General features: G+C 36.5%; 1 long non-coding RNA gene across 1 annotated transcript; it reads right to left on the reverse strand.

The window, feature by feature from the left end:
• Window positions 1-8,139: 8,139 nt before the first annotated feature.
• Window positions 8,140-102,240, reverse strand: LOC137752167 (uncharacterized). The gene is made up of 5 exons (XR_011071068.1): window positions 102,116-102,240; window positions 83,265-83,362; window positions 16,809-16,845; window positions 10,789-10,864; window positions 8,140-8,512 (listed from the first exon to the last, which is right to left on the reverse strand). It is a non-coding gene; the product is annotated as an uncharacterized lncRNA (long non-coding RNA).
• Window positions 102,241-144,179: the final 41,939 nt, after the last annotated feature.

The raw sequence follows: 144,179 nt of genomic DNA on the forward strand, positions 1-144,179 counted from the left end.
CTACCTATTTTACATTTGGTAATGTATATACGTCCATGCCACTCTCTCACTTCGTACCAGCTTACGCTTCCCCCTCGGCCTGGCCTCAGGTCCATTCTCTAGTAGGTCTGCGTCTTTATTCCTGTTCTGTCCCTAGGTTCATCAGAACCATTTTGTTTTTTTAGAATCCATATATATGTGTTAGCATACAGTATTTGTTTTTCTCTTTCTGACTTACTTCACTCTGTATGTCAGACTCTAGGTCCATCCACCTCACTACAAATGACTCAATTTTGTTTCTTTTTATGGCTGAGTAATATTCCACTGTATTTATGTGCCACATCTTCTTTATCCATTCATCTGTCGATGGACATTTAGGTTGCTTCCATGTCTTGGCTATTATAAATAGTGCTGCAATGAATGTTGTGGTACATAACTCTTTTTGAATTATGGCTTTCTCAGGGTATATACCCAGTAGTGGGATTGCTGGGTCATATGGTAGTTCTATTTTTAGTTTTTTAAGGAACCTCCATACTGTTCTCCATAGTGACTGTATCAATTTACATTCCCACCAACAGTGCAAGAGGTTTCCCTTTTCTCCACACCCTCTCCAGCATTTATTGTTTGTAGATATTTTGATGATGGCCATTCTGACTGGTGTGAGGTGATACCTCATTGTAGTTTTGTTTTGCATTTCTCTAATGATTAGTGATGTTGAGCATCCTTTCATGTGTTTGTTGGCAATCTGTATATCTTCTTTGGAGAAATGTCTATTTAGGTCTTCTGCCCATTTTTTGATTGGGTTTTTTTTTTTTTGATATTGAGCTGCATGAGCTGCTTGTAAATTTTGGAGATTAATCCTTTGTCAGTTGCTTCATTTGCAAATATTTTCTCCCATTCTGAGGGTAGTCTTTTCATCTTGTTTATGGCTTCCTTTGTTGTGCAAAAGCTTTTAAGTTTCATTAGGTCCCATTTGTTTATTTTTGTTTTTATTTCCATTTCTCTAAGAGGTGGGTCAAAACAGATCTTGCTGTAATTTATGTCATAGAGTGTTCTGCCTATGTTTTCCTCTAAGAGTTTGATGGTGTCTGGCCTTACATTTAGGTCTTTAATCCATTTTGAGTTTATTTTTGTGTATGGTGTTAGGGAGTGTTCTAATTTCATTCTTTTACATGTAGCTGTCCAGTTTTCCCAGCACCACTTATTGAAGAGGCTGTCTTTTCGCCATTGTATATTTCTGCCTCCTTTATAAGGTGACCATATGTGCATGGGTCTATCTCTGAGCTTTCTATCCTGTTCCATTGATCTATATTTTTGTTTTTGTGCCAGTACCATACTGTCTTCATTACTGTAGATTTGTAGTATAGTCTGAAGTCAGGGAGCCTGATTCCTCCAGCTCCATTTTTTTTCTCAGGATTGCTTTGTTTATCCAGGGTCTTTTGTGTTTCCATGCAAATTGTGAAATTTTTTTGTTCTAGTTGTGTGAAAAATGCCACTGGTATTTTGAGAGGGATTGCAGTGAATCTGTAGATTGCTTTGGGTAGTAGAGTCATTTTCACAATGCTGATTCTTCTAATCCAAGAACATGGCATATCTCTCCATCTGTTTGTATCATCTTTAATTTCTTTCATCAGTGTCTTATAGTTTCTGCATACAGGTCTTTTGTCTCCTTAGGTAGGTTTATTCCTAGGTATTTTATTCTTTTTGTTGCAGTGGTAAATGGGAGTGTTTCCTTAATTTCTCCTTCAGATTTTTCATCATTAGTGTATAGAAATACAAGAGATTTCTGTGCATTAATTTTGTAGCCTGCTACTTTACCAAATTCATTGATTAGCTCTAGTAGTTTTCTGGTAGCATCTTTAGGATTCTCTATGTATCATATCATGTCATCTGCAAACAGTGACAGTTTTACTTCTTCTTTTCTGATTTGTATTCCTTTTATTTCTTTTTCTTCTCTGACTGCTGTGGCTAAAACATCCAAAACTATGTTGAATAATAGTGGTGAGACTGGGCAACCTTGTCTTGTTCCTGATCTTAGTGGAAATGGTTTCAGTTTTTCACAATTGAGAACGATGTTAGCTCTGGGTTTGTCATATACGGCCTCTATTATGTTGAGGTAAGTTCCCTCTATGCCTACTTTCTGGAGGGTTTTTATCATAAATGGGTGTTGAATTTTATTGAAAGCTTTTTCTACATCTATTGAGATGATCATATGGATTTTATCCTTCAGTTTGTTAATATGGTGTATCACATAGATTGATTTGCATATATTGAAGAATCCTTGCATTTCTGGGATAAACCCAACTTGATCATGGTGTATGATCCTTTTAATGTGCTGCTGGATTCTGTTTGCTAGTATTTTATTGAGGATTTTCACATCTATGTTCATCAGTGATATTGGCCAGCAGTTTTCTTTTTTTGTGACATCTTTGCCTGGTTTTGGTATCAGGGTGATGGTGGCCTCGTAGAATGAGTTTGGGAGTGTTCCTCCTCTGCTATATTTGGAAGAGTTTTGGAAGGATAGGTGTTAGCTCTTCTCTAAATGTTTCATAGAATTTGCCTGTGAAGCCATCTTGTCCTGGGCTTTTGCTTGTTGGAAGATTATAAATCACAGTTTCAATTTCAGTGCTTGTGGTGGGTCTGTTTATATTTTCTATTTCTTCCTGGTTCAGTCTTGGAAGGTTGTGCTTTTCTAAGAATTTGTCCATTTTTGCAGTTTGTCCATTTTATTGGCCTATAGTTGCTTGTAGTAGTCTCTCATGATCCTTTGTATTTCTGCAGTGTCAGTTGTTACGTCTCCTTTTTCATTCCTAATTCTGTTGATTTGAGTCTTCCTTTTTTTCTTGATGAGTCTGGCTAATGGTTTATCAATATTGTTTATCTTCTCAAAGAAACAGCTTTTAGTTTTATTGATCTTTACTATTGTTTTCTTCATTTTTTTTTCATTTATTTCTGATCTGATCTTTATGAGTTCTTCTGCTAAATTTGGGGGTTTTTTGTTCTTCTTTCTCTAATTGCTTTAGGTGTAAGATTAGATATGAGATTTTTCTTGTTTCTTGAGGTAGGATTGTATTGCTATAAATTTCCCTCTTAGAACTGCTTTTGCTGCATCCTATAGGTTTTGGGTTGTCGTGTTTTCATTGTCATTTGTTTCTAGGTATTTTTTGATTTCCTCTTTGATTTCTTCATTGATCTCTTGGTTATTTAGTAGCGTATTGTTTAGCCTCCGTGTGTTTGTATTTTTTACAGTTTTTTTTTTCCTGTAATTGATATCTAGTCTCATAGCGTTGTGGTTGGAAAAGATACTTGATACGATTTCAATTTTCTTAAATTTACCAAAGCTTGATTTGTGACCCAAGATATGATCTATCCTGGAGAATGTTCCATGAGCACTTGAGAAGAAAGTGTATCTGTTGTTTTTGGATGGAATGTCCTATAAATATCAATTAAGTCCATTGTGTTTAATGTGTCATTTAAAGCTTGTGTTTACTTATTTATTTCATTTTGGTCGATCTGTCCATTGGTGAAAGTGGGGTGTTAAAGTCCCCTACTATTATCGTGTTACTGTCGATTTCGCCTTTTATGGCTGTTAGCATTTGCCTTATGTATTGAGGTTCTCCTATGTTGGGTGCATAAATATTTATAATTGTTATATCTTCCTCTTGGACTGATACCTTGATCATTATGTAGTGTCCTTCTTTGTCTCTTGTAATAGTCTTTATTTTAAAGTCTATCTTGTCTGATATGAGAATTGCTACTCCAGCTTTCTTTTGATTTCCATTTGCATGGAATATCTTTTTCCATCCCCTCACTTTCAGTCTGTATGTGTCTCTACGTCTGAAGTGGGTCTCTTGTAGACAGCATATATATGGTCTTGTTTTTGTATCCATTCAGCCAGTCTGTGTCTTTTGATTGGAGCATTTAATCCAGTTACATTTAAGGTAGTCATTGATATGTATATTTCTGTGACCATTTTCTTAATTGTTTTGGGTTTGTTATTGTAGGTCTTTTCCTTCTCTTGTGTTTCCTGCCTAGAGAAGTTCCTTTAGCATTTGTTGTAAAGCTGGTTTGGTGGTGCTGAATTCTCTTAGCTCTTGCTTGTCTGTAAAGGTTTTAATTTTTCTGTCGAATCTGAATGAGATCCTTGCTGGGTAGAGTTATCTTGGTTGTAGGTTTTTCCCTTTCATCACTTGAAATATGTCCTGCCACTCTCTTCTGGCTTGCAGAGTTTCTGCTGAAAGATCAGCTGCTAACCTTATGGGGAGTCCCTTGTATGTTATTTGTTGCTTTTCCCTTGCTGCTTTTACTAATTTTTCTCTATATTTAATTTTTGATAGTTTGATTAATATGTGTCTTGACCTGTTTCTCCTTGGATTTATCCTGTATGGGACTCACTGCCTTTCCTGGACTTGATTGACTATTTCCTTTCCCATATTAGGGAAGTTTTCAACTATAATCTCTTCAAATATTTTCTTAGTCCCTTTCTTTTTCTCTTCTTCTTCTGGGACACCTATAATTCAAATGTTGGTGCATTTAATGTTGTCCCAGAGGTCTCTGAGACTGTCCTCAGTTCTTTGCATTCTTTTATCTTTATTCGGCTCTGCGGTAGTTATTTCCACTGTTTTATCTTCCAGGTCACTTATCCGTTCTTCTGCGTCAGTTATTCTGCTGTTGATTCCTTCTAGAGAATTTTTAATTTCATTTATTGTGTTGTTCTCCATTGTTTGTTTGCTCTTTAGTTTTTCTAGGTCCTTGTTAAACGTTTCTTGTATTTTCTCCGTTCTATTTCCAAGATTTTGCAAGATTTTGCATCTTTACTATCATTACTCTGAATTCTTTTTCAGGTAGACTGCCTATTTCCTCTTCATTTGTTTGGTCTGGTGGGTTTTTACCTTGCTCCTTTTCTGCTACATATTTCTCTGTCTTCTCATTTTGCTTAACTTACTGTGTTTGGGGTCTGCTTTTCACTGGCTGCAAGTTCGTAGTTCCTGTTGTTTTTGGTGTCTGCCCCCAATGGATAAGGTTGGTTCAGTGGGTTTGTAGGCTCCCTGGTGGGGGGGACTGGTGCCTGTGTTCTGGTGAATGAGGCTGGATCTTGTCTTTCTGATGGGCAGGACCATGTCTTGTGGTGTGTTTTGGTGTGTCTGTGAACTTAGTATGATTTTAGGCAGCCTCTCTGCTAATGGGTGGCGTTCCTGTCTTGCTAGTTGTTTGGCATGGGGTGTCTATCACTGGAGCATGCTGGTCATTGAGTGGAGCTGGGTCTTAGCATTGAGATGGAGATCTCTGGGAGAGCTCTTGCTGATTGATATTATGTGAGGCCAGGAGGCCTCTGGTGGTCCAATGTCCTGAACTCGGCTCTCCCACTTCAGAGGCTCAGGCCTGACACCTGGTCAGAGCACGAAGACCCTGTCAGCCACACGGCTCTGTTTTGAAGAGCTAGACGTTCAGGGGCTTAATTCATTGGCACTGATACGTATGCACTGATTTGGGCACAATTCGTCTTCCCTGTCTAACTCCACAGAGTTCCCTTCAGACTCTCCTCATGTGCACCAGAGCAAATGCTTTACTCTGAGACATCAGAACAAATCAGCGGATGTTGGTGAGTTTGCTGCCTCCAAACTCTGGAACTCCACACTCCAGAGGCCCTCCTTTGAACTTGCTGCCTCTCCCCTTCCGAGCAGGTCCTAATGTTTTAGGAATAATCCTTTGAAGAGCTAATTTACTGGGATACTAGCCTCAGGGCAGCCAGGCCAGGGCTCTCAAACTTGTCCGCTGTCTCTCCCTTCACCCTGTGTTTTCTACACCCCAGGCCTCTAATCACAGCAGCAAATACTCTAGACAAACCCCACTTTTGCCATCTGGATTGTTATTATTAAGAAGATGTTCAGTAGAAGACATATTTAGGCTTAGATATTTTGCTAAATAATTTATATAAAAATGTATAAAGTATCTACAAATAGAGCAAGGAGTGATATTCTTTTTCCATGAAAACAAGTTATATACAATTTATAACATTCTGTATCACTGCATTTTTAAAGATATTTTCATAATAGTCTGATTTCTGAAAAAGTTATATAAAAGTCTAAAAAGCTTTAAGGTATTTACTTTAAAAAAGAACGAGTTATTAACACTCCTTGATTTTACTCTACAAATAATGTGCTTATTTTTCCACATTTCCTATTATTTTAATGGTTTAAAAGTAAACATTACACTGTTTGGTATATTTCCTCTTTTCTGCAACTTGTATTTAATTTCAATTACTTTCATATAAATACTTCTAGTTCTTTGAAAGACTAGCTAAGTTAAACTAACATTTATACCACTTTAAAAACTTATTCATCACTATAATATTGTGTGATATTATATTACAAAGTCCTTAGAAACTTAAATTTCCCATCCATTACAGATTCAAGTTTTGCTTAAATAAGGCTACAGACTCACTAAAATAAAGAAATTGAAAACATATTCCATTAGGAACCAATTTTACCCTCAATTGTGTTACCCAAACCCAAATGACTTTTCAGAGCCTCCTACAGAAAGTATATGCCTCCTTGCCACAGTGGTATTGGGTTTGATTTATTCAAAGTGTCCCATCATTTATTCATTGATCATTTTTTCATTAATTGAAAGTATTGACTTTATATTATAGTCTTCCACTAAACTATTTAATAAATTAATAATTACTAAATAATTAATAATTTAATATTTGTTGGGAAAATAAGTGAATGAATGAATCATATACAAAATTCTGACGTACGCTTATGTTTGCAACTGATCTTTTTAGTCTCGTCTATGATTCACTAGCTATGTACTAAATACTTATTTTGACATAAATCCAAAAAAAAGATAAATAAATCTTTCTGTTTTCAGAGAGGTTATAATTTAGTTGCTCATTACAATTAATACTCCAAGGAAACGTTACAAATTTATATATATTGCTGAGTTTAATCCATGGCAATTTATTGATGAATAAATAAACAAATAACCAATATAGCTACTGCCTTGTTGGGAATAGGTGTTTGCCTTCTTGGAAAACCTGTACACACTTTGGATACTTTATCATTGGCTGGGTTTAAAGTAAAATAATGATCCTCCTTTGAATGTACTATAACAACACAAATGCCAAGAAAAAGACATAGACAGCCGGAGGTGAGAGTATGAAGATGCAATGTGCTTCTTCACTAAAGAACAAAGTGCAGGGTCAAGTAAGTACTGATCTTCTCAGAATGGAATCCTTACCAGGCATCCAACTAAAGTCTGGACAGAAGTTAGAGAGGAAATCAATATTTCACCACTATTTTTAGAGTGTAAAATTATAGGACACAGAAGGCTCTGACAGAGAGCAAGTGAATGGTGCACAGTGTGTGTGTCTGAAATGTCTAAAAATACTCCACTTGACAAAGCAGTAGAAGAGGTTATTCAGAGTACCCAGCTTTGATAACTGTTTTTAACTTGTCTTTCCTCAGATTTGAACACAGAGACAAAATGTTATGTCCTGTGTGGACACTAGCTACTGAAAATTATGGGCTTGCCTGGCTCCATTTTTTTAAAAATAATTTTTAATTACCTGTAATGTCTGTTACCTGTAAACTAATTAGAAAAATGCAAACTGGTTCAAAGAAAAAGTTGTCCATTATTCAAATAACCAGAAATAATCACAGGTAGTATAATGGGTACATTGATTCATTCAAGTGTGTCACTTCACAAAACATACTAAGAGTCTCAACTCACTTTACTTATTTCATAAACGGAATTTCACACTGTGATTTTAATGGCATTATAATATTTTAATACATGGGGGTGCTGTAACTTATTTCAATAATTCCCAACAATTCCGTGGGATATTGAGAAGATATCCAGTGTGGTGCTTTTATAAGCCACGCTGTGATGAATGTCCTTGTGGTAACTTTTTAAAGTTTATTGTATTATATTCTTAAGTTCTAATCAAGATGAAATGCTGGGAGTGAAAGTCCTGATATCTAAGGTCAAATTATCATCAGAGAAGTTTGTCTGTATCTCTGGAGATAGATTATGTCTTGTTCCCACATATTTGCTCCCGTTCTCAGCATGTGGGTTATACCCTCTCACACCTAATGCTGTATAATTTTCAGGGCCTCCTGCAGAATGTATATGCATCCCTGCCTCCTTGGCATTGAGATTGGTTTATCCACTGTGCATTGTATATATGTTTAATTTTCTATATATTATGATGTTTTGACATCTTAAAAAACCTTTCTGGCTGGGAAAAGACTGCCCCTCCTGGGGCTAGCTAATTTTTTTTTGGAGGTGGGGGAGGCTTAAACAATAAACATTGCTCTGGGAAAATTTATTCTGAAATACCGCCCTCTCTACATTGGTGTATATCAGGCAGGATATGTTAGGGCATGCTAATGATTCCAAAATCTGGGCACCTCATAATAAGTATGTATGTATGTATTTAATCTCACACTGCATGTCCTGTACATGTTGTCCAGAGGTTTTGCTCCATGTCTTCTCTCTCTGGAATCCAGGCTGATGGAGTAACCATTGTCTGAGAAAAAGGAGAAGGAAAGAGATAAAGGATAAATCACACAGTGGCTCTTACATATTTCACCCAGAAAAAGCACATTATCTCCACTAGCATTTCATGGACCAAAAACAATGCATGTGACCACAACTAACCCTAAGGGGAAATGAAGTACAATCCTGTAAGGGACTGGAAGAAATATCTTAAATATTTGTGGAACAATTCTAATGAGCACCACTTGTGACATCACCTGAATATTAGACTTCCTAGTCAGGGGCTAGATGGAGAATGCAGGGATCCTGGTATAGAAAGAGTAATAAAATGCGTGAGAGAAAAGGGAAGAAAGATTCTTAGGAACCTGTAACCACTTAGTCCTCTGTGCCAGCACCTCACCTCTAGCTTAACCACAATTCCCATGAGTGATTTCTAGAAACGCTCTCAGGACTTATGTGTACTAATTTGTTAGGTTTTGTTTGTTTGTTTTTGTTAAGCTTGTTAGACCCACAGTTTTTCTTCCTTTCAGTTTCTGAGGAGAAAAAAATCCTTGCATGCAAAACTCTACCTATAAGCAAGAAAGTTTTATTCACTGTCTTGAAAAAGCTAGTTCCTAAGTAAAATTTGTTTTCTTTACTAGGTCAGCTAAAGGTTTAAGACATAGTAGTATCAATGTATTATTATCTTGGCAGCCTGTAAGCATGGTGAGAGTGAAGTAATTGGCCAGCCATAAATTGGGGATAGAACTATTATTTAATTTCTTCCCACGAACAAAGGATCTTACAATTTCAAATATAAAACTTGAAAATGAGTCCTACTCTCTTTCTCTTTTAACACAATACACAGTAAACTAATGAAAAAGAAAGTCTTTCATCTTGAAAAGATAATCACTTAAGAAATGAAAATGTCATAAGAAAAGAAAATGAAGATTCTAACCTAAATTCCAATAAATGTCTTCTCTGGTTGATTCAGTGTCATTCACTAAATAATGTGAGTATATCAGAGTCATCACAATTGCCAGGAGTCTGCAATCATCCTTGCCTTGTGTCATAGGATGAAAATGAAAGAACTTAGAAATATGTATTATGTACAAGACTGTAGGCACTACTTCAGAGTCTGACCTCAATAAACGTTACAAGAATATATATGATTAAGATAGTTAAAATGTGTACTTTTCTAAAATAATACATATACTTAACACATAGCCAACAAATATAAAAAGGCACAATAAATAATTTCAAGTACAGTGGATAATTTGGTGGGAAACAATGAATAGTAGTTTCTTCTATCTGGCAAATATTTGATCCTATTGCATTTGAGGAAATAGAAACATCCCCAAATCCTACCTGTAGTCTTCTCCATGAATTGTAATATATTTCTTAACTACCATGAGACACATGGCTACTCAGAAAGTACCTTAGTTCTGTAAGTAAAGGCCTACTTGATTAGTTTTACGCTGGCATTTCCCCACCTCCTATAGAGATAAGCATTGTGCTTTGTAGGTCTCATGCCTGATCTCCACAATTCTGAGCAATCAACTGATACCCCAGGAAAATTCGGTTCTATACTTTGCTTCAAGGAGGCAGTGCTCTTGTATGGAGGCGTAGAAAACAGTAGTTTTTTGTTTTGTGATTCAAGAGTCCACCTGATGTAAAAGCCCACCTGAAATGGGCTTGCTATGAGTTATTGCATGATAAAGCAAATTACACTGTAACAATGTGTTTAGAGTTTATATCTCTGAAAGCCAGGGGAAAGGTAACCACTGCCCAGCAAACACGGAAGCCCACAAGGCTAAGGGAATGGGTAGGTCCATATCTCAAGTCACAATTGTTCTGGGTTGTGAGAAAGGTTGTTAAGAAAAGCTTGCTGTCATCATTTCTCTACTTGATGTCTTACAACTAGATATTTATCCTACATACTAAATTGATTGAAAATATGATCACTTTCTTGCATAATTATGGATATTACGTAGGGATTGGCTCCATGTGACCTGGAAATTTCCAGCAGCCCCACTTTTTGTGCCTAAAATACCAAATAAAATCCACAGACCTGTATGTGTTTTTTTCCTCAGCTTAGTGAGAGCCAATTTTCCTTGAAATAACTTGTGAAATGATAGTCTAGGAACAAAGAGGAAATGATAACAGGGGAAGATGTACAACAAATTGCCACTCCCTTCCTAGTACCCAACTGCTATGCTCACAGAGGTTAGCAAGCTACTACAAAGAAAGGAAAACTGTGACATAGGCAAGTATAGTCCCTTCCTTTCTCTAAAGAGAAAAATGACAGTCTCGTTGACCTTGGCTCACCTGTTAGCACATCTCAGACTTACATCAGCGTACCAAATGTGCAAAGATCCAGAAGTTACACTAGTTCTCTGTTTCTCTGAATAGGAAAAAAAAAAAAAAACCACACAGGTTTTAGAAGATGCAAGCAGGAGAGCAGGAAACAATGTGCTATGTCTATTACTCCCCAAAGGCCTGAATCTGTCTCAGAAATAAAGCTGCTGAGGTTGAGAGTTCTGTCCCTTCATTTTTAAAAGATAGATATAAAGGAGTTTTTTTTCACTCTTATCCTTTTATCTTTAGCATCATAGTCCAAACTGGGACTTGATTTTTGACCCATAGCAAGTTAGGGACCTCTTTTCTTGTTAGTCCATCTCATTGCCACATTAATGTTCTTCATATTCATAAAAGGAAATGAGTAAAAGTAACTTTCTTGTCTGTTAGAAATGAGTCATGACCTTATACACTGAAGTATGAAATATACAAAGTAGATTGCACTATGGTAGTGATTTGGCAGAATTGACTTTGTTATTCTTCTTTTCCTGCATAAGTGACCATAAAGAGCTTTTCTGCAATAGTGACTCTTTCTCATAAATCTTAGATCTGGGAGGTGTTCTACAATGTTTTTAAATGAACTCATAGATGTGTATGACAGTCATATCCCAACATGATATTTCCACAGAAGTATATTTCAGACAATGTTATGATTTGAAGACAATAAGACGATATTAGTCACAGTTCAGGGAACCCTTAATGGATATTGAGGAAAGATGTCGTGAACATATTGAATTTTCCTCAGAAGATGCAATTTGTAGTAATTCTTTGAAAAGCTTTAATGATTAAAACGCTATGTGTCAGAGGCTGCTGATTAGAAAATGGTTTCCTCTTCTTCCTGAGCCTACATTCTTTAGGCACTCATTGAAATTAGATATGGCCTTGTGACTGACCTCTATTCAGTAGGATGTGAGCGGAAGTGGAGTGTGCCACCTCCCAAACTGCGCATCGAAGCAGCATGTGTGCAGCGCTCCATACTGTCTCTCCATTTATTGCTCCTGAGAAGAGCAGACTCTCAAGACAGAAGGAACTGAGACATGGAGGAACGACATGGATGGAATCACAATTTAAGATTTCATGTGAGCAATAAGTAAACTTCTCTTGTTTGGGAATAATAAAAAAGACCTATAGAATATTATGTTTAGTGAAATAAGTCAGATGGGGAAAGACAAATACTGTATGATATCACTTACATGTGGAATCTGAAAAATAACACAAACAAACGTATATAGCAAAACGGAAACAGATTCACAGATATAGAAAACAGACTGGTGTTTGGAAGAGGGGAGAGGGAATGGGGGGCAAGTTAGGGGTACGGGATTACGAGATACAAACCACTATATATAAAATAGGTAAGCAACAAGGATATATTGTACAGCGCAGGGAATTACGTATATTACATTTAATAGAGTATAATCTGTAAAAATACTAGATCACTATGCCGTATACCTGAAACTAATATAATATTGTAAATCAACTATACTTCAATTAAAAATAAATAAATAATTAAATTTAAAAAGAAGCTTCAGATCTGATATGATGGACTAAGCTTCTACCAGAACATCCTTCCCATAGATAAAAAACTATAAACTTCTGACAAAATGCAACAAACCGCTGTCTAAAGACCCTGGAGAGTGAACAAAACAGGCAAATTCTGGAAGGGAGTCAAAAACTGAATTAGCAAACAACATGAGACAACATGCTCTAACTTGACACTGTATTATAGCTGATGCTGTTCATGGTAGCTAAAATTCTCATAGAAAATCTCCATCTTTCTAGCCTGAAAATAACAGATTACAGAATTCTGGAAAGTGAGAGGGGAGTCTTGGAAGAAAGGGAGACTGAGATGGGGAGCTACAAATTCTGTGTAAATGTCTGTGGCTGACCCTTGAATTATGCACGCACACGGCAGATTCAAAACAGTCCAGGTAAGAATAAAATAACTAACTGAGCTGAGAACTGAACTACAACCCAAGAGATTGCTTTTGTCTATGAAGTTAATTGTCTGCTAAACAAGAAATTAACACTCTTTGGAAGACTAACAGAATCCAGAGCCTCCAAAACATAACATTCATGATGTTCAGGGTACAATCTAAACTTCTTCAGCATAGAAAAGAGAGAAGAAAATGTGACCCACCTAGAGAGGAAAGATCAATGGAAGAACAGCAAGATTATGTTAAAAATAATAATGAATGTAAAACAGTTAGGTTAATGCCATCTACTAACCTCAGTAATTAATATTAGCTTAATGAATACCCATTATACCTATTCATAGAGACTAAAAATTTCTTTGTAGACAGACAAATGAGATGGATTCATCAAAAAGATTTCTTATAAACTAAGCTCAAAAATTAGAAACAAAGAAAGCAATCAACAAAATGAAAAGGCAACCTTTGGATTAGGAGAAAATATTTGCAAACCATATATCTGATAAGGGATTCATTTCCAAAATATATAAGGAACTCCTACAATTCAATAGTTAAAAAATTAATTAATCATATCACAAAATGGGCAAAGGACTTGAATACAGTCTCTTAAAAGAAGACATACAAATGACTAACAGGTAAATGAAAAGATGCTCAACATCACTAATCAGCAGGAAAATGCAAATCAGTGAGATCACCTCACTCCTATTAGAATGGCTATCGTCAATAATACAAGAGCTAACAAGTGTTGGCTAAATGTGCAGAAAAAGGAACTTTTGTGCACTATTGATGGGAATGTTAGTGCAGCCATCATGGAAAACAGTATGAAGTGCCCTCAAAAGGCTAAAAAGAGAACTACCATATGATACAGCAATCTCATTCCTGGGTATACATCCAAAAGAATTGAAATTAGGATCTCATAGAGATATCTACAATCCCTTGTTCATTGCAGCATTATTCACAATAGCAAAGATATGGGAACAACCCAAATGTCCATTGACACATGAATGGATAAAGGAAATGTGGTATATACATATAATGGAATATTATTCAGCCTTAAAAAAAGAAAATCCTACCATCTGTGACAACATGAATGGACCTGGAAGACATTACGCTAAGTAAAATAAATCTATCACAGAAGGATAAAAACTACATGATTCTACTTATATGAGGTATATAAATAGTCCAATTCGTAGAAACCGAGAATATAATGGTGGTTGCCAGGAGGTAGAGGGTGAGGGAAATAGCGAATTGTCTTAGAAAACTCTTGTACTAAGCTCAAAAAATGACAAAAGCTCACTTCTAACATGCCTGAAACAAATAAATAAAGAAGACCAAAAATGAGACTGACAATATAATTTTTTATGCAAGAAGAAATGGATTATATCATATTAAAACTATCATTTGTTGAAGGTCTAATATATTCCAATCACTGTTAAGTGGTTTGGGCAGGCAATAGAATATTATAACTTAAAAAAATTCAGTCCGTGAATGTGTCTATAAGATTTACTAATTTTATCACTATCTCATATGTATAATAGCATGAAAAAAACACAATGTCTTTTAGGGTTCAATGGAGGAAAATAGAAATTCCTCTAAGTATTTACATACTGAAAGAGATTGATTATGAGGAATTTGATGCTTACAAACTTATTAGAAGTGTTAGATGAACAAAATTCATAGGGTTGCTGTTAGATTTCAACTCATGCCACTGCAGTTGTGAAAGATTATAAAACTGCTGCTGTTACCCAGAGGTGAGAAAGCCTCCTGACATAACTGCCAACTTCCCAACTGCCCACAGCCCTAAATCTTGGAACCAGGTAGTGCAACACTGAGTTCAGCTACTGTCAAATTTTTCTGTGGAAGTCTACATATCAGCTATCACCACTGAAGGAAGAAAAACCACTCCTGCCTCCCTTCACCTTTCCAGTCTTGCATAGGTAAATCTCAACGGCCAAACCTAAACCATACCCAAGACCTGGCAGCAAGAGAGTCAAGAGTCTGGGGAATATAGTTTCAAGACTTCTAGCCCCCGTAAAAAAGATGAAAATGCAGAGTGATTGAGAAAGGATTGAGAATTCAGTCCACAGACAAAACCTAGCACTAAAACTAATTCACAGGACTACTGTAAACACAAAATGGGATGGAACATATGACAAGGCCGTCAAAAATACTAGCTCTCTTTCCCTTCTCATAACTACAAATATCTGGGTTCCCAGATGAATCTTACAGTCTAGCCTTAAAGTCTGGTTTTATCTACAGAATTCATGGGACGATGTTCCTATCTAATAGGAGAAAAAGTTCTTGTGAGGAACCTGGAAGGAGGACCAAGTTCTTCTGAAAAACCTGGAAGGTGAGGAAGGAATAAGACTATATGAACTTTATCCCCCAGACAGGTAGTAGATTTGATTCACTGGGCTAAGAACTGAAATGAAAAGGACAGTTTTGGGAAATGGGCAACATTCAAGGAGCAAGTACTTGGCAAAGCTTTGGGATCTTTGGACAACTTTATTCTCATTGTTTGGGGAAAGAGTTATTTTCTGTATTGCTACTGAGATTGACCCTAACACAATAAAAATAAAGGAATGTACAGCATTTGGCCACTCAAAGGTTCTACATCTTGGGTACTATCAGGAGGCAGGGAACCTGGAGCCTCATGGAACATCCTTGTAAAAAGCAGAGCCACTGCAAGATGCTTTGTAGCAAAAGCACTGCAAGATGAGGCAGGAAATATCAACAAGTTATTTGACATGATAGAGGAACATAAGGTGCTGGTCATGGGTACATGAAAACCCCCAGAGACATTCATAAGGAAATTTTAGGGGAGGAGAGCAGCCAAGACCCTACTTTTGTTCAGATGGCAGGTAATGAGACAGCAATATAAAGACATTCGTTGTAACATGATTATTCTCCATGAGTCATATAAACTCAAGATCTTTGGAGATCTGGACTACACCTCAATTTCTGTCTTTGCTCTTACCTGATATTGAGCACATATCCTTCTGTACACATTTGGGACCAAGTTCTTGTGGTATGACCTAGAGTTACAGCATTAAACCTTTCTTAAACTCTTGCTGGAGAATTAGACAAATTTCTTTAGCTTCTGAGGAGAAAACACCCTTTCCCAGTGAGCTTAGGAAGAAAGCCCAAAAGAAGGTGCAGTAAAATAATAATTTCTATTTAAATATGAGAAAGAAGAAATAGACATAACGTTCTGGAGGGGAGGCAAAGGTTACGACCACTAATAAGCAGTATTTCCTCTGTGTCCCCTATTCTTCTGGAAGGGCTTTGTTGTTCTGATTTAAAGTCAAGCCAATAGTTTCCTTTGCCATGGCATTTAGTGTGAGTAGTAATTCTCCGATTCAGTTTTACTGTCTTTGAGGTAGTTACTCTTATAATCCGCATTTTACAAGTGAGGAAATGGTCTCAGAAAGGTTAAGTAGCTTGTCCAAGTACTCTATGCATGTTACAAATTACATTCTTCCCAAGAGCACTGAACTGAATATATAAGCTCTTCTGACTCCTAAATTATAGGAAAATGTACTTAATATCAGATATGATTCTTTTCTAGAAAATTTATCTAGGTATTAAATGCAGAGGATTTTAATCTGCATTGCTTTATTATTACCATTATAATTATTATTAGATAATAATCGTAATCTATCAAGTTGATATATGTAGAAGGTGAAATTACTTCATAACTCTAATCCTGAAGCAAAAACCATTCAACAAATTGATATATATCCTTCTGGGTAAATGTACATGTTTTAATTTACAAATACTACGTCTATATAGCTCTGCCATTTCCCCCCTTAACCAACCTCCTTATGAGTTGAATTGTTTCTAGTTTTTTGCTCTTTCAAATGATGCTGCAATTGATTTTGAAATTTCCTCTAAGGAATCAATTTATCTATGAAGTACTTACTGCATCTTCAATTACTGTGTATTCATAAAAGGGCATATCTCTTCCCTAAACTCCAGGAATAAGAGTAAAATATTGGTTATTTAGTAACCAGGAGTTTTCCTGCAAATAACCAATAGGTAGACCCACAAATTACTACTTACCTTAATGACTGAAATAAGGCAAAAATCCCTGGATGACCTACAGAAAAAGGAAAAATTGGAGAGTGAAAGTACTGAAAAAAGCACTTGTGTGATTGATTTCTGTGTCTCTAATGGATCAAAATCCTTTAATTAAATTTGTTATAAATGGATTTAAATTATTGTTTCTACTGAAATTCAACTTCTCTAGTTATATGAATAATTTTATAAAGGTTCCAATGATGCAGAAACATCATGGTCAGTTCCCCCCTATCTGGCAATTAAGTTTAACAGTTTCCTAGAATTAAATTCTTATAACAATTGCAGAGGTAGAAGAAAAGATGAGATCCAGTAAAACAGATCTACTAGGTGAAAGCATTTTCTAGAATAGACTAATAATAATAAAATAATATTATATATTCCCAAAGAGTTTTTCTATATCAATTTTTCTATCACACCTAACAGATTATAAAAGTTTCTGTCTTCTTTGGGAGAATCACTTTCAGGGTCTATGTATACCTACAAGATATACAAGTCTCAAAAACCATATGACCAAAGGCACACTGGAGCTAATCTAACTACTCTGTGAATTGTCAAAGTAAGAGGATCAGATATGAAAGAGAGAATACAAGGACAAGTAAATGCATAGTTGGATGAATAAATGAGATAAATGGATAGCTAGATAGATATTTTACATTGAATGTTTATATATTCTGTGCAATATAATAAGGGCTTTACATAAATTATCCTTCTTAACCTTTATAAGAATCCTAAGAATTAGGCATCTTGATTGAGATGTGGAAGTTGAGGCTTAAAGCTGAATTGCCCATGATCTTGCTCTTAAGAAAAGTCACTCCCAGTATTCAACCTTGAAATGTGAAAACACAGACACTCACTCATTCATTCAATATAGTTGGGTGACTATGGCATGCCAGCTCCATTCTAGGCATCACAGATCAAGCAGGGAACAAAACAGACCGATTCTCTGCTCTCATACCATTCATATTCTACTCAGGAGAAGAGACAGAAGTGTATGTGTGTAATGTATCAGGAGCTAATAAACAGGATGAAAAAAGTAAAACCAAGGTGAGGGAAGAGATCATGAAGGCAGGGAGTCTAAGATAATTTTTGATAGGAATGGGAAACATTTGAGCAGAGGCTGGAATGAAGTGCAGCACTGCCATCCATCAGGCAGGTGGGTGTTTGCTGGATGTGTGAAGAAAACTGCAAGGAGATCAGTTCTGACTAAAGAGGAGGGAGCTGGGGTGTTACTGGAGCAGGGGTGTTAGGAGGGGAAGCAGAGAAGTTATCAGGGAAAGAGCACACAGCCCTTCATCTGGCGTTTTATTCTACGTGACACGGAAGCCATTGGAGAACTCTTCCAAAAGAGGTGGCAGGGTCTTCTCCAGGGTTGTAGGGTAACTGACAGCCGTGGGAAGAACTGACCATAGGGAGGCAAAGAAGAAGAAACCAGTAGGAGGGTGATTCTCAACCCTATCAAGCCCAGTGCATTTTTTAACATAAAAAATATTAATAGTGCCCTCTTTACAATTCTAAATAAATCTAACCTACCAATACAACAGATTACCAAAAGAAATCAACACTTAGAATAATACAGAATTTCAAAAGCCCTATTTTTAATACCAAACATCAATAAATGAAAAATAATTTATTTTAAAAATTATGTATTTCAATGTGTCTTTTCCTGCAAGAAGACACTAGAAAACAGCGACTAAGGATCAGATTTTGACACCCATTTGTATGCCTGCTGTAAATGTGAAAGCTAAAAGAGCTGACCAGTGTTTTATACGGGCAACTCAAAGACCAAGAACAGCACAGCCAATGACGATGTCATTTTCTGAGATGATGAAAAAATCCTAATAGTTTTAAACAACACTAAATATAACATTCCTTCAATTTACATAACAGGCACATTCCTGGAAAATTCCTATACATTAAAACAAAAACAAAAACCCACTTTGTATTTATAAATAAAATGGAATTAGATTCTAGGCTCAGGAATGACCATGAATGCGAGACATTTAAAAGGAAAGCGGGATGGAGGATAATTCATTTTTTCTGGAGGACTGTTCTGTGTGTTGAAGGGCATCTAGCATCACTGGCCCCTGCCCATTAAAGGCCTAATGTCTTCTTCAACCCCTCTGACTAAGGAACATGGCTCTACATGTTTTGAAAATGCTTCAAAATATTTTGATAGTACTCACATTGGGAATCACTGACTCTGGAGACTAAAGCAAAAGGCAGGTGAAAAAAGACAGTGCAAGTGGTTAAAAGTAGCAGATTCAGGATGTGAAGTTAGACATTACAGGATTTTCCAATGATTTGGATGTGGGGTGTGAGGGAAACAGAGGAGTCGAGGATGATTCCAGGTATCCCAGCTTGAGAAACTTGGAGAATGCAGTTGCCACATCCAGAGACAAAAGCTGTCAATCGCTATGATTACATCATCTTTTCACGTGTGATCACTATGAGACTACTGGGAAGGCCTCTTGTGACCAAAATACTTCTTCACCAATACTTAGTGACTGGAAATATAGGGGCCTTGTTAATTATGACAAACGGCTTCTAAAACTAGAGTAAATTAGATTAAAAATTTCCACAATAACATTCCTGTAATATGCATATTTTAATGGGAATGCATATTTTAATGGGAAAGAGTTTAAAGGGCTGGATGTGTACTTCCAAAGGAAAACCAACCAGTCTGGTTAAGGTGTGCATGAGGACTACGAATAGAAACTGAAAGTGGGGCTGAAATTGTGCAAAGGAATGTAGAAAGGAGACGTGGCTGGAGGGTGATGACAAATTTTGTTGGCTTCATTGTTTTGCCTAAGACTGACCATAGTCAATAATGGCCATAGTCATGGCCATCTGCCATATGACAGCCAAGTTTCACTGAGCACCAACCCATCTCCAATGCAAGAAAAATAACTAGGTTGACTTCAAATCAAGAAAAACAAGGAAACATCTCTCAGTTTCCCCCATGAGCCTGAGAACAGACAGGACTACCATCCACCTCATAAGGGCAGCAGGATATAGTCACAGGCTGCTGAAAATCATGACATATTTGCCCATGAATCCACAGTTAGGTATCTTTCCCCTTTAGATCAAAGGAGTTTACTAAATTATTTCCTTGACCTGCCCACCTTCCCTGACCAAACTACTAACATACCAAAGGAAAGAAGATAAGCCCAGGAAAGTCTTTCTGGGTCATTATCATACCCCATCCCCCAAAGTCATATCTCTCAATGTAAGTTTGAATAAGAGAGAAGAACAGAAGTCAGTGTTTTAATTTCAATATGTTATCTCAGTCCTTCCACATACAGAGTACTCTCCAATAATCCATGGTATTATTTCTCAGAACACTTGAAAACAAAATCTGCTTTCCTTTCATTTTCACTGGGTCAGTGTGATTTACACAACAATATTGGTTGCAAAAAGGGGAATGGTTGGTGAGACAACCCTGGGCTTGAATCAGCTAAAATGAAAAACAGAAAAAAATGTATGATGTTACCCTCTATCACACACGGAAACTGTGTGATTTTGCAAGGGTCTACATCCTGCACTACCGTTTGACAAGCTTGATGTTGAACTGCATTAAATATTAATTTGTATAATGCAGTAGTCATATAAACTCGGCTTAAAACACAGCAGGGGAAATTGCAATTTCTTACCGTTAAGACTGTTGTTAACAGTCTTCTGTTACCTCACGCTGTCATCCTACTTAGCAGATTGATGTTTATTTTCCCAGCACACATTGACTGTCATCAATAGCATTACTAACTTGTCTCCTGTTATGTTGCCCTCAGAAGTAGTAAATCTTGCCAACCAAGAAAGGGTCTTTAGATTCAAGAGATACTCGTAATCTCCTGACATGAATTTAATCAAAATTCAGAAATGACATGTGAACGCCTGTTTCTGGCAAACGGTTTATGTTAAACCTCAGCACAGCTTTGGTCTTGATCTATAACTCATTTTATGATGTAGGTCCTGGGATAACTTAACTTCAAATGTTATTTTCCTTTGTTTTCACATGTGCAGTCTGTACCAATGAATGTGTCAGCTCTCTCCTAAGTCTCACTAAAGAAGGGTATTTGCCAACGAGGCCCATTCACCCTTTCCCTGAGTCATTCCCGGTTTACTCTTTAATCTTCTTGTTCTTGTCATAAGTCGTGAAACTATTAGTTTGATTCCATTTTTCCAGAACACCCACAACATCGTTCTATAAAAACTACAGCCATTGCAAACATATTATTTAAAGGCAATTTCTTTCCTCCTTTTTTGTTTTGTTCCACTCCTGTCTCCTTTTTTCTTGGCGCTCAATATATATGCACATCCATACAGATACCTCTCACTACACACCCTCTCCAGAGACTTGCCTCAGGCACGCTTCCGTGAAAGCTCATCTGTAGACCTTCAACTGAAGAATAGAAAGAAAATGTCACCCAGAAGGAGATGGTTACAAAGTTGACAGGACATCGTGTGCTGTCCTATTTCTCCACCTTCTCCCATATATCTGCCCTGGCCAAATGTAGCCTTTTTTGATCTTCACTTCTATTTTAGAAGTAATCTCAAAGTCTGAGGCTCAGTTCTAACTCAGACTTAAGCAAAGAGGAAGAACAGAGAACAAGTAGAGAATTCCAGAAATTTTTTCAGAGAAAAGAGGTTACCTGACGTCCTTGTTTAAAACCATATTCATTTTGCATAGATAGGAAAGGAGAGGAGCAGGAAGGGAATTCTGGAATTAAGGATATTGAAAATGTGTAATGAGTGAGAAACTCCTCATGAATCGCCTAATTCCACCTGGATTTAGAAGGATCAGAGGTATGCTCTCTCTTTTTGGCAAAGTTAAACCTTAAAGTTACCAGATAACTATAATAACTCCTACTTTCAATTTCCCTAGAGGAAAAAATATCTGCTTTATTCCACCTGTCATTCACATTCTCACCTAGAGTTTTGCACTGATTAAAGATAACATATTTTGCTTACTCTTCCCATTTCTGCAAATGCCTGACTGTCCCACAGAAATATTATATGATGCTGAGCAATGGGTCTGAGCCACTGTGCACTCCTGAGCAAGAGACACTCTAAAGACTGAAGGTTGAGGTAGCGCCTCCTTTCTAAAAGCTCCCTGGAGATGTTGACAGTCATTTATATCTTCTGTTGAAAATTACTAATACAAATGTTTTTGTGTTGTACAGATTCAAAAATTTAAAATTAGATTAATTATTTCTGCGTTTCTTGCCATTTTATTGCACTCTTTTTATAGTAACAAAATTCCCCAAACACTAAGACTCTTATTTATTTGAAATAATTTGCTATCATTATTCCCTCAAAAAAAAAATTGCCTATTTTGATGTCATCTCAAACAAATTCCTCCCAGATGTAAAACTGGAGTTAGAAATTCAAAAGCCACATTGGAAGTTTTAATCATCTTAACCGAGGAATCTAGAGTTGACTGGTAAATCTTCCCATGATAGCCTGTGACATATACTAATCACAGGCCACTGGCTCAGTGGACATTCGATAAATAACAATTGATGAAGTCGAAAATGTGTTGCTCTAAGTTGACTCTCTAGCTTTAAATAATCACTTTCAAAACTGCACCTTAAAAATGTCATGAGCATAAAGAATATTTATGAGTGACGGGTCTTTTCATCCCTTCCAAACAAGTGATTTAGTTCCAGCAGACAACTGTGGGTCTCTGTATCTGGGTTTTCATTTTCAAAGTCCAATATAAGAATAAGAAAATGCCTTATATATGCATTACTACTGTCAATCAGAAGATTGAGTTAAAATTTAAATAATAAAAATAATTACACCTATATTGGAAAAGACTAAAAGAAAATAAATCAAGAAACGTGAGCTGGCGAAATAATTTAAGTAAAGGAATAAAGTTAGAAATACTGATATTACAGACATAGACAAATGGAAAATGCTTTGTGAGAGTGGCAACAAAGGAGTGGAAAGTCATAGCATATTCACACTGGTATCTGAATTAAGGACTGCAACTCATAAATATTAATCGGAAAAGGAAGTTTGGGTTACAGTACAGGAAAAATTACCTAATTTTAGCCTTAATAAAACAATTTTATTTTTTAATTATAAAATTAAGTTATGAAATCTTCTTATTAAAAATACCTTAAGGATACATTTAAGAATGATTACAATAGTTCAGCCAGTTTGCTATAAATATAAGCAGAGCCTCCGACTTCAAAATCTGAATTTCTAGACCTTCTCCTGCTCTGGAACTGCTTGTCAGCTGGCCTTCTTTAAAATCAAGTAAGGCCTCCATTTCTTTATTCTACTAGCAAATTAGTATATATTTTTAACATCAAAATAAGATTTAGAAATAGATTTTTCCCTGAAATCGCTGAGAATGTTAATAAATGATTAGATGTGTTATGTGTCTATTCCACAACTCACTTCTACGATTATCACAATGATTGCATTAGAAAATAACCAGCCTAGTATTACATAAGAGGAGAAAAGGAAATAAATATTAAATGCCTACTGATCAACAGTAAAATCTTTTAGTTTCTCTTCTACTTCACAGTGATTTCTAAATTAAATGGTATCCTTGATGATCTCTGATGTTCTAGATGATGATACATTTTTAGACTAATAGAGTTTTTCTCTTCCTATGAAATTCAACATCTAGATTATGTCAGTTATTCCCTTTTTGGCATGCCAATATGGACTGTGGAAGAAACTGTTTCCTCCACATTGACACTGACTGTACAAAACAGGTAATGGTCTCTACTTCAGGTATAAGAAAGAAGTACATATACGGAACATCTAACAGAGCAGTAGCAACAATGCTTATGTCAAAAGATTTAAGCACCTGGAGATTCAGTATCCAAACATTATTCAGAAGAGACTGAAAATGTGTATGAAAATGAAAGAGGTACTATTTAGGAAAAATTGAAATCATTAGGAAATAAACCTATAGCAATCAACAGCACAGAAAATGGAAGGAGTGCATGGAAACTCATTTGAAAACTGCAACTTCTGTTAGCTGGGCAACAACATTCCCTTAGGTTAGGAAATAGATTATTAACAAAAATCCAAAGCAGAACCCTAAAAAAAAATCCCATGATTAGTTTTGTCTTTTGGGTTCAAGATACCAATTTTAAAAACTGTTCTAATAATTTAAACAATTTCTGTGTTGTATCGGAAGATTTTTAATAACATAGTGTTATTATTATGAGATCTTATTATGGTGCTAACAATATTTCTTTTGAAAACAAAAGATTATCTAATTAAATGTCTTTCTAGGAAACTGCTTTCTGAAACCTCAGAAAATTTTTATATTGATAAATCACATACTGTGTTCCATATTAAGGCATTCTACTACACACACACACACACACACACACACACACACACATCACAGAAAACAGGGCTTCTACCACGTTATTTGTGCTTTACAATGTCCCTTCCCTGTTCCTCCAATGCCATGCTCTTATTTGTTAACTGTGCAAATAACTGAAATACCCTTTTCCCCACTCCTTGTCCACTTGGTAAAGTCACAGGCATCCTTCAAAATTCAGCTGAAGTGATTCTTTGTCTATGAAGCAAAACCTAAACATTTTACAACAACAGGCAGGATCGTGGACACCCCAATCCCCCTTCCTTGGTTTCCAGTACTCCTGTGACGTTTCCTGTAGGGTACTGAAATGTGTCATTGGAGAAGGCATGTAGAGAAAAGGGCAAAGATGGTTATCAGTTAGAATTCCAGATGTATGGCTTATGAATTATTAGCAGTGTAACTTTAATCAAAATATTTAATCTTCAGAGCTTCAGTTTCTTCCTCTTAAAGTGGAGCCTACCTTACAGGTTACACTAATGGTTAAGTGAGTTCATACATATAAAACCCATCACACAGCATCTGTCCTGAGTAAACAAGGAAGAACAGTTATCATGACAATGATGAGGATGAAGATGAGGATGCTGACATACCCTCACTAGACTGTGGGGTCTCTGAATCTTTGACGATTTGAGGTAAACATAGGGATCTTACTATCTCCAGAGCCTAGGAACTACTACACTACGGATTATCAACAAATCTTTGTTAAATTTTAAAACTATAAGTAGCTGCGCAGGATATGATGTGTAGCAAATATGAAAAAAAGTATAAGAGGACAAATAATTAAATACTACATATGGAAAGTAAACTTGATTTGACCTAGTGGTCGATAGGTAACCACTGACATATTTCAAACATGGAAATGACATGATAAGTATTACCATTTTAGAAATATAGGCAGCAGGCTGAAAAACAGATTGAACATATTTTTATTCTATGTATATAAATGGAAATATATATTAGTTTCAGCCATGAGTTCTCATGTCTGTTACTGTAGACTATAGAAAAATTATGAAATTTTAATTATTATTTTAAAGGACATTTTGTTTGTATTCTTCTATTTCTTAACTACTGTTATATCTAGGATTTGCATCTTTTTACCTTTTATATTTTAAATCTCTGCCATATGTATATTTTTGTGAAGGTAAAAGATGAGGGAAATGTATGTGAGGTTGAAAGTCCACTAAAATGCTTGTAACCAAATGTTAAAAGCTAAGTAATTTTTTTTTAAAAAGCTGAGTAATTATAGAAAAATAATATAGAATTATAATAATTTTTTAGTTGCTCTTCACAGGGGAAGAAAACGTGACAAGACTAGAAAGGTCCCTTGGTAGATTAGTAGGGCATTAAACAATTCATTCACTTTTCTGCATTAGAAGATAAGAGTTATTAACTTTCATGCTTTTTGATGCTTTTAATACTCTGTAGAACTATCCTTGAGCCTCAGAGGCTATTTACCTTTTTTCACAATGTACACATGTGTCAATCTTTAAAGACTCAGAAAATCTGAACAACAAATCCTCTAAAGCAAACGACATAGTATTAAGTGTATCAGTTTGCTAACATGTATTTAATCTTTCTTATTACCATTATTTCTGCAATAAAAGCAAAATGTCAACTGTGAGTTGGGCTTTAAGTAATCTTTAAAAATAGAAAAGCTAGTCATTCTTATAGAAAAATACCATTTTTATTAAAATATTAAGCATGAAATGTTTGATTGCAATCCACTGAGGTTGAATGATATCACTTTATCTAACAATATTTCAATTAAACATGAAATCAAATAAAATTTATCTTATAAGCAAGTCTTTTGTTGATGTACATTTTAATGATTCTCAATTATATAGCTTTCTTTGAAAAATAAGTGGTTAAAAAGCAATCTTGAGAAAGAAAAACGGAGCTGGAGGTATCAGGCTCCTGACTTTAGACTATACTACAAAGCTACAGTAATCAAGACAGTATGGTGCTGGCACAAAAACAGAAATATAGATCAATGGAACAGGATAGAAAGCCCAGAGATAAACCCATGCACATATGGTCACCTTATCTTTGATGAAGGAGGCAAGAATATACAGTGGAGAAAAGACAGCCTCTTCAATAAGTGGTACTGGGAAAACTGGACAGCTACATGTAAAAGAATGAAATTAGAACACTCCCTAACACCACACACAAAAATAAACTCAAAATGGATTAAAGACCTAAATGTAAGGCCAGACGCCATCAAACTCTTACAGGAAAACATAGGCAGAACACTCTATGACATAAAGCACAGCAAGATCCTTTTTGACCCACCTCCTAGAGAAATGGAAGTAAAAACAAAAATAAACAAATGGGACCTGATGAAACTTAAAAGCTTTTGCACAGCAAAGGAACCCATAAACAAGACGAAAAGACAACCCTCAGAATGGGAGAAAGTATTTGCAAATGAAGCAACTGACAAAGGATTAATCTCCAAAACATACAAGCAACTCATGCAGCTCAATACCTAGAAAACAAACAACCCAATCCAAAAATGGGCAGAAAACCTACATAGACATTTCTCCAAAGAAGACATACAGATTAAGAATGCTCAACATCATTCATCATTAGAGAAATGCAAATCAGAACTACAATGAGATATCATCTCACACCAGTCAGAGTGGCCATCATCAAAAAATCTACAAACAATAAATGCTGGAGAGGGTGTGGAGAAAAGGGAACCCTCTTGCACTGTTGGTGGGAATGTAAATTGATACAGCCACTATGGAGAACAGTATGGAGGTTCCTTAAAAAACTAAAAATAGAACTACCATACGACCCAGCAATCCCACTACTGGGTATATACCCTGAGAAAACAATAATTCAAAAAGAGTCATGTACCAAAATGTTCATTGCAGCTCTATTTTCAATAGCCAGGACAAGGAAGCAACCTAAGTGTCCATCCACAGATGAATGGATAAAGAAGATGTGCCACATATATACAATGGAATATTACTCAGCCATAAAAAGGAATGAACCTGAGTTATTTGTAGTGAGGTGGATGGACCTAGAGACTGTCATACAGAGTGAAGTAAGTAAGTCAGAAAAAGAAAAACAAATACCGTATGCTAACACATATATGTGGAATCTGAAAAAAAAAAACAAAAAAGAAAGAAAATGGTCAGAAGAACCTAGGGGCAAGATGGGAATAAAGATGCAGACCTACTAGAGAATGGACTTGAGGATACGAGGAGGGGGAAGGGTAAGCTGGGACAAAGTGAGAGAGTGGCATGGACATATATACACTACCAAACGTAAAATAGATAGCTAGTGGGAAGCAGCCGCATAGCACAGGGAGATCAGGTCAGTGCTTTGTGACCACCTAGAGGGGTGGGATAGGGAGGGTGGGAGGGAGATGCAAGAAGGAAGAGATATGGGGACATATGAATATGTATAACTGATTCACTTTGTTATAAAGCAGAAACTGACACACCATTGTAAAGCAATTATACTCTAATAAAGATGTTAAAAAAAAACAGGTGGTTAAGATCAAGAAAATGTGTCCTTACATAGCTATAATGTGACCATAATAATAAAGTAATAATTTTATTATAGTTTCTTAGGAGATACGAGGTGGCTCCACCAAGAATGTAGAAATCAAAGAAATAGATTACTCTCTAGGAGTCAATGAAAAGAGGAAGATGGATCAAGTGTGCAGGACTAGAATCCTACATATTTAACTATATAAACATTGTGTCAATTAGGAGTACTTGTTAACCATAGGACCAGAAGGAAATAGTCAACAAGGCAAATGTGGTGAATGCCCATGTCACCACTGTATAGGAGAAGGAAGCTTGAAGTGGCCTAGAACCACAAATAGAGATAAATGTAGGTGGTTATGGCCAATGGATTTTAAATATTCTGATCCCCAAAATAAAAAATATAATAAAAATTGATAACTTTTGCTCTTCAAAAGTTAATGTTTAAAAAAATGAGAAGACAAGTCATAGACTGGGAGGAAATACGTGCAAAATATATATGTAACAAAGGTTGTCATCAAGAATATATGAAGAATACCTATAGCTCAATAATAAGATAATCCAATTTAGAAAAGGTCAAATAGACATTTCACCAAAGAAGATATATAAATGAAAATATGCACATGAAAAGAAGTTTAACATCGTTAGAAATTAGGAAAATGCAAAATAAAAATACAAAGAGATACCACTACATACCCACTAGAATGGATAAAATCAAAAAGACTGACAATACACATTGTGGGCAAAGATGTGGAAAAAGTGTAACCCTCATGTATTGCTGAGGAGAACGTGAAATAGTAAAACCTCTTTGATAAACAGTCTAGCAGCCTCTTAAATATTAAACATACACTTACCATATGGCCTACAAGAAATGAAAATAAGTGTTTGCACAAAGACATACATGAAGGTTTACAGCATCTTTATTCATAGCCAAAAACTAGAAGCAACAAAAGTAGATAAGCAACTACTCAATAGAAAAATATATAATAGTCATCCATATATTGGAATAGTACTCAGAGATATAAAGGAAAATACTCCTGATGTATGCAACAGTATAAATGAATCACAAAGGTATTATATGCTAAATTAAAAACATTAGACACACACACAAAAACTGATTTGACTTATAAGAAATTTCTAGAAAATGTAAAAACGGAAACATAGAGCAAATCAGAAGTTATTAGGGACGAGGGATGGAAGTGAGGATGGGCAAATTGGCAGGAAGAAGCTTTTTAGGGATGATGAAAATGTTCTAAAATTAGATTCTAGTGATGGTTGCACGACTGTAAAAATTCAGTAAAACTCATCAAAATGTACATTTAAAATGGGGGAACTCGGAAGCTATAAATTAAACCATGAGACACCACTGAATTAGTTGAGATAATGTATGCTAAAAAATTAATTAATCCTAAATTTAAAACAAGGAAGTTAAATAAATTCTGGTGATACCTGGAAGGAACTTTTAGATGATATGGCAAAGATTTAACAGCAACAGTCACCTAAAGGAAATATATGTTAAGAATCACCTGTTACAGCTCTGAATCATGTTTCTAACCATGGTGTCAATCACAGCTTAAAATATATAAATCAGAGTCCAATTTAACCCAAAGGGGCTGACATCTGCCATGATAAGTCATGATAATTCATAGTAAAATGATTTAGACAGGAAAGTACATTGCCACCTCCCAATACATATTATCTAGCAGTGAGAATTTGAACTAATTGGGAATTGATATATCCATTTCTCAAACTGATCTACACTCTCACAGGATTCTACTACTTCACAAAACTATCTACACCACTTATAGGAATCCAGGAACGTGTAAACCACTTTGCTGGGAGACAGTTCTCCAGAGGTCTCTCAGGTTTTTCTTGCAGGAAGGCACTGCTGTCCTTTGGTTACAGATTATCTTCTCAAGTACGTTTGGATCGTGAATAGCCTTAGAAGATGAAGATAGTGTCTTTTTGGAGCAAAAGCTGGGTTTGTTTACTGCCCATAAGAAAGATTAAAGATCCAGGCTCAGGGCTCTCTCTTGTAACACAACCTGCTAGGTGTGCAGATAATATCTGTGCCTCTTTGTGTCACCAGGTGGGATCAGGGACTTGGAGAACTGGAGTAAATGCTGATACTATGTCTACTCCTTTGTCTCTGTCACAGGAGTCTTGTGGCTTCTGCCAGCATCCATGAAACTGTAGTGGGTCAGCTTATTAGCTTGCAAGTAAGGTACAGTCTCAGGACTCCTCAGAGTTCTTAACAAAGTCCACTTTAAACCTTCCTTTTTTGTTTGTCAACCCTATTCCAGAGCAGAAAAGGCTAAACTTATTTTGTAGATAGTTAAAACTGTACAATACTATATAATTCAACCATTTGAAAAAAACAGGACCTAGTAAATTTGTACTCAATAACTTTTACTTGCTTTACTATTTTGGTATTATTTCCTAAAATAAAAGTTCGGCATGGAAAATATCAGTGAATTAAAAAAAAACTAGACAATTAATATAAAACATTAAAGATAAAAATAGACGAAAAAATCAGTGAGATTGTGTATTTACTCCAAATTTTTCAATCTTTTTACACTACTAGATCAATTTCTTAATTGCATAATTTGAAAATCAAATGCATACATTTTTCTAAAACTTCAGAATACACACTCCAGCCTAAAATCTAAGAAAAAAGCTAATGTTCATTAAACTAATATTCGTCATAATGGTACAAATTTAAAGATATGCCAACAAGGAATGTTCGAAATAATGTAACAAAATTACCACAATTTATCTTTTGCCAATTTAAATAAATATTTTGATAAGCTAAAAGTCTTTAGGGGTAAGTCTTACGAAAAGGAGTCAATGCAGGTACAGGCTACTCATTTGAAGACTGCTGGTTCAGGGACTTTACTGTGACACGTACTTAGTAAAGCAGTCATTATTAAATCCGGTTTCTGGGTTAAATCAATAGTCACTGATAAAATGCCTTCAAAAGAACATGTATCATTTTGTGCAATTTTGCTACTTGCAATAATGTAACATTGTCCTTAACCTTTTTGGAGGAAAAACTAAGTACATTATTGTCCCCATAATGACAGGAATGGCAATCATTAAACTGTATTTCTGAGAGACCAAATCTATTTTTTTCTACTGACAGCTCAATATCAACACAATTACTTTGCTTTGGAGAAAATAAAAGTTGACTTCGCAATGTCAAAGCCTGGAAATAATTAATCTCTAAAGGCAAGGGCTCTTTCCTTCAAGACTTAATTTCAAAACTAGTTTGGAGCATTTTAAAGAATCCTCTAACGCATTACACACACACACACACACACACACACACACACACACACACACACACACACACACACACAGAAAGGATCTCATTTATAGATACAGATTTACTAGTTAAACATACTAATAATCAAAGACATAAATGATATGGACAAACACAGCTGAAAGGCATTAAGCTTCATATTAACAACTATATGTGTAACCAATACCTTTTTTAAGCTTTTTAATAAACACATAGGTGCTATAGGATGAAACAAAAGAGTAAAGACAAATCTGAAATTCTTAATCATAGTAGTTTAAAATTTTGTATGTTGTTTTGTACTGGAAACTTTTCTGGTAACAGAAAACATATCCAAAGAAATTTAAAATTAGTCAATACATCACTCCTTTTATGTGTAAATATATAAATATGTGTGTACGCATATACATAATTGTGAGGTTTAATATATAAAATCATTTGGGGAAGGGAGACTTAGAAAAATATTACCCTGAGTTTTATCACAAGAAGTTCAAGACAAATTATGTTAAAGACCCGCACTTAATGTTAATCCTTTCCTTTCCATGTTATTTTTGACACTGAGCATTCGTGACCTAAATGCACAGGCCCTTGATCTGATTCCTTTGTAGTTTAGGAATCTTACTGCATTTTTTCTTTATCCCATTTGCTCAAATTTATTTGTAAACAAAATGCAGCTGAATTCAATACAGAGCTGATGTGAAAGCAACTGACAAACCAACTAGGAAAAGCAAAGTTTTCCTCAGTCTCAAAGTAATAAGTTTGATAATTAGCTACAAGAATTATTCAAGAATTAGAATTTTCTGTCTTCAACTAAGAGCTTTCCAATCAGTCCTAGCTAGGAGAGAAGGAGCTAACATATACATTAAATATAAGCACGACGTTATTTTTAAGAAGGCGATATGGTGGAAAAGTTACAATTTGGTATGAGGCTTTGATGTCAAAAAAAACAGAAGTGAATCTGAGCTTTGGCACTTATTATCTATGTGAGCTGGAAGTTACTTAATTTCTCTGAGTTTCGGGGGAAAAAGGAAACTATTTAGAATCAAAACTGCCTCTTGGCCCTTCTGTCATTAGGAAGTTGTCAGGCTAAGAGTAGGAGGCAACATTCATATTAAAGGGAAAATAAAATTTTAAACGGCTCCATTCAACCTACCTGTGGCTAAGAGGGAACGGGATAAGAAAAGACTAACCTTCTCAAAATCTTGGCCAGTTTTCTAATGTGCCTGGGTGACTCCAAGTGTAGATGACTGTGTCTTTGACAAGAACATAAATACATTTGGGGATATGCAGGTGTTAGTCCAGAGTCTAGTTAGAGGAAGTAAGTTAGATTGTTCTGGCTGATAATATCAGGATATTTAATTTCATAAGAAAGCCCCAATGGTGGGTACCCAAAAGAGAGAGAAGCATGAGGTGTGAAGTGAGTTAAGGGATGAGGCAGCAGTTTTTTGAAGAGTTTGGAGCCTACAAATTAAGATGTCCTGTAAGAAATTTGGGATAGTGAAAAGCCATTTAGAAATAGTGCTGTCTAATATTCAATTTTAAGTTGATGTCCTAAGTTTTCTGCAATATAAACCTCCAAAATGGAGATAGATCCATTCTGTAAAAGTACCCTGTGGATACCTGCTGGCTGATCTTCTCATGCTCCATCCGCCCACTTCCGATTTCAAGCACGTCTGTGGAGAACATTTCTGAGCGAGCCTAGACATACACAGATCGCTGCCGCCTGCATGCTTGTGCCCCCTTCTTGGGGCATCCTGCCCCAGAGCCTTCTCACATGCCACAGGAGCTATTCATCCAAATACAGCCCAGCCCAGGAGGTAGGTAAGTATGCATGACCATGTCAACCTTCAGCCACAGGGGGCAGGAGATGGCAAATAACTGCTCAGCCCCTGCCCATGGAGGGAGGCATCCCGCATGGTTCTCGGGGGGCTCCTGTGGGATGGAGCCCTCACAACAGCAACACCAGTGGCACACCTCACGCAGCTTTTCCTCCATCCCTGCCTTACACCTCCCCCGGCTTCCCTCGCTCTGGCTGCCCGGGAACATCTTCCCAATAGACTCCCAAGGCTTTACCCATCCATGACTCTACTTTCAATAGACTCCAGACCTAGATGCTTTGTGGAAACTGTTTTAGTGGACAAACAGAGGGAAAGAGGCTGAGTTCCCTACCTGAGCCAGTGCAGAGCTGAGAGGGCCAGCAGGCTGGGGGAGAGAGAAGACCAGGGAGTAACAAGGATTCTAAGCAGGGGTCTTGAGGGGCCCTGACATTTCTGTGGGAAGGGTGACAAGAGGATTGAGTTGATCTTATTTATATCTCAAATGACAGGGCAACCTTAACTAACTTCTAGTTACAGAGTAGGCTCATGATAAGTAGAAGAAAATGAATTTAATAAAGCTGATGGTAAGAATTTTGCATTCTGAACCAGTTTATTGCTGTCAAGATCTTCAGTTTCAGATTCTGCTGATCTGTTATCAGGTCTAACTTTTAGTGAGATATTCCTCAATTAGCAGGTGGCACATTTTGAATCTCAGGGCCATTCTATGAGTTGGGGACAATCTATCTTTCAAAACTTATTATTTCCTGAAACTCCCATTCATGTATAATATTTGAGCCAAATTATTACCTATGTACACCTTACATCTTGACATTCCCTATACTTGGAATATTCTTTATTATCATCTGCTTTTTTTCCCCCTAAACCTAGCCATCTTTCCAGGCCTGCCTGAAATAGTATGTCATCCATAAAAACTTCCCAAACCATACCAGAATGTATGACTGTGTTTCATGGTAGTCACCTGCCTCTTGGTATTTATATTTTTTGCTTTCTCCCATTCTCACAGGACAACATTTAAGTTCCATTCACCTTTTACTTACATATATGGGATCCCTGCATAGAGCTGCAGTTTAGATTTGATCAGCTTCTTCGTCTTCATTAATATGCTGGGTAAGTTTTTACTACAGAGGATGTTGCTACCAGCCTTTCTTATTGGCTTCCAAATTTCCATGTGTCCCATTCCATAGTCCACCATTTCACACGTCCTATTCTGAAGCCTCATTCTGACCCTTGTTCCTTAAATAAATACCTACCTGTCACAACATTTTGCTTTCACTCGGATTCTCTTATCTCCTCTAACTCACAGGGTAAACATACAAACCGGTTTGCCTAGAACATCTCCAGTTTAAGCCTGTCATACAAGTGTAATTGTAGCATCCCTTTTTACTCCCAAACGTTTCCAGGTTTTGGAGGATAAATTATATAGTCACCTTATTTTATGCAGCTTTTGTGCTTTGTTGCTTTTCCTTCTTTTCTGTGCTTCACCTATTCCCACACTGCATTGCACGTTATACGTCCACTGTTGCAGAATATACAGTATTTTTAAAGTGAGGGAAATTGTCATGTAAAATGATGTAACATGATCAGTTTGCTCCGGGTATATGGAAGACTTTCCTGTGACCAACATTATAAACGTCTGAGGACTATTAAGTCTGAAAAGCAGACACAAACCAGAATGGGTGGGAAGAGAGACTGCGTTTGGCATAGCTTCAAGAACATCATTTCAGGAAGAAAAATCCAATTCAGTTTTCAGAATGACTGGTTAACCAATCCATGACACGTCTACGTAATCAATATCTACTGCCACTTACCTTGGCAGCATTCCTGGAGAGATCATTTTCCAAAATTGTCCTCTTCTCAGCCACTTTCCATTGTGTTTTATGTAAATTATTTTGGCTTGTCTACTGTATCCCATTTTTTTTTTGCCTCTATTACAATAAAGAACTTAACCCATGTATTGCATTAAGTATGAAAGAATAGATACTTTCCAACCCCTGTATGCAGTTTATTTCTTTGAGTATTCAGTTTTAAAATTCTTTTCAAAGTTATAAAAGACAGCTCAAAATATTTTCCCATTTTCAGAGTTCTTGTAGATAATCCTAACCCAACACTAACACCAAGCATTTCTATCTCTGTTATCTATCCCACTTTTACAAATTGCCACGCAAGGTTCTGCCCTACCACAGCAGGAGCAGCTTTTGACCTTTCCCTTGAAGGAATTAGTGTTTTTCTGGTCAGCACAACCTTTGTCAGCAGACATAGTCGTTGGTTAAGGAACTCTTGGTATTCTCCCTGATAAGTACCCTCTGTCAAAGGATAAGCATCCTTAATTTGTGCCTACTAAAGAGAAATGGATAAGCAACAAGGATTTACTGTATAGCACAGGGAACTCTGCTCAATATTCTGTAACAACCTAATTGGGAAAAGAAATTGAAAAAGAATAGATGCATGTATATGTGTAACTGAATCACTTTGTTACACACCTGAAACTAACACAACATTGTTAATCAGCTATGCTCCAATATAAAATAAAAATTAAAACATAAATAAAGAGAAATGGATCAGGAACTGCTTTACTTCCCCACTTAAATACCCCTCAAAACCCTCAGCAGCTTCCCATTGCACTGAGAACAAACCTAGAACTCTGGCCAAGTCAGCGCATGGTCTGGCTGCCCCTCTCCCCACCGAGCCCCATCTCAGCCACTCTCTCCTGCGTTGGCCGCCATGTTCCAGCCACACTGCCCTCCTTTCTTTGGTTGAAAGAGCACACCAATCCCTTTCCCCTCTCTGCCCAGAACGCACTTCTATCAGCCCTTCAGGTAACAGGCTCGTTCTCACGCTCCAGTTCTCAGCTCATGCGATGCCTCCCCCAGAGAAGCCTCCCGAGACTGCACCATATGCGAATTCCCCCAGTTAGTTCCCTTCGTTGCCCTCTTAATCTCTCCATAGTTCTAGAGTTAATATTCTTATGTGTTTGCTCACTTAGTTGTTGTCTGTCTACCCATTAGAGACTGTGCCTATGTTTTTTTTAACCCTTAACATCCCCAGCGTCTAGCACATAATGGGTGATCAATGAATGTTTGTTACATGCATGACAGCACTAAATAAGACTGATACAGGCAGTGTTTCTCCTGGTATCATTTTGTCTGGCTCCATTTCTGCTAGTAGCTAGCAGCTCTCCAGCAAGCTATTAATTCCCTCTAAATCTCGACCTTGGCTGCTGGGAGCAAAGAATGAAAGCAGCCAACCTCTGATCCATGGGGGAAGGGGGAGGGATGACGGAGGCAAGGGGCAGCCTGGGGGAATGAAAAGAAAGCAGATGACTTTGTTTAATCCTTATGTCAACTGGACCGCCAGATAAATGGACCAATAGTAGTTAATAGGAAGAACAGACTTTTTCTCTGAAATGCCCTTAGTAGCCATCCCTGGTTGACAATTACTTATAGTAAAAGGAAAGTAGCATCTATAAGCCATGAATAATGCTACACGTGCTTTATCACATATGAAATAGATCTGCTTAATAATTCGAATGCTTCACCACGGGAGGTGATTCCTACAAATCTTACACACAAGTCTCAATCTATTATTCTGGGTAAAAAGTGCATGTCTATCAATGGAAGACAGGACCTGCGGATTCATTCTGAAGTCCCCATACCTCTCTTTGCTCCATCCGAGCTGAGTAGGATCTCTGATTTATGAGAATCTGATTTGACTATCCTATCGTGTGTGTTAGCTTAGCTGTGAATTAGAATTCCATGGGGAGTTTAAAAATACTAGTATCCAAAAATTCAATGGTGAGGGAGAAAGGAAAAGAGTCTGTCGAAGTTCTTTTTCTATGATTTAATCCTGGCCCGGGGAAGTAAAAATGTAACCAAAGAGCGTCGGGTGATACCAGTTGCAGTGGATTGAAGGGTGGCCCCCAAAGATATGTCTACATCCTGGCTCTTGAAACCTGTTGTCTTTGTCAGCTCGGGCTGCCATAACATAACATCAACTGGGTGGCTTAAACAACAGACATTTATTTTCTCACAGTCCTGGGGGCTAGAAGTCTTTAAAGAAGGTGCCAGCAGATTCAGTTCCTGAGGAGAACCCTCCTTCTGGTTTGAAGATCGTTGCCTTCTTGCTGTTGATCGTTGTCTTCTCATGGCAAAGAAAGAAAGAGGGAGCGAGCTCTCTGGGGGGGCGGGTCTCGGCTTATAAGAGCACTAAATGCATCAGGAGGACCCGACTCTCAGTACCTCATCTAAGCTTAATCACCTCCCAAAGGCCCGGTCTCCAAACACCATCACGTTAGAGGTTAAGCCTTCAACATATGAATTTTATGGGGGATGCAATTCGGTTCACAGTACCTGTGAATGTAACCTTATATGGAAAAAAAGGTCTTTGTAGATATTAAGGATCTTGAGGAGAGATCTTCTAGGATTACCCAGGTGGGCTGTAAATCCAATGACAGGTGTCTTTAGAAGAGAAAGGCAGAGGGAGATTAAGCACATGGAGGAAAAGGCAAGCAAACACCAAGGCAGAGAGTGGAATTATAGAGTCTCAAGCCAAGGAACACCTGTAGCCACAGAGCTGGAAGAGGCAGGAACTGGTTCTCCCTTTAGTGCCATCAGAGGCAGCACAGCCCTGCTGTCACTTTGATTTTGGACTTCTGGCATCCCGAGCTGTGAGACAATAAATTTCTGTTTTAAGCCAAGAAAATAAACGCCAGTGCTCAAATTCCACGCCTATCCAATTAAATCAATACCTTCTGGAAGTGAAGTCCTGGCACTTTGCTGTTGTTTAAAGCCCCTGGGGTAGTCGTAACTCTGCATGTAATTAAGGTTGAGAAGCTCAAACTTAAAGTGTTTCCCCTTCCAGAGTTATTATCATTTTAGTGAGGGTTTCTTTATTCTGAAAGACCAAAAACATTCTTGACCTTCTGAAAAATTAATGCCTGGTGGCAAATTATTTGTACCAGGGAATGTATTGGAAACTAAGAATAGTGACAATATATATTAGAGACTTCTGGATCCTTTAAAAATCTGCCATCACTTCTATTATGACTGGAAAGTAATATTTTAAAAGAAATTTGAAAATAGGCTGAGGGGCATTATGAAACAATGAAGCATTTTTATTCCTTGATATTGCACTAAAAGTAATCATTCTAAATTAGCCTGTAGAGTAACATCCAAAGGTGGGGTGTTTTACTTCTTTTATGTTATAAATTCCCATAGTTTTTCTTTTCCAATCTATCACCCTGATCAAGAGTAAATAAATCTACTATACCAAGTGAACTAAAGAGGCAAAATAATCACAGTCTTACAGGGAAATACAGATAGTTCATCTAACCCCAATCCTTCCATTTTAACCTGCCATCAGAAGGCTGGGCAGAAGGTCACCTCTTCATCTCTATTTCTCAAGAAAAGAATTAGTCATACATATTGTTAAATTGGCTTCATCCCCAAAGAATAAATGAGAGATGAACTGCACTGAACAAAGAGACATCACTACACTCAGAAAGCCATTTGCTTGCAACAGGAAATCGATATAAAGCAGTCTTACAACATTGCATGACATTAAATGTCTATAATCACTTTATTCTGCTTAACTTGTATAGATGTGTTCTGTCAGCATTCTCTCTCTATAATCTCTCCCTAGGAAAACTCATCTCCTTTCCACAGGGATCACTTATAAACTAATAGCTCTCAAATCCTCATCTCTAACTCAACATCCCTTCTAAGCCCTAGAGGCAGTATGGTGCAGTGGCTAAGGATGTATATACAGGCTTTAGAGCCAGTCTGTGTTCAACTCCCAGCCACCACTCATTGGTCGAATTATTTATCTTCAGTAAGCCTCACTTTCATCATCTCTAAATTGAGGAAAATGCATGCAGCCCAGTGCCTATTAAGAAGTAAGGATTTGAGAAATGTTGTATTTACTGTAATTATTATCATTAGGCCTATCCGTGCAGATGTCCCAGGAATACATCAAATACAAAACTGTCCAAGGTTGAATTCATTATTTCCCCCCAGTAAATGATTCATCTCCGCGAGCTCTACCGTATTGAATAAAGCCATCATCCTACCAATATGCAGCCCCCCGGGAATCCTTTTGTTATTCTTCCTTCTCCCTCATTTCCCACTTACTTTTCGTGGCCACATCTTGCTCTCTCTCTACAGTGACTCATTAATCCACCTTCATACGTCCCCATTGACATGACCTGAATTCAGGTCATTGCCACTTCGATGACTACAACTTCCTTGTAAGTAGTTTCCTAGGCTCCAATCTCTTGCCCTCACATTGCTGCCTGATGTCCTCCAGCAACACAGATCCGGACTGGAAATGACCCTCCAATGTACTCAAATGCTTTACTTAATATGTCATTCAAAGACTTCCAAAATCAGGCCCCAACCAACCTATCTAGCCTCATCTACCCTACAGTCTACTGAGGAGGATCTCAGTCCCTACTCTACTAATAAGACTCACCCACGGGGCCTTCCCTGGTGGCGCAGTGATTAGGAATCCGCCTGCCAATGCAGGGGACACGGGTTCGAGCCCTGGTCTGGGAAGATCCCACATGCCACAGAGCGGCTAGGCCCGTGAGCCACAACTACTGAGCCTGCGCGTCTGGAGCCTGTGCTCCGCAACAAGAGAGGCCGCGACAGTGAGAGGCCCGCGCACCGCGATGAAGAGTGGCCCCCGCTCGCCGCAACTGGAGAAAGCCCTCGCACGGAAACGAAGACCCAACACAGCCAAAAATAAATAAATTAATTAATTAAAATAAAAAAAAAAAAAGTCACCCACTCCCATGGGCATTCTCAGAGGGAAATGTAATTACCCAGCCACTGACTGTAAATCTATCCCTCAAGCAAACAGGACAGATAGCAAGTGAGAGCACAGTTTATATATATATATATATATATATATATATATATATAGATATATAATCTTAATGTGATTCTGATTTATATCTTTTAAAGCAAATTATGTGTAAACTTTGGCACCTTATAATTAGCTTTAAAAGGATTACTAGATTTTTATCTCTCATTTAATCTCAATAAGCTTTGGGGGGACTATATTATGGATGAATAACGCTAGCCAACAACCTAAAATTCAGATTACTGTAAGCCTAAAAGTTTATTGTGACACCTCTTAGTACACTCTTTTCCTTTAACCCTCTTCCCCAAACACCTTATACCGCAACCCTTGACCTCCCAGCTCTTGAAAACCTAAGCATATAGTGTTCCCTATGCCTCCCTAGCTTTATTTGACCTTCCTCATCCTTACTTATTTACACTTTTTCATCCTCCCTCTCTCGGCTTAATTAGTATCCTCTCTTGAATGTTTTTCTTTTATCAAATTTAATATTATTATTTATTTAACATTTCAAATCTATTTAAGTTATTCAGTAAGGCTAGCTTTTAATGGGCAGCAGCATACTTCTACTGAACACAGATTACCATCTTGGTTCTGTAACAATTCAGTCAGCAGCTGTGAGGACCACCGGCTCTCCCCTTCCCTTGCCCCCCTCCTTTGGGGTGCCTGCCAACAGGGACGGGTTCTGCTCCCGTCCACATAGCAGCACAGAAAGTGGCTCCACCTGTTGGCGTTACTTGTCTTTTCACTCTTTTTTCTTTGGCGCTTCTGATATTAAAAAGGTAATTTTAATATCAACAAATGTGTTAATTGCTTTTTCTCTATGGTTTATAATTTTTATATTTTGTTTAAGAAACCCTTTGTTACCCTGAAATAATAAAAATATTATCCTATATTATCTTCTGAAAACTTTTTGGTTTTTCCTTTTACACTTATGTCTTCTATCCACCATGAATTAATTTTTGTTTTTGGTGTAACAACTATTAGAAAACAATAATGATTTTTAATACCATTAATAATAGCAACAAAAAATATCAAATATCTAGTAATAAATCTCATGAAATATGTCCAAGATCTCTACAGGAAACCTGCAAAACTTTGTTGAGAGAAATTTAAAAATCAAAATAAATGAAGAGATCTATGGATTTTAGGATTAAGAAAATGACTATTGTTAAGATATCAGTTCTTTGAATGTTCTCTGACTCCCTGGAGAGTAGGTGCCCATAACTCCATGTATCTGAACTCCAGACTGTGTTGAAATTCTAAGGTACAAGTCTAGGCTCAGGTTAGACTGATCCCTAAACTACAAATTGCCACATTCAGGTTAATCCAACAGCAAGAGCCTAGGAAAGAAACTGATACTGAAAATCAGAAAAACATACAACTGAAGTGACTGTAGAGAGAGAGAGAGTCTAGGTATAAAACACCCGGACAGAAATCACGATTTCAACTCAGAGACTGTATTGAGCAGAACATACGTAAGAAGAATTATCCTTAGATTATCTAAGGAGCTGAACTGTAGCCACCGGCTCTTCCTACAGGCCACGGAGGCTCTCATCCAAGAATGGAGAAAAAGCTCTGCGAGGCCACTCAGGCACACCAGTGCGATTCATCCATTCCCTATTGTATGGGAACTTGTGATATTTTTTCTGAGACAAACTGATGATGAGGGAGGAAAAACTCTTTCTAAGTGAAGGAATTAAGTGTAAATGTATAAACAGAAAAGAAAGAACTTCATGTTAATCCACTGGTAGAGAAAAAAATGGGGAGACACAAATATATGGTATATCTTTAATTACTGATATAATCTGGGCTTGTTAATGTATGCAAATTTCAAACCAGAATCAGGGACCACCTAGTACTTCTAGGCTGAGTCCAGAAATCATTGCTCCTAAACTTTTCTAGGTAGAAAACGGATCATCCTATTATAAACATTGTCCAATTTTTCCTTGGTAATTCAGAATAGAGTTAAAGTAAAAATTTTAAATCCAGCGTACAATGAGGCAATTTCAAATTAAAAAACCAGAAAGGCAATTCTGATTCCCCTGGCAAAAATTTCCTTGCATTGAAAAGTAAAATTTCAAGCAAATTCTCATTGATTTTTTTTTTTTGAACATCTTTATTTATTTAATTTTTATACAGCAGGTTCTTATTAGTTATCTTTCATTGATTTTAAATGCAACAATCTCTGTTGAAGTTATTCTTTGTAATATTTTAAATACATTTTAAAGGTTAATATAAAACATATTGCTGTCAAGTAAATAATATCAACCTCATCAGAAAAGATAAAGAAGAAATTAGAACCTGATGTGCATAGATCAATAGATACTTAGATACATAGATATAGACGATAGCTAGATAGATGATAGCTAGCTAGATGACGATGATGACGATGATAGATATTTACTAACCAATTTTAGTTGGTTTTTAAAAAATATTTCAATTCATCATATTCATGTCTCAGTTGATCCTCTGATTAAAAGGAATTTGTGCTTCTTGCAGGTACAAAGGCAGCACACAGCCTGAAATCTATCTGAGCTTCCCTAGCCAAGTCACATGCCCTAGCTCAGGCTATATCCTGGAGGAAGCAGCATCTTTTTTTCTAATTTACACCAAAGCTGGTAGGAGATTTTATAGTTCTATAAAAACTCAAGGGCTTCCCTGGTAGCGCAGTGGTTGAGAATCTGCCTGCTAATGCAGGGGACACAGGTTCGAGTCCTGGTCTGGGAAGATCCCACATGCCGCGGAGCAACTAGGCCCGTGAGCCACAACTACTGAGCCTGCGCGTCTGGAGCCTGTGCTCCGCAACAAGAGAGGCCGCGATAGTGAAAGGCCCGCGCACCGCGATGAAGAGTGGCCCCCGCTCGCCGGAACTGGAGAAAGCCCTCGCACAGAAACGAAGACCCAACACAGCCAAAAAAATAAAATATACAAATATAAATAAAAGATTACCATAAAAAAAAGAAAAAGAAAAACTCAAGTGTCTGTATCATTTTTAATTCAAAATCAAAGTTATCACATAACATCTGACATGTGATACCCCCTTACACTGAGAGGAAATATTCATGCATGCATGCATGCTTACCCAGAGGGAAGCAGAACCCAGAGGAAAACTGAAAGAAATCCCTCTTCCCATGAAGCTAATATTCTAGTGAGGAGAGACAGACTCTAAATCGGACTCTAAATTATAATAAATTAATAAAACATAAAGCATCAATAAAACATAAAGCAGCAGAAGAAGTGCTAAGGATAAATATAAGGAGATACATAAATGCTATGAAAAAAAATAAAGCAAGGAAAGGGAATAAAGAGTATGGGGAAGTTGGGGAAGGCATTACAATTTTAGAGAGTGTGGCCAGCAAAGGCCTACATCAAAGACAGCATTTGAGTAAAAACCTAAAGGAAATGAAGAATGAGTCATGCACTTATCTGGGGCAAACAGTGGTCCAGGTAGAACGTGGAGCATGTGCAAAGGCCCTGAGGTGGGATTATGCCCGGAGAGCTGGAGAGTTAGTACTACCAGATATATATAGCACTTAAATACACAAGGCAGTGTGCTAATCATTTTACATAGAAATACCCATTTAGTCTTCACAGCAACCCTTTGATACAGGGGCTACTATTATTCCCATTTTATAGATGAGTAAAGTGAGGCAAAGGTTGTTAGGTAACTTGCTCAAGATCACAAAACTATCAATGAAAAATTCAGACCTAGGCAGTTTGACCCCAGGGTTGATGCCCATAACCACTCTACTATAGTATGTCTTAGTAATTTAGTAATTTTAATCATCAGTGGATTCTGATTATAATTATCTCTACATTTTAACAATAGAAAGAAGAAAAAATTTTAAGAATCCAGTGAACCTGATCAATCCAATGAACCAACCCAGAAAATCCAAATCTAGCAAAGTAGATATCCATTCATTAATTCCTGGGTGATAAACATTGCTCCTTGTATAACATAAAGTTTCCTCATTGGTTCAAGCCTTATAAATGATGTAAAGTTTAAAAAGAAGAGACCTTAACAAATCATCAAATTTTGATTATTATGACTGAGACAAAGCTAAATTAATTGCCTACTTTTTTAAAAAATTAGGTAAATAACAGAATAGTTAATAGGTATTCTACAACCAAGTTTTCTAAGTGTGAATCACAGCTCCATTATGTATTATCTGTGATGTTAACAAGCTGCTTAGTCTCTCTGGGTCTCAGAGTCTCAAGAAGTGTGGGTAATAATAGTACGTACCTCACAGGGTTTTGTGATGATTAGTTGTGTCAGCCGTGCCTGTTGTAGGGAAGTTGTAGGGAGATAAGTGTTAGTTTAGTATTACTTTAGTGGCAGTGTAGTATATTATATAAGTAAGGGACCATAGTGGGAGGCTGTATGGATTGGAATCCCAGATTAACCACTGTCAGCTTTGTGACTCCGGCAATTTACTTAACCCCTCACTTTCTCAGCTTCTCACCTGTAAAATGGGAATAATAATTCTAATGACTTCACAGTGTTGTTGGAAGGATTAAATGAGTTACTATATATACGATGTTTAGACTGGCACCTGGCCCTTAATAAGTATTATATTTTTACTGATAGTAACATTAACATTACACATCATTTAGATTTATTAAGGAAGTTACTTCCTCTTCCATTTTGGTTCAAGAAGACATGATCAAACCATGACTTCTCTTTAAATATCTTTCTCTATAATTTGCTTCTCTCTGTCACTCAGAGGTAATCCAACAAATTGAAAAGTGTACACTAAGAGTTTAGGCCTTTTACTTAAAACAGTCAACATGTTGAGTGTTGTGCTAAATTATTTAGCCGCTTTCCTGAAAACTGTGTTTCTGCAAACTCCCTTCCCTCTACTCATTACTAACATGAAAATTCAGGTAGGTTTAATTTTATATTCCCCATCTGTAATTACCATCATCTTACTGAGTGTTTTCAGCATTCACTCATATTTGACAGTAAAACCCTGATAACATATAAAGATCTATGACGTGTGTCATTGTTTTCTTTATTATAGGATAGTTTAGGGCCTCATTTAATTACCTGTAAGGGAAAAGAAATTGAAACGTACCTGCAGTTAGATATACTGCTGACAATTACTATTTGCAGTGAACATGTCCTTACCAAGCTTTCATCTCCGTGCCTCAACATCTAAACTGCCATGACATTGCCTTAGAGCTCTTCAGCCAGATTAGGCAAGGTGTTATTTACAGAGAACATTACCTTTGGTCTTACTCAAATGGCAGAAAAATCTGCCAAAAACCTGAATTGCTGTATAATCAGCTTGGTTTGGCACACTCCACAGAGTTGGCAAGACAGAACAAATGTTATAACAAATAGTCACTCTTGATGCTGCCCTATAAAGGAAAACATGTTGTCTCTATTCCATACTTAGTAGAAGCCTAGCGGGGAGAAGTTCCATGCAGAAAATACCTGATATGTGCAGAGTACCTTGAAATGTCACTATAAGCCTATTATGGTAAGGAATTCTGAATATGGAAATTCCATCTCAGACCTCATAACAGTTTAAGTTACCATAATGATCTCATTATGAGTGCTTTTACCAAAAAGTAATTCTACTATACAAATCCAAAGCTCATGTGGTTATTCTGCTCATTTTGAAAGTCTCAATAAAGATTGTCATTTCCTATCTCTACAGATACCTTTTAAAATATGATATTCAACTATTCTAAGTTAAAGAGTGAAGCAGGAATTACCAGTTGATATTATCATCTAAAATAATATGGACAGCACTCGATAAAAGGATCAAAGTACAAAATCTCTTTCAGGTTTTGAAAGGGAAGATTCTTTTTTTATAACCAGGAGAGCACAAATTTTCTTAAGTTATCACAACTTGTTTCCGATCAAAGTTTCTCAAGCATTTTCCAATTTGTATTCTCCTGAGGGACTCTACAAATGTTCTGCAGAATCTATTTAGAGCAATTGGTACTTAACTTCTTTGGTCTTTCAAAACTTCAGGAATCTTAAAACTATAAAACTAAGGTATGGATAATACACATACAGAAAGACTATGCATCTGATAAGAGGAGTTGATTCCAGATATCAGAAAAAAATAATTTTTTACTCTAGGAGTCATGGATTTTCCTTTCACTAGTCAATATCTTAAAAACGTTATGCTGAAGACATTTTCTGGTGGTTTCCATTTTGTCATATAATGGTTCCCAAAAGTGATGTGTTTGACCACAACTCATAACAGTGACTGGATCACCTTACCACCTCTGAAGTTCCACTGATTACAATAAGACATCATCTGACATTTAATTTGTTTAGAGTTAGAGATTCACTGTGACAATTCTATCATGGCAAAAGTTTGGAGGTTTCCAAAACCATTCTGGAAAGACAGCTTATCTTTTCTCAGTTCATTACCTTTGTTTTCATCTCTAGTAACTGTTACCAGGAAATTAACAGCTTAGTATTCCAAGAAGGGGCCCAAAATACAGCATTTCTGAAGGCAGGGAAAACTGCCCAAATTCAGAAGACACACCATATTCCAGGCCCCAATATATTTAATATAGAAATACACTCATTTATTTAAAAATTGATAAAGGACATAATTAATTTTAATTGTAAGCCTGAAATGTCATATCATGCAGAGTTGAGCAGAAAAAATTTTCAATTTCAAATTTCTACCATAGTGTAGGAAATTCTATAAGAATAATCACTCCCAGTGGTCTGTATAGAAGTTGGAATACAATTCTTGTCTGCTCATGGATCTCCAAATTTATTGGGAAAACTGATAGTGTCCAGCTCCCCAGAGATTCAGTTTTAGGAGGGTCCAAGGCCAGGGCCCTCTCAGAAACACTCACCTATTTTTAATTCTTATTCTCTTTTCTACTTCTTTTCCTTTGAGGTTTCCTTGGTCGAACCATTACCTTGTTCAGTCTGAAAAACTGCAGTTTTTCAGTGAAAAACTTCCCATTGATTCCTGCAAATATCCTAAAACTCTTGATTCCTCTAGACTCTGAATCTTGATATTTATAGAATAGACTTGGGATATCAAGAGCCTTTTTCTCTCCAATCTGATCCTTGCAAATGAAACTCTGACTTTCAGGACTCATTCTTTCTGCTTTACTCTTTAAACATGGTGTGGTATAATTTAACAATATATTTGGTCTTTGTCCTGAGTTCCTGGTACAGAGCTCCAAAAACACTAGAAATTTCCTGAGCAAAAAGAGTGTCTTCTGTTATTCATAACTAGTGCCTTTGGATCACATATGAGTTTATGATACTGAGGTGACTTAGGGTGAGCCCCCTATTTAGCCTCAGTTTGGAGGTCACAAGAAAGACCAAGTGATTAGCAAGTTGGAACTTTCAGCCCCACCCCTGACTTCTAGGGAGTAAAGGGGGCTGGAGATTGAACTCTGTAATACCTCTGAACAATGAGATTCTTCAAAGAACTTCCTTGTTCATAAACACATCAAGGTGCTAAGAGGGAGGATGGTTCACCCAGAGAAGGTATAGAAGCTCCACACATCTCCTCCCCTATACCTTGAGCTATGCACCTCTTCAATTTGGTTGTTCCTGTATTGTATCCTTTATAACAAACCAATAAGTATAAGTAAAGTATGTTCCTGAGTTCTGTGAGCTATTCTACCAAATTGTTGAAACTGAGGAGTGGTTGGTAGAGACCCCTGATTTATAGCTAGCCGTCAGAAGGTGGCCCAGGACTCGTGACTGGCACCTGACGTGCAGGAAGTCTTGTGGGATTGTATCCTTAGCCTGTGGGGTCTGTGCTAACTCCAGGTAGTTAGTATCAGAATTGAATTAAATTGTTGGACGCCAGTAGGTGTCTGGAGAATCAGCGAACTGATTGCTGGTGTCAGGAAACACCTCACAACATGGTGATTTTGAAAGTCTAAACTAAGCAAAACTAAGCAATGCCTTCAATGGTTTTTTGCTGTATTACCACTGCACCCTTCTCCCATTCCTATCCCAAGCATGCATGCTTCAGTATCGATGAATGCAGCACTGTGAAAACAGTGAGTATTACTTGATGTGGAAAATAAATCTGTGTTATGGACCGAATAGTTTTCTCCTAAAATTCATATGTTGAAGCCTGAACTTCCAATGTGACTGTAATTGGAGATAAGGCCTTTAGGGAAGTAATTAAAGTTAAATGAGGTCATAGGATGGGATCCTAATTTCGTAAAGCTAGTGTCCTTATGAGAAGAGGAAGAGACATGAAAGATCTCTCTCCCTCTCTACACATACACACAGAGGAAAGGCCATGTGAGAACACAGCAAGAAGGCTACTATCTGCAAGGCAAGAAAAGTTCTCGCCAAAAACCAAATTTGCTGCCACCTTGATTTCGGACTTGTAGCCTTCAGAACTGTGACAAAATAAATTTCTTTTGTTTAAGCTACCCAGTCTTGGTATTCTGTTATGGCAGCCTGAGCTAACTAATGTAATCTGATAGAATGTTTAAAATATTAACACGTTCTAAATCTTTTTTAGCTTAGAGACTGACATTTTTTCCAACAGATTGTAATACCAGGACGGGGCAGGTGATTCAATTATTTCAATTCAAGCACTCTGTTAACTGGTTGTTAAAATAATTCTAGAAACCTAATTTTAGAAAGTCTGATGTTTTTACTTTAAGCCATTACACTGTAAACTAGAGTTTTCAACTCAAAATTCAATCATTCGTTCTTTTTCTCTCTCTCTCTCTCTATATATATATATTACTATTCAAACTGAAAAGTATAGTTCCTGCTTTCAAGTGTTTACAGTTTTGTGAGAGGACAGATATTAACCAAATAACCACACAATTCCCAGAGGTTCAAGTGATCTTAGCAACCCAAGCACATTATTCCACATTTACTCGTATCCAGTTGATGCAGGAAGACAAGTAGAAGATTCCCATGAGAGGTCCCTTTTTTTTTCATAAGATGCACAGAAATATACTTAATCTTGTCATACATATTACATTTCAGAAATGCGTTGAGATTATACAGTTTTTATAGTTAGCATTTTATATGAGAAATCAAGAATGAGTAATGAAAAGGCCGATAGAACCAGAAGAATGGATTTATGAAGAAAGATTGAAAAGAGTAAATGCCTAGAGCTTGACCAACTCACAACTGAAAGAGAATATGGCATTAGAAATAAATCATTTAGAAAATACAGATATTTCAATAATGTGATAAAAGGAAATTATTTTTACATTATAGAAAATGAGCCATATTTATTATTAAATTAGACATTCAGTTAAAGGTCTTTAAAATGATAACATGAGCTCAGAATTGGGGGGAAAAAAATCCCAAGTGACTTTGGTCACTAAAAACAAGGTAGCCACAGGAAATTTTATCCACTCGTGGTTATCACCACTCGAAGCATTTATGGTGATAGGAATATTGGAGGAGTTTTCTAATAGTTCAGGAAATCATTTATGGGGAAAAGATCAAGGAAAGTTAGACTAAGAATTCTCAGAGTCAAGGAGTATGTATTCCTGCACTGACTTGTCATCCTTTTTTAGAGAATTCAGAGCAAGATGAAGTATTTGCTTTCTGTTGTGAGGATCAAACTCAGGACCATATTAATGATGGTACCAGTGAATGTAATGATGATGAAACCCTTATGTTGCATGTAAAGCAGTCTTCTTGGTAGTTGATACAGGGCAAGGTAAAGAGCCATGTTTTTCCATGGAGCTCTAATAAATACGTCACTGAAGAGTCCCCAATCCACTTACCATCCTCAACAAATAAAGTGGATTTACCTAGAATTAAGAACTGTTCAGGTGAATTATAATAGTCCCCCATTTTAAAATTTTTTAATTACATGATTTTAAATTAAGCCTATAGGTCTATTGGATCATTGAAGAAAACCAAAGACCTTTTAAAATTACACATAAGAAATAAAAATATTCTAATAAATATTTTAAACCCCACTCAAATATTAATAGTACAGTGTAATGTTTGCTTCTCCCTGAAATAAGCTCATTTTAAAAGATGCTTCAAAGGGAAAAGGAAATGGAAGAAGCCAGGCAAGCACACTGTTCTAGCCCAAAGCTAACCCAGGGCTTAATGCCTAAGGCATTCTATGCCTAAACAGCAAAGGTAAGATAGCGACCTTTTGGCTAGACTTACAAAGGAAGTTCCTGAGAATAAGAATTAGTACATTTAAGTAAAATATGTATTATTAATGTCAAAGTTATTTCCTGATGTCTTCAAATACCAAGATAAACATTGCAACCATGAACTCTAAGATACAGCTTTTCCATATCCTCCTGAAGTCTCTATGATAGCTACATTTGTCCAAATGGGATGTCCCTTGGATTTTAAAATTCCCCCACCACACCATCTCTGCCTCTTAAGCAGGAAGACCACCCGAAAGAAGGCTTTGATCTAAAACTAATGCAGTACTTTAAAAAATTGAAGAATAAGCAACAGCAATGATCAATGTGGAAGCCCTTTGACCCTTGTGGATTAGTCCCTGTGGGATATCCAGAAAATAGGAGCTAGGGTCCAAGTATTCAGTGATAAGGAAATATGCAAGAATTTAGATGCATAGATGCCTCAAACTTCATAATTCTGTGATGTCCTTTTCTCCACTGTGAATTCCTAAATTAATTTGGGAATTCTTTTAGTTTAGTAAACTGTTCTGAGTTGTCATTAAACTAGAGAATTTTGTCTTATAATTTGGAGAGAAAATTTCCTTCCACCATCATTAATCACTTATCAATTTTGAATCAAAAGCATTTATTTTAATAAAGGATTATTCAAAATAAACAGTAGTCCCAGAAAATTCTGTATACTGTAAGCAGCAATAAATATCCAGAATTGGTAGAAATAAAGACAAAAGTTGTTGGTTGATTTTTCTTTAAGGGATTGCTAGAAATGCATAGATTGGTCTTGGTTATTTTTAACTTATGTTAGAAACAGTGGTTAAAATTTTGGACTCTGCAGTGGTTTTTAAACCATGTTCCAAGAAACCATTGGGTGGAGTTCCACAGAGAATCATGGATTCTGCAAAGGTTGGATTTTAATTAAAATTTAAAATCCACATTAAACTATTTTTAAACCAAACACACACAAACACACACACACACACACACACACACACACACACACACACACACACATTCCAAAAGAAATTGAATGGAGGCAGATAGGTTCAAATTCTGACTTTACTAGCTGCTCGAAATTGAGTATTAATACTTAAACTTTCACATTCTCAATTTTCCTATCTAGAAGTGGAGATAATGATAATATAGTCATATCAGAGTTTTTGACAGGAATAAATGAGATGCTGCAGAGAGGCAATACAGCATAGTGCTTCAGAGCACAGGTCCTATAACAATGGGGTCTCAAGGATGGTACCTAGACCAGAAGCATCAGCTTCTGCTGGGAACATGTTAGAAATGCAAATTCCTAGGACCTGCTCCACACCTGCTCAGGGTGGGACTAGCAGTTTGTGTTTTAACAAGTCCTACAGGTGGTTCTGATGCACAACACAGGTGAGAACCACAACCCTAGACTTGGTCTCCTTGGGTTTGAATCCTAGGTTGGCCATTTAATAGCTACATATCCACAGGCAAGTTACTAAATTTCTATAGTCCATGTGAAGTGTATGAAGCAGAATAATAAATGCTGGCTGTTATTAAAATACTTGGGATAGTGCTGGACTATATTAAGCATCTCAGTAAACACCCACTAGTAAGATAATTATTATTTTAATTATCACTATTATTATTATTACATGTCATTGTGAAACAGGATCAAGTAATAATATGCTTCAATATGTTCGAGTTCAATAAAATGCTTAAATTACATTCAAGTTCAAGGTAAAATAAAAGAAATCGAAAGCTTATGGCTACATATGGTGACTTCTATGTATTTTTTAAAGTGAGACCCCTAGAAAGGTGCCCAATATACTTATTTTTAAGTTCCAAAAACTCAGGTTGCCTTTTCTTCATAAAATCAAACTTGTTGGAGGCAGACACACTAAAAATAAAATCGATTCACTGTGATCATTCCTGCAGCTTTAAAATTCAAAGATTAGAAGACACAATGTTCCTTCTAATGTGCTGATTTTATTCCTTCTGTAATCCAAATGTCCGCACAGTGCCAGGCTTGAACGCCAAGTATGACACGTCAGTATTTTTTTCATTCTTTGTATCTTATAAAGGTTCAAAGAAAGGCAAACGTGCCAGTATGCATATGGCCTGACATTTAGCTCTTTAATGCTGTGACAAAGAATGATTGAGGATTAGGATGCTGAGAATGGAGACGTTCATGGTTGAGTGAGATGGTCATGAAAACGATAGCAAGCATCTGCTTCCTTACAGCCCAAGGCCCTGGAACTCCACAGCAAGCTGATGATACCATCTGTAAGCATGGGAAATGCTTTTTAAGAGTCTTAATTTGCAGTTTATCATATTTACTATGTTTTGCCATTATTATCTTTTTCTATAATAATAGCACATTAAAGTCCATAGAGCCTGGATCTTTCTGTGCGAGATTTCTGACGACTAGTTCCGGCTCCCTCTTTCTTTGATCCGCTAAGCTCTACCGTTTGTAAGACCTTGCCCGTTTCACCTAAATTTTCAAATGTGTTGGCCCAAAGGTTGTTCATAAATTCTTCACATTACCTTTTTAAAAATCTCTGTAACATCTGTAATTAGGTCTCTTTTTTCATTCTGGTATTAGTTATTTGTGCCTTATACTTTATTGAACTGTATCATTAATCAAATTTTGTTTATTTTATTACTTTTCCAACTAACAACCTTTTGGCTTTTTTCAAACTTCCTAGTGTTTATTTCTATGACATTAATTTCTTCTTTCATCTACATTATTGTTACGTCCTTTTTATTTGCATTTGTTCTGGATTTCTTCTTAAAACAGGAGATATATGTTTAGCTCATTAATTTTCAACATCGGTTGTAAATAAGAAATGTTTAGGCTGTTTTCTAATAATTTAAGACATAGCAGTATTTTTCTTATAATTTTCTTCATTTTCCATCACTTTCTATACCTGTGAGGATGTATTCCTTAACACATGGATTCTTTTAGCTAATTTCTTAATTTCCAAGATATGGAAATATTCTACTTAATTTCATTATTGATTGCTAATTGAATTCTAGGTTAACTACATAGTTACGATAGCAATCTTTTGAAATGTTTGAAAATGTTCATTATGGTCAAGTTTCAAATGGTCAGCTTTTGTAAATGTCCTATGTGTGCCTGAAAAGAAGGTATATTCTAGAGTTATATGATATGGTATTCTATTTGTATCCATTAGGTCATATTTGTTAATCACATCCTATAAACCTTCCATATTCTTTACTGATTTTGTTTGCTTCCTATCAATTACTGCGAGATATTTGTTAAATTCTACTACTATGATTGTGAATTTGTCAATGTCCCCTTATTTCTGTATTTTCTTTGTATATTTTGGGACTATGTTTTTAGATACATACATACATATAGAATATTTTATGTTCCTGGGAAATTGAAACTGTTAGTATTATTAAATGACTATTCTTACCTCTAGTAATGCTATGGACCTTAAATTCTATTTTGTCCGATATCAAATAGACATACCAGCTTTGTTTTAGATTTTATTTGCATGGTTACTTTCTTCGTCTTTTGCATTTAACTTTTTATATAGCCTTATAGCTTAGATATGTCTTTCATAATGTTTTTCATTCAGATGATTTTTTCTTGGTCTCAGAAGATTTATTCATTCAATAAAAGTTTACTGAGCATCTACTATATACAGGGTATTCTACTAGGTGCTGCAGTTTTTGAAATGACAAAACTGTATATGCAGGATCAGAGCTAGTCCTTGATAGTTTTCCTGATTTGACAGAGAAAGACAGACTGCCCCTACCAGGCTCATTTAGGGAGCTAAGAGCATGGATGAGGTCTACTTTCTGTCCTTCTATCAGCCCAGCATAAACTTTTGCCTTCCTCAAATCAGTCGTAAGTCAAAACAAATAAGGCACGTTAAAAAAATTTCCTAGCAAATTGACCAAATTAAAGACATGACATTTCATTTGGTAACCTGCTCAAAATTATAAAACTCATTCCATTTGGCCCAGTTCATACTGCCCAGGGCAAAACTTCCAGACAATTCTAATCCCACTGTGCTCTGTTCTTATAAACTGCATATTTTAAAAAAAGTCTTCAGCGTCCTAAATGTGACATGCTCAGTGATTTTATTTAACAATATTTTTGTCTAAATTGGGTCAATTAGACAATTTACATTTAATGTAATTACTGATATATCTATATTTAAGCCTATCATCTTATTTTGGGCTTTCTAATTAGCCTGTTTCTTAAATGTTTCTTTTTCAATCTGTTCTCTTTCTGGAAGGATGATCAATAATAATGTCATAGTGGATTAAAATGATAAGCATTAAAACACATGACAACAATAATGCATAGATTGGGGATGAGATAATGTGAAGTCAAGTCCTTGTATTATTCAGGAAGTGGCAAATTTTATTAATATTAGAAAAATTCAAGATGCATGGGAAAATTTATATGTAAACTGGTAAAAGGAATAAAGTACATAGCTTCCAAACTATTGGAGGGAAAACATGGAAGGATGAAACATATTCATCAATCTACCTTTATTGTGCTTCATGTCTTTCTAGAACTCATACTATTGTTCTCCTTCCTTCAGTAAAAAATCTACTGATGGGAAATCCTCTGTTTTTCTTTATCTGAAAACATTTTTTTCTTGCCGGTGTTGGGTACTACTGGATTAGGAGAGTTTTCTTTCCTTCAGTATACTAAAACTGTCAGCCCCCTCTCTCTGGCTACCATTATTGCTGATGACAAGAGAGCCACATCGGTCTAATTAAAAATTTTTGAAGGGAACATTCCTTTTTTTTTCTTTTTTTTGCTCTGGTGAATTCTAAGATTTTTTCCTTGTTTTTTGACGTTCTTCAATTTCATTATAACGTGCCTAAATGTAACGGTCTTTGTACTTATACTGGTTAAGATTCACTGAACTACTTGAATCTATGGGTTGGTGTCTTTCACCAGTCCTGGAAAGACAACAACCCTCCATGCCATTCATTCTTTCTTCTAATCATGATCCAATGAAAGCTCCCATACCACTTAACCTGTCTCTCTGAAAAGTGTGTTCTGGGTAATTTCTTCTGATCTTTCTTCTACCTAATTTCTCTTCAGCTGTATGTAATCATTTGTTAAACCCATTCATTGACTTTTCAATATTTGTTATTGTCATTTTTATTTCTAGACGTTATATTTCATGATTTTTCAAATCTGCTTGGTTATTTTTTATACTTTTGTTCCCTTCAGATATATACAAACTTGTCGTTTCCTTCTCTGAACATAAAAATAATAGCTGTTTTCTAACCTGGCCTGATATTTACAATTTATTAAATGTTTTGAAGTCTATTTCAGCTTTCATTTTTTTTCTGCCAATTCTTTGTGCCTTTTTTCTATGTATGTATGTTTATTTTTGACTAGTGCTGCTTAATGTGCTTCAAAAGATTATTTGTGGGGATTCTTTAATACCCAGAACAAAAGTGACATTTTTCAGATAAGGTTTCTATTTAGTTTTGCCGGAAGCCTAGGGAAACTACAAGTCTGGGTCTTTTTCAGTATACTTTCATGGCTCCACTCCAAGATATCTGATGTGAATTCGGGCTGCAAAACTGCCTAAGAACCATCTAATTGTGATTACTTCTCAGGGACTTATTTTCACCCCTGACCTGTTCAACACCAAGGTAACATTTTTTGTAAGCTCACAGGTGCTGGGTGTGGGGTGTTATTGCTGTCTAACTCTTCCTGAAAACCTATGGATAGTTCAGTCTAGAGGGTCAAAGATCAGCAAACACTTCTGTCCATGAACCAACTGGCTTCAACAGTAATAAGGGTGACATTTTAATTTCTTATCCTCCTAAAGAGTTATTTCTCATTTGGCCCTCAACTTGGACAGGAAACAAAGTGTATACTTGATGTTTTGTTTTATTTGTTCCTTTTTGTTTTTTAAATGAGCTGTCCTTAAAATTTAAGACAATGAGATTTTTTTACAGATGTGGAATGTAGGCACACAACTTCTTTGTTTAGTAAGATTTCGTCATCATTATTTGACATGAAAATAAGTCTAACTCACATAATTTCTGCCCTGTATTAACATTATCCGTGTACTCATTCAATTAATGTTTATTGAGTGTCTGCTCTCTGCCATTACTACTCAAAGTGTGGCTTGTATCACTTAGGAACTTAGAAATATTGAGCAATTAGGTCACTTTCAAATTTCTTAAAAATCAAAATGGACATTAAAGTGTAACTACATCACAGTGAATGTGATCTAAAATTCAGGATATATTATCAAATAATGAAAAGAATAAAAGTATTATGATACTGAATTTTGTAGGAATCTAATGTGAATGTCTTAGATTTTTTTTTTAGACTGTTCAAACTTATTTTGTTTTGAAAAGAAAAAACATTAAAAAGAAGACACTCAAATCAAAGTTGAGTTCTAGCAAGGACATCTAAAATTACTATGTGATAACAAATGAAATATTCACATTAGTATTTAAAAGTGGCACATTTTTGTGCCTTAGACCTCAGTATTAGTTTGTGACAGAATATCAAGAGTACATATAAAGATTTCCTCAAAACTTATTTTTAAAGCATATGGAGAACTTCATAAACTTTTGGATAAATGGCAAACTCAGTGACCAAAAGGTTATCTAAACATAAACTCTACTGAAAACACCTGTAGGACCTAATTTCAAAGCATTCTGTAACATAATTGAAACAGTAATTACCTGACTTCAGGAAGGACAATAGGAGGCATTCTTTTTTTTTTTTTTTTTCCAGCATATCACATAATTTTTACCTAAGAAAATAGTCCCTTTACATTTCTAAAACAGTTTTGATAGATAGGAACAAGAAGCATTGGCACTATAATTTTTCAGTGCATTATAATAAAGTGAATGTTTTCTAAATGTCATAGTTTAAATTTCATGGGGCGTGAAATCTCCTTTGAAATGAAATTTAAAGCCTTTTTCAAATAAGGAGACTAATCTTACAGTCAAAAGCATTTTACATTCCCAGACATTATTAACCTTGGAGAACTACTTGCAAAATGATAATACTTTCTGACATATTAAGATTAAATTTGTCTTTATATAATTATGTTAAAGAATACATTTAAACTAGATCAGATTGCAAGAGATGTGCTAAGTGTGTGCAATAGTAAGATTTCCATTTACTAATACTAAATGTAACTACTCATCATTTATATGGTAATACTAACACATATTTGAACAGATGATTTCTAAAGAAAACTATTCTTGGAATAAGCATGGTGCTTAATGTCAAAAATGGTAACGTTGCACAATAACCTAAAAAAGAGTTGGCATTAACTTTCTATACTACTTTTAAATATGAAAAAGCAGATAATTATTTTCTATTGATAAAGTGCAAAATCCTTTTCCTAAAATCAAATGCTATTTTAGCACATCCCAAAATGTTTTAAAATGTGGTTTAAAATACATTAGTTATACTTTTGAACAGCCTGTTTTCAGTTTGTTTTTAATTACAACTAGATGTACATGAAATTTTTTGCAAAAAGAATGCGTGGTGATTGCCCATTTTTCTCAGACATGGGCTGTCAATGCCAAAAACCATTTCAAATATGAAAGGCAACAATGTAATCATATTTTTTATCTGCTTCAAGTCCTTGAAATCTTAATGGCAATGGAAAGTATTATGTATCTTCTACAATTTTTATTCTTTCATGATAGGACTAATACAATTTCCATTTTCATGATCTTAATGTTTTAAAACACAACCAAAGGTAACAAATTAGACAGATGAAAAATAATTATAATAATAATAAAGGCAGGTCCATCAACCTCATACTCGTCTATGAGGGAGAAAACTCAGCCTCTTCTAGGGTAATAAACATTCCACTCAAATTACTGACTTTCACCTTTTTCCTCAGGGCTTTTTCACCCTAAATGCTCTTCTCTGCACAATTACCAGTTCTTCTGGGCCTTGGGCTCCACCTGCTGGCTGGTTACGAGAGTTGATGACCAGATGCTCCTTAATTTCTCTCAGAAATCAATGTTTAGGCATAGCTTCTTTCACTTTCTTTGTTTCTTCTTGTTTGATACGCATTGTCCATAATGCACTTAATTTCAACACAGTGAATATCTGGGTTGCCCAGAGCTACAGCTACTGTAGGTCCCATTGTTCTTCTTGCTTTCTCTGTGCTGCCCCCATTGCCTCATGAAAAGTCTCTTTCCTTCTCATCTTTCAATCTCATCAGCAATTTCTCATCATCAATCTCTCAATCCTTCTAATTTTAACTTGAGAACCAAAAACAACATGGCTGATAAAACATACTATTACTAACTACCTGAATCAAGAAAAAGAAAAACCATAGAGTATATTTTAAGCCCTCCAAGGAACTGAAAATTTCCCCCTCATTGCTCACAAAACTGTCCAACTGCCTCTTCTAAATAAACTAATATTCCTCAGCACCAGGATTCAAGATGCACAGAAATCTTTTCTATTTTTTTTTCCCATTGTATATGTTTACTTCTTCAGTTATATTCAGGCAAAATTTTGTGTAGGGTGTGTGTGTGTGTGTGTGTGTGTGTGTGTGTGTGTACTGGCTTTATTCTCTTACTTAACATTCAGAGAACTTAAACCAACTTAAATAACCTATGTTTATATTGGATACTGCTTATATTAAAGCCTTTTATCTTTATTCTCAGTTTAATTTCTCCCCAGTAAGAGAACATTTTCTTTAATACTCCAAGCACAAGGACACAAGTAGCAATTTGCAATAAAAGTGTTTATGCTAACTTACTTCTCCCAAAGAGCCACTTGTGCATTTTTAACATTTTACTATGTATTAAAAGTACTGATTCTTCCCAGAGGAATTAATATTATATCACAGACCACCTTTGTTCAGGCCAAATAAGACCCATGTACAAGAGGTATTTCTATCCTTTAAAATAAGTTTATGTAACTGGCAACTGCAGTTAAGGTAACCATTATTACAATATCATTCTCATTTTAATCATTTGAAAAGCGAACTATACGTCCAGCTGAATCCTTGAACCGAAGAAAAAACTCTTGACTTTAATCGTCTAAACTTAAGTGAGCATTTTGAATTTCCTTCCTTAGGAATGCTTCGTAGAACATTCCATTAGGATTCTCAAATGACTGCTGAAACAACTAAATATCCTGGGCTGGAAAGGAATCAATTCAGATACTTGCCCTGCTATTTAATTTTTTAGCATAGGGGGAACTGTTTTTACTAATTATAGGCACAGAACTCTCTGCTTTACTTTGTTCCAAGAGAAGGATCTCTAAACTAAGGGGAAGAAGCTTTTATTGTTTGAGGGGTTTGTTCAGCACTTTACAGTTTATGAAGTGCTTTAATTTATTTTATTTCATTAAACATATTTCTGAGTTCAGCTTCTCTAATGGACTCAAATACATCTGTAAAACTTCTTTTTAATTTCAGTCTCTAAATCTGTAAATCTATAAATCAGGATGATGAAAAATGTTTTTGATTCTAAAAAGAGCACAAATTTGTACTATGTTGGAAACTATCTTTACTTTTTTCTTTTTTTGGTTGACCCTACTCAAATACATTGCCACCTAGTATTGATGTAGAAATACAACTTTATTGTAGAAAATTAAAATTGCCCTATATAGAAAAATGAATATCCAGGAGTCTGAAACTGTTGCTATTTTCAAATTGTTCATCCTGGAACCTTATTATGTTACCATGTAGAATTTTAACCAAAAATATTTTTGTAGGAAGAATTATCACCATTATCAAATAACATCTCTTCAAAATTGTTAAAATAATTGTTGTTTCTTCATTAGTTATATAGTTATATAAAACCTTGATAGAAGAAGCTAACGTAGCACAGTTCGAGAGCCATGATTTATTTAGAGGGCTATTTATAAATGTTGAAATATACAGTGCAAAGTTAATATTTGACAGCCATTTGAAAGCACGTCACAGAAACACTGGCTTTTGTTTTAAATAAAGATAAGCTGATTTTAATATTTGCAACATGTTATATGACTTAGATGGAACTGTAGGAAAGTTATCATAGTCACTTGAATGCTTCAAAAAATTTACAAAGCTCTATTACATTTACTAGCTCTTGAAAAATACCATTTTTCAAGATGAGAAGGAAAGAGAAGAAAAGATGAGAAGGAAAGAGACTTTTCATGAGGCAATGGGGACAGACATGACCTATAGTCACATGTGTCTACCACATATTTATCACTCATATGCTTTATGCTCAGCCAAATTTAAAAGTAAAATATGTCATTGGAGCATAAAGACTCTGAGTCAGACATTTAAACTCTGAGCCATTCAAGATGAGCTGGTTTTATTTTTGAGGACATTTTCCCCGTAAAATCAAATAGAAACAGTCTCTTTATCACTGCCTATCAAATAGCTATTAACTCTTCTAATAGAATTAGCATATTTCTGTCTATTTAGATTACAAAGCTTGTATTAGTTCCTTAGGCTGCTATAACAAAATATCATAGACAGGGTAGCTTAAACAACAGATATTTATTTCTCAGTTCCTGAGACTGGAAGGCCAAGGTCAAGATGCTGGCTGATTTTGTTCCTGATGAGGTCTCTCCTCCTGGCTTCTTGCTATGTTCTTTTTTTAACATCTTTATTGGAGTATAATTGCTTTACAACTTGCTATGTTCTTACATGGTGGAGAGAGGATGAGACTGAAAGAGGGAGAGACTAAGAGAGCTCTCTTGAGTCTCTTCTCATAAAGACACTAATCCCATTACTAGGGCTCCACCCTCATGACCTAATTACCTCCCAAGGCCCCATTTCCACACTGGGTGTTAAGGCTCCCACATATGAAATTTAGGGGGACATTAATTCAGTCCATAACAAAGCTTGTTCTTAATTATGACACATCACCCAAGGAATTGATAAAATTCATTAATACCTATAGAGTTTTTCCATCCCTCACCACCCTTCCCAAATATACCCAAAATGTGCATATTGAACCTTTAAGACAATTATTTTTTCATTTCTAGTAAAGCCATTAAAGAAAAAAAACGTTAATAGGACTTTCTTGTGAAGTTACTAAATGCCTGTAACACATGTTCTCTATCTTATCGGAATAGAAAAGGCTGTTTCACTAATACTTAAGCCTCTCTAGCCTATGAATAGTGTAAAAACCAAACAGGATGTCAAGAACAGCTCTAAATTTTCTACTTAATATGATATCTATTTTAGGCTTTTGAAAATATACATACTAATTAATGGAACCAAGTAACAGACCTAGGAGATGTTTAGAAGCCTATGACAGCCAAACGTGATTGGGACCTCATTAAGATTAAGATTATGCACTGACGACTGAAGTCACCAGCAATGGCATGCAATTTCAGTTCTACTGGAAGTAACATACACTTCTAAGGAATTACTTGGGTAACATCTCTTTGCACAAAGTAATTACCTTTTTATGTTTTGACATGGATGACACTTGTTAATGGCAAAGTCTTAAGGTGTTACAAATGCATAAATCACTGTCAAACAGTCTCAATTACATAATGTGGGGTATTTTTATACCAACAACATCATCGTCAAAAAAGTGCTTAAGTAACCTCTGCTAACAGTATTACATAAACGCCTTTTAGTAAGGAAGGCTTCCATATTGAAAATAGTAACACACTTGTGCAAACACAGAGAAGGGACCTAAGTACAGCATAAAATAAGGTACAAAGTCAAGAGGACATTGAAGAGTAAGTCAGAATTAAGTGTATTTTGAAACTGAGAGTGATATGTCTTGTCGATAAGGTGAAATTGTGGTGAAGTTCAATGATAGAGAAGAGCTGTATTTAGTCCCACACGTACATATCTGACTATGATATCTCAGGTGGATGCTGTTATATTGGGTTTACGCTCATATATTGACCTGGTCCACCAATGTGTATGAGCAGAAAATAGAATGGCTTTTATACACTAATGACTGGAAACATGGTGCAGGTACCAAAATATATATGTTGAATTTGAAAGGCACTCTTATTACAAGGAGAAGACGATTACTTTCCTGATTATATTTTAATATGAGTTGGCATTTCCAGAACACACACTGCTTATTGAAAAGGAAGATGCTTTAGAGATATGCTAATGCCACGCAAATATGAAAGACACAATGGGATTTTGTCATACACACACACACACACACACACACACACACACACATGCACACCCCACACACACATCTGGAGAATCTGGATCTTGAATCCACTCCCCTTTCACTGAGGCTTCATGTCAAAGAATACACTTACACATTTCCTTCGAAACTACTTGCTCTGAACTCTGCCTATAGCAACCTGTCAGTGTGATTTGCAAGAACAAGCAGTTAAGTTCAGTATTTCACTGTTTCCTGTGTAATTAACCATCACTTTCCTCTCACATCACAGAGAAATAGCTTGCCGGGGTTAAAACTTTGTTACTCGTGATCTGGTCATGGCATTGGAAGCTTAATGGGCCTCCTATTCTCTGATAAACTGTGCCCCCAAGTTTGAAGGGGCACCAAAGCCGCTGATGGGCAGGGAGTCAGCACTGGGAAGTCAAAGATAAAAGATAGATGTAAAAGGAAAAACGTAAAGTGGAGATGACAGAATAGGAAGAAAAAGGAAACAGAAAGTAGGGACCTAGAGAGGAAGAAGGCAAAAGAAAAGGAAGCAGGAGAAATGCGCATTGTGCACACTGTAGAACATTTTCTTTTGTGCTAGGAGGTGGAAAAAACAGCTTTCACAGTCTGCGCAGAGAGCTCAGATGGCGTGTTTTGCTGTAAGAAAGCTGAGGAAAAGTGCTTTCCCTGCAAAATTATGCAGCAACAATGTACAGCAATGAAGGCTACCACCACCCGAGTGCCGACTGTATACTGGGGGCAGTATACACATATGCTTTCTAGTTTCCAGTCGTTAAACAAAACTATAATGTGGTTATTTATGCTCACTTTACAGATAGAGATAGAAAGGATCAGATCGTTTAAGGGACTCGCCTGAAGCAGCAGAGCTCTTAAGCGGAAAACTCTAAGACTCCCACTTCCTCCACTACACCATTTTGGCAGATTTATTTACAATATTCTACATTTGCAGTATTTCTGATACATTAAGGCAGCACTTGGCAGTTGCTTTCAGGACACAGATCCCCTGTGAAAGTGCTTCTAGTTGATTAATCTGCATAAGATAGCAGAGTCCACTTTGGGGGGAACTGCTTTTCTTCCTCTCCAACCACGGAGGACTGGTAAGGGTAGACGAGTGTGTGCAATCACAGACTCTCTAAGCCACAGTGATTAATGCAGAGATGTCCTATGGCCCAGCATGGTTCAGACAGTGGTTTTTCCTATTATTTCTCAAATGGGAACTGGTAGGAGGGGGCTGTTGATTATGAAACTATAAGTCTGGATTATGAGACTATAAACCCTGGAGTTGCCTGGTTAAGGGTCTGTGACTTAATCAAGGAGAATAAAGCCTTCAGGCACTAGATGAGATATGGAAAGAAACAGATTCCTGGCAGCATTCGGATCTCTAACTCCAAGCATCTCTAAGACTGAGAATGCCATGTTTGCCAATAGTTTCTCTATTTACCTGTTAGCAGTAGTGATTTTTAGTCATTTAAGATAAGAAGAATCCTGACTTACATGTAAGTGAACTCCTGATTTAAAAAAATACATACAAAAATTTTTAAATGGAAAAATATCATTTCATGGCATAGGACATTGATTCATTTACCTAGAACATAAAATACATATTCATTTTTTAAATATATATTGCTTTTCATAGAAAAAATGAATAATATACATTTCTTATGAAAATAGATAAAGTGAGAAAGGAAAAGGAAAAGAGGAGGAGGAGGAAAGGAAGGAAGATTCAAATCATCCAAATAAAGTAATATTACACATGAATTCTGTTTTTTAAAATGCTGTGAGTAAACATCAAATGTCAATCCTAAATTTTTTATTGGTGGAAATAAGTTCTGTTATCCCCGACCCACAAGGTAGATAAAAGAAATTGTACTCAAATTTGCCCTTCCGCTTTTTTCCAGATGAGAATAAGCTTGTTTAAAGGAATAGCAGAGTTCTGCAGTACTCTCAAGATTGAATTCTGCTCACATCTCTCTTTGGCCCCTCAGTCAATGAGGTCATCCTCGGCTGGATCTGTACCTTGATACTGATATGTTATATCACCATGAAAAAGACCAGAAATCCACATTTCATTTAAGTTAAGGGGCATGGACTCCTGCCTGTTTTTATTTGAACTTCCACCCTATTGTTCATCCTCAATCCACCTTCTTGAGGCAAATACAAGGATATCAAGGAAATGAATTGAAAATCACTGACTGGGAAGATGGACTGTGTCCAATGTAGAACCTTACACAGAGGAGTACACTTCTAATATTAAATCTCAAGGAAGAATATGCACCAAGCAATAGTTTGGTGTATGCAAAACATAAGTATGTTTATTTAAAGACAATATGTATACTAAAGAGATGAGGTCTCTTAAGTAGGAGTGGCCTGTGGAAATATCGTACAATGAGATTCCATTACCTTTAGTAATGTGAGCTGACCATTGCTAAATACATGAAGATTTTGACAAATTTATTTGGAGTATTAGAATTAAAATTGGTGAGCATTTAAAAACTTTAAGTATACCATATTCAAATTATGCTTTGTCATGTTTATTTTGAGAAGTCCAGGTTGTTCTAATTATTTAGTGTAATATTTCAATTTACACTACTTCAGTTTATGTGAACAATTATGTCGTCATATAAGGATGGATTATAAAAGGATAAAATAAAATAAAAATATTATGTCATATCAAAAAAATAAAATAAAGAATGGATGATAGCCACGTAAAGTTAAATTCTACCCAGAAGCTGAAGACACAATCATTTGTTCAAGAAAAACACCAAAATTTGCAAATTGCTTAAAAAAAAGTTTATCCTTCAGAGGACATTTTGCTTTCTTATAAGCTTTCTTTTTATAGATTATAAAGAAATTAAATTATTGTCATGAATAAACTATTGATGGACTGGAGCTTAAAGCCTACTTGGCTGTTTGTGATTGGCTGTCCTCAAGTTGTTCCCCCAGGTCAAGACACTCTGCGCTAAATGCAAAATCTAGTGCTGGCCCTGGCACAGACATGGCGACTGTGCTGAGGCCTTCAAAGCCTCTCACACTGCAGCTGCTGCTGACACTGTGGATTCCTCCCAAAGAAGGATCAATGACTCTGCTGAAAGTGTTTTTCTGAAGGAGGGAAAGAACTTTCCCTCACCTTCCTACTAGGCTCAGATAATGAGTTGAACACTGCTTCCTTGAGCCTCTCACTGAGATTTTGAATGAAAAATATTCATCAGTGTAAATAGATAGATACAGCTTGTTTATTTTTCACACATGGTAACTTTCCATATATCTGAAGTTGGGCATAATCCCATGGTGAGCTGAGCTGTGAAACAAATGATCTGAATGACACAAATCATGCAATGCTCAAAAGCATAGCGCTCTTGAGTCATTTAGTATAAAAGAAAATATCTTTATCTAGCTCACCATCTTCTGAGAGTATAACGGAATTACCGTTCACTGTGTTGGTTCCTCTCATAATTTTAAGGCACTAAAAGGGTACAGTTCCTTTTTCAAACTTTAATTCAAAATAGTTTTAATAAACTAAAGTCTTGGTGCTTAAAACAATGAGCTTTCATAAGTAGGAAATCAGTCACACGGAACACCTCTTTCACTGAAGATTCTGGATAATGAGGCATCAGGAGAAAACAGGAACACTATGATATTTATTTTCACAATGTTCTCCACAAATTAGAAATCCAATGTTCAATTGATTTCTGAATTTGGAGGTGGGATATGAGTTCAATCCAAATAACTGAGGGGAAAATAAATATATGCAGTAGATCTATGACTATAACAAAGCATCTCTACTCAAGCTATGAATAGCATAATAGGAATTACTCCATGGACAGACCCTAGATACTGAGGGATATTGGAAAGAAAGAAGCAAGCACTTCCATAGGAAAAGTAAGTCCTTCTTACAGATGGGATAGACTGGAATTGTTCTGTGGTGTGATTCGCCAGCTATTATGCCCTTGTGAGAGGGGAGTGAAAAAGCTTAGTTTTGCCCAGAAATGCCTTTTTTCCTAAGACCCTAAGATTGATACATGATGGCTTGAGGGGGCAGAAAAGAAAAAAAGAAGCCAGCAAACTACGGCCAGTGAGCCACATCCTGCGCGTGGACTGTGTTTCTGTAGAGAAAGTTTAATTGGAATAGAGCCACGCCTATTCATTTGCATGTTGCCTGTGGCTGCAACAAGAGGAGGTGATTAATTGCCAAAGACACTGTAGGGTCTTTTACAGAAAGTGTTTGCCAGTCCCTGCCTTAGGATATCCAGTACAAGTGTGGAACCTGCATCATCCATGAAAGACTTAACTGGAAACTTCTGAACTAACAAGACTTAAAAGGTTACTCGGTACAGATCTTGACCTTCGAAGCAGACAACTAGACTTTGGGTAATTAAATTCCCAGGCGACTTCACTCTAGATCCAAGCCTATGTACCAGAAAGTTTCCTTGCCTTCCTTTCTACTGTACATCAAGTATTTCTTGTTATGTGCTGTTTCCTATTCAAATCTGTGCAGATTAAGGAAGTGACTATTGGTCTGGAAATTATTTCCATTGAATGTACTGAATACACTGAACTTGAGCATTCTCTGCAAAAGATAATAGCTGCAAAAGTTAAAATGTACAGCATCTTAGATCAGGCTGCCGTAACACCATCAACTGGTGGCTTAAACAACAGAAATTTATTTCTCACAGTCCTGGAGTCCGAAAAGTTCAATATCAAAGTGCTGGTCAATTCAGGACCTGGCGAGGGCTCTTGTTCTGGTTTGTACCCATCTGCCTTCTCACTGTGTACTCACATAACCTCTTCTGTGTGTGCACGCATGGAAAGAGAAAACCAGCAAGCTCTCTGGTGTCTCTTCTTTTAAGGCCTTAATCTCTTCACGAGGGCATCACCTTCCTGACCTTAGAAATGGCCTTTGTAGAACTTCTTCACAAATCAGATAAAATTGTAGTTCAAGCTTGCTATGAAGAGCAAATAGTACAAAGTTTATTTTCTCCCTTCTTCAAAGTTGTTGATAGTTAGTGATTATTACTTTGATTGGTAGATATTCGGTACTAACTTAGGTCCCTATCATTATTTATTAACAGATTTCTTCTTAAATTGAGCACTTGAATTCATTCCAGATGTAAAAAGAGAGGTTGCAATTGTCAAAGCACTTCTTGCCGTATATTAAAAATATATTTTATTTATTGTATCAAGGTTCTACTTTCGAGATAGTTTTAGAACACTTTGTTTTAAGAAAATTTCTACGTGCAGAATTTTAGCTTAATTTGCTTCTAAAAATAGCTTAACCTAATCTAACCTTTTGGGAGGGGTGGCTCTCAGAAAAAAAAATTTCCCGCAAATGTGATGAAAACTTTCTCCCGCAGCCCCCCATGAATGATAACAGGTGGATCAGGAATTCCTACCCCTCTCCTGAATTTAATCCAAGAGACACAAAGATGGAATCAATGAACCGTGGGGAACCAAGTGAAAGAGCAAAGCTAAGTGAAAATCATGGGGAACAAAAACACGCCAGACTTAACAAATAAAGGCCTAGAGGAGACCATTTTGCCCAAAGGATACTGAAGGAACAAACATGGTGCCAGACAGAAGCCTTGTTTCCAATGGCAGTTCCCAACAGACCTGGCTGTATTTATCCAAACCTATATAATAAGCTTCCCTTTCTGTTTAAGGAATCTTGAGCAGGTTTCAGTTCCTTGCAACCAATAACCCCTGTCTAGAATAGAAACTGATGCCAAAGGACAGCATAGCAAGATAGGGATTTGCCTATATGGCTTTGAGAAATGGGATGTTTCTCAGGTAGGGGAGGAGAAAGGCAGGTAGGGCTAGGATATTATCTGTAGGGTGCATTGGGGACACATGTAATTAATTTATTTACTGTAACCTGGTGGGAACTAGATCATACCACCGAAAGAAAATTTGGGGGGACTAAGTTGCAGAATATAAGGTAAATACAGATATTCCTTATGCCATTAAATCAAGTTTTAGTAAGGAAAAGATTTGCTCTGGTTCCAGGTGATCCTGCCGAGTGTAGACAGTGAAAAGCAAGGTGCTTGTACTAGTGTAGTAGCATGTAGGATTGTCATTAGGAGAAAACCAAGGGGCACAAGAGTAAGTCTGGGGAGAAGATTTAGTATTGTGTCCTATGAGAAAATAATTCTTAGAGATTCCCAGAAGAATCAGAAACTTAGAAAGTCAAGTAGTCAAAGGGATCAGAGAGTCAGGGGAAAAAAAAACATTTAAAAAGCAAATCTGGGGCTTCCCTGGTGGCACAATGGTTGAGAATCTGCCTGCCAATGCAGGGGACACGGGTTCGAGCCCTGGTCTGGGAAGATCCCACATGCCGCGGAGCAACTGGGCCCGTGAGCCACAACTACTGAGCCTGCGCGTCTGGAGCCTGTGCTCCGCAACAAGAGAGGCCGCGATAGTGAGAGGCCCGCGCACCGCGATGAAGAGTGGCCCCGGCTCGCCGGAACTGGAGAAAGCCCTCGCACAGAAACGAAGACCCAACACAGCCAAAAATAAAATAATAAATAAATAAATAAAAATTAAAAAAAAAAAAAAAAAGCAAATCTGGGGGAACTCCCTGATGGCTTAGTGGTTAGGATTCCAAGTTTTCACTGCCGTGGCCCGGGTTCAATCCCTGGTAGGGGAACTGAGATCCCACAAGCCAAGCAGCGTGGCCAAAAAAAAAAGCAAATCTGGTTCACATTACAAAACTGGATATAGCTACAAAGAGGACATTCTAAGACTTCTTGTGTATTTATTACACACTCGTCATTTGTTAACTTTGGTAATCCGTATTTCCCTTCTTATAAATATTAAGTTCTTTAAAAATAAAAAGGGAGTTAAGTACTTTAAAGAAAAGAAATAGGGATTAGAAATCCTATGCTCTATTCCACAGTGTCTTGGAGAAGAGAACAAAATCACAGGGAAGATTAACTGACATAAATTGGAAAAGTAGGTCAAAATTTGGGGTATGTAAGAGGAAAAGAAAATGAGAAGGATATAGGATTAGACGGTGTACATAACCCTGAGACATTATCTAGCAAGAAACTCCTCTTTTCCCTGCAAGAAGACTGTAGCAGAAAGCAAAGGGATGAGGGGTGGGAGAAGAAGAGTTAAGGGGGCAATAAAATTATATTAAAGCAACCAGAAGATAGAACTATGAGGCAAAGCAGTATTCATTAATTTCCAAACTATGCTTTTAGAAAGCACCGTTCTCTACTTTGGGCCAATTCTAAATATCTGACATCTGAGGGAAACACCTACACTGTTTGAAACTGCTTTTCAGTCTTTCACTAAAGTGAAATATGAAAGAAATAACTTTTTTCTCCTCTGGAAATTCAAGTAAAATGATTACAGACTATTCACATACTTTGTAATAACAAAATCTACCTTCAAAAGTTTAGGATTTTTCTATTCTCTTCATTGTATAAGATAATCTCTCAGTTCACAGTTCTTAAATTGGGTCAGAAGAAAAACTTTATCAAAGGAAAGGAAAGGACTTTTATTTAGGCTCTGACATAATTTCATTATATTTGCAACTATACATAAAAAGGAAGACAGATGAAACCCCAGCCTATAAATGCACTTTTATATGGCTGTCAAGAAACACAAATACAGCCACTATTTATCTGATGACACTGGAGAGAAAAGTAGTTCCCAAATGATGTGAGGTTAAATCAGCAAAGAATTGTAAAGGGAAGCATTTAACTGGTGAAACCAATCAGCACAGACAAACAATCAAGGAGGCACTGTCACTTTTTCTTCCTCACTAAAAGGTTTATACTGTTAGGCTTTGGGGACAAAGTGTCTTAATAATTACATCAGATGTTTACTTCATTTTGCCTGTCTACAAATCACTAGGTCACTATTGGACATAAATCTGATGGTTCTAAGCAATCTCACCTTAAATCTTCACTTCCCTTTGTACTTACTACACCGTATTGCTCATTTGCTGTCTTCCCCACCTGGCTGTAAACTCACTGAGGACGAGGGTAAATCGAATGCAGTGGTTCTCAAAGTGTGGTTCTGGGACCAGCAGCATTGGCACCAGCGTTACCTGGGAAATGGTTAGAAATGCAAATCTTGGGCCCCACCCCAGGTCTGGAGCCTGGGACTCTGCTCTAAGGGGTCCTCCTGGTGATCCAGATACTCACTAATGGTTTTGAGAACCACTAATGGTGAACCACATTCAGGCCCTGAGCGCAATATACCCAGCAGAGTGTCAAATCTAGAAGGAAAATTACACCTATGGGGAAATCTATCTCGTGCGGCTCCCAGCAGCCTCATTATACTCAGCGTCTCATTGTCTAGATCCCAATTATCATACAGAAAATGAAGTATGTACCTGTTCACACTGTGGAACCATATTACTTTTTTTGTGGGATATTTTAAATGTTAAAAGAAAAACGTTAGAGATATTAACACCTATTGTCTTGTGAAGGATTCATTTCAAGTCAACTTCCTTTTAGACCAGGGCATCAGGAAAAGCTTCTGATTTAGGTAACGGTTCTTTGTACTATCATAACACCCTGAATGCAATAGGGAATATTCTAGACTTTCTCCTCTCTTTCACTGTGTGCTCCTGAATGGCAATTACTGTGCTCATTTCTTAGACCTCAATAGCCTAGAACCATAAGTAGCAAGTAGTAAATATTCAGTATATGTTAAATGAATGAATGAATTCACCTTATAGAAAATCAGCCTTCCATTTACAATTACCTAGTATTGAAATTTATAATTTATAATACTTCAATAATAAGTTCCGTCTTCAGGATTTCCCTACACTGATGCAGGTTCAAAAACATTAAACCCATTCACATCAGATACTGTTATTACCAAAGTGTTGTCTCTCTTTGCTGAGAAGATACAACATTCTGGGGTTCTGGGGATTAAAAGCATTTTAACAACAGAGTTATTATTCATAATGCCCATTCTCTTCAAAATAATCCACTACTGGAGAGCAATCAGTCAAAAATCAGAAAGCAACACATAACTAACAGAATTATAATTTTATTGGCAATGTTCTTAGGTCACCAAGAAACAAGATGGGTTACCCAGAGACAGCCAGGTGGCTATTTATTTATTGCAAATTGAAGTGAAATTGCCCACATTAGCTCCACCAACTAGTTGGTCACATGTGGCCAACCACAGCAATGCCAGTAGTTATTAATAACGCACTGCTGTAACTCTTCCTATCTTCCCACCTACTCACACTCAAAGGGATAGAGAAGGACTTCAAAGGCCTGGACACACTCTTCTCAAAACCACTCTTCTATGTTGCAAAACATAGAAAATATTCACTGCCATAGAAAATTCATGGGTCTACAGCTTCATTGAGCATAATTTCAGAACACAGTCTTGCAAATTTGTACAAATAGTTCTGATTATTCACCTTCACTCTAAATACAGTTTTACTTTTTTACTATCTAGAGAGCATTTTTCTTATTTCACAGCACATAAAATAAAACCTATGTAAAACCATGTCTTTCCAATTATAAGCATTATTCTCCACTACTGATGAATTCAGTATTTTCCAGCCTCGTGTCTATGAATTTTCTCAGTTGCTATAGAAAATGGACTCTGCAGAGATCTTTTAAAGCCAAACCACTTCCCAGACCCTACCCATTCTACCTGTAATTATATCTCAATCCATCCTGTAAGGAAATGACTCCTGCTCTGAAGGAGTTTAAACTGTAAGAAAAGTCAAATTCCTTTTCCCAAGCTGCTTTTCTTTCTCTGCAAGATGAAAGTAACCTAATTTATTCTTTAAGTAACCTAATTTGTGACACTGCTTCCCCTTTTATCGATAGCCTCTTCTGATCTAATCCATGGCTGTAGGTACCATCGATATGCAGATGATTCACAAACATACACTTCATCCCTCCTCAGCTCCAGACCCATATAATCCACTTACCATTGGACGTCTCAATGTAGCTTTCAAAACACTTAATTCAGTATCTAAAACTTAACTCATAATCTCTACCCCCAAAAGCCATTCCTGCTACTCCAGTCTTTCCATATATAGTTTCCAAAGCAAAACATCAGAAATACATTCTCAAATCTGACTGCCCTCTTACCTCACCACCAAACCATTTCCCAAATCTTGCCCGTTCCAACTAATTAGATCTCAAATCCATCTACTTGACTCTAACTCCACAGCCACCGCCCTAGTCCAGGCCACTTTTCTCTCCAACCTGGCTCACTGCAATTGTCCTTGAACTGCTCCCATTACCCACACTTCTATGTTGCAATCCAGCAGCCTGACATCTATAACGACAGATCTGATCACGTCATTCCCAAACTGTAACCTGCCCACAGTCTCCTATAATCTTCATGATGAGGTCTGCATATCTTTAACATGATGTGTAGGGCCTTGTTTGAAGTCTGAACTCTTTGCCAAGACCTATACGGCCCTACCTCTCCAGGTTTATCTCCTGCCAATCACCTGTTCACTCTCTATGACCCAGCTAAACTGGCTCTCGTTTTCTCAGTTAAGTCACTTGTTTGTCCCACCTCAGGATCCTTACTCAGACAGCTTCCTCTGACCATAATGTCTTTCCATATTTATTCCCTTGCAAACAGCTTCAACTTAAGTATCACTTTCTCAAAGAGCCTGTGTCAGATTGTATTTTTCTGAAAGCGTTTATAGCAGAGCAATATTTCTTATCTTATATGCTTTCCCAGAGTTCTGTCCCTTGTCCAGTAAGAGCTAAAGTCTGTTTCCCCTCCCCTTGAACTTAGGCTGGCTTGTGACTTCTCCAACCAGTAAAGTAAGGCAGAAGTGATACTGTGTGACTTCTGGGACTAGGTCATAAAAGGGATACAGCTTCTGCCTGCCTTTTTCTTGCCATAGCTTTGGAACTCATCCATAATTCTGTGAGGAAGCCCAAGCTCGTGGCCTTATGAGTTGTTCTGGCCAGGAGTCATAGCTAAGCTTTTACCCAACAGCCATCGTCAAGTACCAGACATAGGACTGAATGTGCTTCAGACAATTCCGGCCTCTGCTCTGAGTCCTCCAACTGAGTCCCCAGATATCAAGAAGCAGAGACCAGCCATCACACCGTAGTCTGTTTAAATGCTTGACTCACTGAATATGTACACATAATGGTGCTGGTTTGATGCACTAGGTTTGAAGTTAATATGTTATGTTTTCCTAGTAATTGGAAGAGATGCCTCCCTGGTCCTTCTCTGAGACTTGGTCTTGCTGTCATCAACATCCATAGCTCTCACGTTACTTTAACTATGTCTTTAATATCTGTCATTTCTTTTACCTTGGAAGTTTGATAAGGATATGACTTCTATCAGCTCTGTTCACTACTGTAGTCACAGTATAGATATTCAGTAAATATTATTGAATACAATTGTAAAATTATTAAATGCAGTTCTGTTAGAGAGAGTTAAAGATAGAGGACCTTGGCATTCAGAAATTGGAAAAAAGAAGCTAAAATGAGTAGCAGAGAAATAATGAGTGACTTTTCAATAAATCCTTTAGAAACAAGTGAAAATAAAAGACTACATAAGTAAGATGGGTTGACAGTGTATATTTTCACATAAAGTCTAGCTAAAAGCGTAAAACCCTGGGAATTGGGAAGAGGTGAAAAATACCTTAGTATGTTAAAAAAAAAGTCACCCAAAGTTGACTTTTTGACTTCTAAAAAAGTCAAAAAGTTTTTTAAAAGTCAAATACCCAAGCAATGATGTCACTAGAAAAGTGAGAAAAGGGATAAAAGGACATGGAAGTAGGAACCAGTATAAGAACCCTGTTGTCAGCAGCTCTAACTAACAAAATCACAAAAGTATTCACAATTAGATTGCGGCCAAGACACAGAAACCAGCATCAAAGAGCTTCTCTGCCTGAAAGCTCTCTCCAACAAAGAAAACAAACTATAAATACATCATTGGAACTAATGTGGATAGAGACCCTAACAATTTCCTCAACATCATATACAGTAAATAAAAATATTACTTTATTAATAATAAAGCTGTCTTTTCTAATAATGTCAGATGTGAAAACCATATAGGTAAGTTCTCTAATGCCATTTTCACTGTAAGGTCTTGAGTTCTTTGAACCTGATTTTTCCTTTTGTTGATTTTTTCAAGATTCTGATTTTCAAGATATCCTTACTTTCAGCTAATTTGTGTTGTGATAAACAATGATACATTTGCAAAATTGATTTCATACAGTATCTAGAATGAAGGAAAATATGCATGTAGAAAGGAAATGGATAGATATACACACTTTAGGTTATCAAGAAAACCTTGAATAAAACTACTTTCATGGTTATTTAAAAATCTCCATGGGACTGAAAAATGGATAAACAAACAGTGTAGATACGTAAAAATCTATAAAGGGAAATCAACACACTTCTGGAGAAAGAAAGGGAACAATAAGGCTCTCCAAGGATTAGTGCTAAAATAGATTCAAGTTTTAACTACTGTAGACTACAAGCCACAATAAATTCTCTAAAACTGTACTTCAAAGCCAAGCACTTTGAGATAATAAAATGTCCAGTCAAACGGGTTGTCTTGAAAGATGTCTACAGTGGATAGAAAAATGCCAGCTAAGCTTTACTCTAAGCGTATATAAGAATGTATTTAAGTAAAAAGTAATCCAAATCCCATTTACAATCTAATTGGGTCTGAGCTATCAGCGAAAGCAGGGAACAGTCGGAGAGGACTCTGTAGATTGACAATTCCTAAAGACATCGATGTAACGCCTTCCTTTTAGCTAATGCCTTTAAACAGAGAGTCTTCCAAAACGCCACAAGGAAAAAGTAGCCACGCATTATAGCCTCTATTCAGAAACTAATTCCTGAACTGCCCAATTCGATCTCACAGCTCCTCCAGTCTTGCTCTCATTTCCCAGCTACAAACTTCAGAATTCATTTCCCTTTAGGCTGCCGCTCCAAGCCCTCAGATTTGACAACCTGAGCTAGCTCCAGCTAAAAGCCTGCCCACCTGCTCACTGAAAGCATCACCAGCAAACCTCCTGATACCTCTCCTGGCTCCACGTGGCCTTTCCCCATGGGGAGCCCCTTACCAAGGGTAGGACGCCTCACAGGAAGGACTGGACATGATATTCTGCTGAGGCCAGAAGAACAAGTACAGCAATGGGCATTATTATCAAGATACATTATGGAGAGTTCTTCCTCTCTTTCTCTCTCTCTTCTTTCTTTCTTTTGTGAGAATGCATCTCATTTTATATAATGAAAACAAACAGAAAACCAAGCTTTACTTCACTGCATTTTGGTTGTGTGCATTCTTTACAGATAGCATCAATACCAGAAAAATTATCTGAATTTTGCCTAATTCATGTTTATTTTGCATGAATATAAATTTTGCCATCCTTATCGCTCAGTGGTTACAATCACATAGCTGCATAATGTTCTTGGTTTAAATTACAGTATTGTCAAATTAGCAAGAACATAGACAAGAATAGCAATGGAATTGTTACGCGTATATGCTTTCTAAATTACAATATGTGCAATACTATGTACACTCTAAAAAATACTGGTATTCCATAACTGAAAACCAGCATTTGAATGCAAATGTCTTGTGTCTTTCTGTCTTTTAACTCCCACTGCAGAACACTATCTAAATAACGGATCTTCTTGGCTTATAATTACAAACTGCCATATGCCTTTCTTTTAATTAAAATGATTTCCATATTATATCCAGTTTGTTTTATTAAAATAAATCAAAAAGAAAAAAGAAAAATAAAAAAGCCTGGTTGAATTAACTACACGATTAACACGCAGGCATGACTTAATTCTGCTTGAGATCACTCGTTCCTATGAACTATTTTTTGTCTTTAATTCTGTAGAATTTCAGCAAAACCTGTCTGCATCAGTGGTGTACGTGATGGAATGCTACAATTCCCTTCACATCCACGGTGTCCCAAACACAACAAAGGCAGATTTTTAAAACAGGTTGAGACCATTTGTTCATGCCTTCAATATACAAGTTTCAAACTTATTCCAACTTGGTGCATAGTATGCTTTTGCCATCTGCTGGAACAATGATAGACTGCAGGTGTAATAATCTGCAGCAAGAGGAGTTGAAACAATGGTGATTAAATTGGATTAACCAGACACTTTAAAGATGATTTCTCAGGGCTCTAATACATATATAAGCAGAGTAATCAGTCTCTTTCAAGATTTTTAGGAACGAGATCTTCCAAAATTAGAGACCTTCACGGAAGCCTGAGAACCTTTCCTTTGTCTATGATTACTACCTTTGCAAAGGTTCCTTTAAGATGCAAGTGTGTCTATTTAGAATATGCAATGCTGTAGCAAAACAAGAGAAAAAGGTCTGGATTTCCAAAAGCTGGAGGTTTAGATAATAGAGGGAAAAATGCAGAGTCATACTAAATCATTTTCATTTTCAGCAAACATTAATTTTTGCTGAAAATTAATTATTTTTCCACAAATATGATCAATTTCTCCATTATTTGACAGGAGAAGTTTTCCGTGGTCTTCTTACATTTAGGGACCACAACATGCATTCCATAGCATTTTGAACTTATGATAGCATTTTAATTTTGCAGTTCTCTGAGTTTGGTAGATTCAACATTATTACCATCATCTGAGTGGTTTGGTAACTGAAATATAGAGAACTGGAGCAGGTAGACTCTAAAATGACCCCTAATGATCCCGCCTCCTGGTATTCATACCCTTGTGTAATTTTCTATCCTTTGGACTGTGTTCTGGACTTGGAGACTTGCCTATTACAAATAGAATACAGCAAAAGTAATGGAATGCCACTTCTGAGATTAGGTTATAAAAGACTTGACCTCCATCTCACTCTTTCTTTCTCTTTCTCCTCTCTCTGTCTCCCTCCTTCTCCCTCTGACTCTTCTCACTTGCTGAGTCTGATGAAGCCCCGTGGAGAAGACACAAGGAATAGGGGGAGTTCTCTGACAAACAGCCAGTGAGAAAAATGATGCCCTCAGTCCAATAACCCGCAGGAAACCGAATCCTGCCAAAATCACATGAGTGAGCTTGGAAGGAGATCTTTCTTCAGCTGACCTTTGAGGTGACTGCAGCCCTGGCACTATCTTCACCGCAGTATCACACGTGACCCTAAGCCAAAGCACCCATCTAAGCCACACACGCATATCTCACGCACAGAAACCATTAACTCATAAATATGTGTTTAGCTTGAAGCTAATACGTTTTAGGGTAGCTTGGTATGCAGCAGTAAGTAACTAATACCAGTAGAGTCAGTGATTCCCCATAGATACCAGCCTGGCTAATGATGTTGCCTTTAGGCAACAAACACATTTAGCTTATTTCAGTAAGTCAAGAGAAACTCTTATGCCAGCAAATTTAAAAATTATGCAGAAGCAAGAGAAGAAACAAGTGATGTAATGCAACGAAAATTCACTGAGCACCTAATCTTTGAAAGGCCTAGATTAGGTAAACAAGAAAAAAAGTTCAATATTGAATGGGAAATGCCATAGACTGAATGCTTGTGTACCCCTAAAATTCATATGTTGAAACTTAATCCCCAACGTGATGGTATTTGAATGTAGGGTCTTTGGGAAGTGATTAGGTCATGAATGAAATTAGTGCCCTTATGAAAAAGAACACAGGGAGCTCCCTTACCCCTTCCACCATATGAGATTATAGTGAAAAGACAGCCTTCTATGAACCAGGAAGCAGGCTCTCACCAGGCACTGAATCTGTCCTTGATCTTGGACTTCCCAACCTGCAGAACTCTAAGAAATAAATTTTTGTTGTTTATAAGCCACCCACTACATGGTATTTTTGTTATAGCTGCCTAAACAGACTAAGACAGGAAGTAATACAGGTAAAGATGAGTTAATAGAGGAAGATTAGATTGAAGGATAGTAATAATGATGCTAATGTTAGTATGACTCGAGGAAGAACATCCCCCCATGTAAAAATTGGGATAGACACCAGTGGGCAGACAGCTTTTGAAACAGGCCTTGTAAGGAAGCCTAGGATTTCAAAAAAGGAAGAAAATTCTGAGTAATGGTTAAAACATGAAAATGTACAGTAGTAAGAAAATGAGGCATATTTAAGTAAGAGTGAGTGAGTGGTTCACACACAGAAGATACTGGGGAATAAATCTGCATCAGTCACATGAGCAAAAGTCCTGAATGCCAGGTCCAGGTCCAAGAAGTCTGCACTTAATTAATTCTGCAAGGATCCAATGAAATTTCCCAGAAAGGAGAAAGCTGAGACCAAATTAGCATCTTAAAAGAATTATTTTGCAACAAAATGAAGGACGGGTCCAGATGGTACAAGGAAAAATGTGAAAGACTTTGAAATGGACCAAAAAGGTTATTGGATGACTTTAATCCTAAACTACAGGTGTTGAGAGCAGGAGTCAGGTGTACTAGGACCACGGGCCAAATCGGGCCAGTGGTCTGTTTTTGAACAGTATTGGAGCTGTGAATGGTTTTTATATTTTTTGAAAGGTTATAAAACAAAACAGAACAAAGCCAAGGTGAATATGTGACAAGAACCGTATGTGGACCACAGAGCCTAAAATATTTACTATCTGGTCCCTTATAGAAAAAATTTGCTAACCTCTGTTCTAAAGAACATTCTTCCAGGTTCTGAATCTAAGGGATTTGCACCTTTCTTGGTCTTTTGAGCTATTTTACAATTCTGTAAGTTGTAGATAACTGATAGCACTGCAAATGGCTCTTGTCGGTTAGCGTGCAAAACAATCCTGTCTGATGGAGAGACATTTCATTTCTCCTCCCTAACCTCACCTGCCCGCCCCATCCCTATGAAAAGAGTTGGTTTTGCTTCCGTCTATAAAATCATTTCATGGCCTCTATCTCTGCTCTTTATTTTTTGAACTGGTTGTTAACATCTAACCGGTTACCTCATAAATTCATGAGTTAAATAAAATCTTTGACATGTGTTGATCTTATGATTTTTATGAGAGTCAGGATTTGGCCTTTTTATAAATGCATATTTTAACAATAGGAAAAGAAAAAGATGATAAATTAGAGATGATCAAAGCTGTCTCTAAGACTTACGTATGTTCCAGTGTATCATTAAACACCATGGAGTTCTGGGTGTCTCTGGTTATTAAGTTCAGCAATTCCCCAAGTATATATGGAGGTTAGAGACTAAGCAGGCACATCAGCCCTCTATTGATCCTAAGGATGTTCTGAGTGTTAAGATGAGGACCAAACCAAGCAAAGTGCAACAGAGCAGCATCACTCCTACTGGATAGTCACCCAATGAGGGTCTAGATGAAGGGAAAACCCCATCCAGTAAAAATAATGGCATAAAACCTCAATGTGGCAAGGAGAGGCACAGTATGGGAGTCAAATCTTGTACCTGAGCCCTGAGCGTGTCAGCAATGCCCCCTCACAGTGGGTTCCTTTCCAAGTCTCCCCAGAGGGCAAATATTGGTCTCTTCTTCTGGAAAGCCCTCTTTTCTCTCCTCTCTCATCCTCTAATCTCCTTTTTAGACTAGGACATGACTTCCTCCCTCAAATGTTTTACTTTCCTTCTTGCTTTTTCAAGCACTCTTCTTCCTCCCTTCTAACTGCTATGCAAAAATCCTCTCCACTAGTTCTTTCTTGATTGACTCTGATGGTCCATTAGAACCAATTCAGCAAATAACTATTTAGCTTTGCTCTACAGCAAGAAGGGTTTAATCCTGAAACTCTGAGTGAGTTGATATTTGTGTGTTTGGGGATGGTGGTAGTGAGATATTTCAATTCTAAAAGGTGGAAGAAGTTCGTTTTTCCTATTAGAAAAAATCTGAATTAACTTAACTTACACTTCCACAAGGGTAATGGCAATGAATATGGGGAAAATAAGGTGGATAAAGAAGGTGTTATGTAGGTAGAATATTCATAAATTGGCATTTTATGGAACATAGAGGATGAAACTTAAGAATTGTTATAAAAGGTATTCCAGTATGTCAAGGGTGGTCCATTGGTAATGATGTTAACAGTTATGGGGAATTCAGGTCAAGGAATTGGTTTGGGAGGTTGTTGGGGGGATTATGATGTGACTTTTCTCAATATAAAGGGCAATTATAGTTGTAATAGTCATTACAGAAAAATTCAACCTAGTGACTAGGCCTTGGAGAATGAATAGTGTAAAAGTAATTCCTGTCTATACCACAGATAAATCATATGGTTTGGGTACTTATTTTGTCTTTTTAACCTAATTCTAGAGTACTTTTCCATGACCTCATAGAACTTTTCCATGACCTCATAGAGCTATTATTTTATCCCTGGATTTGAAGAAGAAGTACAACAACAAAAACTGTCTGTTCTTATACTTACTATGTTTGGAATGCAATTATGGGATATTCCCTATTTTTAAAAAGCTTCCCCATATAGCAAAATATGATTATGATCTTCTATTAATCTCTGAAAACTATAATACCATCATTAATCTTTATCAACTGAGTCCATGGATTTTACATCTCTGCAAGATCAGTCAGCAATTCAAGAAGATTTTTATCAGTGGCAACTAACATCTGGAATGGAATAAGTCATATTTCATTTGCTTTATCAGACTAAGTTTATATTTTACTATTTTGATTCACACATTGAAAAGAGACAAGACCTCATGATTTCTAAGTAGTTTTTCTATATACGTGGTTTTGTTTTTTTGTTGTTGTTGTTTCTTTCCATCTGGCCAGAAACGGGTGTTCAGAGTCCTAAATTTTCCAATACCTCCAAAAATAAATAAGTTAAAAAAAAAATCAAGCCCATTTAAAAGCCTGATTCTATGTAGTTTAATGTGTAAAAAATGTTTCAAAGTCAAACATTCTTTACTTCCCCATTTTCCCTCATTATTTTGTACAAAAGACAACTTCATTTGTAAAAGAGAGGTGTTACATTTTTTGAGAAAATGGATTGTATTCTGAGCCTTGAAAAATCTATGGAAATCAACACTCAGTCAAATGAATAATATGAATCCTAGTTTCAGGACTTGCTTTAGGCAAAATATGTCATATAGACAATCTTTTCTTGCCTCCCCTGGAGACCAGGGTGAGAATCTGACAGAGTAGAAACCAGAAAACACATTACCCTCAAACTGAAATATTGTTTAGGCCCCAGACATTTCCTATTCACTTTAAGAAAACTAAGACCCACATACCACATGACAGTTAGTTCCTTCCAAATAAATTTGTTTTTGTACAGATCCAGTGGTGAAAAAAAAGATTAATCTTCAAGTAAAATACCAAGAAAAAGCATAAGTGTGTTTTTTTCTACCTGTTCTAATGAATTAAACATTCTTTTTTGAGATAAAACAAAGGCTTAACTGCTTTTGAATGTCCTAGAGCTAGTATAGTGACGTACACTCAAATTTTCTTCCACAGAACTGATTTACTAGAGTCCTTCAGCATGACCAAGAGCCCACTCCAAACTAAATCATTTCACTACTGTCAAAACTAGAATTTACCAAACAGTATTTAAAATGCAACACAGTATTCACAATGAATCCTTAACGAGTTATTATACTTTTTTTTTTTTTTAACAAAAACTTTGTACACTGAGGCAAAGTACTGAGGATCTCTTAGAGGTGTTACATGCAATTAATCATAAAGATTTTTTTCTGGGAAAATAAATCTATGTAGATTTTTAAATTACAGTATTAGGAGTCTTTTTATCATGTGCATGGTAATTAAAATTTATAAGTAGAACACACAAATCTTTTATATACTAAATCTTTCTACTTCACATGTAGGTACACAGATCAATGCCTTCTAAATTTTTATGCTGGCGAATTTTCACTAACCCTGCTGAATTCCCTCACCTATACAAAATAATTTTTTATACTCCAGGGACAACTACTGTAGTGGATCAGAGGAATTCCTTACCTCCAAATCAAACTTAGATTAAGCATGGGGTTTAAATTATCGGCAGTTATTTAATATGGCCTGACATTATCAAAATGGTTTAAGGAACATATTTTAATCTACAATTTATCTCCCTTTTTGAAAAAATTCTTCTGGTTACTCAGGCAAATAAAAATGTCTTATTTACTTAAGAAATGATTATCTCTTAGGGATAAGATTTGTAAATACAAACATTTTGAGATTACAGAAATTGTAGACATTTGTTTGTGAGAGAGGATTGTTGGGAGAATAGAAAAAGCATGAACTTTGGTTTGAGAACACTATTCAAATTTGAGCTCTGTCATTACTGGCAATTGATCGCCCTGAGTCTCAATGTTCTCATCTGTCAAATGGGACAATAATATAGACTTTGCAGATTTGATAGGCTTAAAAGAGCTGGGCAGTAAAGGAACAAGCACATGCTATTGAATGAATAATGATTCCTTTTTTGTCAATACCTATACCAGGAAAATTTGACAAGAAATGACTTGGATCCACATACTTTTATTTGAGAGAAAGATTTCTTCTGGTTTCTGACTTAAATTCTTGGGAATACAATAATTTATCAGTAGGGCTGGGAACATTCTAACTTTGTTTGTTTCATTATTTTTGTTTAGACAAACTCTAATTACAAAATTCTGATGCATTCAAGTCCAGTCATCTTGTATTGCCTGACACCGGCCGGCATGGCCCAAGACAAATCCGGTTACCAAATAAATAATTCTAAGCAAATGAACCTGACTGTGAGTCAACAGTCATCAGTTACTATAACAGCAAAGGCTAGAATTATAAGCTCACCTCTCACAACTCCCTACAACTATGGGTAGAAAAAAAAAGTCAAACAACCCTATGATTTGACATGCCAGAATTAATATACATAACCACATATCCCCAACTTCTCTGACATAAACAGTCACTAAGTTTAGTTGAGTTACAAATAGAGAGGCATAGTGGGTTAGCAGAGAAATCATTGTGCCAAAAGGCCAAAGACTGGGTTTTCAACCCATCCTCCAGCTCCTAGAGTCTGGATATGTCATTCAGAGTCTTTACTTTGCAATTTCTTTATACAATACCAACAATGCTACCTACCCTGTCTATCTTACACAGTTATTAAGAAGATAAAGCGTGAAAGCACTTTTAAAGTTCCAAATTGCTAAACAGAAATGTACAGCAGTTGATTTCAGTGAACTCAGTGAAAATTTACTATAGAAAATATGTGCATCTATTTTCCTTCTACAAGAAAGAACAATATGATACTTGGCCTACATGGCCCAAATACCAGAAAGAACTCTATTTTGCCAAAAAGACAAATTTGCATAGGAATAAAATGAATATCTCCTTGTATGCATTGCCTAGTGAATTTATGCTTTAGAATAAACATGTTTAATCACAATGAAAGTAAGAATAAGGCAAAATAAACCTGTTTGAAAAAGAGCATAAGGTTTGCTACCAAAAAAGAATAAAGTACAAAATGAACCAAAACTGAAACAAATTTTGCCTTTTGCCAGGGACTGACTCTGGTTATTAGCACATCAAATCAGGAATATTTGATTCTCGAAAAGTACTCACCATAGTTTGCCTTGCCAGCAGTATCTCGGCTTTAGCTACACAGTTTTAGGTATGATAATCCAGACCATTTTGCTAGTAGCAAAATCAAAGACTTGATGCTGACAAAAAAAAAAAAAAAAAAAAAGCTTAAACTTCAAAATCTGAGAAGCATTATACCTAAGAGTGAATTTATAACAATGTATTCATCCCATAAATGTAGAAATTCTGTAAATATACTTCTCGAATTGAAGAATAGCACTGTTAAAGGGAAAAACCACAGACCTAAAATGGTGTCACTTGTGCTAAAGCCCATGATGCCAAACCTAGATTTAATACCTTACCCAAATGTAGTTTCGACCTTCACCAGAAATGTAATCTTAATTAACCAATATGGAATTTTCTGGGCAGCACCAGTAAGGTAATCTGTCACATGGGCCCTCTCTATCTCCCCCCAGAGGAAGAAGAGGCGATCTGCATGATAAAACGCTTGCCCTTGGGTTCCCCTGAAAAGATTTCTTGCCCAAAATAACTTCTTTTTTTTGTAATAGTGACTTCCTGCCCCACCCTCCTTTCTATAAATTCATTTGTATAACCCCTCAGAGCTTGCTTCTAGTTGTTAGATGGAATGCTGCCTGATTCATAAATCATTGAATAAAGTTAATTAGATCTTCAAATTTATTCAGTAGAATTTTGTTTTTTAACATCACTAATAGCTGTCCAGGAATAAATTTGATTTATAGTAAGGGAACTTTAAAAAGACATCCATTTCTACCCAAATTTACATCCAGTAAATTATTTCTTAGTTTCTCATATAGGCTAAATATAATAAAAGTAATTTTCCATAATTGAGTCCTTATATAAAGAGAATCTAAAAAAAAAAGGGTAGCCTTTAAATGTCTATAAATAAAAGCCAGATCTCAGAGTATATTTAGGAAATTGAGAAAAAGGAAGAAGCTAAAATTTTTTGATCATTTGCTATGTGCCTGGCGCACTGCTTTGGATTTGGTAAACATTTCATCATTTCATTTAACCCTACCCCACGCCCCCCCACCAAAAAAAAAAACAAAAACTCTACAGTCAACAAAGATCAGTAGTTGCCAAGGTTGTGGTTAGATGGAGGGATGAATAGGCAGAGCACAGAGGATTTTTAGGGCAATGAAAACACCCCGTGTGATGCTACGGTAATAGATATACGTCATTATACATTTGTCCGATACCATAGATTGTACAACACCAAGAGCAAACCCTAAGGTAAACTATTGTCGACCAAGAAGAAACACAGAAGGCTACAAGTAAGAAAAGAGTTTACTGTGGGGTCTTAGGAATTGCACTTTGGGATACACAAATTCTGGTAAAACCAAAAGAGTGTTCCAGGGAAGAGAAAGAGTATTTTGTAAAAATAAGTATGAAACATATTAGAACTTACAAGACTCAGCAAAACCAATGTTTTACTCTGTGAAAATTCACAGCCTTAATAAATAGTATTACTAAAAGTGAAAATATTAATATGACAGTAGATATCCCCACCTTAGTAGAAATATTTTTGAAGCTTTACCATTAAACATGATGCTGTCTCCTGATTTGGTATATGTTTGCTCTGTTTCACTTCCATCACAACTGGATGTACTGCAATACAATTCTAACCCTAACTACCAGGAGTTAGCATCAGACCCCACAAGTTTAAGGGCTTAACCCTTCTCAGGACTGTGCTTGCATCAGATGCCAGCTGCATTTTAGGGGGTTGCCAGGCAACCTGGACTTCCAACTAACTGACTGTAAATTGGAGGGTTCCCATAACCCCCTCAGCTTTGATAATTCACTAGAATGACTCACAGAATTCAGGAGAGTTCTATACTTAGAATTACAGCTTTGTTAAAAAGGATACTCATAGGGTGAAGTACTGGAAGGGAATGCAGAGTCCCCATGCCACCTCCACATGGAGTCAGGGCATGTCACCCTCCAGGCACATTAATGTACTCTCCAGTCAGGAAGTTCCACAGAGCTTCTAATCAGGGTTTCACAACTTAGGCATGAATGATTAAGTCATTGACCATGTGATTGAACTCAATCTCCAGCCCCTCTCTGCTTCCTACATGTCAGGCTACCTCAAAGTCCCCAAGCCTTTAATCATGTGCCTGGTCTTTTGGGGACCAGACCCCATCCTGAAGCTACCTAGGGACCCACGATGAGTCACTCCATTAGCATAACAAAGACATTCCTATCACTTAGGCAATTCCAAGGGTTTTTGCAGCTCTGTGCCAGGAACCTCAGACAAAAGACCAGATACATTCCTTCTTTGTTTACTTTATTGATATACCACAATGTTTGATCATGTTAAGGAAGTTTCCCATATGAACCAATCAAGGTCACAGAAGGAAACAGATGGCATACTGAAATTAGGGTAATTTTATTTTAACAAAGGGACTATTTATTAAGGTGAGGCTGGAGTATCAAGGAACCTCAAAGCCTATTTCAATAAAACTGGGATTATTCCAAGGATAGAAGGGACAAGGAATTGAAGCACTGTCCAGAACTCAGAGGGAGAAAGTCATAAAGAAAAGCCAACTTCGGGGTAGCAGGGACATTTTTCTGAGGCACACAATTAGCTGGACGCATTGCTTCAGAGAGGAAAACAGGAACTAAATACTCTGACCTCAATCTCTTCTCACTCCATGAGCTCCTCCTGAACCCAGCTAGACCCCAGAGACTGAAACAGTCCTTTGATGGAATCCATACAGGCCAGCCTCCTGGGGCACAGAGCAGAGTGAAGAATGATCTGGAAGAGCAATTATAATATATCCAGCACACCATGAAGAATGGGTGTAGAGTTTTATATAAAGCTATCTCAATATCCAGGGACAATGATCTTTTGGATTCACATTTGGTCTATTAATACGGTCAAAGCTGCCTAAAACTGAACCATCCTTAGATTTCTGGAAAGAAGCCCACTTGGTAATGATGTATTGTTTTTTCATGTGCTGCTGGATGCTACTAGGTAACTTTAAGATTTTTGCATCAATATGTGTAAAAAAAAAAACAACTTTGCATTTTTCTTATTGTTTCTAATACCTTCTATTTGCATAAATGAGGACTCATTAAAGTGTTTCCCAAACATGAATACAAAAAATATCAAAGAGGTGTAAACCCTAGTGTCCACCTTTAGCCATATAAAGAACCAAATCCTGGAAGCTTTTAAAACTCAGATTTTCCTTCCCCACCAACCATCCCTTTATGGGAAATGGTAAAGGGAGAGAGAGATTCTATAGGGACCACGGCTTTTTAAAATCATTCTCCTTACACTTATACACTTAATAATAAGGACCATTTAATAAGTAAATGGACAATGACATATACTGATATAAAACCAGTTAAAATAGTGCAGCCTATTTCTCACGTAAAACCACTGCCATGTATACTTCTTCATTCTCTTTAAATGTACTTGCCCACCCTTTACTTTGGTGCATTATCAGGAATGTTAAAAAATACAACTAGCTTATAGATCAACATCAACTCTCTTAAATGTTCTGAGACTCTTCTTCCAAAAGACAGGCACACACAGCAAAAGCCTAGGTGCTTATAATTCACTATAGTTCAAATGCCAGGCTACATATTCTTGGTGTTAGTCAAACACCATGGAAATATTTAATGGTAAAGATAAACCAAGCATTTCTAGCCAGTCACTTTCAACTGAGATCAATACAGTGTAATGATGATTTAAGATGCTTCTGAGTTTAACTTAAGTAATTTTCCCTTCTCTCCTCTGAGATTGTAAATCTGACTAATTGCTTTACACTCTCTAGAACTGCTTCTTCTTGCTAAGTATAATTGCTATGTCTGGATTCTCCTACACCCCAAGTAATTTTATGGAGGGCTTGCCTACTGATCTCATTATACTTCCAACTCTGATGCATCAGGTTCCATGCTGTTATTTACCTACGTCAGTATACTTGATAAATTAAATCCAGGCCTTGTTAAATTTACCCCTTTAAGGCACAAATATCACAACTTAATATGGATTAAATTCAACCAATAGGCATTTTGCTTCCTCCACCATGGAATATACATTAGTTGATTTCAGTTTCACCACTGAAACACCAATACCAATAATCAGGCTATTTGTGAAATAGACAATTGGGGAAAAAAGCATTCTAGAATAATTTTTGAAGTGAAAAAGTAAAAATAGTCTACCATGGCTTAATCAGCTCCTAATTATAAAAGTGTAACGCATGGCAGATAAAAAGGAACACAAGAAGGATCCGAGGAGTAAAGAAGTAAAGAATAATTGCCACGCAGAGCTACCATCCAATTGTAAAGCCAGTTATTTTGATACCACAAAAGTCTGCCCTTTTAAATTCAGCCCTAATGAAGAAAGTCTATTTTTTCACTTAGACCACATTATTTCAGTCCCGTTAAGAAAAACAATTAAATTTTATAAAGTTGGGAATTCCCTGGCGGCGCAGTGGTTAAGAATCCGCCTGCCAATGCAGGGGACACGGGTTTGAGCCCAGGTCCGGGAAGATCCCACATGCCGTGGAGCAACTAAGCCCGCGCGTCACAACAACTGGGCCTGCGCTCTAGAGCCCGCAAGCCACAACTACTGAGCCCGCGTGCCGCAACTACTGACGCCCACGCGCCTAGAGCCCGTGCTCCGCAACAAGAGAAGCCACCGCAATGAGAAGCCCGCACACCACAACGAAGAGTAGCCCCATCTCGCCACAACTAGAGAAAGCCCACACACACCAACGAAGACCCAACACAGCCAAATAAATAAATTAATTAAGTAAAAATAAATAAATAAATAAAAATTTAAAAATACAAAATAAAAACAAGTAAATCAAAAATCCACCCAAACTTAGCGGGAAGACATTAGTCAGGTGTGTGTGTGTGTGTATTGTTTGGCAAGCGGGATTGATAGCACAGTTAACAGTCTTACTAAATCTCACCATTGGCCCCAATTCTTCACACTTCCCTGTATCTACATCCTTTGCTTAAGGAGTTTGCAATTCTTCTAAAAGTGGTGTATATTCACCTGCCCCTTACATTTGAGCTTGGCCACGTAACTTGCTTTACCTAAAGCCATATGAGTAGGAGGGACAGTGTGCCAGTTCCAAGACTAGACCTTACGATAACTCATGTCTTTTCTCTTCTTCTCTTGTGCCTCTGCCATTTCCGTGTGAAAAACATGCTCTAACTAGCCAACTGTTCCAAGGGAAATGAAAGACATGTGAGCAGAGCCACCCCAGACAACCTACAGACCAGTGTTTAGAAGCAAAATTACTCAAGCTGTTCCAGCCCAAAAAAGAGCTGCTCACCTGAGCCAGCCTAAATCAGCCAAGCCTACTGACCCACAGATCTTTGCCAATAGCTGATTGCTGTTTTAAGTCATCAAGTGTTGGGGTAGTTTGTTACATAGCATTATTGGTGTATAACTCAGTATACACTGAGCAAAGTTGTTAGGGAAAAGTCCGTCTCTCTCTCATAAAGCTTCTCAAAATACACTATATACTTTCCCTTACATGTGCTAATTTAAACCTCTTAACAGCTTTACTACTGAAAGTGTCTATCTACCTAACTGGTGACTCTATACCAGAGAAGAAAGGGTTGATAAAGTTGTTCTGTAATGGAAAAATGTCAATTTTTAAAACCATGAAAGGCCAAAGAAAACATAAAATCGTTATTATAAATATATAGAATTAATTATCAGTAAGATATTCTAAACAGCTATCTTTAATTGTACAAAAATATTGCTATCAAACAGGTTTTAAGGATATGAAGCTTGTTGTTGTTATGATACACATTTATCATTGTCATGCTTTCTTGGTGGATTGACCCTTTTATCATGTAAAGTTCCTCTCTGTCTCTGGAAATTTTCTTTGCTCTGAAGTCTATTTTATCTGATATTAATATAGCCACTCCTGCTTTCTTTTGATTAATGTTTGCATGATATATATTTTCCCATTGTTTTACATTCGATTTACCTATCTCATTATATTTGAAGAGAATTTCTTGTAGATAAAATATAGTTTGATAATTTTTTACTTACTCTGTCAAATTCTGTTTTTTAACGTGTATTTAGACCATTTATATTAAGTGAAATTATTGATACGTTAGGGTTTATTATTCCATTTTGTTTTATTTTTTGATTTTTTTATTTTCTCTCTTTTCTTTTTCCTGCCTTCCTGTGTCTTACCTGAACATATTTTAGAATTCCACGTTGATTTATCTATAGTGTTTTTTAACGTATCTGCCACATTCTTTTTAACAGCTGCATAAAAATTCCATTATATGGATGAACCTTAATTTATTTATCAGCTCCTGGTTCATTCATTCTTCACAAACATAGCCTCTTTGAATTGATCTGATATTTCTAACTCTAGACCTTTTTCAACTATGATACTCACTATATCAAAGAGTTTTTTTCTAAAATAGTATTTACAGCTTATTTTTACCAATTAAGAGTAGTGATATTATTGAAAAAGTTACCACCTCCTTGGGCCTCATTTTCTCGTGTGCAACATAACATGTACAAATACGTGTGTATTTTCTCAGGCTATACTGGTTGTAAAATCAAAATAAAATAATATTAATAGAATACAGATTGTTTTGTCCCTGACAACAGCCTCTATAATGGGACTTCTGAAACACTCCCCACACACATTTTTCTCAGTGGCCCTGAGCATACCTCTTGTGTCCTTTAACACAGCCCTATCTACAATATTGTGGTGGAACTATTTTTGCCTTGCATTTTAGCTCAAGTTTCCTGAATTGATGTGGCAGATATATCTGATGCCCATTGGGCGATTTAAAGGAGTCTTAATACTGCTAGTGCAATTTCTCCTAAAGAGATTTTTCTGTGCAATGTTATCACACTGTGTTCGAGATTTTTTGGTATTAGAAATAGAATTACTATGTTCTGGTTGAGGAATTGGTTTTATGTTTTTAAGGATATCTATGGAGTACAAAATTCGGCAGACACTTTTTTGTTACCAATGTCATTTGAAAAGTAGAGACCTCAAATGGTTTATGATTCACCAATTAATCAATTTATCATAGTTTCTATATCTTAAACTATGTGTTGGATGGTCACAATTAAAATTTCCCATACCGTTGTTTTTATTCAATATAGCAGGCCTATGAGAATCAGATACATAATTGGCCAAATCAATCAATTAGTCAGCAATCATCAGCTAAGATAGTTAGAAAATATTGACTCATTCAAATAGCAGTGGATTCAATGGTCCTGTATTACAGTTTGACTCTATCATCAAAAAAGCAGCAGATGCATTATTACATTTCCTTTAAATTGGTGAGAAGTCAGTATTCAAACCATTAAATAAGGTGTTAACACTCTAACTCAAAATTCTTCAGCTTTAGGGCATTGAATTGATTCTTCTAACAGTGTAAAAGATTTTTTCCAGATAATTTTCTATTCCATTACCATATGTGATGCACAAGAGTACAGCTACACATCAAGTTTTGGGCTGATAGGTTTTTTACTGAGTACTTACAGAGAATATTATCCTAGGTTGTAAGGATCAGCACATCATGCAGATCTTTTCGAATTTATCATTATGACTTTTCCTGCAAGAGGCACAACCATTTTAACGATGAGAAAACCTGAGCAAATGGTGACCTTTTGACTCAGAGGATCAGCAGTCAAATTCAGACTTCTTAACTAAGAACTCCATTGTGCCATGCATTTCCCGTACAGCCTAGCCAGGTTGTCTTTACTGGTCCAGTCTGAGAGAACAAGGAGTCTCCCACAAACTTACGTTTTATGGCAATTTGCATTAACATAATGCCTGGCAGGAAGAAATAGCAGCTTTGTAGTGACATATTTTATTATTTATTGGTTTAAAAGCAGTCATACAATGTGCAGGTAACATTTCACTCTAGACCTCATTCAGGCTTTCTTATAATGGTTACATGGGTCAGCTCCAGGATGGAGTCAGACAGTCTGGTTTAAAATTCTGCCTTGGTAAGTTTTAGGTGTTTGAACTTAGACAAGTTCCTTATTTATTAGACTTCAGTTTCTTCACCTGTAAAATGGGGCCAATTTTTTGCTTGTTTGTTTGAGTTCATTTATTTTGGTCCCAGTCTTTTATATTAGAAGTTTTCCTTGGAAATCTGATGACTGCTACCTGAATTCATGTTTATGAGGTACGTAGGGGTGGGGGGCGGTTATTGAGTGGTGAACTTCAAAAGGGGGTGAAAAGACAGGGAGCTGAACTTTTCATTGAGGGAAACTCTAATGTCAGCACCTGTATTGTTTCTTGGGCTTAGTTCCCTAAAAAGGAATCCTCTGATTTTCTGCCTGGGAGGGTATAAATCTGGTTCTCAGAATCTGAGGAGTGCAGTCGGTGAAGGAGGCCCCTGATAAGCAGTTCACCAAGTCAGCATCAGTCCCCTTCTTTATAGGACAGGACCTTATCCCCACAATCAGCTGTGCCAACCTCTACAGAAAGTCAACTCTAGTTTTGATACCAACCCTCACATACTTGAGAAATGACTAAATAAGATATTTTGCATAAAGAATTTAGTAGAATTCTTAGCACTTAGTTGGGGCACAATAAAGTTAAATATTATAATTGTTATTATATCTATAAACTGATATACTGTCAGACTTGCTAGTACACTTGCGCAATAATTGCACCAGAACATGTGCTTAAAGATTACTTGAAGAATGAGGAGAAGAGAAAAAGAAAACTATTCTAGTGCTAAAAGTTATGCAAGATCTCTTGTTTTATTTCCTTGGGTATTGACGTTATACAAATATAATACTCAAGAGTCCACATCATCTATGAAAGAATACAGAACAGTCATTCCAAAATAGACTGGTAATTCTAGGAAGTGAATCTGTACAATAAATACTAAAGGAAGCTTTAGAAACAAACATTTAAATCTTCATTCTCAAGTTAACAGTTTTTTCCAGAAGTGCATCTTTTTATTTTAGTCTTTAAAATAGAATGTACCTTACTAAATGTGCTTTATTTCTACACTCTACATGCCATTATATTTGCTTACTGAGACATTTCTTGGGTTTGAGAAATAAAACATACACATTGCTTTCCAGAGTTCAAAACCACGTTGTCATATATACACTACCAAATGTAAAATAGATAGCTAGTGGGAAGCAGCCGCATAGCACAGGGAGATCAGCTCGGTGCTTTGTGACCACCTAGAGGGGTGGGATGGGGAGGGTGGGAGGGAGGGAGATGCAAGAGGGAAGAGATATGGGAACATATGTATATGTATAACTGATTCACTTTGTTATAAAGCAGAAACTAACACACCATTGTAAAGCAATTATACTTCAATAAAGATGTTTAAAAAAAAAAAAAAAAAAAAAAACCACGTTGTCTCTTTAAATTAACACCCATTTCTCCAGCAGAGGGAGCAAATAAGTTTTTGCATTTTCATTTCTACCAAATAGAACTTCTGTGAATTCCAATGTGCTATCGGATAAAATGTGTTGAATAAGAGGCTATACTGAAGAACAAATTTGTAATGAAAATGTATCAAGTAATCTCGATAGCATATATTAAATGCTTATAAAACACTTGTGTGTAAATCCTAAGATTTCATTTTTCTAGAAGCACTACATCTGTGAAAATTTAATTCAAAACATTAGCCAAACAAAGAAAAAATGTTTTTAAGCTCTTCAAATACTAAAGTATACGTAGTGCATTTTTAACAGTAATCTGTTCTAGAGTTGTTTGGTTTTGTGGGGTTTTTTAAACCTGCCTTTTAGAAAGCTAGTAGTAGTACAAACATGCCAAATAAACAATGGAAAAAATCGTCACACATTCTGAGATAAGCTGTCTGTGAATTAATTGTGTAATATGAAATTCACATTGGAATATCATGATCTAATTATTCAGACCTCAAAATCACAATTTTTATGTTGTGATTTCTCATATTTAATATCAAATCATTTGAATAATTTTAAATGGCTTAAAATTTTGATTTAATAAAATAAAAATTCTTTAGTGAGTTTTTAAAATCCTATCTTACCTAGTTTTTCTTTCATAGTCTTAGAAATAATAAATTAATAGTCTTTCAAATGAATGACTATTCATTCTGAGCAATCCTAATAAGACCCAAAATTTTATTATAGACTTTGAGCAAGGAGAACATTTTTTATGTGTACCTATTGCATTTAGCATTCATGAATTCTTAATATGTGTTCTGGAAGTAGGACTGATAGGTTGGATTTCTTGAGTCAACTGATCCATGTATTTTATATATATATATATAAAATCATTTACAAATCATTTTTAAGGATAATTTTCAAACTTGATTTTGTTTCTTTCATTGATGTGGAGGCACCCGGAAACCTTAAGAAAGTTGCGTACAGTTGCTAAGATGTATGTATTTAACCATAGCAACTCAGATACAAGCAGCCTGGAACAGTGGTAGTGCTTCTGACTTCAAGTTTAATTACAAAGATGGGGGACAGGTTAAATATTCCAGTCTGACACCATCCCTTGACATGAGAGAATGTACTTGCTACAGTAGAAAATGGTTACCTTTGGTGAAAAGGTTGACTGGTGTTTATTCACCAGGACCCTAGTTCCTGACTGTTCCTCAGAGATGACTTCCATTTGCTTGTTCCACTGCATATGAAAGACAATGCCTTCTTCCCCAATCCTAAATACCTATAGGAATCTGGTGATGATTTCAGTGATTTTATTGTAAAGTCCCTTGCCTCATAACTGCTGTCTCCAAAGTGCTGGAGAAAATATACAAGGCAAAAAAAAAAAATGATTTTTAGCTCACTGAGTGTCACCTGTGTGCCTCTAGTCCAAATTAGAATTCTCTCTCATTCACCAACATGTCAATACAATCACCAAACACTTTGTTTCTACCTCCACAAGTCCCCTGAATATGTCTGCTGCTTTCTCCTTTCCTACTGCACTGCCCTCGCCAGGGATACTGTGTCTTAAACTTGGGCTAAATGGCCTCCAGACCTGCTCATTCCAGGTCAGTCTGCACACTGCAGCCAAATTCATGTCATTAAAATCCAAATCCTATTATGGTAAGCCCCCTTTTCACTCCCAGTTTCTATTTGTCCTTAGTACAAAGTCTAAACTTCTTCAGTGGCTTACAAGAATGTTAACTATTTGAACCTGCCTGATTTTCCAGTTCCTTCTGGTGTTGCTCCATGTCGTAGGCAAACTGATTGTTGATTTCAGTCTTAGGTCTTCTCAACTTTATCAACACTTCCCCTAAGTCAAGGTTTCTCAAACTTGGCATTATTGACATTTTGGGTTGGCCTTGTTCTTTGCTGTGGGAACTGTCCTGTGCATTGTAGGATGTTTACCAGCATCGTTGGCCTCAACCCATCTGATGGCAGTGGCACCCAGCCTCCAGACAACCAAAAATGTCTCCAGATCTTGCCAAATGTCCCCTGGGAGCCAACATCATCTCCTGTTGAGTGAGAATCATTGCCCTGGTGAACTAACCCAAGCCATGACTTTATATATCAAATATGACAAGAGTTTTATAAGATAGATCTCTTTCCTCCTTCTTTCCCACTCCCTCTCCTTTTCTGTCTTTCCCTTTCCCCCACCTCCCTTTCCCTCTCCCTTCTCCCCTCCTTCACCCTCTTTCTCTCTCATAGCAGTCCAGGGGTGAAGTTGTCCAACTCCAGTATTGTTGGGAACCCAGTTTTGTTTTTGTTTTTGTTTTCTGGCTTTTTCAAATTAAGAATTTTTTCCTCATCCACAAGGCTTAAGATGACTCACTACCATCGTGTCCACATTCTAGCCAACAAGAAGATAAAAACCAGAAGTGAGTGAGCTTTTTCCTTTTAAGGGCATAACCTAAATGCATACATCACTTCTACTAGCTTCAAAGGAGGCTAAGAAATGTAAAACTCAAGTTTCCATTGGAAAAATAATAATATTAATAAAAATAAACAAATAAATGAATAAAGAATCAAAGTGGGAAGAATGCATATCAGGGAACAACCAGCAGTTTTTGCCACAATGTGCCTCCTTGATCACCAAAATAGCAGATGTTCATCTTTCTTTTCTTAAAAAAATGCATTCATATTTTGCCCAAGGAAAACAACCACAAAATTCCAGCCAGTTCCTGCACCCATATCAAAGTCCAGAATCTCTGAGGGATAGCTTTCTCCATAATCTCCGTATGTTGCTTCTCCTGATCAGGAAACTATGAAGTAAAAGAAAAGTAATATGTTCCCCATCACTACAGACACACACATGTTTACAAACTCAATACCCGATCATGTCATAGAAACAGGAGAACAGTAATTTTTAAAATAATAATTTAATAAGAACTTTCCTCCAAAAGAGGGAAGAATAGGAAATGCACAGTAATCTCTGGTCCACAGGAACTATCAACTCCTGCTGGGCAGAAACTGGGAAGACTCCTGCCCAGACAGGGACTCAGTTTCTGAGTCAATTCCATCTGGCAGCCCCTGATTCCTGTACCCCTAATTCTACTTCCAGAAATTTCTTCTGTCTTTTTATTCTCTATGGCCCCATCAAAGTGGGAAGGAAAGGGAAGTTTGCCCTTCCTAGGGACTACACTTTTGCAGCCTGATTCCTGCTAGTGAAGGCTTGGGTTCCTGAGGGTCTCTATAGAGCTGAAGTAATCACAGGCTTTCTAGGTCAGGCTTATGGTTTCTTTGATTATAGTAAATTTCTGGCACTAGTCTCCATTAGAAAGACTTCTATAAGTTTTGAGTCTGAAGACTTTTACTTACTGGCCTCTTGGCCCTTCCAATCTCCCTCTTCTCTCAACTTAATTGTGGCTTCCTTTAGAATTTGAAAGAACAGGCTTTAGAAAGAAGGCAATCTCTATAATCTGGTCTTTGTTGTTGACAGACAGAAATATATAACAGGAGAAAATCTTGGGGTCACAGTCTTATTTCCTACTAAAGCTACCTCCTCAGAGCTACCCTTTATAACTGCTTTAATTAGGGGTAAGATGTAGTTGGTTTTTTCAGCTCTGCAGAGTCCAAATTACTAGACCCTCATTCAACATAGATCACAAGATTCTCGTGGATATTTTTTCTATCTTCACCACCATGTAACACTGAGTATGACTCTTAGCAAGTGTTCAGTAACTGTTTTTCAGTGAACTTTAAAAGTTGGCTAACTACATAAAACCTGTGAGAAGGGCCAAATAAGAGGCAGGCTTGGTGAGGCATGTTTAAAGGAGAGATCACTGTGGCTGTAATTGCTACAAAAATCCTATGGAGGGGGAGGTTTTATGGAGAACTTTCCATCCCACTGACTTTTTTTTTTTTTAATTCAAATATGTCACATAATTTTCAGATCAATCTCGTGAGATAGATAATACATTGCCAGTTTACAAAGGACAAAAGCTGAACTTTAAAGCTTCCTTCTGTTAAAAAACAAAACTCAACTGAGTAAAATTTAACGATCTTGTTGGCTTTATTCAGTAATTCATGAACCAGGCAGTATCCAATCTAGCAAATAGAAAGGAGGTCTGAGGAGCTGTACAAAGTAAAGGACTTTATAGGCAGAGGGAGCTGGAACAAGGAAGTTATACTTGGCAGAAAAAGTGGGTTGATTATTGCAGGTTACTTTCCTTTAGGGGATGGCAGGGGTCTACCAGGCAGGTGACCTAACTAGTGCTGATAAGGTGATCCCCGATTGATGGCTTTAAGATTCCATTTCTGGGAGATCCAAAATTATAAAGTTAAGTCTTGGTTTGGTGACATGGGGCTTAGCATAAGTGACTCCATTTTGGTCCTATTGTCTTACACTTCCTACTGTTGCACAACTAGCAAGAGGCAGAGCTTGGTCAAACCCACTTCTTCCAAATTTCAAAATCTTTGCTCCTCTCATTCTCTAGAACTGCCTCTTGTGTGATTCTAGGCCAAGGAGAGGTGGGGAAGAGTATTCTAAACAGAGAGACAAGTCATGAGCAAATGGTGCCAAAGGAAGAAAAAAAAAGAATGTTTAGAAAAGAATTAGGTGTATATATATATGCATGGATTGGGGGAAAAGAGTGATTTTGTAGAGAAAAGAAGAAACTAATGACAGATTAAACTGAAAAGACCCTGACAGGAAAAGGTATTGATATTTTGAGTATTTGATGACTAAGTCTCCTTGAATGAGACTCCATTTTGCTGAATTCCAATACAAAGCAAGTTGTGCTATAACAAGTCTGCATTTTATGGGTAGATATTTTAATGCTTGCCTTCTTTCTTTTATGAGATAATTATTGTTTGATTATGTGGAATAATGGTGTGTTATTGTTTTCACAGTTTGGAAGGAAAAAAGTTGAAATTTCCTTTCTTTTACAAATATAATTCATGCTGTTTAATATTTATCTCCTTCGCTCATCTTATTGTCACTGCCACAAATAACAATGAAGTAAATAATGTTTTTCGTTTTCCTTGAACAATTGTTTAGGAAAAGTTACTTTAATCTTAGAGGATGGAATGACGTTTTTTTTTTCCTCTGAATGCTTTTTATCTCACATAGGAAATACAAAAGATGCACAAATGAGTTGATTATCTTGGTACCCATTTTAGCAAGCTGGTTTCATGATCAGGAAATTCATTGTCAAAGAGGAGCTTCAAAAGAAAAATTAGGGTATTTGAGTGTCACTTAATTAGATAAATGGATCTCGGTAATTAGACTTTTTTGGAAAGACAATGTATTTGTCAGACGTATTTAGGCAAGTTTATTTAATAAATATCCCCAGGAGATGTTAGTCCCTCTTGTATTTAATCGTGATGGGTTTCTATACATATCCCGAGGATATTAGGGAATTTCCTGTTCTGTTAGTAGGCTGCTCCAAATTTTCTCTTAGTTTCAGAAATGACAGAGATCTCATCCCAGCCTTAAATGACTATTTAAAGAATACTGACTAGAATAGGTGATTAGCAATGGGAAATAGTTTGTGTAATTGAAATTTATCTTGGGCCAAAGGAGACAGAGAAGGGAGAGAGGAAAGGCTGAAGGGTCTAATAGTTTCTTACTTGGTATTGGATATTAAAGACTGAAGAGGGATATGTTTGCTCTTAAATCAGTACTATTATCTGGCTCAACTGAATCTCCCTTTTAACCTACAGGCTTTTTTTGTACTAGCTCATGTAGGCAAGGCAATTTCCTCATGCATTCAGAGTGAACCAGTCACCATAAGCCAGTAAAAGTCCCGGAATTTATAAAATAGAATGTATTGATATCATCATCAATCAATCAGCACATAGGCACATGTGGCACTTTTCAGAGGAACATCAATTGTCTATCAACAACATGTAAAACAAACAAATGTGTTTTGGTTTTTGTATACACATATTTATAATTCAAACTACAGAGCTAAATTTTAACCACTGTAGTGATAATAAAGAATTTATATGTTCTAAAAATGGAAAGGAAAATACAAGAATCTAATAAAGTTTATTATAAGTGTGGATGGTTACTTTGTTGAGAATAAGTTGAGATTAGAAGCAAATAAAATCAAATTCAGAGCAAGACAATGTATGCAAAATTACTTGAAGCAGTTTAAAGCCTTCACAAATGTGAATTAAATGTCTTAAATCTTGCTGAGGTCTGATCAGGCACATATAAATAGACAAAATAATATATTTGAAGAACTGTCATTACTTTTATTTCTCAAATTCAATCAGATTGGTCCTTCAATGATCATTCTGCTAAGATGTGAGGTAGAACACAAAATTTCTCTAGCAACTGAAGTAATAAAAAGATCAATTCAAAAGTTTTTCTTATGTGCTGCCATTGAGATAATTTGAAGGGAAAGTACAAGCTGAAAGGACTCGAGATGGGATTCTCCCAGCAAAATGTAGAAATGGAGGTGGCAGATTGCAGACAACCTGGAGTAATGGAAAAAGTAGAAGCTCGGGCTTGTGTCAGACCTTTTTAAATTCACCTCCCCATATAGAGGCCATGACTTTGGGTAAATTTTAATTTCTCACAGCCTCAGTTTCTTTCTTTTTTTTGTTTTTAATATTTATTTACTTATTTATTTATTTGTTTGTTTGTTTATTTATCTATCTACCTATTTATTTTGGCTGCACCGGGTCTTAGTTGTGGCATGCGGTATCTTTTAGTTGCAGCATGCGTGCGGGATCGAACGCAGGCCCCCTGCATTGGGAGCTCGGAGTCTTACCCACTGGACCACCAGGGAAGTCCCACAGCCTCAGTTTCATAATCTCTGAAGTAATGATGATAATAAATGTCTCAGGAGAGATAATGAGACAAAGACGTGAACAAATTTGCATAAAAGTGCTTAACATAGTTCCTGACACATAGTAGACATTTTAAAAAATATATGATATTCCTTTTCCAAACAAATGAAACAGGAAGACCTAGTTCTTATAATACAATTGGAAAACTACAAAACCAAAGTGACATTGTGGCCCACAGAGAACAAAATTAGCATTTGTCCCCTTTGTTAGTAATGAAAGTGAAGACATGGTAACTCAGGGTTTATTTCTATATAATGGGGGCTCACCCTCTGGTTATCAGGTTAATATTAAATATCATTATAAAATTTGGTTAATGAAAATAGCCAAAATGCTTATCCAGCTTCTGTCTCCTGTTCTGGTTCAAAGGTCAGAATACTGGTTGTGCTTTCAATAATGTGCATCTTAATCCCTTTTAACTCACCAGAAATGCATTTACTGGAAATTCTGCCTTAAATGACCTATACTTCTCACCTTTAATGTATCATATTGTGGCACCTTTTTTCATATTCCCACAAGTCTACATGTTTTATCAATAACTCAGGAAGATGCATCAGGCACAAGTAATATGCATTTAGATGATAAATGTTTATTATAGGCATCTACGGCTAAATTTCCCTCTAAGCACTGCTTTAGCTACATGCCATGTATTTCGTATGTGTATCTTCATTTCTATTCATGTCAAAGTAATTTCTAATTTTCCTTGTGATTTCTTCTTTGATCCACTGGTTATTTAGAAGTGTGTTGCTTAATTTTTATAATACATACTTGTGAATTTTCCAAGTTTCTTTCTTGTTGATTTATTTCTAATTTTATTCCATTGTAGTCAGAGAACATACTTTGTATGATTTCAATTCTTTTAAATTTATTGAAGTTTGTTTTGTGGCCTAGCATGTGGCCTATCTTGAACAGTGTTCCATGTATACTTGGGAAGAATGTGTATTCTACAGTTGTTGGTTAAAGTGTTCCAAAGGTATCTGTTAGGTCTAGCTGGTGCATAGTGAAGTTCAAGTCTTCTATTTCTTGTTGCTCTTCTGCCTGGTTGTTCTATCCATTATTAGAAGTTGGTTATTGAAGTCTCCAATTACTACTTTTAACTTTTGCCTTGTCTGCCCATCTACCTTCATCTCAAGACTGTCTATCACACTGTCTACCACAATCCACATGGTTATGGCAGTGGGGCTTCTAGTGGCCATGTTTTAAATGTTATCAGGTCCTACTCATCACTCATGGATTGAGAGAGATCAGGAGTGAGCATTCAAACCTGAACTATTCCAATCAACTAGGCACTTTCCTAAGGAAATTAAGAACTGGAACAGAGAATCACCAACACTATTTTTCAATGGAACAAATAATGGCTTATACAAGAAATGGAAAACTAAGGAAGACTGGCTTTAAACAGATTTATATACAGATACAGAAGGAGAGAATAAGTACATGCCCACAAAAGATTTCCCTTTTTTTTTTAACCCTCCATTCTCCAACTCAATCTGTTCTTAAGGCCCTACTATAACTCTGACCTTGGATCAGAGGAAAAACCTCTGTAGCATCATAATACATGTCCCGTTTTTACATATACTAGCCTCAAGAAGTTTCTATTTATTTCTACCAGAAAAGAGCAATAAACATATAATGGAAATATTCTTGTTGTATTAATGAACAGCTCAGTTGATGAAATAAAATGTGGGCCAAATTGAAAATATCACCTAGAACTGGCATTCCAAAAAGAATACCAGTTGTGGAAAATGGAAGAATTTCTTTAACAGAAAATTTCTAGCAAGAGATTTAAATCTAGAAAGTTAACCTAAGAAAATCAGGGATAAAAACAAAAACATATATGTACTAATAGACCATAGTCACATTGTTTGTAATAGTGAAGAATGTCAAAAAATCAGAAATTACATGTTTAATATTGTGGAATTTATTATATATTATAAATTACTTGGTATGCATAAAATAAAATATATATACGATCATAAAATTACTATGAAGATCTGTCTACCTAGATACAAAAGAATTTCTGTGAATTATTAAAGGAAGGAATCCAAATAATTTTGTAAATCATCCCACTTTGACAACTAAGTATCTGTTGGTGTGTTTGCGTGTGTGTGTATAATGAAGAATATTGGATGGATATTCTTCAGCAATGTATTAACAGTTATTATTCCCTGGTTTGTGGACTGAAGGAAAATTTTTGCTAAACTTTAAAAAATTAATATTGTTTACATTATTTATAATAAGCATATATTATATAATTACAGGAAATAAAGCTATTTTTGATAAAAAAGAAAGAAATGTATGTGACCAGAGAAGATTTTTCTGTTGAGAAGAAAACCACAGAAACTCAAACGTTAAAAGATAACAGAAATGAAGTCAAAGTCCAAATCCTGGGGCACTGAGAAAAGGCCTTGTGTCCAGGTAGTGTGAAAGAACTCCGGAGGACTCGATTATTTCTCTCTTAGTAATTCTAGAAAGGTAAGTAGGGAAGTCTGGTAAGGGGTAGAAAAGAAGTTCAAGTTTGATGAATAGATTTGTATCCTAAAGATCCTGAAGAAAATTTTTGGAATATCTTCCAGGAATAAAAAAAAAAAAAAATGGTAGGAATGCCTTGGGTGTGGACTTAGGCGATTTAATTTACTAAGTTAATTTAACAATTTACCTTTCACCCCGTGCAGACCTTCCATTTGTCTCTTTGTGCCCTCCTGCCCTTGTCTCCACCCGCTCTGCTCTGTGAGTTCCGCAGCCCTCTGGATTCTGGTTTGGCTGACGCGAGGGAGGCACAGGCTAGACAGGAAAGGGGCTGGAGAGAGACACTAGGTAGATGGTTCGTTCCTCGGGCGGCGCCTTCCCACCCACTAAAGCGGACGCGGCTTCTCTTCTCAGCATTTCTGTCCTCCTCCTCCTCACCCCTTCAAGCCTAAGGATGGAAATACACCCCTTTGCCAGTGTTGCACGCAGCCCCTGGGGTTCCCTGCTCTCTGCCCTCACCTCTGAAAAGAGTTCCTTTATTAAATTCCTCAAATTACTCAGCATGATGCGCCATCTGTTTCCTGCAGGAACCTCACTAATACAAAAACCTATCTGTAAAACAGATTAGCAGGTTCTACCCTTCTGTTCTTTATAGGAAACTACTTCATTAGGTAATCATTCATCAGCTTTATGGTTGCTCCCGGAGCAATTACAAAGGATTCTGCAGCAGACCTGGTCAGCACTAGGCCCATATCGCCACATCTCTCCACTGGTTTCTTTCATTTTCATCCCCTAAGCTAACACCTGTTCTTCCTGATTGCCAAAACCCTTCCACCCATGCACAGGAAAGATGAAGTGCCCAGAAATGTACATGATCCACCGCTACCTAACGACAGCCAATCAATGACACCAGGTGTGGTGTAGAAACACTTCGGCTCCCTCATCCTTGCCTAGGACAGATCTGAGTCTGACATAGCCTCTCTGGAAACACTTTGCTGGATTCAGTCGCAGTTGCTCTTGGTGGGATTTAACTTGATATCACAAGCTTGCTTTGATTCCTCCCTTCCCCTCCCCACCCATCCCTTCCCTGTTTCAGGTCCCCACTCATCGATGTGTTCTTCCTGGATACATTTCCTAATAAATCACTTTCACTTAAAGCCTCATCCCAGGGTCTGCTTCCAGGCAACCCAGTCTAAGTCCGAACTGCATGATATGCATCAGAAAATAAATTTTAGAAAATATAAAATGATAGAAAATAATAAGAATTCCTTTAAAACAGGCAAATAGACATACGTCTGAAAGAAATCTGTGTCAGGTAAATTTAGATTTTTTTGATAAATGGTGATTTAATATAATTAAATTTGGGCATTGACAGAATTTCCTACAAAGCAATGCTCAGGGGAGAACTGATTCACTTTCTCTGACATCATTTTAATGTTGAGATGTTAAATTCTAAGAGCATGAACTCTGATGAGCTCCAGTTATCTGCTACGTGTGGGTGTGGCACTTTGAAGGGGAAGGAGGAAGCATTCTGCTGGTTTTTCATAGAACAACAAGATTTGAAAAAAGCAGTGGGTACTCATTGAATTAGTTATGCTTGGAGAGGTCTCCCGGCCCCATTTTTCCATACTCCAGGCCCCCCAGACCTGACTCATCGTTAACTTCTCTAGAGAAGAACAAGCATCTTCGTAAAATCAGAGTAAAGAATGGAGAAGAGACTAAAAATACACGGTTCATTATTTTCCTATTTCAGCCTTTACTTTGATAAATGAGGTGACCAAGCCCCAGGAGTTTAAGTGGTTTACACAAAACCATTCAGCTCGTTAGTGGAAGGGTAGGGATGTAGACCCAGGTGTCCAAAGTTCTAGTTAAGAGCGGTTCCACTGCTGATACTAGCTTTTCCACTTTTAAAACTACTGAAATATTCTTCCAGATTCTGAGAGAGATGCAAATTTAATCTTTCACCACCTTTTGATTTTTTTTTAATTGAGGAAGTTATATCAGAAAATTAAATGATTTGCTTACTTTAATTACCAAAGTTGATGGAGGTTAATTATTTATAAAGTCATTAGAAAGTTTACCTTCTTTATTACGAGGCTGACTTAAAAGTGAGGGATGGAAGAGTGTGGGCCACCCTCTCTCTCTTCCCAGAAGGCAGGCAGTGTCACAGCCCCCCTCCAGGAAGGCAGCCAGGTGTCACCAACCACTTTGAGGAGAATGCTTAATGTAAAAAGACATGTTTCATAACCAAAATGGAAGACGTATATTCAAGTCAACAAAAGAAACATAAAATATTGAAATAACTTCCTCCCTAATCTTTTCTTTGTTTATTTATTGAGCTGAAAAGATGATTTTCCCTCCTTTAATGTCTAAGCAATTTGTCAGTTTAGAATGAAATACTGAAAGAATAATTACAATATTTCTATGCCTACAGAAGATAGTACTGATGTAAATAACTTTTTCAAAAAAGATAGCCTGATAAATTCAGGCACCTAAATTACTTCCATTGGTACATTTTTCAAAACGTAATAAGCAAGCATAAGATCTATAAGTGAGTTCTCCCTGCACACTGGTATCCCTGGTTTGGGATTTGGTTTAGGCCTGGCCAATTTGAATATACTTATAAAAGCCATCCTACAAAGTTTACATGCACATCAATGACTATAAGTTAAAAGTGAGAAGATATAGTACATGATAGACTCTGTAGGAACAAATCTTAATGAGAAAGTTAAAAACTATTTTACAAACACACTTAGAGTTATCAGATTTTGCTTGTGCTTTTTGATCAGTTTGAATAGCATACATAGTCTAAATGCAGGTTTTTAATTATTTTGTAAAGCTTCCTTTCCAAGAGAAAAGAGACCACTACTAAATAGATTTTTAGTCATTTACAAATTAAAATAGATTTTTAGTCATTTACAAATTAAAACTCAGAAATGTTATACTGTCCTGTGATAAAACTACACATTCTATTTCTGTAAAGTTTGCTTCTGCCTACATGCAAAACTAACATTACCTGTTAGAGGAAGTTATGGAAAGAATAATTAACTTTGAGAAAAAAAGAACTATAAATGTGAACAAAATAATACCCTTTAGAAAACAATCACCTCATAATTAGAGCCATTCTGGAGAAATTTAGTGCATGTGTTTGTTGTTTTCGTTGTATGCAGACACAAAATTATCTTTGAAATGGAATCTTTATTAGTTTCCTCTAACATTAGCCTCTACAGCAGAGACCTGAGCCTAATGTGAGAGTTCAAACTCAAATCAATGCTCACCAGCTGTGTGAACTTGGGCAGGTTACATAACCCTTCTGAGCCTGTTTCCTCATCGATCGAATGGAGATGTTAATAATAGGAATTATCTCATAGCACTGCTGTGAGGATTAAAATGAATCAATACACAGAAATACTTAGAAGAAGGCCTGGCACAGTTACACTGTATATGTTTCATCATTACTGTTCCCATTGTGTCATAGTTGCTCAATAAACATTTGCTGAATTAAAAGCTCCTCCAAAATAAAACAACGTATAGCAGTCCTAATCAGATAAGATAACACAGAGTATTCTCACATTTGATAAATATGCAAGTTCGAAGGCTGGTATTTGCAAAGCAAGGAGTGGCTTATGCAGTGCTATCTGAGGGGCTCTGAGAACCCACGTCATTCCCATAAATTCTGCGCTAGTGCCTGAAGCCCACCCAATGAGACTTTGGCCAAACCACTGAAAGTCCATTTAAAAAACAGACGATAAAGAGCGGAAAGAGGTGATATTACATATTAAAACATAGTCAACCACTTAGAACAAGGTGGGGAATTTAAATAATACCTACTGATACTTTAGCCATATGGTTTATTAGATTAAGTCAACTAGTTACACTCAGTGGGATTCTACCAGAGAAAACAAGGAAGCTTAACAGGAGAGTGCTGGAAGGGCTAAGCAATTTGTCAATTTAGAATGAAATACTGAAACAATAATTACAATATTTCTATGCCTACAGAAGATAGTACTGATGTAAATAACTTTTACATAAGGTAGGAGGAATAAATTGCCTACTTAATTTTTTTCAGAGACTAGTATACCTCTGTCATCTCAGAATGCCATCAATACTATTTTAAAACAAGAATTTTCAACCTCAGGATGTAGGCGGTAGTGCGTCTAGCTTTTAAAGTCACTGACAGAAAGATCTGATAATGTTCCATGTTATGACACTTCCATTATCCCACAAAATAAAGACTTTCTTGTTGTTGTTTTTTTTTAAAGTGGTTCCATGCTTCAAAGGGAAAGCTTGTCTCCACCTAATACTGGTGGTTTCATCTATACTGCATGCAGAGTACAAATTGCAGTGCAGGAGTTAGTGTAGATCAGTTGGTGTCACAATTAGAGAGCCTAACATTGGGTTACCACGGGAGACACTGCTGCTATATAACCCTGACCTGAAACATTCGAAGGTGGATGAAGAACTCAAACAACTGGTGTGCTGTGAGACGCAAATAGCACTAGTTTTTAATACACACCTATTGAACTAATTCCAGAAAGTTCAGTGCCTTAGTATTACTTTGAGTTCCAAGGTCTGGGTTAATATGCTCAGTGTGTGTGTTATGCTAGGAACTAAAGATTGGAAGCTATGTAGTAACCCTTTGATACTTCTAATGAATGTTACATAAACTTGAGGTGGGGGCAGGGGGTCTCTATATCACATTCCTCTCCTTCCTTCCCAAACTCTGATAAGACAGATACAGCAATCAGACTGATGGAGACTAAAGTGCCAGTTCCCTTAAGGCTAAAAGCTAGCTCATAGGACACAAGGCAGGTGAGCTGGCAGATGGCTTGCTAACACTCATGTGAATTTCCTTTTCACACTTCCCAATCCCAAGATGTGGCAGAAGCAAAGTCAATTCCACTACTCATGGAAGAGAGCAGACTAGAGTGTACTTTCTCTACAGGTAGGCAGTTCTCTCCCACAAAAAAGAAAGAGTGAGGCAAACATGCCAGCTCTCTCCTCTTCACTGATAAATTAGAGAACTACTCCTTTCTACATAGAGAGAGTCCAGAAAAAACGTCCGGCATGTAGTTTTCAGCAGGGGTGCAGACATATTACCAGGGGACTTTGGGAAATGTATGTAGGTGCTCCTGGCATTTAGCGGGTGAGTGCCAGAGTTGCCAAACATCCTACAGAGCACACTACACTCCCAGGCAATGAACAATCATCCTGCCTAAAATCCAGTAGCACTCCAGTTGAGAAGCGCTGCTGGGGACCCTTTCACAGGGAAACAGGAACAGCAAGGAACGAGTGACCCACAGCTTTGTGAATGGATGTGTGTGTGCACGTGCATAGCTGCACCTATGGGAATACAGCTAAGGTCATATGAACTCTTACTTGCTTTTTTTAAAATTAAGGTACTTATCACCCTTTTTAGCGGACAGTTCTGAGACATCACTACCACCAAGATACAGAAAACTTCTATCATTCCAGAAATCCCCCCATGCCTTTTGCAGTCAGCCCTTCCTATCCGGATCCCCTAGCAACTACCAACTTGTTTTCTGTCCTAATAATTTTGCCTGTTCCAGAATACCATATAAACAGAAGCATACCTTTGAATCTGGCTTCTTTCACTTAGCATAGCCCACTTGAGATCCACTCATGTTATTATATGGATCAGTGTCTGTTCCTGCTTGTTGCCCAGCAATATTCCACTGTGAGGATGAACCACAGTTTGCTTATCCATTCCCCCACTGAGGGGCATATTGTGTGAAGTTTTAACCTTTAGAGATGGAAGTTACTGATAAAATACATATCTTTTAAAAGCCAGATCCAAACCTGAACTTGCTGCATCCTTTCCCATTTTCTCTACCAACTCCTCCAGAACACCAATCTGATTCAGGTGACCCCAATTTGTGAACCCACATTTCTCATACATGCTACTATCACATCATTTACTACATCGTAATAGTCAGTTTCTCCTAATAGACTTTAAACTCAATTAATATTTACTGAATACATGTTTGAACAAATGAATGACCAATGAATGAAAGGGCTCTTACACATGCTATATCATCAACAATGATTTAAGTAATATGTCAGCTACCAACTCAAATATTTTGTCCTCCAATTGCTTTGAAAGCAGAAAATTTGAAACCACCTGTCTGCAAAAGGATTTGTTGCTCAGACATTAGATTTTAATATCTGAGTGTGTAAGAAGTACATCAGGAAAGCTTTACCGAGACTTAAGTGACCATTAATTATGACCATAACTCCTTCAGCTGGGGGCACTTCTTTTTGACTTACATGCTGAGTTCTGCAAGTCTTCCTACTAAACCACCAAACCTATGGGTGGTCTTGGGGACCCCTCAACACACCTGGAATACTCAGAAAGGGTGGGGAAAAGTCAGAACATTGTTCACTTCAATATATATTTTCCAATACAATATTTTTAATAACTTTTTTATAATATCAATTTTTCTAAAATATACTCTGTTTCCATCCAAACCTTGAACTGACATATTTTGATTATTCTATTTGTGAAAAGTGTTCTCAATATAGCCTGAATGGCACAATCTAACTTCCCTTCTATAAGAAATAAAATACCTTTAATATTGATTACTAAAGGTTGTCTCATCAAGATTAAACTGATAAAGATCCAAATGCATTTATTTTATCCACATTTATAACTTTAGAAAATGAGTAGAAAAATATAGTTTCTCTTTAATTTGTAATGAGATATAATATAACTGAATATACTATAATAGCTAAAATTAAACTTATCTGTATTCTTTGAAAAATGTTTATGTGCAAGTATTGAAGTCCTAGATTCAACTTAGTAGAATAATTAAATAATCAAGCATCAAAATCAGAAACAACTCATTTAACTATATATATCATGACTGAACTTTTTTAATGTACTCAATGAAATGGAAAGGCATATACTGTTAAATCTATCCCTGAGCTACAATGTGATTTTAGACTTTGTCTATAGATGGCAGAAAATATTAAATATTAGATGGTAAAATAAGATAAGGGTTAGCCATAATTGGAATAAATATTTCATAATATGACTTATTATGAATCTCAAAGAAATCATAACAAAATCCTAGCCTTAGACTTTTAGTCAATGAATCATGAACAAATTGGTAGCACTCGAAAATATTTCAGTTAGAATTTAAAAGGCATTGTCAATAATCTATGTTTGCTTTGGTTATTTGAAGGTAATTTTAAAAAATCTTTCCAAGGATGAATATTGAGAATAGTGGAAAAGAATGGTTTATTTTTACATACATGGGAAAAACATTTTTACTGTTCACTATTTCATACTGATATTTGTTTAGATGTGCTTTCATAAGACTCTCCTGCTAAAGGAGTGCATTTTTCGTAAGAGGACAGATGATGAAAAGAAAAAGAAAACCTTTGAATAAATGTGGCCATTAATCCCACAGTGCAACGCTACCAAACACCTGAATTCAGAAGATTCCATGAAGATCCCATACAGAGCAAAATACCCTGCTTTCTAATGCCATACTGTATGCTTAAGAGAATATGTACAAGGAGGGAAAGATGGTAATCTCTGAGGGTTTTTGTGCTTTGTCAGCCCTTAAAGCTTTCACAGAAGTATCCAAAGGGGTCTAAAACTCTGTAGTAAGATTTGGGGTGAAGAGGGATGCTTTACTTTGATAAAATGGAAGAAGTATTATTGTGAAAGCAGTCACAGACTAATTTTAGGAAAGAGTTCATAGTAAAGTGGAAAATCTGAAAACTGTCCCTTAAAAACACCCGGCCTTTCTTACCCCTTGGAAAGTTTTCTTTCACTCCCAGATTATATGTGTCCCAGTTTGAAGACCACTGGTGACAAGAAGTGCTTTCCTAAATGTTCCAAGAATTCTTTCTATTGATAATTTAACTCCCACATCCAGTTGCAAGTAGGAATATATTGCTGACCTGACCTGCTATGGATCATATAGGATAGACTTGGAAATTGAGACTTGTGCTTAACTCATTTCCGGGGCTTTCTTTCTAATGGTTTCTGTGGTTCTTTGTAGACTCCACACCACTTCACTCCCAATGTGCTGGCCTTTTTATTACTGTCTTGTCAGCGTAGGTAGCAGCTCTATTAAACTACTAATGATAGTAATGTATTTTGTCCTGCCCGAGAAAAACAGTATTATCAGATATAAAATCTCCAGTGTCAAGAATATATACCCCCAACATTAATGCAGTGATTTATGTTGGTAGATCTTACTGTGAATGTCTTTGTAATGCAGGCAAATATATGCATTTCCAATGTGGAAATGAGCTTTTGTGTTTCTTATGTTGAAACTTGGGTTCTTTTATAGAAGAACTCATGGGACGTAAACATAAAAAGTTGAGTACTGGTTTAGGAAATAGAAAATCAACTGGGGCAATAACCATCCCTTTTCATATTCCCTGGTCAGCAATTGCAGAATTTTGAACCATGACTTCCTATAATTTAGTTAATAATTGCCCCAGACCAGAAATAACGTGTATGATTCTCAATATATTTTTAATGAAGCTTTTTCTAAAAGTGTAACATTAAGGTTATCCAATCATCCAGAATTAGCATAGTCACTCTCTAAAGTGGTTAAAGTAGTGAAATAAATTAAAGGAAACTAACTGAGGTGACACAGAGGTATATCTAGAAATAAAACTCAAGGCAATTTTTGGTTCAGTTATTTATCACCCCACCAAGCCATATCTTTTGTAGTTAATAATTATGCATTCCTTCTCTTACATTGTTTATGCCCTTTGTACCTTCAGTCCTTCAAAGTGATTATTTGGAATATGTTTTCAAATATTGGCCTTCACTTTGCTCCTCATCTGTAATATTTTCAGCACACCCAATAGTGAGAGAGGGGAGAGAGAGAGATGGAATGAAAGGCAAGAGGAAAAATTTTTTAAAAGATTATTTTGAAAATCTGGATACAGATTAATATCATGTTAGATAGATGGTTACATATGAAAATAACCCATTCTATCTGTTAAGAGAAAGAAAAATAGAATCATTATTGCTTATAACATCCTAGTATTGTCATAATATTTCTGCTATAGAAGGTTCAATACAGTAACAAAGGTATCCACATAAAACAAGGTTAGTACCAACTAACAAGTAGAATTGAGAATAAATGAATCTCTGATAGATTATTTTTAAAAATCTAGAAAAACAACTTCCTATTTAATTTACATTTATATTATAATTTGTTAGCAACCCAATTCAGCCTATTCAAAAGAAATATGTTTCTAATGCATACCTATAATTCCAATATAGAGGAAAAGAAACCAGTATAAACTATGCATTCTATTATTATATTTAATTTATTTTGCTTTATTAAGCACATCCTTACTAGCTCTTTAGAAACCAATTTTTTATCCAAGATGGCAGTTTCAGGAATTATGTAAAAAGTTTCTGCATATTTCTTGCTTAAAATTTCAACTGGACTATTTTACAGTTTCTGAAAGATAATTCAGACCAATCTCATACACAATAATGTGTATTTTTTTCAAAAGAACTGATATTTATGCTTTGCCAATATCTCAGAAAGCACAGCTAACCCAATCGCTATAAAATGAATCGTAAAAAGTTATGAAACCATCTATATTCTGTCTATAAGGGCAAATGAAAATATTAAGGAAAACTTCAGCTATGTGGAAAAAGGGAAATATGTAAAAAGAAAAGTTGGTCAATTTACTTGAACTTCTTTTCCTTCAAATATCCAAGAGTCAACACATAGTGATTATGCAGAAGTTAAATAAGCTGAGAAAACCTCGAAATATTTAAAATTCACATTTTTCCCTCAGTCTTAAATTCCTCTGAGAATTGCACTTAATTCGGAAATGCTTGGGAATGCAGCTCCTAATTCCCCCCCGAAGAGAAGTTTCTTTCCATTTTGATTTCCTCAGCCACAAACTAATCAGTCTTAATTGCTCCCAGCTGTGATTTCTTCTCCCAGGGGTTGCTTCCTGCTGATACCCAAGTAGTACAAAATCATGCAGTTTTGTTAAACTCCAGTAAATACATGGGAGCTTTGTAGAACCTAATTTACTATACAGGAGTTCAAGCACTGTAACTAGCAAGTAAACTTTCACTCAACTTTGAAAGCTGACCACATAATGAAGATCACTTTTCTCCTGAGAGGTGACAAGATATGGGACAATTGAAAATTATATTTTCTACCATTACAGATTCAACAGAATATTATTTATATTTCTATTTGTAATGTGTGTGTATCCTTGTATGTATGTGTTAACATATATATATACACATACATATATATTAAATTTGTGTTATATGTAAAATATTTTTCTTGTATATTTGGAATTTTTACTGAAATAATTTTAGGAAAAAGAAAAAATAGTTCAGAACTACATGATGCTGTCTTGAAACAAAGTACTTTGTGATAACACCAAGAAAGTGAATTAAAATTTAAAACTTGCCACGTTAAGGTCTTCATAAAATTATATAATTGTCTCTCTTACATTTTTTACTATTTAATCTCAAAAACTGAAAAAAAAAAGATTATAAAAATCTTTTCCAGTTTTTTTAATCCTATTTATCAGATCATTCTGAAGTGATATCACCTGAAAAGAATATCAGGATTTTATGTTTTCTAGTTTACTCATTGTACAAACTGAACCATTTAGTTATTTTTCATGAATCAATCTCTAGTAATTATTTTTGCACAAAGATTGAAAAAGAAGCAACAACAACAAAAATGATTAGAAGAAATTAACTTCATCTGAAAGTGATTTAAGAAGTGACTGTGGGCTTTTTTATTAAAACCAGTGAATCTGAAGTTTCAATTAATGAACCACAATTCATGGCTATTAGCTTAACTAACAAACTTTGTTACTAGGCAGAAAACTGAGAATAATGAAGACAAAGTATCAAAGCCTGCGAACAGGTTACCCTTGGCAGAAATCGTGCAAGTTCAAAGGGCCTTACTAAGAAAGTTCACAAAACAACATTAAGGAAACTAAAAAAAATAATTGTTCCTTTGCACCTATGGTCTTAATGAACTCGCTCTGTATTACAACAAAGTAAGGCTTATTTGTGCTCAAAATGGTAGGTACATAGAGTCAACATGCTGTAATATTAGACAGTGTTGTATAAGGCACTATAAAATTTTACCATAAATAATGAGAAAAAAATGAAAATATTTATACATTTCAGGGTTATGTGGAGAGTTTCTTAATGTTATTTTTATTTCTGAAAGTAATTTTATAAATAATAATTTTATGGCTAAACATGTGCCATATTTATCCTAATCTCCATGCTCTGAAAAGCCATCGTTCAGACAAAAATAAAATCTAGAAAATCTGAACTAAGAGAAGGATTGAGTTATTCATACTACACCAATGCTCCCACAAAGGACTACGAAAGGTAGATAAAATACAAAAGTCACATTTATTTAAAACATCATACTACTGCAGAAGCAACAAAAACTAGCAACTAATAAACTGGACATGGAAGAACCACGCAGAAGTGACCTGAATATCTGCAGCCATTCTTTCTGGGGGCAGGGCACATACAAGCAAATATCAGTGGTACAAAGTAACAGTAAGTCTTGAGAATTTTTAAAAATGTATTGACATGTCAACTAAATATAATTTGGTATCCTGGATAGGATTCTAGAATAGAAAAAGATACTAGGTAAAAATTAAGAAAATCTGAAGAAAGTATGGACTTTCATTAATAATATGTCAATATTAGTTAACTGTGACAAAAGTATTATAATAATGTAAGATGTATAATGGGGCAAATTGGGTGTGATTTATATAGAAACTCTGTAGCATCTTCATAATTTTTCTGTAATTCTAAAGCAAATGGAAAATTAAAAGCTTATTAAAATATATAGAATTTAAATGAATGACAATAATAACACAACATTTTGGAAAAGTATAAGAGTTAGAATATTCTCCTAGGAATAAACCTACCTAAGGAGACAAAAGACCTGTATGCAGAAAACAATAAGACACTGATGAAAGAAGTTAAAGATGATACAAACAGATGGAGAGATATACCATGTTCTTGGATTGGAAGAATCAACATTGTGAAAATGACTCTACTACCCAAAGCAATCTACAGATTCAATGCAATCCCTAACAAACTACCAGTGGCATTTTTCACAAAACTAGAACAAAAAATTTCACAATTTGTATGGAAAGACAAAAGACCCCGAATAGCCAAAGCAATCTTGAGAAAGAAAAACAGAGCTGGAGGAATCAGGCTCCCTGACTTCAGATTATACTACAAAGCTACAGTAATCAAGACAGTATGGTACTGGCACAAAAACAGAAATATAGATCAATGGAACAGGATAGAAAGTCCAGAGATAAGCCCATGCACATATGGTCACCTTATTTTTGATAAAGGAGGCAAGAATATACAATGGAGAAAAGACAGCCTCTTCAATAAGTGGTGCTGGGAAAACTGGACAGCTACATGTAAAACAATGAAATTGGAACACTCCCTAACACCATGCACAAAAATAAACTCAAAATGGATTAAAGACCTAAATGTAAGGCCAGACCCTATCAAACTCTTAGAGGAAAACATAGGCAGAACACTCTATGACATAAATCACAGCAAGATCCTTTTTGACCCACCTCCTAGAGAAATGGAAATAAAAACCAAAATAAAAAAATGGGACCTCATGAAACTTAAAAGCTTTTGCACAGCAAAGGAACCCATAAACAAGATGAAAAGACCACCCTCAGAATGGGAGAAAATATTTGCAAATGAATCAACTGACAAAGGATTAATCTCCAAAATTTATAAGCAGCTCATGCAGCTCAATATCAAAAAAAAAACCAACCCAATCAAAAAATGGGCAGAAGACCTAAATAGACATTCTCCAAAGAAGATATACAGATTGCCAACAAACACATGAAAGGATGGTCAACATCACTAATCATTAGAGAAATGCAAATCAAAACTATAATGAGGTATCACCTCACACCAGTCAGAATGGCCATCATCAAAAAATCTACAAACAGTAAATGCTGGAGAGGGTGTGGAGAAAAGGGAACCCTCTTGCACGGTTGGTGGGAATGTAAATTGGTACAGCCACTATGGAGAACAGTATGGAGGTTCCTTTAAAAACCAAAAATAGAACTACCATACGACCCAGCAATCCCACTACTGGGCATATACCCTGAGAAAACCATAATTCAAAAAGAGTCATGTACCACAATGTTCATTGCAGCACTATTTACAAGAGCCAGGATATGGCAGCAACCTAAGTGTCCATCGACAGATGAATGGATAGAGAAGATGTGGCACATATGTACAATGGAATATTACTCAGCCATAAATAACAAAATTGATCTATTTGTAGTGAGGTGGATGGACCTAGAGTCTGTCATATAGAGTGAAGTAAGTCAGAAAGAGAAAAACAAATACTATATGCTAACACATACATATGGAATCTAAAAAAAAAAAGAAAAAAAAAGGTTCTGAAAAACCTAGGGGCAGGACAGGAATAAAGACACAGATGTAGAGAATAGACTTGAGGACACAGGGAGGGGGAAGGGTAAGCTGGGACAAAGTGAGAGAGTGGCATGGACATATATACACTACCAAATGTAAAATAGATAGCTAGTGGGAAGCAGCCGCATAGCACAGGGGGATCAGCTCAGTGCTTTGTGACCACCCAGAGGGGTGGGATAGGGAGGATGGGAGGGAGATGCAAGAGGGAGGAGATATGGGGATATATGTATATGTATAGCTGATTCACTTTGTGAATACACTTCACTTTGTGAATACACTTTATGTATATGTATAGCTGATTCACAACACACCATTGTAAAGCAATTATACTCCAATAAAGATGTTAAAAAAAAAAGAGTAGTCTAGCATTATGAGGCAAGTGGTAAAAATAATAATTTAAGGTAGACCCTAATAAAGATGCAGGTAGCACCCTCTAGAACCATACTGTGTAATAGATTTTTCTGAAATGAGAGAAATGTCCTATATCTATACCGACAATATCTTAACCATTAGCCACATGAGATGATTATCCACTTGAAATGTGGCTAGTATGACTGAGCAACTAAAATTTTAATTTTATTTAAATAGCCACCTGCAGCTAGCAGCTACCACATTGTTCTTAGAAGAGAAAATTTAAATAATAAAAAATCATATTTGGTTATTCAAATTAAAAGCACAGAAGTAAAGAAAACATAATACAGGTGGGCCAAAAAGATAACAAGTAATACAATGGTATCTATAAACTCAACTGCATCAATATTACATTAAATGAATTTGGACTAAATACTCCAAATAAAAGGCAAACTACATGCTGCTTACATCCAACTATATACTATTTATAAAAAGAAAAACACACTTTAAATACAAGAACACAGAAAGTTTGAGAAAAAAAGGATAGGAAAACCTGTACCATGCTAATAATAATACTTGATAGATGATAGACACATAGATAGTGCAGTTCTATCAGTAGCAGTTAAACTAGATTTTAAGGCAAGAAGGATTCCCACAGATAAAAAGGCATATTTCATAATGCTAAAGAGATCAATCAAGAGAAAGATATCACAATCCTAAATCTATGTGTATCCAAAAACATAGTTTCAAAAAATGTAAGCGAAATTTTACAGAAATAAAGAAAATGTGCATCCCCAATCATATATGAAGATTTTAACACAGGTCTCTAGATAGCTGGCAGAAAAATCATACAAAAATAGTAAAGATATAAAATATCTAAAATTAACAAACTTTACCTAATTAGCATATGTAAAATGTGCTAGAGTGATAGAATTAACATTTGTTTCAAATATTTATGGGCTATTTACCAAAATTGACCATAATCTGGGCCATAATGAAAGACAACAAACTTTAAAATATTGAAATAATTCAGAATATGTTCTGACATAAGAAGTAATTATCAAAGACACATCAATGAGGAAAAGACAAACTAATAGGAAAAAAGCCACCAAAAAAATTGAACAGTTCATTAAAAAATATATCAAAATGTCTAAGAACATATGAAAAAGTGCTCAACATCATTAGTCATCAGTGAAATTCAATTTAAAACCACAGTGAGAGGCTATTATAATTACACAGGAATGGCTAAAATGAAAAAATAAAAGACGGTATCAAGTGTTAGTAATGACATGGAACAAGTGTAAATTTCATATACTGTCGATGGAAATGTAAATTGGTACAACCAGTGTGGAAAACTGTTCATTACAGTAAGCTATATATATGCATCCTCTTATGACCCTGTAATTTCATGCCTAGTTATACAAAGAACAGAAGTTTGTACAAATGCTCATCAAAACACATATGCTAGAAGGTTCACATTAGCACCATTCCTAGTAAATTCAAGCTGGAAAAAAAAAATCCATCATCAGTAGAATGGATAAATAAATTGTGCTATATTCATGCTGTGGATTACTATAGGGCAATAAGAAATTAACAAATTAAAACTACATGCAAAAGGAATAAATCTCAGACATAAAATGCTGAGTCAAAGAAGCCAGATACAAAAAATGTCTACTGTGTGGTTCCATGTATACAAAGTTCAAGATCAAGCAAAACTACGCTATGTCAGTCTTGAAGGTATATTGACTGGAAGGGTGAATGAAGAGGCTTCAGGGATGCTGGTAATATTCCATTTCTTGATCTGGGTTCTGGAGTTACTTATCTGTTCATTTTGTGGAAGTTCCTTGAGTTCTACATTTATTATTAGTCCTCTTTTTGTATGTATGTATGTTTCACTAAAATGTTTGCCCTGAGGTTTAAATATGGAGGTATTGATTGGGAAGATATCTTTACAGAAGTTGTCTATTCAGCCTTTGCTTTTATATCAAGCTAATCTTAAACTGAAATTGAAGATGTATATTTCATATAAAATTGAGATATATATTTCAGATTTCAGATTTATCATCTTCCAGAGATAGTTTCAGTTATATTCTAGGCACCCAAACCTTACCATTTTTATGGCTCCAAAAGTACAGTCTCTTTCCTATTGGGAGTCCTGACATGAGGGGTGTGTCTCACATATGATCAGTTTCCAACAGTTGTTCTGCACTTTGAGTTCTCAGTTCTTGCTGTCTGTAAACTGGGATAGTTCATTGTTCCATATTTATGCTGCGGCCGACCGTCATGTTTCTGGTAATTTTTTTTTTATCTCAGGAAATAAGTAAGTGATTCCCACATCTTACCTTCAGGTCTCTGAGGGCTGGGGCGGTGGTTAGTCACAGGAGAACCATGCCTCCAGTTCCCTAGGCTTTTGTGTTTATCTCAGCCCTTTTCTTCTCAAAGCCCATGAGCACTGATAACCTTCTGGACTTGAGAGTATTAAAGCACAGCTTCATTCTATACCTAGTACTTCTACCACACTTGACATCCATCCTTACCTGTTTATCCTGGCCTACATTACCAGATTCCTTTCTCATTCATGGTAATTCTCCAACAGGAACTCTTCATATCCATCCTTGCTTCCAGGTCCATCAGTCTATCAGTCTGTTTCTATATATCTGAGCCCTAACTATGTATAGTGTTCAAGTTCTTTCTCAAGGGACTGGTTGGGTCCCTATGAATGAAGCAATGTTCCTGAACATTCTTAAGAATGTCCCTAAATATTTTATGAATTAGGACACTTCTCTGCCAAATGTCAAAAAAAATATTACCTGTCTCTGTCCACAAATATATCAAAGTCTCAACTTTGTACTTTCCAGGATACCAAAATAAATGTCAAAAATCAATTTTGCAGGGCAGGCAAAAGATAAATCAATTCAGAGAGTTGTAAGAGCAGCGTCTTAAATTTCAGTCCAAGATTAGCCTGATGTAAAACAAAGGCTGAATAGACAACTTCTTCAAAGATACCTTCCCAATCAATACCCCCATATACAAACATCAGTTCAGTCAGGTGGGAGTGACAGCAGAAAAGGAAAATTTGCTAAGGATACCCCCTTTGCTTGGTGTTTTTAAGCCTCTCCTTTTCTCACTTAGTTTTTTTTGTTTTGTTTTTTTAAATTTTCTCCTACTTGGGTAGATATAGTGATCAGCATGAGAGCTCTTTCAAAGGCCATCAATTTGAGTTGCTACCCATGATAAGAAAAAGAACTATTGAAAATCACTCACATTTGTCTGCTGAGGTCTTCTTTTCCTAGACCTCTATGATTATATTGTTCTTGTTCATCTAAAATTGTGAACTGGCTCCAGTGAATTGCATTCATTTATACATATGTTTATCTTCAGCTTCAGTTTCGGGAAAACACAGTTTGTTCACAGTAGGTTAAGTTTTGGGGTAACAGAAAGTCCCAAAATCTCGGTGGCCTAAAAAAGTTTTATTCCTCACTTAAGCAAATAGGTGGTGAGTCTGGCTGATGCTTAAGGGGAATCTGTTTTCTATGTAATGGCCCAGGGTCTCCAGATCAATATTTGCTTCCATGACCACATGGCAAGGGTAAAAGCATGGAAGAGTCTCAAAATTAAAGGATTCATCCTGGAAGAAACATGGGTCACTTCTGCTCACGTTCCATTAGGAACATAAGTCAGTGGCCATACATCTGCCCTTAAGAGGGCAGAGAAGTGTCATCCCTCCCTGCAGTCTTGTCCTAACAGAAGGCAAAAATGAACTATTTGTTAAATAAAAATATGTTGAGTAACTAATGCTTTATACTGGTCAGCCAATCTAGACCAAATTTTAAGGTTTAATATAAAGGAGGAAGAAACAATCAACATGAAGAAAGCAAACACTAGATAAGGAAGGGAAAACAGTTCCTACTCTATTAGGGAATCAATTTTGCATAGCTTCATAGAACACTGACTTGAGAACAATTCTGAGACCAATCTTAGCTCAATAGGAAAGACTGATTTAACAGGTAAATGACATCAGCCAAGAGCACAAGAATGAGAAGTATTGCTGTGTCATGGATTGACTTATTGCCTCAATTCCAACCCTCTTTCTGCATCCATACTTTTGCATGACCTCAGGAAGGACAGGGTAGACTTTTCTATCCTTTGACTTGGGGTTGGCTCTGTAACTTGTTTCAGTCAATGGCATGTGGGTAGAAGTAAGCAATTTCTGAACCAAGACCTTAATGTCCTCCTGTGTTTCCACTTGCTCTCTGCCGTTTTCATGAGAAGAATATACCTCGGGCTTCCCGGGTGGCGCAGTGGTTAAGAATCCGCCTGCCAACGCATGGGACACAGGTTCGAGCCCTGGTCCGGGAAGATCCCACATGCTGCGGAGCAACTGAGCCCGTGCGCCACAACTACTGAAGCCCACGTACCACAACTACTGAAGCCCGCACACCCTAGAGCCCGTGGTCTGCAACAAGAGAAGCCACTGCAATAAGAAGCCCGCACTTGCCACAACTAGAGAAAGCCCAGGTGCAGCAATGAAGACCCAATGAAGCCAAAAATAAATAAATAAAAATAAAATAGATTTATGAAAAAGAAAACAAAAACATACCTCAAGTGGTGCTGTGGTCATATCAGAAGGATGAGAGATACATAATAGGAAACCATCCTGGTCGCCACAGCCTGAAGAAGAGCTGCCCCAGGCATCCCATAAATCTGCACAGAGAAGCAAAGTTACAAAGCTGAGCCCAGCCTACATCAGGTGAACTTCTGCCAACCTTCAGAGAGACAAGAACAGCTACAAACGACTGTTATTTTAAGCCATGGAACTTCTGAGTAATTTGCTTTGCAGCAAGAACTAATGAATATATGGTACATGTGCCAGACACTGGCCATTCATAAAGTACAACGGATGAGAAAAAACAAAAAAAGCAAATCCAGAATCTAGAAGACAAAAAGGATTGGAGATTGCCACACAAAGAAAAAGAAAAGCATTCTTGAGGGTTAGGAAAGAAAAGTAAAAATGAATATATTTAATGTGACTTTTTTAAAATAATCATGAACTTAGATACATGAACTAAGAGTGTATGTTCTGGTTTGTGACTATATTTACATGAAAAAACTTGAAAGTTACAAAATTTGACATTTTTATATAAGATATGATTTTATTTAAAAATCAGGAGACAACGAAGTTGGAACAGACCCAATAATATACATGAGTGCCATTAATTATCAGCCTATAAAATTATAAACTTGAACATGATGTTTATTACAAAATCCTTTCGTATTAGAATTAAAGGGATGTCTGAATTTTGAAGGCAGTGACTTTTGGAAAAACAAGAGAAAGCATTCGTTCAAAGAGTAAAACCATGGAATACAGTGACTTAAAAAAATAGAGAGAGGAGAAGATGGCGGAAGAGTAAGATGCGGGGATCACCTTCCTCCCCACAGATACATCAGAAATACATCTACACGTGGAACTGCTCCTACAGAACACCCACTGAACGCTGGCAGAAGACATCAGACCTCCCAAAAGGCAAGAAAGTCCCCACGTACGTGGGTAGGGCAAAAGAAAAAAGAAATAACAGAGACAAAAGAATAGGGACGGGACCTGCACCAGTGGGAGGGAGCCGTGAAGGAGGAAAGGTTTCCACACACTAGGAAGCCCCTTCGCGGGCAGAGACTGCGGGTGGCGGAGGGGGGAAGCTTCGGAGCCACGGAGGAGAGCGCAGCCACAGGGGTGCGGAGGGCAAAGCGGAGAGATTCCCGCACGGAGGCTCAGCGCCGAGCAGCACTCACCAGCCCGAGAGGCTTGTCTGCTCCCCCGCCGGGGCGGGCGGGGGCTGGGAGCTGAGGCTCGGGCTTCAGTCGGATCGCAGGGAGAGGACTGGCGTTGGCTGCATGAACACAGCCTGAGGGGGGCTAGCGCACCACAGCTAGCCGGGAGGGAGTCCGGAAAAAAGTCTGCAGCTGCCGAAGAGGCAAGAGACTTTTTCTTCCCTCTTTGTTTCCTGGTGCGCGAGGAGAGGGGATTCAGAGCGCCGCCTAAACAAGCTCCAGAGACGGGCGTGAGCCGCGGCTATCAACGTGGACCCCAGAAACGGGCGTGGGACGCTAAGGCTGCTGCTGCCGCCACCAAGAAGCCTGTGAGCAAGCAGAGGTCACTCTCCACACCGCCCCTCCCGGGAGCCTGTGCAGCCCGCCACTGCCAGAGTCCCGTGATCCAGGAACAACTTACCCGGGAGAACGCACGGTGTGCCTCAGGCTGCTGCAACGTCACGCCGGCCTCTGCCGCCGCAGGCTCGCCCCGCCTCCGTACCCCTCCCCCCCGCCCTGCCTGAGTGAGCCAGAGCCCGCTAATCACCTGCTCCTTTAACCCCGTATTGTCTGAGCGAAGAACAGATGCCCTCAGGCGACCTACACGCAGAGGCGGGGCCAAATCCACAGCTGAGCCCTGGGAGCTGTGCGAACAAAGAAGAGACAGAGAAATCTCTCCCAGCAGCCTCAGGAGCAGCGGATTAAAGCTCCACAATCAACTTGATGTACCTGCATCTGTGGAATACCTGAACAGACAACAAATCATCCCAAATTGAGGAGGTGGACTTTGGGAGCAAGATATATTATTTTTTCCCCTTTTCCTCTTTTTGTGAGTGTGTATGAATATGCTTCTGTGTAAGATTTTGTCTGTATAGCTTTGCTTTCACCATTTGTCCTAGGGTTCTGTCAGTCCGTTTTTGTTTTTTTTTTTACTTTAAAAAAATTTTTTTCTGGGCTTCCCTGGTGGCGCAGTGGTTGAGAGTCTGCCTGCCAATGCAGGGGACACGGGTTCGGGCCCTGGTCTGGGAGGATCCCACATGCCGCAGAGCGACTAAGCCCGTGAGCCACAACTACTGAGCCTGCGCGTCTGGAGCCTGTGCTCCGCAACAAGAGAGGCCGCGATAGTGAGAGGCCCGCGCACCACGATGAAGAGTGGCACCCACTTGCCGCAACTAGAGAAAACCCTCGCACAGAAACGAAGACCCAACACAGCCAAAAATAAATAAATAAATAAATAAAATGTTTTTTAAAAAACTGCTTTGTTTTAAAAAAAATTATTTTTTCTCAATTATTTTTTATTTTTTATTTTAATAACTTTATTTTATTTTATCTTTATTTTATCCTCTTTCTTTCTTTCTATTTTTTCTCCCTTTTATTCTAAGCCATGTGGATGAAAGGGTCTTGGTGCTCCAGCCAGGCATCAGGGCTGTGCCTCTGAGATGGGAGAGCCAACTTCAGGACACTGGTCCACAAGAGACCTCCCAGCTCCACGTAATACAAAACAGCGAAAATCTCCCTGAGATCTCCATCTCAACACCAAGACCCAGCTTCACTCAATGACCAGCAAGCTACAGTGCTGGACACCCTATCCCAAACAACTAGCAAGACAGGAACAGAGCCCCATCCATTAGCAGAGAGGCTGCCTAAAATCATAATAAGGCCACAGACACCCCAACACACACCACCAGACGTGGACCTGCCCATCAGAAAGACAAGATCCAGCCTCATCCACCAGAACACAGGCACTAGTCCCCTCCACCAGGAAGCCTACACAACCCACTGAACCAACCTTAGCCACTGGGGACAGACACCAAAAACAATGAGAACTACGAACCTGCAGCCTGTGAAAAGGAGACCCCAAACACAGTAAGATAAGCAAAATGAGAAGACAGAAAAACACACAGCAGATGAAGGAGCAGGGTCAAAGCACACCAGACTTAACAAATGAAGAGGAAATAGGCAGTCTACCTGAAAAAGAACTCAGAATAATGATAGTAAAGATGATCCAAAATCTTGGAAATAGAATAGACAAAATGCAAGAAACATTTAACAAGGACGTAGAAGAACTAAAGAGGAACCAAGCAACGATGAACAACACAATAAATGAAATTAAAAATACTCTAGACAGGATCAATAGCAGAATAACGGAGGCAGAAGAACGGATAAGTGACCTGGAAGATAAAATAGTGGAAATAACTACTGCAGAGCAGAGTAAAGAAAAAAGAATGAAAAGAATTGAGGACAGTCTCAGAGACCTCTGGGACAACATTAAACACACCAACATTCGAATTATAGGGGTCCCAGAAGAAGAATAGAAAAAGAAAGGGACTGAGAAAATATTTGAAGAGATTATAGTTGAAAACTTCCCTAATATGGGAAAGGAAATAGTTAATCAAGTCCTGGAAGCACAGAGAGTCCCATACAGGATAAATCCAAGGAGAAACACACCAAAACACATATTAATCAAGCTATCAAAAATTAAATATAAAGAAAACATATTAAAGGCAGCAAGGGAAAAACAACAAATAACACACAAGGGAATCCCCATAAGGTTAACAGCTGATCTTTCAGCAGAAACTCTGCAAGCCAGAAGGGAATAGCAAGACATATTTAAAGTGATGAAAGGGAAAAAACTACAAGCAAGATTACTCTACCCAGCGAGGATCTCATTCAGATTTGATGGAGAAATTAAAATCTTTACAGACAAGCAAAAGCTGAGAGAGTTCAGCACCACCAAACCAGCTTTACAACAAATGCTAAAGGAACTTCTCTAGGCAAGAAACACAAGAGAAGGAAAACACCTACAATAACAAACCCAAAACATTTAAGAAAATAGGAATAGGAACATACATATTGATAATTACCTTAAATGTGAATGGATTAAATGCTCCCACCAAAAGACACAGACTGGCTGAATGGATACAAACACAAGACCCATATATATGCTGTCTACAAGAGACCCACTTCAGACCTAGGGACACATACAGACTGAAAGTGAGGGGATGGAAAAAGATATTCCATGCAAATGGAAATCAAAAGAAAGCTGGAGTAGCAATTCTCATATCAGACAAAATAGACTTTAAAATAAAGACTATTACAAGAGACAAAGAAGGACACTACATAATGATCAAGGGATCGATCCAAGAGGAAGGTATAACAATTGTAAATATTTATGCACCCAACATAGGAGCACCTCAATACATAAGGCAAATACTAACAGCCATAAAAGGGGAAATCGACAGCAACACAATCATAGTAGGGGACTTTAACACCCCACTTTCACCAATGGACAGATCATCCAAAATGAAAATAAATAAGGAAACACAAGCTTTAAATGATACATTAAACAAGATGGACTTAATTGATATTTATAGGACATTCCACCCAAAAACAACAGAATACACATTTTTCTCAAGTGCTCATGGAACATTCTCCAGGATAGATCATATCTTGGGTCACAAATCAAGCCTTGGTAAATTTAAGAAAATTGAAATCGTATCAAGTATCTTTTCCGACCACAACGCTATGAGACTAGATATCAATTACAGGAAAAGATCTGTAAAAAATACAAACACATGGAGGCTAAACAATACACTACTTAATAACCAAGTGATCACTGAAGAAATCAAAGGGGAAATCAAAAAATACCTAGAAACAAATGACAATGGCGACACGACGACCCAAAACCTATGGGATGCAGCAAAAGCAGTTCTAAGAGGGAAGTTTATAGCAATACAATCCTACCTTAAGAAACAGGAAACATCTCAAATAAACAACCTAACCTTGTACCTAAAGCAATTACAGAAAGAAGAACAAAAGAACCCCAAAGTTAGCAGAAGGAAAGAAATCATAAAGATCAGATCAGAAATAAATGGAAAAGAAATGAAGGAAACGGTAGCAAAGATCAATAAAACTAAAAGCTGGTTCTTTGAGAAGATAAACAAAATTGATAAACCATTAGCCAGACTCATGAAGGAAAAAAGGGAGAAGACTCAAATCAATAGAATTAGAAATGAAAAAGGAGAAGTAACCACTGACACTGCAGACATACAAATGATCATGAGAGATTACTACAAGCAACTCTATGCCAATAAAATGGACAACCTGGAAGAAATGGACAGATTCTTAGAAATGTACAACCTGCCGAGACTGAACCAGGAAGAAATAGAAAATACGAACAGACCAATCACAACCACTTAAAATGAAACTGTGATTAAAAATCTTCCAACAAACAAAAGCCCAGGACCAGATGGCTTCACAGGTGAATTCTATTAAACATTTAGAGAAGACCTAACACCTATCCTTCTCAAACTCTTCCAAAATACAGCAGAGGGAGGAACACTCCCCAACTCATTCTACGAGGCCACCATCACCCTGATACCAAAACCAGACAAAGGTGTCACAAAGAAAGAAAACTACAGGCCAATATCACTGATGAACATAGATGCAAAAATCCTCAACAAAATACTAGCAAACAGAATCCAACAGCACATTAAAAGGATCATACACCATGATCAAGTGGGGTTTATTCCAGGAATGCAAGGATTCTTCAATATACGCAAATCAATCAACATGATACATCATATTAACAAATTGAAGGAGAAAAACCATATGATCATCTAAATAGATGAAGAGAAAGCTTTCGACAAAATTCAACACCCATTTATGATAAAAGCCCTGCAGAAAGTAGGCATAGAGGGAACTTTCCTCAACATAATAAAGGCCATATATGACAAACCCACAGCCAACATTGTCCTCAATGGTGAAAAACTGAAACCATTTCCACTAACATCAGGAACAAGACAAGGTTGCCCACTCTCACCACTATTATTCAACATAGTTTTGGAAGTGTTAGCCACAGCAATCAGAGAAGAAAAAGTAATAAAAGGAATCCAAATCGGAAAAGAAGAAGTAAAGCTGTCACTGTTTGCAGATGACATGATACTATACATAGAGAATCCTAAAGATGCTACCAGAAAACTACTAGAGCTAATCAATGAATTTGGTAAAGTAGCAGGATACAAATTAATGCACAGAACTCTCTTGCATTCCTATACAATAATGATGAAAAATCTGAAAGAGAAATTAAGAAAACACTCCCATATACCACTGCAACAAAAAGTATAAAATACCTAGGAATAAACCTACCTAAGGAGACAAAAGACCTGTATGCAGAAAACTATAAGACACTGATGAAAGAAATTAAAGATGATACAAACAGATGGAGAGATATACCATGTTCTTGGATTGGAAGAATCAACATTGTGAAAATGACTCTACTACCCAAAGCAATCTACAGATTCATTGCAATCCCTCTCACACTACCAGTGGCATTTTTCACAGAACTAGAGCAAAAAACTTCACAATTTGCATGGAAACACAAAAGACCCCGAATAGCCAAAGCAATCTTAAGAAAGAAAAACGGAGCTGGAGGAATCAGGCTCCCTGACTTCAGACTATACTACGAAGCTACAGTAATCCAGACAGTATAATACTGGCACAAAAACAGAAATATAGATCAATGGAACAGGATAGAAAGCCCAGAGATAAACCCACACACATATGGTCACCTTATCTTTGATAAAGGAGGCAAGAATATACAATGGAGAAAAGACAGCCTCTTCAATAAGTGGTGCTGAGAAAACTGGACAGCTACATTTAAAAGAATAAAATTAGAACACTCCCTAATACCATATACAAAAATTAACTCAAAATGGATTAAAGACCTAAATGTAAGGCCAGACCCTATCAAACTCTTAGAGGAAAACATAGGCAGAACACTCTATGACATAAATCAAAGCAAGATCCTTTTTGACCCAGCTCCTAGAGAAATGGAAATAAAAACACAAATAAACAAATGGGACCTAATGAAACTTAAAAGCTTTTGCACAGCAAAGGAAACCATAAACAAGACCAAAAGACAACCCTCAGAATGGGAGAAAATATTTGCAAATGAAGCAACTGACAAAGGATTAATCTCCAAAATTTACAAGCAGCTCATGCAGCTCAATAACAAAAAAACAAACAACCCCATCCAAAAATGGGCAGAAGACCTAAATAGACATTTCTCCAAAGAAGATATACAGATTGCCAACAAACACATGAAAGAATGCTCAACATCATTAATCATTAGAGAAATGCAACTCAAAACTACAATGAGATATCATCTCACACCGGTCAGAATGGCCATTATCAAAAAATCTACAAACAATAAATGCTGGAGAGGGTGTGGAGAAAAGGGAACCCTCTTGCACTGTTGGTGGGAATGTAAATTGATACAGCCACTATGGAGAACAGTATGGAGGTTCCTTAAAAAACTAAAAATAGAACTACCATACGACCCAGCAATCCCACTACTGGGCATATACCCTGAGAAAACCATAATTCAAAAAGTGTCATGTACCAAAATGTTCATTGCAGCTCTATTTACAATAGCCAGGACACGGAAGCAACATAAGTGTCCATCGACAGATGAATGGATAAAGAAGATGTGGCACATATACACAATGGAATATTACTCCGCCATAAAAAGAAACGAAATTGAGTTATTTGTAGTGAGGTGGATGGAGGTAGAGTCTGTCATACAGAGTGAAGTAAGTCAGAAAGAGAAAAACAAATACAGTATGCTAACACATATATATGGAATCTAAGGAAAAAAAAAAAAAGGTCATTAAGAACCTAGTGGTAAGATGGGAATAAAGACACAGACCTACTAGAGAATGGACTTGAGGATATGGGGAGGGGGAAGGGTAAGCTGTGACAAAGTGAGAGAGTGACATGGACATATATACACTACCAAATGTAAAATAGATAGCTAGTGGGAAGCAGCCGCATAGCACAGGGAGATCAGCTCGGTGCTTTGTGACCACCTAGAGGGGTGGGATAGGGAGGGTGGGAGGGAGGGAGATGCAAGAGGGAAGAGATATGGGAACATATGTATATGTATAACTGATTCACTTTGTTATAAAGCAGAAACTAACACACCATTGTAAAGCAATTATACTCCAATAAAGATTTTTTTAAAAAAAATAAAGAAGTTACACATACACTTACCACATAACCCAGAAATCCCACTCCTGGGTATTTACCCAAGAGAAATAAAAACATATGCCCACACAAAGACTTCTACATGAATGCTTGTGGCAGCTTTATTGTAATAGCTCAAAACTGGAAATTACCTAAATGTCTATCAACTGGTGAATAGACATATAAATTATAGTATACATCTACATAATGAAATACTACTCAGCAGTAAAAAGGAATGATACATGCAACAACATGGATGAATCTCAAAAGCATTATGTGAAGTGAAAGCAGACAGACACAAAACCTTACATATTGCATGATACCATTTAGTGGCATTCTGGAAAAGACAAAACTACAGGGACAAGAATCAAATCAGTGGTTGCTAGGGGCCGTGGTGATGGTGGAGGAGGGGACTGACTACAAAGCGGCAAAAGAAAACTTGTTTGGGGTCATAGAAATGTGCTATATCTCAATTGCAATGATTATATTACTATATACATTGCCAAAATTCAACATATTGTACATTTTGAAATGGTGAAATTTACTGTATGTAAATTATTCCTCAATAAGCCTGAATTAAAAAATCACCACTGGTAAAAAAAAAAAAAGAAATATACATATATATATATAAATGTAAACAAATTTTTACAACATAAACTTCAGAATGACAGTTTTTCAAATGAGATCATGACATATTTAAGAAAGCTAATTTGAAATACTTTCTGAAATGGAGACTGATGCCAAGAGGGTAGCCAGGCCTTAGCTAATATATGCAAAGCAAATTTTGATTTGGCAGGATTATGAGTCCAACCCAAACTTTTTATATTTTCATAAATAGGAAAGGGTGAAAGTGAAAAAAGAGTAGTAAGAGGGTCAGGAGCATGTAGGAACAATAGTTGATGACCTGGTTAAAATGACCCCAAACCGTTTTGTTTTTTCATTGATATTACTAAGAGATTCAAACCCAAGGATTCTCAGGTTCGCTTGCATCAGAATCACTTAGGATGCTTTTTAAAATACAGGTGCCCAGGCCCCACCTCAGATTCCATTGGTGTGATATTGGTATTTGTTAAAAGATCCCTAGGCCATTTAAATTGTAACCAAGGTTAATAATCATCACTACTTTGACCTATCCCAGGTATACATAAGTCAATTAATGATTAATTACAGTTGCCAACTCTCCAGTCCCAGGCTGTTCCCCGTCTGGTTGCATTCAACCTGATTGGGTCATGTGCTCTGATTACCTAAACTTGGAGGAACTGTCACGTTATTAAATATTTACAAAGTAACACAGTGATACTTTTGTAAGCTGTGTCTCACAGTCTTCAAGGTGGATTACATAACAGATAAAGGCAACAGATTACCAGTTAACCCTAAAAAGAATCTGCTATATCTATAGAAATGACTATGTATGCAAAAAATACTAGTTCCCAGTTATATGAAGCAGAGTACATGTTTAGTTTCAACATTATGCTATGGAAGGGACTGAAAAACAGAAAACTCCAATGTCTTAGGTTCGACTTGTGTAAAATAGAAGACATTTTAAATATAGATTACATAATACTGAGCTATATTTACAGATGATTTATAAAAGAGACACAGAAGAAACATTAGCTGAATATCATCGACTGAAGTCCAGGTGTAGGAGCTAGGTACGTGGAATACAATAGGGCACAGAGTAACTTACCAAAAAGAAAGAAGAAATGAAAGAAGATGGGAAGGAGGAAGGGAGAGAGGAAGAGAGAAAGAAAGGGAAAATCAATTTTGGGGAAAATCAAGCAAAACAAATACAATGGAACAATTTCAAGCTTACAACTTGCCAATCTCGCTACTTGATTGAAGTGATTACAATACAAAACTCCTTTTGGAGTTATTTTCTGTAAATAAAATGATGTGCTTGCAACCGTAGAACATCTCTAATGCTCTTAGTTACGTGGAGCCTGCAAAACATCAGGTCAAAAAATAGGTGATAAGATCCTGAGCAGCTTTAGCAAGAAAAAAGCGTTTAACAGTAAGGACTGCGCTCACTATCCATGTTTCTCTTCCAAAAGGCAATTTGACTGTAACTCTCCCAGATTTGGAAGTTACTCATCCTACTCACGGGGGGACGGGGGAAATTTATCAGCCTTCTCCCACCACGGCTGGGCAGATGATAGAACAAAAGGGCAGCAGACAACTTGAGCAGAGTCAGCCAAGTTTCCTGCCCAAACAGAGAGGATAGCAGGAGAGGGGGGAGGAGAGGAAAGAAAATGGTAACAGAAGCTTTTTTTATGCCGGAAATGTAAGAGCGCCTTTGTTGTAAAACACAGGCGTTGATTTCCTGTTTCCATAACTTATGATTGGTGAGTTATTTTTACATTTATCTTAATGAGGTTACACCCTGCTCTGAGATTTCATAAGCCATTTCCCTGCCTATGAAACAAACAAAATATTCTTCTCTCTGATTCAGTTTCTTTGTTGACCTTGGGATAGCTGAACAAGAGAATGGTCTGGATTACACATTAACCTCTGTGTCTAAAAGTGTGTGGGGAGAAGGAGCGCTCAGGCTTTGTTAACGCTGAGGAATTCTTTACCTGTGAGACTCAAAAGTCAGTGTTATTTCCTGACTTTTATTTGTACCTTGAAAAGTTACAAAGGACCAGAAAGTGTTTCCTAAATCATGGAGGAAAAGTTCTCAAAAAAATAAAGTGTAAATATATATTTGGCCTGGAACGATGCATCTCAAATCAATTCTGACAAAAATCTTGTGTGGGTGAATAAAAATTAATGGAACATGATTCATTGTAGGCATCAAACATTCAAATTAGTAAAGAGCATAGCCAAGGAGACGCACTTATTTTATTCTTCAGTTATTACCTGCATGCTGCAGTGGACAGAGGAATTTGGAATGTGTCCTTTATTGCTGCCACGCTGCTTCGGGCGCTGGCTTGGGAATTAAGGATCCATGCCTCTACATAATGATATATGATTAGCACTGTGAAAGTAATTGAACTCTTTGTTCTAGACAATCCCTTGCAGTGTCAGCAAGAAGCTGGAACAAACTGTGTCATTTAACAGAGTTATGCTGTAAGTGAGAAAAACCTCTGATCCCTGAACAATTAACTTCCTAATAATTTTTAAGTTCTCAAGATTAAATGAGAGAATTAATATAATAGACCATATAAATGTGCATTAGAGAAATAAAGCAGTGCAAAGGCACTAAGAGGGATGGGAAAATTTAAAGAAATTAACAACTGTTCTCAAATATAATAAGAGACAGGTGTCAGGCTGTTAAAAGGATGATTAATGTAACTGGAGCAGCTGAGAGTGGTAAATGCGCAGCTGTTGCAAAGATTAGTTATGTAGTACCAGAGAATACTACTTGTTTTGCTGTGCACTCCACTAAACTAAATTATATTAAGAGCTTATAAAGTATCCTGGAAAGTGAAGTAATAATGATATTGACACCTGTTTTACACAGTAAACCCCTATAACTCAAATCAATGATATTGACTCCTATTTTACATAATAAAACGCTATAACTCAAATCAATGATATTGACACTTATTTTACATAATAAAACGCTGCAACTCAAATCATTCGCTCTAACTTTGTGCCTTCAAAATCACAGCACACTAGCTTTATTATTTATGAAATTTCTCAATTTTCTTCATTAAATGTATGAAATAATCTCAGTAATCATTTTAAGACAATAATGCTTGCATTAGGTTGCATTAATTTCAAAATGATCAAATTTTGAAAGTAATATGTTCTCTTTGAAGTTCACTAGTTCCAAACTCTCTTTTATTCTGATAGTTTCGTTTTATCAAAATGTTGCTGTATTCAGCGCAGAGTGATGAGTTGCATTTCAAGTAATTCTATAAAATCTGATGAGCGTTCCTCTTGGATAGGGACTGGACTATATTTGGTTCAGTCTCAGGGTCACACTGACCTTTAGGAAACAAAGGAAAGAAGGAGACATTGCTTTGTAATTATTCTCAAATGAAATTTCTGTTTGTTTTCAATACCATCTAATTAAGCTAATTAATATCCTCTTGTACAACAAAAAACATAAAACAGAAAGAAAAAGAAGTATCAAAACAGTGACATGGGGCTTCCCTGGTGGCGCAGTGGTTGAGAATCTGCCTGCCAATGCAGGGGACACGGGTTCGATCCATGGTCCGGGAAGATCCCACATGCTGCGGAGCAACTAAGCCTGTGTGCCACAACTACTGAGCCTGTGCTCTAGAGCCCGTGAGCCACAAGTACTGAGCCCAAGTGCCGCAACTACTGAACCCGTGTGCCTATAGCCCGTGCTCCACAATGAGAGAAGCCACCAAAGTGAGAAGCCTGTGCACTGCAACAAAGAGTAACCCCCGCTCGCCGCAACTAGAGAAAGCCCACGTGCAGTAAGGAAGACCCAACAGAGCCAAAAATAAATAAATAAATTTATTAAAAAAAAAAGTGACATGACTATATTTATGACTGCCTATGGTATTTCTTTTTTTAAAAGAGTCTATGAATGAAAATGATTTCAGTTGCTCATTCACAACTTTCTGGAGCGTGTACACTCCTTGGTGGCAGGGACCTGGGTTTATTCAGTAAGGTTTTTGTTCATAACGTTTTGTTTTGATAAATTATAAAATTTCTTTTTCACACCTCTCTAAGTCCTTATCCTCTCCTGTGATTTCCCTTCACATTGGCAAGTGGCTGCTAGTTCTGCCTACTATGTGAATTGAAAATCAAAGTATCAATATATTTGAGCTGATAAATTACTATGAGAATTGATCTCAAACACCATTCTTATGCAACTTTGGAAACGTTTCTATGTGTTTATATATGTTTGATGGCTGACTAAACAATTAACAATGTTAAACTGAGACACCAGACACAAGATTCTAGTCATTAATTTCTTGTTAGTGATCAGAAAAGTTCTGTTTCTACCTGGATAAACTTAAAGAAAGCATTAATCTTTCTTATTAAAGTAAGTTTGATACTGCAGGATTCAAATGCTTAGAATTTAATTCTGTGGGCCTTTTCTGCCTTGTTTTTGTTTGTGTCTTTTGGTTTTTGCTGGACTGAGGTGGCTATGCAATTAAGCTTCCACTAGTTTTTAATAACCACTGGTCCGTTGAATTTGGATCCAAGGTTTGATCAACATGAACACTTTCTGGCTGGTTCTCTTGCAGATTAATATTTGAATAATCAAAGAGACCAATGTGAATTAATAATGAATTTTTATACTGCTGAAGGTTCTCCTTATAAAGAAGGAAAAAGAAAAAGCATTATATTAACTGAGTAAAGGAAATAGGTTTGGTTTAACATTTTCTAAACATTTCTTAAAGTTTGGTTGAAATTTTTCCATACTTTCAAGCAGCTCTCTCACTTGTAGATTCTAAAACCTTAGCGAAATTTTGCTTATAAGAGAGTGGGTGTAATAATTTAATGAAAAATTCTATTGGTGCTGCTGATATGGACGACTGTCAAGGGTGTGTCTTCAGGGTGACATCAGTGTTTTGAGGTGGTGAATCTAGTCACAGTATATTTAATAATATACTGTAGTCAGTTGGCTTTTCCATTATCTGTGCCATTCAAATTATAAATCAAGCTTCTTTAAATCTTTTGTTTGTCATTAAAGTAACCGTCTGTTGAACGAATGAGGTGAAATTCTTAGGTAAGTTTGTAGAAATATAAAAATGTATGTGAGTAACAAAAAAAGAATATTATATTCAGTTTTAGAATTATGACAAATCCCAGAGCATAAACAAAAGCATGAAGCTGAGTCCTAGAAACCAGAAAATTTAGACTATGTAGTATGTCAGCACCAAAGAACATAGTGAGGCATTTTGAAATCCCTGTAGTTCCTACCTTATTCGAATGTAGTAGTTGTTTGTTTACCTACCTTTTCTTCCTTGATCTCTGCCTCATGCCTATCTCCAAAAACGTGCCAATGGCATCAGAGTAGGCTTTTGTTTTTCTCATAGTTGTATATCCTGCAATGTCCAACCAATCGCCTTTCATTTAAAGGGTTCACAAATACATTTAAATGAATTGATCAGATGAACACCCATGGATTCAAAACTGGAGAATCAAAGTCCAAGATAATGCACAGAAACCAACAAGGAAGAAGGTACTTAGAAGAAGTAAGGAAAATAAATGAGAAACAGCAGAGGTTCTAAAAAATAAAAAGAAGCAAGCAGACAGGTTTCAGGATGGTTGCAGCAACTGGAGAATCAAGACAAAGTGAGAATTCATTTCATTCAATACCCAAATATTAGGTAAGTGCCAGGCTGCATGGCGAACACTGGGTAACAGCAATGAATAAGACAAACATCTTCTCTGACCTCCTGTAATTTGCTGCCTAGTGGAAAGCATAGTAAAGGAAATAAGCATTGTTCCTGGGTAGATAGTAATGTGTGGACAAGGGGTAGGGTCAGCCAGGACTTCTGAGAATAAATGACATCTACTCAGACCTAAAAGGTGAGAAAAAAAGAACAACCATTCAAAAAGTGGGAAGAAATACATTCCAAACAGAGTGAACATGTGCCAGTTGCCTGAGGGAGAGAAAACAGAAAGTCCAAGAAACCAGAAATAAAAGCCAGTGAGGCCAGAGCGGTAAGTGAGAGGGGGTTTGGCAGAAGATGAAGTTGGAGAAAGAGGCAATGGCCAGATAATGCAGAGGCTTGAAAACCAAGGTAAAAATTTTATTCCAAGTGCAATGAGAGAGTTTCACACCTATTCCAAGTACAGCAGAGGTCATGATCTAATTTAACTTAAAAGAAACAAAAACAAAAAAACCACTTTTCTGGTTGCCTTGTGAAGATTAGATTTTAAGGGAAACCAGAGTGGAAGTGGGAAAGCTAGTTAAAGGCCACAGAAGCATCTCTGATGTGTGATGATGGCAGCCTCAGTTGGGGCAATCATGGTGATGACAGGGAAAAGTAGGGCTCTTTGATTGAATAGCATTTCCTGAAGGATTAGATGGTGGAGATGGGAGTGAGGAAAGTAGGGAACCAGGACTGACCCTTAGAGGAAATGGGTGAACGTTAATGCATGTATTGGTTTGGTCTCTCCCTCCCCAACAAAAGGGACGGAAGACCAAGGTTGGGTGGAAGTAGGAATCAGTAGCCCACGCTTAGTTATGTTCATGTGGAAATACTGATTAGTGGGCATGTCTGTATATGTGAGTTTGGAGATCAAAGGAGACGTCTTGGCTGAGATATTAATTTTGAAATCATCAGCACAATATAGTATTTAAGGAATGAAAATGTATGAGATCATCCAGAGAGAGAAGAGAGAAAGGTAGAGAAGAGATCCAAGTACCACCGGCGATCAGAAATGTCATGAGAATCCGTTCAAGTTATTTTGTTTCTACCCTTGGCAGACCTCCTAGACCTTTCCAACTAGAGTCAGCTACATGGAACAGGGTTCAGTCTTCATAGGATCTCTCTGTGAAAGCAGGAGACTTATCACTAACTGACTGGGGGACATATGTTACTGGAAAATAATACCAGGTATTAATAATTTGAAGTTTCTCTTTTAGTGTCACCAACACAACTTTTGATTAAGAAAAACCATGTTCTAAGCCTAGTCTGCAACCTGGGCATGAGGAAATCGTTCTTCTATATAAACATTCAAGTTATATGCCAATCCTATAAAAGCCTTAAGATTCCTGGCTGCAATCAATTAAAATTACTAATGAAATGTTGATTTTTGTGCACTAAGTCACATCCTCTATCTTTTCCAATCTCCAGTACATGTGGTTTTCCTTCCTTGATCAACATCCAATCTCAGGAATGGAACCAAAGTTAATTCTGACATAGGTAAAAGTGACTGATGACTTTTTAAAATATTTTCTTTCCCTGAGAAATTTTCTTTTCAACAAAGATTTGGAAAATTATGGTGGCATTGAAAACATCTACAGGCAGAAATAAAGCCTTCAGTGGTGGAATTTCAGGTGATTGCATTCAGGAGAGATTAGGGAAGATAGAGGAGGGAGGAGGAGGGGTTTTATGCTACTATTGGTAGCATTAACATATGCAGTGAAATGCCCATTTAGGAAGCAGAGAATATAGATTTAGCTAAAAATGCATATCTTAGATATCATATCCCCTTTATCGATTACAAAGCATTGGTACCCTGACCCAGCTGAATTCTGTGTAAAAATTAAAGCGTCAAGCTTTTTCCCAATAAAAAAATTTTTTTCATAAAGAACTGAAAAGTATGTCTCTCATGGGGTAAAAATAATACTAACAATGGTTGAAGTTTGTTTTGTATTTATGTATTTACTTTTTAAAAAAATGCCTCCAGTGCCCTTCCTTTTAGGAGAAACAAAAGCAACACACACTAGAAAGTACTAGATTTAAAAGTAGAGCAGAGGCCCTATTATTTGAAACACAGTTCATGGCAACTCAGACAATAAAGCCATTGGCTGGGGTAAAATTTAACTGACCCTTTCAAGGTTGAAAGAGATCTTCAATCAAAATGCTTCTCTGTCAGTAGAAGAAGGGCTCTGTATTGAACTGATTTAACAGTCAAACCTACTGAAATCCCTCTCACTGGGGAAACATAAGCTAAAACAAAAACAACAACAATAAAAACCTGCCACAATTGTGGTAAGTAGACTTGTTGAGCTGTATTTCTCTACTTCAAAGGATACCACAGGTGAGAGGATTTGTTTTTTAAGTAAAACAAGTCCTATGGACAAAAATTTTCTTTAGGAATAATATTATTCCTTACTCCTGTTGTGTTAAGTTTACTCAGTCATTGTAAACTCTTTTCAGCAGACTTTAGACATCTCTTACATGATATTTAAATAAAAGCCTCTATTTTGGGGACACAAAAGGATACTTACGGTTTGCTGTAATGCATTTACTATCAATGTCACTGACCTACCTTCAGGACTGAATCCATGAGGAAATGTTCCCCTGCAGTAAATGAGTCACAGTAAATATGATGTTAGCTGTGCTTCCTGGGAAATGGAAAACATTTTCTCTGGAAGTTGATTTTCATCCTAGTGAAGTGTCTTTCGGGGACTCTATTTTGTTTTTCAGCTCTTGACCACTTTAGCCACAATCACGGCAGATGCACAGAGCTATCAGGTTGGACAAGTTCAGATCAGTGGGTGGTTTGAAATGACTTGACAAGGTGAGACTGGTGTGCCTTCTTAGGTTTGAAATGAAGAACAACAAATATTATTACTGTACTTCTCCTGATTCTCTCTGGGAGCAAATCTGATTGGTGCGCAAATCCCTCACAGAGCAATATTAATAGAAGCCATAATTCTGACACCTCCTCGAATTGTGGGAAGTGAGTCAGAGGCCACACAACAAACCAGCACCATTATTAATTTAACAATTGAGTAGAACCACAGAGTTAAGCATTCGTTGCATGTATTCAAACCACAGCAGACAACTGGATTCAGTGATAACCAAAAAGGAAAGTTGAATTTCTTTAAAAAAAGATGAAAACTACAGAATACAAGGCTTTCTATCACAAAAAGTCACTTTTACTAAAATACGTACTTCCTGGATTTGATCATAATTTATATGTATGTAGTATGAACTATCAATGAGGCCAAAGCTTATACTATTTGAATGAATTAAAGTATAAAAGTAATTTTCCAGATAGTTCTATAAACGACAATTCCTCTTGCCTGGAATCTGAATTAGGGTAAAAGTATTCTCCTCCCTTTCTTTTTCTGTCCCTAATTGTCACAGTTATTTTTACAGTTTGCTCAATTCTTCACTATGATAATACAGATCTCTTCCAATTACCAAATTTCTCAAATAATTTTGTGATCCTTAGAAAGGCTATATAAAACATTGAATATACAGTCCAGGAGATCACTATTAAAACAGTGGCCTGCATTATGAATATGCATAAATACATTCATTGATTGAACTGTTAAATAAATAGATAATATCAGTTTGGAGTGGTACTGATTTAGAAAAATATATAGTGAAAGGAAGAAAAGGAGAGATTACCCAGGAAAAAATTTGCTTGCCAAATGATGGAAAACTGATATGTTTTTCAAAGTAACATCAAAGTAATTTTAATGTTAAGAGTTTCACCTGACTTTTAGCTTTTATCAACATAAAACCTAACAATTTGCACACACACACACACACACACACACATTCCTGCATTTATCTTTTATTCCTGCCTTTGTCTTAAGCCCTGCATCTGTTTTAAACTCATCAATAAGATCTTTTGGTGACGTGAATTTAGACTTGAGTAACGGACTCATGTTCACTTAGCATTTCACTTTCTTTGTGCAAGGAAACATACATTCTAATCTAGATCAGCATCCTCTTTCCTGAGCTAATACCTACAGCTGTGCCCCATCCATCAGATGAGTGGATGTTAACACAGATGTTAACAACCAAAAAACAACTATAGAGTGAAAACATTGGTTAAAAAAAAGTTGTATGTCCTTCAAAGCTAATTGTTACTGACTCGAGTATTTTTAAAGCTGATTTCAAGTGAAACTATTTTCCAGGTTATAATTGGAACCATGATAATTCAAATCCAAAGACTGATTTGCTGCAAGCAAAGGTTGAAAGCATTTGGCTTAAAATTCTCAACTTTCTACTTCAACTTATGCGTACAAACATGGTCTCAGGGTATACAAGTTGTCCCCATGAGAAAAATCACATTTTACTTGGAAAATGATTTCAAGACATTGAGCAATTAATAGGACAACTTTTGTAGCAGGCAAGGAGAGCCACAAAGGAAAGTGTAACTGCTTGAAATCTAGATTAAAACAAAAATTCAGTGGACTGGTAGTCTCTGACATGACTTTTTTGGAACAGATTTACTGAGGGGCCCAATGCCTCCTTGCCTGGTATCATGAAAAGTTGACTAGCTCACACCAAGTCTCATCTCAGAAAAGCATTTTTAAGATTTATGGGTGTATTTTGAGATTTTATGATTGCCGTTTGATTTATGATGTATGTAGTGAATTTTCTAATAATATGCAGGGTGCAGGCACTCAAACGCAAAAAACATATTACTTTCTAATCATTTTCCATCAAAATACAGAAAGATATGAAGGTGGGATTGAAATAATGTTACATTTAGACCGTTCCCTAACTTGCCTCTCCTCCTTTTCACACCCCGCACTCCCCTCTGCCCATGGTGGTATGTCGTAGCCCATCCTGAAGGCATATGATGCTTATACTACAGCTGCTGCTGCAACATCTTTGATCTATGTGCCCGCTGTGTTTATGTTCTGTATATTTTCATGAGAAATCAATGATACTGTTTTGTTTTTTTTTAAGGGACCCAGGAGACCAAGGGTTTGAGGGAGGTAATAGTCCAACTTCACAGTATTTCTAATTCGAGAAGTTTAAAATGTTTCCAAGTGCTGTTTATATCCTCATGTCATAGGCATAATTTCTTCATAGAGAAGACATTATCCAAAAACAGAGGATTGAACAGACAGCACTGATGAATTGTCTTCAGCATGCCTCCGTTCCACTCTTTTGGTGGTAAAGTCATAGAACCACCACTATGATCTTGTTTAAACTAACAGGAAGCCTCAAATGCTTTTCTGACAGTAGAAAGATCTTGGAAGACTTGGCCAGATGGTTAAAGCCATGAGAGATGTTCAAAATTTAATCATATATCATTATTATATTTGCAAAAGTTGTATGGCCCCAAACAGATAAAATGAATATGAAATGAATGTAGGATCTCCAAAATTTTTAAGGTCTTTTTAACTTGCAAAGGAGGCCATTTAAATATTAAGAGACAAAGAAATGCAAAGACCAATCAATTAATATAGCATCATGGGTGGGAATTTCAGATTTCCATGAGTAGCCCTGGAAAACAGACCTCTGGGGCTACAGGGCTATGGCTCTAAATATGAGAGATTATAAATAGAGCTTATGATGTTCCATAAATGTCATGAAAAAGAGGCCAGTGAATATTCTGTCAAATGTTTCTGGTCATTGCGCAATCATAACCAGCTAAGAAGGTATCCTCCAAATTGCTTGGAATAATAAAATTGTTTATTTAGCAAATAAGACTCTTTAAACCCAGGGAGGTTTTAAAATTAAGCATAGAAAAGCCTAAGAGAATCAAGCATGTGGTGTTAATATCTTTGTGTTAAGCTATCTGGGCCTTTAGTTTCTGTAATTTGTAGTGTTCCAGATAATTTGTCCTATTAGAAGAACAGCCTTGTGATTTCAATTTAATGTGCTGCTGAATAATTGATTTCAACTTGTGATTTAAAGTTGAAAGTGCAAGTGAAATACTAATGAAAAGTATTGGACATTTAATGGAACTTACAAATAACCATTTTAATAATTTTAATAAGTAAATATACTACATGAGCATTTGAATGTTGATCAAAAAATCAAATTACTTTAAAAGTATATTTGACTAGTTAAATGAAAATTTAGTTTAAAATATTTACTAGTCTTTAAGTTTTAAATAGCACCAATCATTAATTATAGATCTCTTTAAGGTATTATTAAATTCTTCTTGTTTTATAACTCTATAAATTGATTTACAACTTAACAAAGAACTAAATTTTAAATTTTGTGACTGTAACAAATTTAATATTAATTTTTAAACAAAAATCCCTTAATAATTATTTTGTGCACACACACACACACCCCTTAGAAGCATCTATAAAGTCACATTCATGACAAAGACTTTTGTGATAAAGAGAATTTGGATTTTTTTTCCCCTTAGAAGTACCTACTATGCCTGGACTACATAACAAAATGTAAACAAGAACTGTTAGGAATTAGCAGATTGATTCTAAAATAAATAAATTGTGTAATAATTTCAACAAAAGAGGTGAACTAGCTACATTGTTTTTTTCTATTGAATTTAGTCAGATTTAAATGTATGGAGAGAAACATCTAAAGCTATTAATTATCTGGTTGGCTTACAACATTCTTAATCTCCATTTATAAATTTTGGAAATGATAAATATAAATATATTTGAAGCCATATTATTCACTGGGTTTGGAGCAGTAGTTTGTCAGTTAATGGTAAAAAAAGAAAAAAAGAAAAGGTTCAAGCAAGTAATCATTAGAAATAATTAAATTAAAATTTATTTTAACATAAAAACATATTTGTTTGCCTTTCTTTACATATGGATATTTGCTTTGATTAGAAATCAACAGATTAGTATTTTCCACATTCAGAAGTTCATTATCTAAAATTTCCAGTTTTATTTCTTTAAAGAGGTCCAACTTAAAGCAGCGGCTAGCAGTATAATCAGATACAGAAACTGTCAGCTGGTACTCAGTATCTCTGTCTTTCACAGCTCTTGCTCATATCTAGAGAGCCTTTTTAGTGACTCGCCTTTCTTGATTCTTTCCATAGCATTCAACCTGGTTTTCATAGAAACAAAGATAGATCTTCTACTGTATCTAGATACATTGGCAGATATGTACATATGTCATGATATATAATTAAAGTGTATATTATAAAATTCTTATGAAACATAACCTTGTTTCAGTCCCCATGTCAACACCATAAATGAGTAACTTGATCATTTGTCCAAATTGATTTCTGCCCATTTAAGTCCTTGACATGTGCAGCAAATCTGCAAAAACTGAAAGAAGGAAAGAAGGAAGGAGGGGAGAAAGGAAGGAAGGGACGGAGGGAGGGACATCACATGAGATTAAGCTTCAATATTTTAACCTATGTTATTATGTTATAAGGGGCAACATCAAATAACATATATACAGAAGTACTGTGCTTAAAGCCAGCTCATACAGGCTTATAAGCATCAATTCTTTAATTTTCAGGAAGTTTGAAAGTCAGTCACTAAACATAGCCATTATCAAAAATTTAATCACATAAACTTAAAATTAAATAAATTACATCAAAATCAAAGACAGTAAATACTTAAAACTCATCACATCTTAGTTGCTCTAACGTGTTTTCCTATTATCTATGTTCTTGAGGTTACTTACATTTGTTATACATTTGTGGTGGAAATATCCTATAATGGTATCCTACTAATATCTCTTCCCAAATCTTCTCAGTGATGTCACATTGGTACTTCGAAATTGGCCACAGTGGAAGTATTTATACCATGGAAACCAGAAAGTACGACAAAACAGGTTGTTGCTTTTTTGGGTCGGGGAGAAGATGGGTGTAGGGGTGCAGCAGTGAAACGTTTACCAGCACACCATTGTATATAGGGTATAGTATATTACCAGCACACCACTGTATATAGGGTATAGTATATTACTAAAATATATACTATAAATATTTTTGTCATGTTCTTAAAGTACTGAAATTAATTTTAGGGCAATGAACCTTCAGAGGGTTCCTGTAGGTCATTTCTAAATGTGTTACTCCACTGTACTCAAGAAGAAAGAAGAGTGCTTTGGCAGCCTCAATGAGAAATCAATAACACACCCTGCCTTCCGGTCCAGACTTGACCCATTAAATTTCATTCCATTAATTGTTAAAAATAACTGTCAGCATATATTTTCCACTGTTGGCTGGGAGGCCAAATGACTTCATGTTCTATTTTATATATTTATACAACTTTTACAAATACAATTGAAAAAATTCCCACAAGAACACACCAGAATGGACACAATATAAAATATAAGAAATAACAGTCTCCCCTCCTCCCAACCTCATACTCCTGTACCAGTCACTTTTCTTTCTTAGAAAGATACTTTATTTACCTTCTCCAGATTTTACTGGACTCCAGACTTTTATTAGGCTACCTGAAATAACGCGTGGAGAATTGTGCCTACAAAATCTAAGTTGGTTTATATAAGAAAGAACAGAGCTACATTTAGGAGAAAATAAGAAAACAAGTGACCTGGAAGAAAGTGTCATAATGAAGTAAGCTAGAGTTTTGAAACACCCAAGGGAAAGAATTTTGAGAAATAACTGCCACTATGAGGGAGAGCAATATATAAAAGAGATTTTAAAAATTAATAGCAGTAATAAAAATTTATTGATTATTAATTATGTAGCAGGCACTGTTCTAAGTGGCTTACATGTATGGCTTCAACTGGTTCCTCACAACAACACTATAAAATAGTAATAGCATCTTAGCATCCTCCATTTTACACATAAAAAAACCCTGGAACATTGAAAATAAGTACCTTGCTGAAATCAGTTAAAAAGTAGCAGAATTGGAATTCATACTCAGATAGTCTGGCTCTTAGCTTATTCACTTAGCCATTAGACTGTAGATAGTTTACTTACAAAATATGCTTTATAGCAACATCAAAAATACAGAAAATATCCACAAAGACTTTACTTTCTAATATTTTTGGAATTAAGATTTGTGTTTCTTTTAATCGTGTTAGCACATTTGAACTGGCCTCAATGGATACAGTTTTATTCAGACTACCACAAGTCAAGTTAAAAGAATCTGAAAACCAGTGTCCTAGTCACTGTGACATTCTAGGAAGATTAAATATAAAATGAATCGTGACATTTAATGTGTCTTGGCTAAAAGCTGAAAATCTGACAAAATTTCTATTGCGTGTGCATTTTTTTGCAACCTGTAGATATACAATTTTGCACATCAAAAACTTTTACAGATAAATGGTCTCATACTCTTCTTTAGTAATGAGAATTTAAGAGAAAAATCATG

This window comes from Eschrichtius robustus, chromosome 18 (genome assembly GCF_028021215.1).
Source record: "Eschrichtius robustus isolate mEscRob2 chromosome 18, mEscRob2.pri, whole genome shotgun sequence".
Lineage (NCBI taxonomy): Eukaryota > Metazoa > Chordata > Mammalia > Artiodactyla > Eschrichtiidae > Eschrichtius > Eschrichtius robustus.